Source organism: Callospermophilus lateralis, chromosome 3 (genome assembly GCF_048772815.1).
Source record: "Callospermophilus lateralis isolate mCalLat2 chromosome 3, mCalLat2.hap1, whole genome shotgun sequence".
NCBI classification, from domain to species: domain Eukaryota; kingdom Metazoa; phylum Chordata; class Mammalia; order Rodentia; family Sciuridae; genus Callospermophilus; species Callospermophilus lateralis.
Genome location: NC_135307.1, coordinates 47,644,388 through 47,766,283, shown reverse-complemented (window position 1 = coordinate 47,766,283; position 121,896 = coordinate 47,644,388). Strand labels below are relative to the sequence as shown.

The window sequence follows — 121,896 nt, the reverse complement described above, 5'->3', positions numbered from 1 at the left end:
CAGAAATGAGCTGCCATTACTCTCCCTAAAATGATACCCTAACACCTTCTGACTCTTGTGTCATGCAGGAGTTTACAAACAGGCCTACTGCAGGTGAAGGGACATAGCTAGATGCAAATGTTGAGAGTATGAGTCATTGGGAATGATGCACAGGATTTTGAATGGAACATGAACTTGAGTCTTGGTTTTGTCCTTCTAAAAATACAAGAAGATATAGCCTCTGTCCTTGACATTAATCAAATATCACTGGACATTTAAAACACTAAACTAGAATAAAGTGCAACAGTGACTAATAATAGCTGCAGATCAAAATAACATTGAGAAGGAAATGAATAGCATTCAGATTTACCACAGGAAAAAGTAATGTGGCTATTCTAAGTATTCAGTATTTCTCCTAGAAATTCAATGCTCTTTGACTCAAAAGCACTGAGGGAGTTTGGAGTTCCATTGAGGTTATATTATTTCCACTGTTTAACATCTGCCATTTGGGGGAGTGTGGTTAGAGGGACTGTTACCTTAGATAACAAGAAACCCATCTCTCTGTTTCTTTATCTCTGTCTTCTCACTACCTCCTTACCACCCCCATCACTCCCGCCAGATTTACCTGGACAAAGGAGGCAGAAAAATAGAGTACTTCGGACCCTCTGAATTTACATATATTCAGCACCATCACTCATGGAATCTGATTTTCCTAAGGCCCTGCATGATGTGGGGAATAGGAATTGCTATCTCCATTTTACTGAGAGTAAAGTGAGGCTCAAAAGGGTGAATGGCTTGCTGGCCACCCAGCAAGACCACAGCAAAGCCAGGATTAGGACACAGGGCCTTTTGAATTCCACCCTACTCTTCTTTTCTCTTTACCCTTCATTTTGGGCCAAAAGCTTGCTTTCCCCCCGCCCCACCCCTGGCTAAAAACATTTCTTTCACTTGTTTTTTAACCTACCCTTTGGCCATGTCCTGAGTGGAACTTTGTTTTCAGTCATTCGCTTCTGACTCCATAGGATGATAAGACACTGGGTCTCCAGGGAGTTTGTGCTGGGAGCCTGAAGGTGAAAGGTCACCCCCCTCTCCAGCCCCTGTTCTTCCTTTGGTGAGTTGTCAGGCAGCCTCTCAACCATTGATCAATCAACCCCTGACCACCGACTGCCTACCATGTGCCTAGCTAATTCTGTCAAAACAGGAATCTTCCTCCCCAGCCCATCTGCCCTCTCCCAGCACCTCATGTCTTTCCCATCATTCTTTCTCTGTCATATTTGTTTCCTTTCTGTTCCCCGATCCTCATACTTGCATTAATCCAACCTCAGGAATTAGTCACTAGCTTTTGCTGATGTGGAAGTTTCCATGAATTTCACACTCAGCACCTCATGCAGCATAATTATCCATAAATGTGGATTTTTATGCATATGAGACAAACAGTGGGTGAATCCATGAATTAAAAGCCAGGAGGAAACTTGGAGATCTTGTAATTCAACAAATTCAGGTTTTTCATGTAAAAAAAAAAAAAAAAAAAACATAGACAAAAAGAGGTTAAAATGACTCTCCTGGGTTGTAAAATTAACCAACCTAGAGTTAGCCAGATTTTCTGACATCTAATATGCATTTTTTATACCCCCATCCACCATGAAGCTATCCAGCTTCAACTCGATATAAGTTTTATTTAAAATGATATTTGTCTAATTCCATTTATTTTTAAATCAGATAATGTACATTTTTGTTAATTATAAATTATATGTTATTTTTAGTTTTATTCATGTATAATGTTATATCACATACAGTACTTTTAAGTCTTTATTTTTTTCATAAGTATTAAGTTATATGTCCTCAATATATAAAATTTGGGAAATGAAGCAAACTTTATAAAGGAAAAAATAATAATTACCCAATTTCACCAAAGATAATCACTGCTAACATTTTAGTTTATTTTCATATACTTTTTATATCATTGAAATTATATTTTTTATAGAATTTTATGTTCTCGAGTTTTATTTGTTGACTATACTTTAAGCCTTTTCTGTGTCTTTGTACATGTGGCATAAATATCTACATATAGTTCATCATTTAGGTTGCTTTCATTTTTTAATTTTGGTACCAGGGATTGAACCCAGCAGCATTTAACCACTGAGCCACATCATCAGGCCTTTTAAAAATATTTTATTTAAAGACAGGGCCTTGCTAAGTTGCTGAGGGTGGCTCTGGACTTGCAATCCTCCTGTCTGGCCTCCTGAGTCACTGGGATTACAGGTGTGTGCCACTATGCCTGGCTGGTTTTTCCATTCATTAAACAACATTGCAATGATATTTATTCATACACACACATACACACACACACACAAACACACATACACAAAGTTCTGATTTTTCCTTGGGAAAAATCCTAAAAGCAAACTGGTCAAAAGCTGTTTACATTTTAAAGGCCCTTGGTACATGTTGCTGCCCCGTTGCTTCCCAAGAAGATGTTGCCAACTGACACCTACCAAGAGGCTTCACAGAAATTTAAGCTGTGTCCTCAGAGGGGAAGAATATGCCAGATAGAAGACCTAAGGCAACAGTGGTCTACACAGAATATCCTGGAACCAACTGCACCCTCTACTGGGTAAATGAGGAAACACATGGCCTTGTAAAAGCCACTTAACCTGTTACCTATAAAATAATTCCTATAAAATACTACTGATATAACCTACTTTATAGGGCTGTGAAGAATAATTGAATAATTAGAAGTTGTTAAAAGAAATGCTTAGAAAACTTCCAGGCACTTCCTAAGACTCCAAAGATATTAGATATCATCATCATCATCATTAAGCTAAAGCGCTGAGTTCAAACACGGAAGTGGTAGGAGATATGTGATTGGCAGGAGCCAGTCAATTCATGAAGACCCTCTATAATATTCTTTACCTGGACATCCTTAAATTCCTTAGAAGTATATTTAGGGTTTTAGATTTAACTGCCTAGAGGCAAGAGGCCAAACTGATAATCTTCTTTCCTCAAATTCCTTCCAGCTCTGAGACATGAGTCCCACTTGGGAACAAACAAACTCAGTCTCACTCTTGGGCACACAGTCTTAAATAATACAACTTCTTTCATTTAGCTTCATGGTAATTGCCAAAGAGAGATATATTTCCTACTCTCTGGAATGTTAATGGTCAATACTCACCCAGTGGAATTAATTCTTTTGATAATGTTAAACTGTTTAGTTAAGAAATAAATTCCTGGTTGGGAAAGGATGTAAAAGAAAGCCTCAGCCAAAAAATTAATTAAAATAAAAACAAATCTGAAAAATATCTTGGAAATTTTTACCCACTGGGGAGCTTGGTTTTACCATAAGGGAATGTGAAATAAGATGGACTGATTTGTACAAAGAATAGAAACTCTGTTGGTTTTCTCTCTTTCTCTTGAAGCGTCTGATAAAGCAGGAGAGAGAAGTCATGGATCAGCTGCTGGCATCCATGAGCAGCCCCAACATCCCCATTTAGATTCATCTTTGTAACTGATTGGCACATCACCCTAAATACTGTTCCCTGTCCCCTTTTCCAGTGTCTCTGCCTCCATCCGTCTGTCTTCCCTGCTCTATACTCCTCTGCTATGCCCCTCCTGTGAAGGCAAATATGTCTCCAGAGACATATTTGTTTTCTCCTTGAACAGACAGGCTGAGAGATAAGAGAAAGTGGCATTCAGTGGAATAGCCATCTATCTCAGTTTCTACCAGTTGTTCTGACATAATTATTATAGCACTTTCTTTCCAACTCAGAGGTGTCCTGTTTGGATAACAAATTATATGCAATCCCTATGGGCTGCATGCATATTAAACATTTAGCCCTCCAAGACTGGGGACTGGGTCATTTTTTTATTATTGAGTCTCGACACAGTGCTACCAAAAGGCACCTGATAATCTCTGCAGTCATCACAGTTTAACAACAAATGATACCTACCTACCCTCATAAAGATTTGGGGGATCTGAAAACATTAAGAAAATGTCATATTCTAGAACTCAGCATAGCAATTGTCTATTCATTTAATCAGTAAGCATCGCCAAAATGCTTACTGATTAAATGAATAGATGAATAAACTTTTATAACAAATTTGTAATAATTAATTCTCTAAAATTAGAATGCTCTACTTAGCAACTCAAACTTTGAATTATCTATGGATGATAATAAATAATTAACAAAATAAAACTATCCCTTGGACTTATTATGAGGACTAGAAAGGAAATAAATAATTGAAAACTGTCTGGGCAGGCATTAAACACATCTACAGCACAGCTAAAAGTGACTCAGGAAGCAGGTCCCCCTAAGCCAGCGCTTTCTGTTATCCCAGGACTGACAGGTGACAAGAGAGAAGCAGGACCTGCTTTACCTGGTGTTCTGGAAAGGTCATAACCTTTAGGAAGTGCTGAGCCAGGATGATCACTCAAGTTGGATTTCTTGATTCTTGTTTTACTTGAGACAGTTTAAGACCCAGAGAAGTTCATTGTTATGCCAGTGTGGAAATTCCTTTGCCTGGTGCACTTTTATGACCTAACTGGTCCTGCACTAATAGGTGCCATAAAATGCTAATTTATCTTTTTTTTCTGTTTGAAAGAGGGAAATGCAATCAGAAAACAAAGCATTGAAGTAAGTTTGATTTTAGGATATACAATTTCGGTATCACAGAAGTCTGGCTTCCTCATCATATTTGATTAAATAACTAGAACCAGAAAGGGGGAGGGAGGGGGAGTGCTCTTCAGACCAAGAGGCAGGAATCTTATTAAAACTAAATACCAGTTCTGCACATTTCTCCTAATATTGGAGTTGGCACTGAAAAAGTCATGTTGGTGTTTTGTGGCATTCATATCTCCCAGAAATTATAAAGGCTATGGGATCCTTCACTGAGTGATAATTTGTTTCAGGAACAAAATTATTATCTAGGAAAAATTAAAACTTACTCAGCTTGTCAGTGTTTTTTGAATTTCCCACTGACTTTTGTTAATCAGACATGGCTCTCCTAGTGCCATGGACTGGGATTGGATGACTTCTTAGATCTCTATGGGTTCTGTTGCTGATACAAATGGTAGTAGGAGAGGGAGAGCTTTAGATGGGTAGTGTCATGTGGTAGAAATGACAACAATTCAACTGCCCTCAGAAAAGCAGAGAAGTGACATGCTAAAAGGTAGAGAAGTAAAATATTCCCAAAACAAGCTGAAAGTGGATGAAATGCTTTTGGGCCACAATGGCTGTACATTTAGACATGGAATTGTCAGTACTTCTTTCCTACTTGATTAATATCATCAGATATCTCCTGGTGCAGGACAGGCCCTTAATCTACCACTTCATCATAGTCTAATTACTTCATTCAAATTCCTCATCATACTTACATAAGTCTATAAGAACTCATGTGCCTGTACTCTGACTCTAGGGCTTGTTTTCTCTTTTCTAAGCCACCATGGTGCCCTGATTTCTTCTGCTTTGCTTTACCCCATCCATAAGGATTTCTTTAAAATGGTGCATTCTGCCTGGTGCAATGGTGCACAACTGCAATCCCAGCAGTTTGGGAGGCTGAAGCAAGAGGATCACAAGTTCAAGACCAACCTCTTCAATTTAGCAAGATCCTATCTTAAAATAAAAAATAATAATAAAGAGCTGGGGATATAGTTCTATGGCAGATCACCCCTGGGTTCTATTCCCAGTCAGGAAAAAGAAAAAAAGGATTGAGGTGTTTGGGTTGTTCTGGTTAAATGGTTAGTCAACTAGTCAACAGAAAATTCTTGTCACATCATTTTCTCATAATGTAAGTAGAGTAAATATTTCTCAAGCATATGATACAATAACATAATGTGTATCACATATGAACTCAATTTTTCAAATAATAATATTCTGTCTATAACATTAAAACACTGCAATGTGCAAGTTACCCTTAGGAGAAGGGTAATTCGAATAATATTTCAGGATACTTTACTCAGGGGCATTACTTTGCATATTAGTTCTCACTGGGTGTGGGTTGAATTGTGTCCTCTCAAAATACTCTAAACCTTACTACTTATCCATGTGACCTCATTTGGAAATAGAGTTTGCTATAATTTCATCCGGAGTGTCCCTCGGAGGTGCTATTAGAAAGTGGTGGAAACTTTAGTCTTAGGAGGGATCTTTAGGTCATTGGAGGCAAGTTCTTGAATGAAAAAGGAGAAGTCTCTTCTTCTTCTCCTTCTCCTTCTCCTTCTCCTTCTTCCCTCCCCCTTTGCTTCCCAGCCATGAGGTAAGCAGTTTTGCTCTAACACAAGCTTCTGCCATGATGTGCTGCCTTGCCACAGGTCCAAAAGCAATGAAGCCAACTGACTGTGGGTGGTGACTTTGAAAACAGTGAGCCAAAAAAACCCCCTTTCTCTTTATAAGTTGAGCATCTCAGGGATCTTGTTGTAGACAACTAATTCAGGGTCTTTGCAGGTGTAATTCATTAAGATGAAGCGATGCAAGATTAGGGTAGGCCCTAAATCCAATGATTAGTGTTATTCTAAGAATAGAAGACACAGCCACAGACAGACAGGAGGAGGCCCTGTGACCATGAAGACAGAGATTAGAATCATAAAGCTGTGAGATAAGGAACACTGAGGACTAGAACTAGGAAAAGCAAGGGAAGATTCTGCTCTAGAACCTCTGGAGGATGCATGTTGATTTCAGATTTCCAACCCCCAGAACTGTAGAAGAATCAATCTCTATTGTTTTAGGACACTAAATATGTGATAATCAGTTACAGCAGTTCTAGGAAACTAATATATCAAGTAATACCTGAATGGAAGTTTTGATGTGCACAATTTATTACTTGTTTTCATAAAGGTAGAATAGTTATATTTTAAGGGGAAAAATGTTCCTGAGTACACCTGATATACTCAGTAATCCTACACTTTAAAAAGTAATCATATATGTACAACCAGAGAAATGAAAAATTGTGCTCCGTTTGTGTACTATGAACTGAAATGCATTCTGCTGACATGTGTAACAAATTAGAACAAATAAATAAACAGAATTTTAAAAAGTAATCATATATAACTGAAAAATTATATTTTATCAAATTTTAGAAAGCAAAATAATATGCTAAATACCCTGAAATAATTCACCATCAAACATTTATATTCCGTGAAAACAATTGTAAGGCAATTCATCATCATTGTGAAGAATGTTCCAGGAATAAACGTAGCAGAATAATATGACCTTTTTCCTTACTTCACAGCCAGCCACCTTTACTTTAAAACTTTTGCTCTTTTTTTTAAGCTAGTGATTATTTGGACCTGCTAGAATTACCAAATTTAATTATTATTTTGAACAAAGTGCTCTTTTTTCCATACAGCAGAAACTTAGCATAAAACTCTAAGCATAGGAAAGTTCGGGTTGTCATTTATTTACAGTCTTTATCAAGCAAATAATATTCATATTTTGAATTATGCAAATAAGCATTTACATGATAAATCGTAATTGCTCTCAGACAGCTGTTTATAATTGGGTAAATGAGACACACTTTTAAATTGTCTAAATACATACTTACCCATGTTTACATATTTATACACTAGACTGTAACTATTCTAAATCAGCTGTTATCATCTATTGTGTCTTATACAGACCAAGGGGAGAGAACTTCTGAGTACAAACAGCAAAATCCCATAGAACTTCCTCTGAGATCAAAAGGATTCCCATTTCTTTCAAAGGGGGCTCTCTCTCAATGTACCCCTTGCCTGTAGTATTCCACAATACCTCAAGCAGGAAATACTTTTATACCAATTCAGTTGAGTGGGAAATTAATCAAGAAACCATTTGTTTGTTTGTTTGTTGTGCTGGGGATTAAATCCAGGGGCACTTTACCAACTGAGCTATATCCCCAGCCCTTTTATTTTTTTTTTGTTGTTTATTTATTTTCATTTTGAGACAGGGTCTCCCAAAGTTGCTGAGGCTGGTCTTGAACTTGTGATTCTCCTGCTTCAGTTTCCTGAATCCCTGGGATCACAGGTCTGTGTGGCTGTACCCAACTAAAACCCATTTGTCTTTCATTTAGAAATTTATTCTTGTGTCAATTAAAAAATCAACAAGTATTTATAGGCTACAGAAGAAATACAGAGCTGGATGCCTGTCCTGTAGAGGCTTACATTCTAATGAGGAAAATGGAATTCAAACCTTAGAAATGTGCTTGGAGCAATTAAGAGAAAAATGGTTTTGACTATAAGAGCTAAAGGAGCTTGGAAGATAAGAGTGCAGGTTGTGTGTCCTCAGTTTGAAGACAGACTCTAGGAGCTGGCTCACTTTTCCCTGAAGACTGTGAACTCTCCTGCCCCTGGAGGGCAGACACAGATGAAGAATATAAGAACTTCTTCCCCATTACATCCACACAAAGTCTCCCAGGGAAATCCAAGTGTCTGGTGTGAATGACAAAGTCTTCCTGTGAAGTGCCATTTTCTCTTCTCAATTCTTTGCATTGGGAAAGAATTGTACCACCACGGCTCTTTTTAAAATCTTAATGCATTTCCCTTTGCTTTTCTCTTTCTGCTTCTGTATTTGTTTCTCATTCATTTAATTCTGTTCTTATGTGGTGTTTTGTATGTGCTAAAGAGATAGAACTTTTTCTACAACATGTTCTGGTTGAATTGAGAGGATTCAAATGCTACTTCACAGCTTCACACAATAGAAAGAATGAACACTGAAGCATAGAGACGGTGGGGAGGGGGGTGCCTGAAGTGGCTACAGAGGCACCCAGAAATAAAAACATTAGGGTTCAGGGTCACTCCCCTCCATTAAGCACAAGGAGAGCTTGTGTATTGCCAATAGATTTGAGAACCAGAGGAGCAAGTAGGCCTGAGGTAAAAAATCTGGACCTGGAGAATCTGGGTAATGCTGCTGAGTTTAAGGAACTCTTTTCTGAAGGCCACTTTCCCCCTACTCTGGTAGGAGAAGAAAAGTGACTTTAAGACTAGTAACACTGTGACTTCTGAAATAGAAAGAATCATAGATTGGGGATCCAAGTTGAGATCTGTGAAATGCTAAGCAAGTCACCCAGCATCTGGAAAGGACGTGACTTTAGCTCTGTGACTAATGACACTAAACTTATCATAGGACAGTTCCCAATCAATTATATGAGGAAAACATCAACTTCTGCCTACATATCCCACCTTCCCAAGATCCATTAGTATAATAGTAACAATTGCAACAATTAATTGAGCACCTGCTAACTGTGGGCAAGTACTATGTCTGGAACTTTACACAAAATATCTCACAAACCCTCACAACACCTGTATGAATTATTATTTCTATTTTATACATGAGGGGACTGAAAGAAATTGTGAAACTTGAGGCAGGTCATTCAGATGTTATTGAGAGAGCCAAACTTTAAACCCAGATCTGGGAATCATCTGTGTGATCCTCAAGTATACCGTATATTGGAAAGCTAAATCAAGTTGCTTTTTCTAAACTACTCACTTGAACAGATGAGCACAGTACCTGATGCCCATAAATTACTTACCATATATTTTGGAATTACAATTTTCTCAAAATTTTGCCTCATGTGGAATCTGCATACTACTGGTAATAAAGCTATGTGGGTGGGCAGCCTGGTGGGTGGTGGAGTGGGGTTGTATATTTGTGTAATTCAATTGACTCCAGCCTAGTTAGTGCTCAGTCACTCTCATTAACAGCCTTCAGGGTCCACCAGGAATGTGACAGCTGGTCACAGCAGCCAGAGTATATACCTATTGATATTTTGGTTGTACTTGGAAGAAAACTGGTTGTGCATATAACATAGCATGGAGCAGGAATAAGACAATTCTTGGCTCCTCCTGATGAGGACTCTGGGTGGCTGGCCTGGTCCCAGGCTCCAGGTCTCTGTCCTCTCCAGAATTGATTTCGAATCACCTTGGGTGGTCCCTCCCAAGCCCATTGTGCACGTGTGGCTTTCTGCCTATTGACATTAGGGGATGTGCCCCCACCTTCCCTTTGTTTCATCCTCGTTTTTTAAGACACATTTGTTCTCACTGGCTTTTAACTGATTTTTAATCTATGTTCATTGCTAGAGAGATTTAACTTAAAAAAAAAAAAACACTGCAACTTCTAAGGAGTTTCTGGACTGCCCAATTAGCATTGTAAGAGGCTAAGCTGTTTGGAAACAAATACAACTTAAACCACATGAAATCACACTCCACTGGTTACTAAAATGCTAAATAAATAAATCACAACAGAATTTCTAGATATCAGCCTCTGTTCTTTAGGTGGACATTTCAAATGTGCAGACCTCCTTGGGGGTCTCTTAATTGGCATCTGAACAAACCCACCAAATCCTGTTTCCTCTTTACTCTTTTCCAGTGGATGTGATACTCTAGATGTGATAAAACGGATTCCCTGCCGCTGGCCTTCCCCTGACCACCCTCCGGCTGGCAATGCCTGGGCTGACTATGGGTGAGGACAAATTGAGACAGGCACTCACTCTCTCACTTTCTCCTCCCTCCCTCCCTGCCTTCATTCAGTCACTTCCACCTCCACTGCCAACTACCTCAGATTGGGTTAGAGACACTGCAGGTCCTGCAGGTCCTTCTACTCCCACACCATGCTGCCCCTTAGGGATGTTTTTGTGATCAGTCAGCTGATGGGCAAATCAGGATCCAGGCTTTGAATAATAGAAAAGCTCAATAAAACAAAAACAGAGTATGATTCATGAAAAGAAATGGTCATGTATTTTATTAGTTCTTTTTTTTCTTCCCCAGTACTAGGGATCAAACCCAGAGCCTCACATATGCTGGGCAAGTGCTCTAAGCCACATCCCCAGCCCCTTCTTAATAAATGATCAAAATGATAATTCATGGAACCTGAGTGGTTTTCATTTTATTCATATAGAAGCCAGAAGACAATTCACCAGGGAAGACCTGTTAATGATATTGTATAACTCCTTGCATTCTGGCTTCTGAGGTTCCACAAAGTTCATCAATCTAAAATCATCTTAATAATACAAAAGAAATCGAATATAGGTCTCTGATATTCTCCCACTACATTTGTTTTACAACTCAACTGTTTAGCTTAAGGAATGAGTAAAAGCCCCTCCCCAAAAGTATAAGGTGAATTTATTAAAAGAAAGAAACATCTGAACCCAAACAGTCACCCTCTATCCTACTATGTTCTAATGGTTAAGGCAACCACAACAGCAACACAAAACAGAATTCCTAACATATAGACACATTTGCCATACTCTTATGTAGCTCAAAAATATCCCAGCTAAAAATATCCCAGATAAAGTTAGAATTGAAAGGGAATAGTTTTGAAGCATGGGTATTTATAGAAAATATTAATTACCAAGTAAACTGCCGGATAATACTAAAGCAAAAATATCCTCTAATCTTGACCTTTTGTTGTTGTTTTAACTCTTTTTTTTATTGGTTGTTCAAAACATTACAAAGCTCTTGACATATCATATTTCATACATTAGATTCAAGTGGGTTATGAACTCCCATTTTTACCCCAAATACAGATTGCAGAATCACATCGGTTACACATCCACATTTTTATATAATGCCCTGTTAGTAACTGTTGTATTCTGCTACCTTTCCTGTCCTCTACTATCCCCCCTCCCCTCCCCTCCCATGGAAATTGGAAATGACTAAGATGGGAAATGACTCTTCTTCAGCAGGAAAAAAGCTATTATGGCTTAAACAAAAGATAATGGAATGATCCTACAAAGACATTGCATCTGTACCTTTCTGATAATATTGCATAGCTGAACATGTCTTTCAAGAGGATCAACAAGTATATTTCATTTCTCTTCTATATATAATCACACTGTTGATGTTTTATGATATTTACTTTTTTTTTGTACTGGAGATTGAACTCATGGATATTCAACCACTGAGCCGCATCCCCTGCCTTATTTTGTATTTTATTTAGAGACAGGGTCTCAGAGTTACTTAGTGCCTCACTTTTGCTAAGGCTGGCTTTGAACATGTAATCCTCCTGCCTCAATCTCCCAAGCATTGCAAGCATGTGTCACTGTGCCTGGTTATGTGTTTTAAGTTTTAAAAAGAGAAAGTTTTGATTTTGTTTTTTAGTATAGCTAAATTCAAAGAAGCAACTATAATCTGATGTGTGGCCATCTATTTATTTTCACACTTCAACCACCCAAACATACACATAGTTCCAGTGACTAAGAAAATAACTTGGTCTTGGTTATGTATTAAAAATGTGTGTATCCTGATGTCTTAGACATCCAGGAATACATCGGTCCAGTTTGTGTAAACTGACTGGATGTGAGGCTGGTAAGGAGAATGAGCAATGGAGACACACTGCTCCTGGGCAGATGGTCAGTAGGGTTATTCTGTGTGGACCATGGACAGACGAAAGCTGCAAACAGACTTGCTGGAAGCACTTAGGAACAACCTGGGGTTGATTATAAATTAAATGAGTGTGACAAGCAGGTGAAATTTAAAAATCCAGTGAAGTTTGCTAAAGTTCCCTCTTGTTTCTTTAGGTTCATGTGATAAAACAAAATGCTATATTTTAAGGCTAAGCCAAGGACAGTTATGAAATAGCTTGTTAATATAAGAAATATATTCAATGGAAGAAATTGTAAGGGTTTTCTTTTTTACCAACTTAATTAAAGGACATACCCAAAGAAAAAGATACAAAGGTATTAAAGATAAATTTCTTATTTGGGGGATAAGAAAGATACAATTTTAAAATATCACCCTAAAAAATAAAGCTTTAACATACATAAATCGTGTTAAATACATAGCACATACCATTAGAGAGAATACTCTTACATCAAGTCATCTCTCAGTTGTTTCCTAAATTGAATAAGACCAATTTATGGGTTTTTAGATTCAAGGCAAGACAAATAAAACAATAAATTTCTCAAGAAATTCTGAACACCCTTCTTCATACCCTGTCACTGAGATACTGCTAAACCTAAAACACCCAGTGCTGAGCTTTGTCATTTATATATTTGCCTGATGGCTCCAGAGGTAGTTTCCATGGTAAGCTCCCTGTGCACAAGAAGCAGGGTGAGTGGAATGTCTCCTTCCAACGAGGAACTTTTCACTGACAGTGATAAAGGCCAAGAACCTCCTTCTCACAAACGATTGAAAAACAGAACACGAAGGACATTTTTATTTTGTTTTGTTTCCTTTGTGTGGTATGCGACTTCAGTGCAAATACCCATTTAATCAAGAATACAAAGACAGCCACCTTTGCTGGGTAAGGGGTTTCCAGAGGCTGCAGTAAACAGATACAGCTCTTTCACTTTTGTTGTAGGAAATTCCTGCAGGTTGTTATTTTATGCTCCTGTTGTGCACTTTTGCCTCCTCTTGGTAGAGAGTAAAGATTTTTTTTTTTTCTAGAGGAAAATTGAAGAGTAAAATTTGTAGTACTTCAAAGCTAAAGTTTATTTACTGACACCGATTCTTTTTTTTTTTTTAGAAATATAAAGACATTAGAAAAAAATATAAAACCCACTATCAGTTGGAATGTTCCTTTTATGCCTTTCCTCTGCATTGATAAGATCACTGAACTTGATCAGTGTAGTATTTTAGTATTTAAGTTCTAAACTGATCCAACGCTCTTTCTCACTCTTTAATCATTCTTTTCTACTATCTTCTATTAAATAGACACTCTTGTCTCTCCTTTAGGTCCTCTTCATCCTCCACACTGATTTCTTCAATTCTAGGGATCTCACAGTCTATTTGTCTTCAAGGCTCCCTTAAGCTTTGCTTCTTCTAGACAATCTATCCTGACTCAGGATGGGATAAGAAGTGCAAATGTAAGTTGAAAACATTCTCAAATGCACAAAATATAACGTGATTTTTAAAAATCAGTGCTATTATCACCATCTCAAAGACTCCTCCTTTGACAATCATTGATAAGAAGACTGAATATTTGATTTTTAGCCCTTGAGAGACTGTCTTCACCAAATATTAGCAAATACTTCTCCAGAATTATTGGTTTAGTATTTAAAGTGTTGTCAAATAAGAAATAATATCTCACTTCATTTATGAGTAATCAGTTTCAGAAATTGGTCTTTAAAAAGTATATGTATTTTTAAAAACCCCATTATAATTCATACATAATTTGAGAAAAAAATAGTAATTGGTTTGAACAGAAGTATTGGTCGTTAGTTATAAGCAGGCCTGTGGGAGGTACTGGGGCAATATCATAAAATGTGTTCCTGGGGTCAGTATGCCTTGCCAGCGTCTGTATGTCACATTACCTGTGACTTAGGATCTGGACCTTTACTACATAAACATCAATTAGGATTCTGTTTAAGAAACTATATCAGCAGTATAAATTGGTACCTTAAGAAATTGAACAAAAATAAGAATTTCAGTTCTGGGCAAATGATATTTGACTAAATTTGTATTTCTCTTGATAATTTACATGCCATGCCAACACATCTACCATTATTGTACCACTGTAAGGTATGGGGAAGATCAGAAGTAATAAACTAGCTATTTTTTTTAAAGTTATTGGCTGGCTCTTTAGGAGATGGAGACAATGGATCGTTAATTAAGTATGTTTATTTTTTAATCCATGGAGCCATTTGCCCTCTAAACCTTTTCATGTGCAATGTATAAACAACTAGATAAGCATATGAGGAAAGAAAAACTATCCCCTAGAGATGGGGAACAACAGCAGAGTCAATGAAAAGTCCATATTTTAAGAAGCATCAGATGGGATGGTTCAAATCTTGTCATTTGGCATTAATAAAATCTAAAGCCCATTTCAAAGATGGACTAAATTTCCAGCCAGAAAATAATTGCGGGTTCCTGTCCTTTGTGTATATAACATCAATATGACTAAGAAAGAACTGTAGCCAGGCCCAGACCACCACCAAGCAATTGATGAGACCCCATTGAGAGGGAAATGTTTACTTATTCATGGCAACTAGTTTTCAGAAGAAAAAGCAAAGAGGATTGATTTTAAATGCTGTCTTTTCTTCCCATCCTATGCCCAATCAAGATCATCCACTTCTTCTTGGAAGTGTCAAAAGCCCATTTTTATTTTCCGTTGGCTCTTTTAACCAGAATAGTGATAAAGAGGGGAGAGCAGTTGCTATGAGGCAAAGAAAAATGTCCTGTCAGTTGAGGGCCCTCCATCTATCAAGGGGAATTTGCAATGTTGCCTCTCTTCAATACTGTATAGATTTGCAGGATTTTGTGAAACACTTAACCAAAATGGAAGGATTTAAAAACAGAATGCAAGATATAGACACAATCATTTTTTTGAAAATCAAGATACTTTACTTTCATTTCAGAATTTTCTAATCTTGAATTCTTAAGCATCCAGCAGTGATGATCATCTCTGGATAAGACTTTTGAAAGAATGATTAGTGTGGACAATTTAGACATATTCATCACATCACAGATTTCTAAAGATTAAAAACTCTTACTAGAATTAAGATGTACTACACCAAATCACAGGAAAACAAATACTTATCTAATAATATTCATAAGCTATAATTGAGCTGCAAAATAAGTTAAAGTGTCTGGGAAAACAAACGACATTTGAAAATTTGGAAAGAATGTCCAGTTAGATGTTTACTTGTGATTCTAAGGATCTCTTGTGAATGGGAGACAATTCATATATATAGTTCCAATATGCAAAAAAAAAACCCTATATGAATATTTCCACTTTTTCTAATAATGCAATATCAAAATAATTTTCTGCTCCCAAGTTTTGAGTTTGTTAGCTAAAAAGAGGCCATAAAGAGATCATCTTTCTTGAATAATTCTGGCTTTCCATCGACCTTCCTCCATTTCTTCAGAAGGCATGTTGTATATGGAAAAACCTCCTGGAGTCCCTAGACTCTAGCTCTTGGAGGTAATTTAGATAAAGCCCCAGAATAGAACTGAAAGGAAATGTGGACTATGTCAAAGGTGCTTAAGGAGGAGGAGGAATCCAAGATGAAGCAGGGAAAGTGCAGTGCTTTCTTTGACCAAGAGGTACTGTGGGATATCCAAAGTGCACATTGGGACCCAGGAACACTGTTCCCAGGCCCAGGGATGTGAAGTTAGAAATTATATTTGGAGCTTATCCTAGATCTAAGTCCTCCTTAGAGCACAACTGCTAAATGGGGGATGTATCTGTGCTTTGGAAGCCAAACGCTAAGAGTAAAAGCAAATATTTGATGCTGAAGAGCTCTTAAGAACTGAAGAGTGTCATTTACTTACTTCTACACGTCAGTGTGGTCTTAGGATGTTAAATAGATTAAAAGGCTAAGAGAGGTCAGTCACTCCAGGGAAGATTTCTTTTACTTCCCCTAACTTGGTTCTCTTTCCAAAATCGTTATTCACCACACCCCACTCCTGTGGAGAGTCCTTGGCAAACTCATAAGATGATACATCCTTTCCTAGAACATCCAGGAGACGGTGGAGTCTGAGTTTGGGAACCAGAAATGAAGAAATGCCAGGAGGAAGTTTGGGAACCAGAAATGAAGAAATGACAGGATGAAGATGGGTTTAGAAAGTTTACAGAGGAATGGGATCTTAAATCCAATAAGATCCTTAGAAATTACCAAATCTATTCCAGTTGGGGGGCGGGGGCGGGTTTACAGAAATGAGGTGATTAACGCTGGCTAAGGGGCAGAACTAGAATGCAAACCGATTTCCAGGCCATCTACCTGACTCAGCCTTAGAAGTTCAGGTCCGATTTTGAGAATCCTAAGACTTCCATAGGACCCCACTGTCCACTTCTGGCTCTGGCCTTGTCTGCAGAGAGGACAGCCCAGTCGTTTCAATTTAATCTTATTTAAAAAGACATAACTAATAAATCTATTGCTGGGGCCTCAGAAAGACGGCCAGCAGAGTTGATCGTGCTCCCAATCCCATTGAACCCCATTGAAAACCATGACAACACCCGACAAGCTCCGATTTATCCCGGCAAGCTAAAGCGCATTGTGAGTAGGCGTCAATCAAGCATTATTCCGGACTGAACAAATGCAAAATCTTGACTGGAACAAATGCTTCCAACAGGTCCGGGGCGTCGAGCTCCATTTCCCCTTTGTCCACGGCCTAGCAGTTGGCCTGTATTGGAGTTGCCTCGGCCCGACCACCCAGAGCGCAGCACAGCCCCGGGCACCTAGGGCACACTTGGTAGCTAGGCTGCTGAGGAGTGTGTGCGGGGCTGGGCGGGGCTGCGGCCACATCCGAGTCAGGTTCGAATTCAGCCCCAGCAGACTCAGGATTTCCGGTGCGGTCACCCAAGCACAGACGCCATCCCTAAAATTTACAACCAAATGCACAAACCACTAGCTGCAGTTGAAGCCTCTGAGACGGTCTTCTCTGAGTCCTAGACTGAGGTTTGGCCAGAGCGAGGTCACGTGCCAACTAAATGTGTCCACTCCTGCTGGTTCCTCAGTTCCTCCTGCTTTTTGTATTGATCATTTTCTCCGTGGGGTTGTGGAGACTAGAAGATCTCCGTGGGGTTGTGGAGACTAGAAGATCCTGGAGAAACCCTGGATCGGCAGGATGTTTTGCTGGACGGACCCAGTGCTCTTTCTACTGATCTATACATTCCTGTACCAGACCCCGCAATTGTGTAAGGGGCTATGCTGTTGGGAGCAGGGAGCGCAGACCGCCGGCATCCTCCTATGGTGGTGGCAGCAGAAGTTATAGGGCTGAGGCGCACTGGGGACGCCAGGGCGTCTGGCTATGCCAAAGAAGCCTCAGAACCCTCGTAGGCCGCCCCGTAGGGTACTACCCGTGGGTCCTAGAATAGGTCTAGGTCCAGCTTTGAGGAGTTCGGCCACTGAATTCAGGCCCCTGGACCGGCAGTGGTCAGGTGGGCACTTAAGAGCTAAGTAGCTTGGCCATATGTCGACAGATCCCTCGCGCTGATCTGGGGTCCTCTGTATGCTCCCCAGAGCTTTCCTAGCACCCCTGAGATTGGGTATGCACGCCTTATGTTGTATGCGTGGGTGGAGGGGGGGCGTGAGGGAAGTTCCCAGTGGCCTTCAAAACTCTCTGCCCAGATTCTGGCAAGGCCAGGCCACTCTCTGTGCCCTCCTAGAACTTCTCGCCCAGCATTCTTAGAGGAGCCCTACTAAAAAGAGAAAGGGAGTGCTTCAGAGTTTAACGCAGCTTTGTAAATCATGTTGCAGATAATTACGGCAAACTAACACTTAAGCAAACCAGCTGGAGGAATAAAGCAAACAGAATAAATTCCTTGGCGCTCATAAACCCACCCATGCTGACCCCACCTTTCCCGGTGCTTCTGCAGGGCCAGGCCCCATGTCAGCCCAGGAGGACTAGAAAGCTGGGGCTCGGTCGGGAGGGTGGTGGCCATTGCTCGCCACCCAAGATGTTATTCACTAGTAACAATCCCCATTATCTGTCCCCACTTTAGGCTAATCAGACAATCGCTAATGCCCAAGGCTGCTTCCTGCCGCCTCTGGGAGGTAACGGGGCGCCAAGGGGCGGGGGACGGGACGGGGCGGGGCGGGACGCGGGTGGGGGGCGGAGGTGGCACCTTCCGGGCTCAGCCGGGCTTTGGTCCAGCACTCATTCAGGTACTTAACACCCTGGAGACCCAGACCGGGTGGGAAGAGCTGTTTATATAAACACGGATTCCGCTGTAAATGCGCTAATATCCCTGCCGCCAGCTCATGGCGAGCGCTTCCCACGTCCACTCCTAGGAACGGCGTGTCCAGCTGCCCCTCAGTTCTCAGCCTGCTCTGCCCCCGCCTCTTCCCCTCTTCTACCATGGCCACCTCTGGACGTCTCAGCTTCACCGTTCGCAGCCTCCTGAATTTACCCGAGCCGGACGCGCAGCACCGGCCCAGGCGGGAGCCAGAGCCACGCACCCCTGGTGCGGACCACTGGCTGGAGTCTGAGCGCAGCCACTATCCCTGTGAGTGAGCGGAGGATTGCTGCGGTGGGGGGTGGAGGTGAGGTGGGGGAGGGAAGGGGGAACAAAATCAAGGGGGAGCAAAAGACTAGGACACCGAAATCCCAACCCAGAGTCTGGATTTCCTCAGTATTGAAGTCAGAGAGGCCCGTTTCTCAGATCTCTGCTTTGCGTCCGGGTCCGCACAGAGAGTCGATTCCTGCACTTGGCACTAGTGCTGGACATTTGTGTTTCTGTGTCCGGGGATTCCTACGGGTCGGAATATTGAAATTTTTAAAACACCTCCCTTATATGTCTCTTCTCAAAGCTTTGCAAATCTCAGGCAGACTCTAGTGCAATAGATCTGGAGGTGGCCCATTTTTGGAGAAGCGGCTTGTCTCCCAGCGCAGCTACCATTGAGGTTATTTTGAGAGGGCCCTGAGGTGGGTTTCCTTGAAGAAGTATCTCATGCCTGGTGAGCTGTTAGGGTATGAATGGGCCAAGTAAATTCCAAGAGGTGGGTACCAAGATGCGAACCCAGGGAAGGAAACGGCCTCGCTCTGCAAGTCGCGCGCGAGTGGGGACGCCCTCCGGCTGGCGGCTTGATGCCTGAAAGGGCTCCAGACGCTCGGAGGGACTGGCATCTCACCAGACCGTGTGTCCTTTGCCGTTCCTAGCCTCGGACGAGAGCAGCCTGGAGACCAGCCCGCCAGACTCGCGGCGGGTGTCCTCTCAGCTTATGTCTCCGGGCTCGGACGCGGAGAAGAGGAAGAAACGGAGGGTGCTGTTCTCCAAAGCGCAGACACTGGAGTTGGAGCGACGCTTCCGGCAGCAACGCTACCTATCTGCTCCCGAGCGTGAACAGCTGGCTCGCCTGCTCCGCCTCACGCCCACTCAGGTCAAGATCTGGTTCCAGAACCATCGCTACAAGTTGAAACGGGCACGCGCGCCGGGAGCCGCGGAGTCGCCAGACCTGGCAACCTCTGCTGAGCTGCACCCTGCGCCCGGCCTGCTGCGCCGCGTGGTGGTGCCCGTGCTGGTGCACGATGGGCAGACATGCAGCAGCAGCAGTGAGGCCGGCACCGCGTCCGCCCAGGACAAGTACACCTATCCCGTGTCCGCGGCCTGCCCTCTGCCGGGCTACACGGCCTTCGGGCCCGGCTCCGCGCTCGGCCTCATCCCCGCCTACCAGCACTTAGCGCCCCCCGCCTTGGTCTCCTGGAATTGGTGAGGCCGCACGGGGTACTTGGGGGCTATCCCAGACTTTGGAGCGCGCTGTGTAACCGCAGTAAGGCTACAGCCAAAGACCTATAGCTGTCCGGAACCGCTCTTTGCAGACCTCTTACCTGCAGGTCCCACTTCGGGGAACCCTGTCACGCCCTCTCCAGCCGTTGCGGAAGCACACGCAGTGAACTTTCGCTAAGATCGACCCTTTCGCTAAGCTCTCCCTTTCCCTGGACCTCCAGCCCCAGACCTAGATTTTACTGAGTCTTATTTGTATATTTTGAATAGCCATTTGTATGGGAAGCGACTTATTTTAAAAAGAAATAGAATATTTTTTCTTTCTGTGAATCAAGAATAAAATGTGTAGGGTTGGGTCCCCCAGCGTTTCTAATGGGAACGTATAGGTCGCAGCACGCTCACCGCATTGGAGCTTATAGCGCCGGTCCTTGACTGAAGGGCAGGTCGCAGTGCCAACACGGCTTTAGGAAGATGGGGGAGTGGAGGGGAGGAAGCTGGCAGTGGTGATCTCATTTCCCTGCGTCCACTTGCAGGAATCCTGGGGATTCTGTTAAGTGGTAGCCTTGGTCCCAGAGTGTCGCTGAAGCTCCTCTGGGCTCCTGGAGTTTTGAAACTCCAAAACTCTACCGTGTGGTCCATGAGGGGCAATGAGGGTCTCCGAAGCTGGGTACCGAAAGCTCAGAGACCCATAAACCACCAGGAAATTCGCAGTTAATTCCCAAGTGCCTCACTATGCTGTGATTTTCCACCTCCTCTTGACGCAGCGCCTATCCATGGTGGGATTGGGTCGGGCAGCGGCGTGAAGAAATCAACAGTAGTAGGCCCTGGACACTGCCTCAGAGCGGCTTTGTACTGCGGGAACTTTGGTGGCCCTAGGTTAAAATGCAGTCCGCTAGTGCGCTTCCTCTGCGCTCCCATTGCACATTAGGCTCCAGGGTCCAGGGTCTTAGTGTTCCACCCCTTGGGTTTGCAACTGCTCCTCTTTATTTGGAACTCCCTGCAGGCAAGTCCCTCTGGAGAAGTGATCTCATTTCCCCCGCATCCACTTGCAGGAAGATGCACCTGAGAAGAGCAGTTTAGGGAATCAGGTCCAGGGGAAGGGAATAGGAGCCCCTAATAGGTCTGTGAGTGGTAGGTATCCAGCCTGTTAGAGGCCCTAGATTTCCTGTTCAAGGAGGAGACCGGGAGGCAGTGTTATCACCTGGGATTTGAGGGTGGGGGTGGAGAAGGACAGAGGGGGATGGGAGTGGGGAGTTTGGGTCTCAGCTGCCGGCCACCTTGCCTTCCATATGGATGTGGTTATCTTAGAAGAATCTCGTTCCTTAAACCTCCTTTTGTCTTGGGAACTGAAAAGGGCATTGTCGGGCCTGAAAAGGACCTAGACAAAATCCGCACTGTTTGGATTCAGGACTCTGTTTAATCAGTCCCTGGTGACAATGTAGTGGGTGTTAGGCAGGACAATAGTATCTTTTTAAACCTTGTGGCCTTCAGGAAGACAAAGGGCTTGAATTTTATGGGCTTACAACTTCAATTAGAACAGTGCCAGTGTGCATGGGAGATTATCAAATTTGTATCATAAAACCCCTTTCTATTAAATGATTGTTGGGGAGGGAGCCTGAACATTGTAAGACATATATTGGGACCTGCCAGAGGCTTCCCCGTTAACCCTGGCAGAGCAGATGGGGAAAGAAAAGCAGGAAAGGATTTCTGAAGACTTGCAGCTATGGTCAGCTGGCTGGGTGCTTGGCTCTTCCATGCTCTTCCTTCAAGAATGAAGGGAAAGAGTCATAGCTTACCTGAATGCCATTGACAAAGATCTCCTAAATATCCTTGAGGAGAAAATAAAAAGAAAGCACTACAGGGCTGGGGTTGTGGCTCAGTGGTATAGCACTTGTCTCACATGTGTTAGGTACTGTGTTCAATCCTCAGCACCACATAAAAATAAACAAATAAAGACATTGTGTCCATCTACAACTAAAAAAAAAAATTAAAAACAAAGAAAGCAAGCAAGCACTACCTGTTCCATTCTTTTCCTAGAGCTCCAGAGAAAGTAGATTTTGGAATCTGCAAAGTGGACAGGGCCTATTAAATATAGTCTCATGGAGAGACTATCTAAACCAAGATATTTTGTAAGAGAGGGTATCCTCAATCAAATCCATCATGGTCCCAAATAGTGGGACAGAAGACACAATCAGTTGTTTCCAAGGAAGATGGTTAGAATCACAGCAAGATGTCCAGCCAGGCAGCCAACTGTGTCCTGGACAGGAGGAGAACAGCAATCTCTAATGAAATTAGAACCAGGAAGCATAATGTATGAGCAATTACTCACTTCTTTTCACTCTTGTTCTTTTAGGCTTGTAAGGAAAATCCAAAGGGGAAAGTGTAAAATGCATTCCCATCATGAATTTTAGAGGCCCCAGGATGTCGTATTTTTTTTTTCCTGTTCACACCTGTGATAAGCTGGAATAGATATAAATGTCACGTTCATTTGTGACCTAAGAAGTCAATTCTTCTAGGTTCTGACAAAAGCTGAACGAACCCAAGGCCTCTCCACAAACAGCTGTGAAAATAGTTAAGAGTACCCTCCCCAGATGAAAGTGTCTCAGACTTTTGTCACCCATCATCAACATCACAAGGCAGGTTCACACTCAGAAAACTTTGATTAAAACTTACTGTGTTCCAGGCATTTTTCTAGACACTTTCACAGTTGATATCACAGAAATTTTATACTCTGTGTGTGTGTGTGTGTGTGTCCTGTTTTATAGGCAAGAAACTGAGACTCAGTGGATGGGGCAGGTGACTTGCCCCAAGTAGTTATAAACCTCAAAGAAAGTTACCTTTGTCCTCGGCTTAACTCACATATAGAGACCTTCCTTACAAGCTGCCCTCAAGGAAGACAATTGTTATTTTGATGTGACAATAGAAATTTTATGAAACCATCAAAAATTACCTTATGGATAGCCTGGGAGTATGTGAGAGCATGCCAAAAGCATTCTGTGTAGCTCAGAGCCACTCCCAGAGGCTGATCACAGAGTAGAGTAGTTGCTAACACCTATTGATTCCTGCATGCCAGACAATATTCTGACTTTTTTCCCCAAATACTATCTCATTCAATCCTCAAAAAAAAAAAAAAAAAATCATGAGATAGTACTACTACCCCCACTTTCCAGATGAGGAAATTGAAGGTCAAAGACGTTATAAGTTCCCAGGATCATAGTGTTAGTGTCAGAGAGGTTCTGAACCCAAGAAGTCCAGCTCCAGATGCACACTTTTAACCACATGGTGGGAATGATTTCTCATTCTTTATATTCTGTTGCTCTCAGTGGACAGTCCTAGTTACCTCCCTGCTTCTTTAGAAATGTTCTGTAGTGCCTGCCAGCCCCCCACCTCCATTTACCAAATCTCTAACTTTGGGACATAACCTCTGTGTTTCCCCTAGATTTGTTTGTGTGTGTTATTGTCCAGCTGTCAATGAAACACAGCTCTTGTCTGCAGGTCACAATATTCTCCTGTGACTATCATTTTACCATTCTTCTTCCAGAAAAACATCTGCTGTTGATGTCTTGACACAGATTGTCCACTCAGCATTCAGTAGAGTCCCTGCTGGCTCTGATAAGCTCCTCTAAGCTTTTCCCAACCCCCAGGCTCGGTTCCCTGTGGAGCTTTATGACTTTGGCTTTCCTAGTCCTTTCCCCAGTCATCTTTTTCCTTCCTGGGTCTCCAGTTTTATCTTTATTAGTAAATATGATCCTCTTCACATTTTCTCTCTCTTCTTCCCTTGTAAACATTAAGTCACTTAAGTCTCTTGCAGGTGGAGATCACAATTTTCACTTCAATTTTCTTTCCTCATTGTTCAGAGGATCTTACATCTTAGCACATCTCTTATCTGACCAATTTAGCACTTTAGAATCTTAGATAATGTGATACTGATGGGTTAGAAGGAAGTTATTTGAGCCCAGGTTAACCTATATCTTCCTTTCTAACAATGGTGTTTAAATGTTTATTATTCTCTTGCCTTGTTGACACAGTTAATTTTTCTTCTCCTCTCCCTACCCCACCCCTCACTTCACTACTTTTAAAATACTTTTGACTTGTGAATAAGATGTTCAGGTAGGATAGTTATAGGCTTGGTATGGTTGAATATTTTGTTAATTGTGTTTATCTGTTCTGAGTGGTTCAGTTAACCAGCCTGCACAGGTTATCTGTAAACATGAGAACAACAGATAGTCAAAGGAGTTTTTAAATGCTGAGAAGTACTTCCTTATCCCCAGAGCATGACAATTGCTATGGATAGGATTGTATCCCTCCAGGTCACTTACCATTTTTCTAAGTCATGCTATTGGTGGGGCTTTAATAAATGGTTCCTTAATTATTTTCAGAATTCTAATTCTATACCTTTTCACTCCTCTCTGACCCCCCCACACTCCATATATATACTAATAACCAAAGGTGTCTAGCATCTTCCTCTTTATTTTGAGCTCAGTGCTTATATTACTGTCTGTAAGTTCACTAAAGAATTGAACAACATTCCCTTCAATGCTGAGCCAGAGCAATGATATAAATTTAGAGGAAGATGAAAAATTGTTTAGGCTATTCAATGAGTAAGTTCTCCTTCTATTCCAACTCCTTCCCTCATCTACCCCAAAGTTTCTAGCACAGGGATTCTTATTTTTTCCAACCATGTCCAGTAGAGAAATTTTAATGTTTATTTAGGAAAGTAACATCATCACAAATTAGAGGTGGAAAATTATTTTCTCTTCAATAAACTGCCCTACGGACAAAGAAAAATCTCAAGTTCTTCACTGAGGCCATGCAGTTTCAAAAGCTGCTACAGTTTCACATAGCTCCTATGAGTAGGATGTGATAGAAGGAACATCAGAAGGGACTTTGGTCATGCTTAACTTCCTCCTGCATTCTGACTGGGTGGTCCTTTATGAGTCAACAGGTTTTCAAATGCTTTCGCAAGAGCTCTTGGACTCTTTTCTCTCTTCCTAATACACCAATTGCTCTCCCCCTGACCCCCCTTCCTTGAGACTGGATTGGGTATTTTGCAGAATTTACTAGGAATGGGAATAGAGGCTGTTTGCAAATCAAACTGGAGACAAAGGTATCAAGAAAATCCATTCAAAGGGCCCTTGAATCTCTCACCTGAGGCTGTCTTCTTCCTGTTATACCTTTCTCCTCCAGCTTTGCTTAAGGACAGTGTATTAAGCAACAATTCCTCCAATCCTAAAGATGTTATCGCTTAGGTTTAAATTCTCAACTAGAGATAACCCTGAATCATAACTGCTCAGATCTGATACAGTCACATAAGCATCAGTGTAAGGACAAAGAGCAATTTTTATGGCAAACTGAAATGCAGAGTAAAATGCACAAAACACCAGGAAAAGACCAAAGAAACCTCATATGGAGTAAAGAACCAAATCCTGTTCTGGGAAACTGTTTTTATTGCCTAAACACACTAATGGATTCATTTCTGTCTTTGACCAAGTATTCAACATGCTCTGTTTCCCTGATGGGAACATTTCATATTTAACTCAGTTAAAGCACAGAGGCAGGGCAGATTTTCTTATTGCTCATGTATGTGGATTAAACATTATCTTAAATAAGGCCAATGATTTTATCAATGTGGGACCATGTGAGAGCAGGAGGAGCACTAACAATACAAAATAGAGCTCCCAGAATATTGTTGTCCAGGAAAAACTACAAGGATCCTCTCTTAACTGAACTTGTCAGTGATTAAGTGGAAAGAGATCATATTCCTAAATTCCTCAGGTGTGCCTAACAATGGGACAAATTATGTCCATAACACATTCAATTATGTAAACAATAGGAACTTGCTTATAATACACTTGTAAGTGAATGTGAGGGGGATTTTAAAATGCCATGTTCTTTTTCTTAAAGAAAGAAAAACTGTGATTCATAATCCCATTTGTCATACCCATATAGAATGGATATTTTGTTTTTCTCATTCTCAAAGGACATGTACCACGATGTGTTAATAAGCTATGTTCCTAAGTCTAGCTGTTTTTTTGTTTGTCTGTTTTTGTAGTGCTAGGCATTGAACCCAGGGTCTTATACATGCTAGTCAAATGTTCTGTCCTCACTGAGCCACATCCCCAATCTCGTCATTTCCATAATGACATTTGGTTTCTCATTAATAAAATACTGGTATAATAAATAGGAGACTTGGGGAAGCTATTAAAGTGCCAGGAGGAAATTTCATCTGTATCATTGTAAACTAAAACCACAAAGAGAAATGTCTAAAATCATATTGGCTTGGAAAGAACATTTCCCCTTTATTCTTTAGTTTCCCTGTTCTCTATAGCCTGGGACACTTCCTGTCTATCAAGAATCATGCATTGGGAACTACAACGATGGGTTCTGCCATTAAAAGGTAAAAACCAAACTAAGAAGAAGGACAAAAGGAAATAGAAGCAGCTGGCTGTTTATTCCTTATGTGGCAGGACATGAGTTTGAACAGGACTATAGTGTTTCCACGGAAGCTGTACCTTACCAGCTGTTGGTAAATCATGGACTTTTGAAAACTCCGCTACCCAAAGCCCATGTTTGTAAAGGCTTAGAACATAGGCAAATGATTAATCCACAACTTCTTCTAGATGTTTTCTGTTGCCTTCAATCCCTCTTAAACACACACACACACACACACACACACACACACACACACATGCACCATTGTAGACTATGTAGCATTAACTTTCTCCCTTCTTTATCATCATATGATGTCACAGCCAGACAGCTTTGCAGACTACCAAAGGAGGCTGAGGAACTTTGGCATAAGAACCGAGGTTAAAGCAGGGAAAGCATCTGGGCTCCAAGGGAGGTAAGAACCCTATCCTCTTAGCAACTACTGATGCTGTGTGGGGCCACTGAGAGACAGACAACTTCTCTGATCCCACGGAATGAGAGAAACTCATTCTGTTCCCAAACTACACACACACACATTTGTATGCACCTATATAAATGATATCTTAATATCTTAAATATATAAGGAACTCATCTATTTCAATACCCAAAACAAATAAATAAAAACAAATAACTTGATTAAAAACAAATTGACATTCCTCAAAAAAAAAAAAAAGAAAGAAAGAAAGAAAGATGGCCAACAAGTGTGTGAAAACATGCTCAACATTATGATCATCTGAGAAATGCAAATCAAAACTAAAATGAGATACCACCTCATGCCTATTAGGGTGGCAATTATTTTTTTTTTAAAGATAAGCAATAAGTGTTGGACAGGGTGTGGAAAAAGGGAACTCTTGTACACCATTTGTGGAAATGTAAATTAGTATACCCATTAAGGGTTTGGAAGTTTCTCAAAAACAGAATTAGCGTGTTATCTAGCAATCCTTTTTCTGTGTGTGTGTATTTCCCCTCCAAAGGAAACAAAATCAGTATCTTGAAGAGATATCTGTACCTGCATTGTTCATTGCAGCATTATTCACAATAGCTAATGGGGTAGAAATAACCATCCATGGATGAAGGCATAAAGAAAATGTGATGTGTGCATGCAGGCATGCGCATGCATGTGTGCACCCATGCCCTCATATGTGTGCATATACACATGACACAGAGGGATATTATTCAGCCATAAAAAAAGAAAGAAATCTTACCATGTGAGACAATATGGATGAATCTAAGGGATGTTTTATGGACAAAGGAAAATACTATATGACTATGGAATATAAGAGTTGAATTCATAGAAACAAAGCAGAATTGGGGTTACCAGAAACTGGAAAGTAGGAGAAATAGTGAAATGTTGTTCAAAGAGTATAAAGTTTGGGGTATGAGATAAACAACTTCTGAGTGTCTAAGGTACAGCACAGGTAGTGATGTGTGTGCTTATTTGATTTTGGTAATCATTACACGATGCACTTAATTTAACCATCATGTTGTACGTCTTGATATATACAATCTATTTGTCAATTAAACATATGGTTTTAAAAATAGATTATCATTGTGTATAAGAATGACAAAGGCCAAAACATTCATCAAAATATCCGAATTTACAATCTTAATTTTTTCAACCCTGTGAATCCTGTCTATGGTTGCTCTGACTAGGCCATGCTTTCCTATAGTATTTATTTATTTATTTAAATACTGGAGATTAACCCCAGGGCACTTTTTTTTATTTTTTATTTTTTTTTACATTTTTTTAAATTGGTTGTTCAAAACATTACAAGGCTCTTGACATATCATATTTCATACATTAGATTCAAGTGGGTTATGAACTCCCATTTTTACCCCAAATACAGATTGCAGAATCACATTGGTTACACATCCACATTTTTATATAATGCCCTATTAGTAACTGTTGTATTCTGCTATCTTCCCTATCCTCTACTATCCTCCCTCCCCTCCCCTCCCATCTTCTCTCTCTACCCCATCTACTGTAATTCATTTCTCTCCTTGTTTATTTTCCCATTCCCCTCACAACCTCTTATATGTAATTTTGTATAACAATGAGGGTCTCCTTCCATTTCCATGCAATTTCCCTTTTCTCTCCCTTTCCCTCCCACCTCATGTCTCTGTTTAATGTTAATCTTTTCTTCCTGCTCTTCCTCCCTGCTCTGTTCTTAGTTGCTCTCATTATATCAAAGAAGACATTTGGTATTTGTTTTTTAGGGATTGGCTAGCTTCACTAAGCATAATCTGCTCTAGTGCCATCCATTTCCCTGCAAATTCCATGATTTTGTCATTTTTTAGTGTTGCGTAATACTCCGTGGTGTATAAATGCCACATTTTTTAAATCCATTCATCTATTGAAGGGCATCTGGGTTGGTTCCACAGTCTAGCTATTGTGAATTGTGCTGCTAAGAACATCGATGTGACAGTATCCCTGTAGTACGCTCTTTTAAGGTCTTCAGGGAATAGTCCGAGAAGGGCAATAGCTGGGTCAAATGGTGGTTCCATTCCCAGCTTTCCCAGACACATTGTTATGAAGATATCCAATAAACAGAATAAAGGGAAAATATTAAAAGCTACAAGAGAAAGGAGGCAGATTACATTCAGGGGTAAACCAATAAGGTTAACAATGGATTTTTCATCACAGACGCTGAAAGGGAGAAGATCCTGGAACAGTGTATTTCAAACACTGAAAGACAATGGATGCCAACCAAGAATTCTGTATCCAGCAAAATTAAGCTTCAGGTACAACAACGAAATAAAAATCTTTCATGATAAACAAAAGCTAAAAGAATTTGCACCCAGAAAACCAGTATTGCAAAGCATCTTGAGCAAAACAGTACACGAGGAAGAAATGAAAAACAATAACCAAAACCATCAGTGGGAAGTGCCTCGGTAAAGAGAGAGGGTGGGGGGAAAGCTAATCATGGAGAAACAAACTAAAAAAAAAAAAAAAGATAAATAATCAAACATGGCTGGAAGTACAAAACATATATCAATAGTAACTCTAAATGTTAATGGCTTAAACTCTTCAATAAAGCGACATAGGCTGGTAACATGGATTAAAAAAACAAATCCAACATTATGCTGCCTCCAGGAGACACATCTGATTGGAAAAGACATACACAGGCTGAAGGTGAAAGGTTGGGAAAAAATATACCACACACGGGATCATTGTAAGCAAGCAGGGGTGGCCATCCTCATATCGAATAAAATCGACTTCAAGACTAAGTTAATCAAAAGGGATAAGGAAGGACATTATATACTGTTAAAAGGAACCATTCACCAACAAGACATAACAATTATCAATATTTATGCACCAAATAATGGTGCTGCGACGTTCATAAAACAGATTCTCCTCAAGTTCAAGAATCAAATAGACCACAACACAATAATTATGGGTGACTTCAACACACCTTTCTCACCATTGGACAGATGCTCCAAACAAAAGTTGAATAAAGAAACTATAGAACTCAATATCACAATCAATAACCTAGACTTAACTGACATATATAGAATATATCAACCATCATCAAGTGGATATACTTTTTTCTCAGCAGCACATGGATCCTTCTCAAAAATAGACCATATATTATGCCATAGGGCAAACCTCAGTAAATATAAAGGGGTGGAGATAATACCATGCATTTTATCTCATCATAATGGAATGAAACTGGAAATCAATGATAGAAGAAGGAAGGAAAAATCCTACATCACATGGAAAATGAACAATATGTTACTGAATGATCAATGGGTTACAGAAGACATAAAGGAGGAAATCAAAAAATTCTTAGAGATAAATGAAAACACAGACACAACATATCGGAATCTATGGGACACAATGAAAGCAGTTTTAAGAGGGAAATTCATCGCCTGGAGGTCATTCCTCAAAAAAAGGAAAAACCAATAAATAAATGAGCTCACACTTCATCTCAAAGCCCTAGAAAAGGAAGAGCAAAACAACAGCAAATGTAGCAGAAGGCAAGAAATAATTAAAATCAAAGCAGAAATCAACGAAACTGAAACAAAAGAAACTATTGAAAAAATTAACAAAACTAAAAATTGGTTCTTCGAAAAAATAAATAAGATCAACAGACCCTTAGCCATGCTAACAAAGAGAAGAAGAGAGAGAACTCAAATTACTAACATATGGGATGAAAAAGGCAATATCACAACAGATGCTACAGAAATACAGAAGACAATTAGAAATTATTTTGAAAACCTATATTCCAATAAAATAGAAGATAGTGAAGACATCGATAAATTTCTTAAGTCATGTGATCTGCCCAGATTGAGTCAGGAGGATACACACAATTTGAACAGACCAATATCAATGGATGAAATAGAAGAAGCAATCAAAAGACTACCAACCAAGAAAAGCCCAGGACCAGATGGGTATACAGTGGAGTTTTACAAAACCTTTAAAGAAGAATTAATACCAATACTTTTCAAGTTATTTCAGGAAATAGAAAAAGAGGGAGCTCTTCCAAATTCATTCTATGAGGCCAACATCACCCTGATTCCGAAACTAGACAAAGACACCTCAAAGAAAGAAAACTACAGACCAATATCCCTGATGAACCTAGATGCAAAAATTCTCAATAAAATTCTGGCGAATCGGATACAAAGGCACATCAAAAAAATTGTGCACCATGATCAAGTAGGATTCATCCCTGGGATGCAAGGATGGTTCAATATATGGAAATCAATAAATGTTATTCACCACATCAATAGACTTTAAGATAAGAACCATATGATCATCTCGATAGATGCAGAAAAAGCATTCAACAAAGTACAGCATCCCTTTATGTTCAAAACATTAGAAAAACTAGGGATAACAGGAACTTACCTCGACATTGTAAAAGCTATCTATGCTAAGCCTCAGGCTAGCATCATTCTGAATGGAGAAAAATTGAAGGCATTCCCTCTAAAATCTGGAACAAGACAGGGATGCCCTCTCTCACCACTTCTGTTCAATATAGTTCTCGAAACACTGGCCAGAGCAATTAGACAGACGAAAGAAATTAAAGGCATAAAAATAGGAAAAGAAGAACTTAAATTATCACTATTTGCGGATGACATGATTCTATACCTAGAAGACCCAAAAGGGTCTACAAAAAAACTACTAGAACTAATAAATGAATTCAGCAAAGTGGCAGGATATAAAATCAACACGCATAAATCAAAGGCATTTCTGTACATCAGCGACAAAACTTCTGAAACGAAAATGAGGAAAAACATTCCATTCACAATATCCTCAAAATAAAATACTTGGGAATCAACCTAACAAAAGAGGTGAAAGATTTCCTATAGTCTTGTGGCTCTTGTTCAAAACTTTCCTTCAGGACTGGGAAGTAGCTCAGTAGTAGAGCATGCATGAGGCCCTGGGTTCATTACTAGCACAGAAACCCAAAATATTCCTTCACGGTCTGTTATGGGGAGGTCTTCATCAAGACTTCCTTGCTTCCCACATTTTTTACCTGCTGAAGCTTGAAACCCTGAGATCATCTCAAGGAAGTCTGCCCAGCTGTCATCATCCAACCAGCACATTCCTGCCTTGGAACTTCTTTAGATTGTCTGTTTTGCTAGGAAATGCCTTCCTCTCCAAGTCACCCAACTCTTTTAACTCTCTTCATGTGACTTCATTTTCAGAATTCTTCCTTTGCCTACATGGCGTTCTGTAACTAATTGGAAGAGAAGTAAAGAATTCCTATAGGTGCATGCTGTCAATCTTCAACTAAACTTAGAACTCTTTCATTTATAAGGCTGCTGACAAAATGAAGAAAGCGTGGACTTGGGGAATCAATCTTAATTTTGAATTGAATATTGGCTGTCATACTGATAGCCTCAGACTCTTCAACCTTCATCCATAAATAATGTCATCTACTAAATATGGTTCATGTGAGTATTAAGAGCATGAATAGTATCTGATAGCTGGTCTCTCCCATTTCTACAGAATGTATTTAAATCTCTTACATATGTCCAGTATAAGGGTCAACTGGTTTACTTGATCAGAGCAGTCAGTTGGTACTGTTTTGCAGAAGCATACAACTCCAACACATCAGTGACTTAATGACAAGGTTTGTTTCTTATTTATAGTGTATATCCCTGAAGCTCTGCTTCATTTATTTTCATTCTGAGACTCAGGCAGAATGATCCATCTGCTAGATAAGACAATGAGTCAAAGGGCAGAGGGAAGAGGGAATATGGCAGGGCCAAAAGATAGCTGTTACACTCAAAAGGGCATGCATCACTTCTCACATTAAATTGACTAAAGTATAGTCACATGATAAGCTTGATGTTAAACTGCAGGAAGAGGCAGTGAAGATATTGAATAATAATACAATATGACATTTCTGGTCTTAAACGTTTGATTTATAGCCAAATATTATGCATGTTTACAATACCAATTATTCACTTTTTAATAATTTATTTATTTATTCTAATTAGGCATATATGAGAGAAGAATGCATTTTGATTCATTGTGCACAATTGCAGCACAAATTTTCATTTCTCTGATTATATACGATGTAGCATCGCACAATATATGCCGTCATACATGTACCTAGAGTAATAATGTCCATCACATTCCACCATCTTTCCTGTCCCCAAACCTCCTCTCCTTCCCTTCCTCCCCTTTGCCCAATCAAAGTTCCTCCATTTTTCCCATACCCCCATGGATCATTATGGATCAACAATCCACTTATCAGAGAGAACAACCAATCTTTGGTTTGTGGGGATTGGCTTACTTTGCTTAGCATGATATTCTCCAACTCCATTCATTTACCTGCAAATGCCATGATTTTATTCTCTTTTAATGCTGAGTAATATTACATTGTGTATATATATATATATACCACGATGTCTTTATCCATTTGTCTATTGAAGGACATCTAGATTGGGTCCACAGTTTAGCTATTGTGAATTGAGCTGCTATAGATATTGATGTGGCTGTGTTACTATAATACGTTGATTTTAAGACCAAGGAGTAAGATAGCTAAGTTAAATACTTCCATTTCAAGTTTTCTAAGGAAGCTCCATACTGCTTTCCAGATTGGTTGCACCAATTTGCAGTTGCATAATCAATGTATGATTATATTATATTCCGGCATATCCGTGACAACACTTATTGTTGTTTGTATTCTTGATAACTTCCTTTCTGACTGGCGTGATATGAAATCTTAGAGTACTTTTGGTTTGCATTTCTCTAATCACTAGAGATGTTGAACATTTTTTCATGTATTTGTTGATCAATTGTATATCTTCTTCTGAGAAGTGTCTGTTCAGCTCCTTAGCCCATTTATTGATGGGTTTTTTGTTGTTGTTGTTTTTGTTTTTTGGTGTTAAGTTTTTTGAGTTCTTTATATATCCTGGAGATTAGTTCTCTATCTGATGTGTGTGGCAAAAATCTCCCAAAATGTATGCTCTCTCTTCACCTTATTGATTTTTTTTCTTTTGCTGAGAAGAAGCTTTTAGTTTGAATCCATTCCATTTATTGATTGTTGATTTTATTTCTTGTGCTTTAGGAGTCTTGTTAAGGAAGTTGGGGCCTAATTCAACATCATGAAGATTTGGGCCTACTTTTTCCTCTATTAGGTGCAGGTCTCTGGTCTAATTCCTAGGTCCTTGATCCACTTTGAGTTGAGTTTTGTGCATGGTGAGAGATAGGAATTTAGTTTCATTTTGCTGCATATGGATTTCCAGTTCTCCCAGCACCATTTGTTGAGAGGATATAATTTCTTCAATGTATGTTTTTGGCGCCTTTGACTAGTATGAGATAACTGTATTTATGTGGGTTTATCTCTGTGTCTTCTATTCTGTACCATCGGTCAACATGTCTATTTTGGTGCCAACACCATGCCATTTTTGTTACTATAGCTTTGTAGTATAGTTTAAGGTCTGGTATCGTGATGCCTTTCTGCTTTACTCTTCTTGCTAAGAATTGCTGTGGCTATTCTGGGCCTCTTATTCTTCTAAATGAATTTCACGATTGCTTTTTCTATTTCTATAAGGAATGATGTTAGTATTTCAATTGGAATCATATTGAATCTGTATAGCACTTTGGCTAGTATGGCCATTTTGACAATATTAATTTTGCCTATCCAAGAGCATGGGAGAGCTTTCCATCTCTAATTATTCCCTTTAACTTCTAGAAGAAAAAATACCACAATGTGATATTTTATATACTACATATACTACCTTAAACATATGCTACAGGGCTGGGGCTGTGACTCAGTGGTAGAGCACTTGCCTAGCATGCATGAGGCACTGAGTTCGATCCTCAGCACCACATAAAAACAAACAAATAAAATAAAGGCATTCTGTCCATCTGTAACTACAAAAAAATTTTTTTAAAAAACATATGCTACATACATATACAATAGATTCTGTATTATAGACTCCAGAAGAATCAGGAGTTATCTTTTTTCATCATTGTACACAGCAACAGGCTCTTGATGACATTTGGGAGAATGGCCAATTTTACAGGTAGGCAGGATAGCACCAGAGCACACCATGAGCAGTGATCATCAGAGATGAGACAGGGCACTGTGTTTACTGGCTTAATTTGAGGGCTGTTCCTGTGGAGTGTATTCTGCCATGACTTATCTGCAGGATGATAAAAAGCATATCAGGGACTCAACTACATTCTTATTTGTTTTATTACTTATTCTAGGGAGTCTTCTTATAATATAGGCATCAGAATAATGCAAGGACAGACAACAGAAATACCAGCAAGTAAGTTTGTCAGTCCAGCTCCCACTTAAATTCACAGCATAGCCTCATATGTTACCCAACAGATAAAACACAGCTACCAGTCTGTTTTTAATTTAGGACCATAATTTAACCAAGTCTCAACTAGTGAATATTTATATAACTGTATTATATTTGTAATATTTTTCTTTTATATAAAATACTGAACTGATATTCTTATAGGTATTCCATATCTGCATCAATATTCTTCAGGAAAATATTCAAAATATGGATTTTTGACTGAAGTGCTACGTACATCTTTAAGGCTTTTGATCCAAATTCCTTTTTCCTACTTTTCAGAATCCCCCAATCCTTTAACACACTCACTTCCTTCCTCACCAGACTTACATTCCACAAAAAATCATGTAGTAACTCCCTTGTATATACCTTCAGCTCCCTTATCACCCTTACTTCATTGTACTGGTAGCAAAATTATGATTCTTGTTAAGTTCAACCCTTCTAGCTACTCTATACCAGCACCCAGGCAGCATGAGGCTGGAGAAAAATGCCCAACCACATTGGCTGGTCTCATTTTAAATTTGTGACCACCAACTTCAAATCAGTCCTTAAAGTGTGCCAGGACACTGTGCTAGATGTCTCTAGACCATTCATTCTCTCAGTATCTTCCTCAATTTTTCCACACCATTTTATTTCTTCTCAACTGCCTCCTTTTCTACCCTGATTCTCAGGTTTCTAACCCACTGTGCAAACTGAAACATCCAGAAGGCAGAGAATCCATAGATTGCGCCACCACATTATTGTCTTAACAATGAGCATTCTGTGATAGCGTCTCCCCCACTGTTAGCACAGATGAGTAGTCACTGCTCCCGTTTCCTTCAACGTTATCACTCCAGCGATTTTGTTCTTTTGCTTCCATGTTATTATTTGGGGCAGTGCATCATTCCCAGCCACATATAAACTGTTGCTTTTTTCCCCATCTTAAAGTAAATATTTTCTTTTGAGCCTCTATCTCTTGCCAACTATTGTCCCCTTCTAGCAAAGCTATAAATACTTGTTTATATTCAATCTTGTATTTCTCTTCTTCCATTCTCTTGTTATAACCATCATCAATGGAAGGTTTGCATATAATAGGATTTACCAATTTGATGAGTTTTGCAAATATAGACAGTCATACAACAATGATAATTAAGATAGGACCTTTTCATTGCCCATCCCAAAGTACCCAAATGCCTATTTGCAATTGATTTTCTCTCATCCCTAGCCTCTGGTGGATGACTGCCTATCTTTTGTAACTATGGTAGATGTCTTTTCCCTAGGTTTTTTTTTTTTTTTTTTTTTTTTTTTTGGTGCTGGGGACTGAACCCGGGGCCTTGTGCATGCAAGAAAGGCACTCTACCAACCGAGCTATATCCCCAGCCCTTGCCTAGTTTTATATAAATGGAATTACAAGGTACATAGCCTTTTTGTAAGACTTCTTTCAGTCAGTATAATACTTTGTTTTTTATTTATAGTTGTTTGCTTTTTTAATAAGCTTCATGTCACGATATCAATATACCACAATTTGTTTATCAGTTCACCCATTGGTGGGTATTTGAGTCATTATCAACTTTTTGCTATTATGAATAAAGCTGCTACAAACATGCATAAACAAGTCTCTGTGTGTTCATATGCCTCCATTTCTCTTGAGTAAATACTTACAAATGCAATTGCTGAGTCACATAAGAAGCATACATTTCACTGTAAAAGAAACTTCCAACTGTTTTCCAAGTTAGCTGTACTATTGTGTATTTTCCATACAAATGAAAACTAGAATGATAAGTCTAGTTGTTCTACATCCTCAACAACACAGGGATTTCAGGCTTTTAAAATTTCAGTCATTCTAGTGAGTTGTAGAGGTATCTCATAATGTCTTTAACTTGCATTCATCCAATGATTAAGGACCTTGACCTCTTTTCATGTACTTATTTAGCATCATATAGCTTCAATTGTCTGCCCATTTAAAAACAAACAGGTCTGGTAGTATAGCTCAGTGGGTAGAGCAGTTGCTAGCATGTGCAAAGTGGTTTTGATTCCCATCACTGGGGAAAAAAATTCACAAAACAAAACCAGGTTGTTTGTATTTCTGTTATTGGGTGATTTGTGCTTGATGTATTCTGGGAAGAAATCCTCTCTTCTTTCAGATGTGAGTTTTGCCAATATTTTCTCTCAGTGACTTACATTTTTATTTTCCTAGTGATGCCTTTCAAAGAACATAAATTTTGAATTTTGATGAAGCCCAACTTATTGAGATTTCTTCTAATCTAAGCTTATGCTCTTAAGAAACTTTTATGACCCCAAAGTCAGGAAGATTTTTTTTCTGGAAGTTTTATACTTTTATTTCATATGTTTAAGTTTATGATTCATTTAATCTTTGTTGGGAAATAAGAGTTGAAGTTCATTTTTTCCATGTATATCTCCAGCTACCTCATCAGTGTGTTTTCTCATACTTTACATTCCCACCTGTTAAAATAGATGAATAGCACATTATTACACTCTATCTTTTCCTTTTGAATTATACCAGTATTTTTGTTAAATGTGAATTTATTATATGTGTAGGTTTATTGTTGGATTCTCTGTTCTGGTGACCTATATGTTTATACTTAAATGAATACTACACTTTTTTGATTACTGTAGCCCAATAGTAAGTTGTGAAAGCGGCAATGTAAACACTAACACTTTCTTTTATTTCCTCAAAATTATTTTGGCTATTCTAGGTGTTTTGCATTATCAAATACATTTTAGAATAAGCTTGTCAATTTGTATTTTGTTAAAGCCTGTTAGGATTTTGATGGAGATTATTTTGAACTTATAAACCCATGTTGGAAAAATCAGTATCTTAATAATATTGAGTTTTCCAATATGGTTGGAAATATTTCCATATCTTTGCTGTTTTGAATAATGCTGCATGAAGATACAGGTATTTCTTCAAGATACTGTTTTTACTTTCTTCAGATATATATCCCAAAGTGAAATTGATGGATCACATAAGTAGTTATATTTTTAAGTTTTCCATAATGGTTGTACTCATTTATATTCCCACCAACAGTGCACAAGGGTTCCCTTCTCTCCACATCTTCACTACACTTGTTATCTCTTATCTTGTTTGGTAATAGCCATCCTATCAGGTGCGAAGTGATGCTCCCTTGTAATTTTAATTTGCATTTCACTGATGATTTTATCTCCACCATTAATTTATTAGCTACACCTGTTTTGTTTTTCAAAAGTGATAGTCATTCTAGGGTTTACAGTTATACATCTTGTTTCATCCTACTTTCAAAAAATATTATACTTATTCATGTAGATGTTTCAGACCTTACAATAGAATCTCTCAATCCCTTTCCTTCCTGTGTGCTATGGTTCTCAGACACTTTGCCTCTTTGCATGCTATAAACCATTTAATTCAATGTTGTTAGTTGTGCTTTAAATAGTGGATTATCTTTTTAAATATCTAAATAAGAAAAAGTTTCACATCTATCCACATACTTACTATTTCTGGCACTATTCATTTCTTTGTGTAGATATGAGGAATCCTTCATTTGTTGTATAGGGCTACTGGTAATAACCTTTGTCAGCTTTTGTTGTTGTTTTTTAATTTGTGGTAAGGACACTTAACATAACATCTACTCTTATAAATGTTTAAGTCTACAATATGATTTATTAATTCCTAGCACAAGGCTGTACAACAGATCTCCAGAATCTAGTCATCTTGCATAACTGAAAAATTGTATACTTGTTGAATTCATCCCTCTTTTTTGGTCTTAAAGTGTTTTTATTTCACCTATATTTTCATGTGTGTAGGATTCTGGATTGACAGATTTTGTTTTTCCTTTCAGAACTTTAAAGATGTTCAGTTGTCTTCTGATCTGTGTGGTTTCTGATAGTCTGTTGTCATTATTTCTCTTTATGCAGTATATATATATATATATATATATATATATATATATGTTCATTTTTTCCATGTATATATCCAGCTACCTCATCAGTAGTATCCAGCTACCTCATCAATAGTATCCAGCTACCTCTTCATATTTTTTTCATTACCAAAGGATTTCAACAGTTTGATTATGATGTGCCTAAAGTAGATGATGTTTATTATATTTGGGATTTTTGAATTTTAGAGTTTTTATTTTCAACAAATTTAGATTTTTATCATTCTTTTTTCAACTACATTTTATATCACCTTTCTCTTTCTATATTTTATATCACCTTCTCTCCCTATGGAACTCCAGTTTTTGATCTGTCACACAAGTCACTAATTGTGTGTATGTGTGCACACGCTCATTTTTTCTTTGTGCTTCATGTCTACAGTTTCTATTGAATTATCTTCAAGTTCAGTTACCTTTTTGACTCTTTGTTATATCTTCCATTTCTCTTGTCAAATTTGTTTCTCTTAGCAACCTCACACATACTTGTAAGATGCATAGCACTTTTTTAAAGGTCCTTCTCTATGAATTCCACAATCTCTGTCTATTCTGGGTCTATTTCTATTGATTGACTTTTATTCTGTTCATAAGTAATAGTTCTCTGCTTCTTTAAAGGTTTGGTACTTTTTATTGAATATAGAATTGTGAATCTTTATTTGCTATGGGTTTTTATTGTATTCACTTAAAGATTATTAAGGTTCTTTTCCTGAGATCCAATTATGGTGCTTGAGGTTCATTCTGACCCTATTGAGACTTGATTTTTAAGTTCTAGTAGCTTTCTTTTGGGACTAATTTAGTTTCATCACTAAGGTATGCAGCTTCTGAGGATTCTAGCTAGCATATATCATTAGAGTCTCCCTAGTTTGGTGATGAATTCCTTTGAGCACTGTGTCACCTCCAGAAATTATTCTGGCAACCCTTTCCCTAACCTTAAGAAACTTTCTGTGAAGAAAGTTCATATCAGTACTTAGCCAAAGAGGAGAAGACCTCTTCAGAATCTTCAAAGAAGTCCCCCAGTCTTCTGTAAACTTAATCTGACCAGCATTCACCTCATCATTCTGCTGAAACTCTTTGCATCAAGGTCATCCATGATCTCCAAATTGTCAGTGTAACCCTTGCCTGCATTTCAGATTCACAGAAAATGGTTAACTCTTCTTCAGAACTCATAAGCTACTATTGAAGACATAAATAAGATGACATATAGAAACACTAAGTAAATTTGTTTAGCATTTGTCATGAATTCTCACACTTTCTTAATGTGGGGCTTACATAGGTGAAATCCTGTGAAGATTGAGGATTGGATATTTGAATTTCTTCAGTGGGCTATAGGATGATTTGGGCAGAGGAACATTGCTCCCAGGAGAGTAGAAATTGTAAGAGGAGGTGTTTTGGAGTGGGACGCTATACTGGTTAGTTTGCATTTAAGAGGCATACTTGTTAACAGGTTGTTTGCTACTTTTAAGAATTAGCTAACCCTAAGAGGGGCAAGCCTCAAAGTATCATAAAATACAGAATATAAAAAACATGATTAATACACAGCTACAACAAATTGACCCACCTCAAAGAGATTTATCTTCATCAGGTATGAGAGAGATGTGATGATTCCTGGAGAGTTTGATCTAGTCATGAGTCTGGTGACCAGGGACACTACTATGAATGGGCCACTGTCTTCTCTCAGCTAGGCTGCTGCTGTTTTCTCCTTGCTTCTAGCTTTACTACCTTCACACTGGAGTCATGGTGATGTTTATATGTTGCATGTCTAATCTTGTTGCTCATCTGCTTAACACCCTACAGTGCCAACCTCCTACTTATAGAATCAAGTCCAAACTTGTAAAAATGGGATACAGGTATTAGTCCCATTCCTTGTCTTCAAAGACCTATACTCACCACAAAATACACAGTCTAATCAGCTATACTGACAACTCCCCATCCCCATCAGTTCTTTTAAAACATCAAGCTCATCTTTTTTTTTTTTTTTTGAGAGAGAGAGAGAGAGAGAGAGAATTTTTTTAATATTTATTTTTTAGTTTTCGGTGGACACAACATCTTTATTTTATTTTTATGTGGTGCTGAGGATCGAACCCAATGCCCTGTACATGCCAGGTGAGCGTGCTACCACTTGAGCCACATCCCCAGCCCTCAAGCTCATCTTTATACTTATTTTTTCCCCAGTACTGGGGAAACACAAGGCCTCTCACATTCTAGGTGAGTGCTCTAACATTGAGCTACACTCCAGCCTTCTGATTATTCATGCTTGTTCTCTCTTGTTCTAACTTTAAAGAATCCTTCAGTCCTTGACTCAAACATATCCTCCTCACAGAGTTTTTTCCCAACTGTCCCCCAACACAGGCCAGCTTCAGGGACCCACAGAGTCCTGCTTGGTCACCACACAGCCCACTCCCCTTCCCCATCACAGCTCTAATTGGACTTCTATGATTCTATTTATTTCTTTCACTTACCATGAAGACAGGGATTATATAAATGTTTCCATGTCTGTATTACCAGCAGCTTGTATGGGGCTCGGGGACAGCAGTCTTTCAGGAAATAAATCTAAAATGCATGAAGGTGAGTAAAGTAGTGATCTCTAGGACCAGGCCTTCTCAGAAAGGGACTGAACTGAGAGGTTGGTTTCAGAAGTGCTTCAGACTTTTAACACTTTGTTGGGATGAGTAGTAGACCTTGAATTAGAACCAAATTGATCTCCAGGAGAAGAGAGAAAAGAAAAAATAGCATTTTCTTGGTAAATTTCTTCTATATTTACTTTGGGTCATGTAGTTCTTTATGTGCCAACAGGTTGATATACCCCTCAGTATCAGTGAGTGCTTTGACCTTCAGTTGATGACGACACGGGACAGAAGATGTCATAAGAAATTCAGTATTTCTGAAAGATAACAAAAATTCCAATGTGCATTACAAAGAACACTTTATAACCTTTGTGGTATTTCTCTATGTTCAGCATTAAAGGTGACAGGTGCTATACCTCCATTTTTCTGAACCTTTAACTTAAGCAATATTTTTCAGATAAAGAGAACAAAATTTATAGAAGATTGGAGAAAGAAACCCCCAAAGACTAAAGTAACATCTCTATAGGAAAATAAGTTCTTAAACATCTAAAAGGAATGAGAGGGAGGAGGATGTAGAGGTGCTAAATATCCCCCCTGAATTTTGATTGAGGGCTAGACTAGAGAAATGAAAATATAGCAGGAGGTATTAGGTTAGACAACAGGGAAATGATCATGGCAATTTGAGAGACCCAGCACCCACCCACCCACATGCACCCACACAAACACACACATACTTTCTGCCCCTCCCTCTCTCCCTCCCTCCCCCCACTCCCTGTCTAGCAGATCAATTAATACCAAGTTTGTTTTAAAAGCAATTCTGATTTAAAAGATACAAGGGTATACCAGACAACTTCCAAGGCAACTTTAAGCAAAGTGGCAGAACTTTTATTCCTCTAGCAATTCTCCTCTTGTTTATGGCTTTCTCAGCACTCTTTCTTCCATGTCAAGGAGATGTTGTCAGAAATTGTGAAAATTGCTGGTAACAGTTCTATCATCAGAAAAGCAATCATGCTGGGTATTGAACGTACTAAGAACAATGCATTAGAAATATAAGGAGGGGTCACTTAAGAGCAGGGTGGGGGTAAGGTTTTTCCTTATTATTATGTATAATGAAACAGAATTTAAGAAACATATATCTAACTAAATATTTGCTCCTCTCAAATCCACCAGCATCAGCCAGAGTTAGAACTAATGGATTTGAGAATAAGGGCAGATTTAAGTGCATGTCATTTAAGCAAGGACTTGTTAAACATTAGAAGATTGCTAGGAATCTCAGACAAGGATTTGTGCATTGTAGGTAGTTGGATTAGAAAGCCAGTTGGTAGAGTGCTTTTCAAATCTAAGATTCTGTGTCTATTATTTACTCATGTGTGTTAGGCACAGTTGTGTAAAAGTGCCAGCTGCAACTGTTTATTACTCTGAGAATGATTTCTTTTCTCTGGACTGTGGCTTTCCACTTCACAAACATAGCATCTGTAGCAGCAAGAAGGTTTATATCCCATTCTGTCCTTTTTGTTTCCAATGTTGTTTGGTGTTACATGGGGGTAGGGATGGAGGGGAAAGGAGTGTCCCAGCTGGAAACAACCTCCAGGGAATATATGTCCTACCTAGAAAGATCCCTGACTCTCTGCTGTCTTCATGTGGTGTATGAAGCACCCAGCTGCAGGAGGTTTTCATTTCACTGTATACCTATTCCATTTTCCTTAGTCTATCTTGTCTCCAGTTTTATTATCTATTAGTATAAATTATATATTTGTGGTTCTGTTTCATTCCCAGAGTCTTTGGGACTTGGATTTCTCTTTAGCCCTTGACCAATACTAAAATTTTCATGTTTGCTTTTCTCTCTTGGCAAAATTGAGATTTTAGGTCATGTGTTGCCAAATGATAAAAATATATGGTGGTTATATTTTTACACATCTATAAATCCTTCAATTTATTACAAAAAAGAAATTAAAAGACCTGGTTATTGTAGAAAATTAGAAACACAGAAAAGAGTCAAAGAACCAGTCATTAAAATAGTGAAGTGATATCCAGTAGTGTCTTTCTGGTGGCAAAATGAAAAGTGCATGGTTTCTCCATGGAATAAGGAGACTTGGGTTCTACTTCTGTAGTTTCCTGGCTTTGTGATCTTTATCATCTCAGTAAAAGTGAGGCAAGAATTAAACATACCATGTGTGTGGAGTAGCCTACACAGAGCATTTCAAGTCATCCAATAAACGTTAAGAGACTGCTGCTCTGAAGAGTCAGGAATTGCTGTATTCTGGTTTTTTAAATGCCTGCACATTTTCTCTCCATTCCCACCTCACCTCATGGCAGTTCTTAAAAAGAGAAAAAAGAAAATAGAGAGGGAAAAGAATCTGTTGATCTGATATTATTTTACTTAAGGCCTTCAGAATAGTTGATACTTTCTATGAAATACACTTTTCTTGAAATTCTATTGGATGAAAAGATTGAACCATTTTTATGAAAAATCAAACACATCTAGGAAAGCAGGTCATTTCCAACGAGGCCCACACACCTCTGAAATCCTGCGCTACGCCCTTCTCTTCAGCCCCTAGAGGGCAGCATGCACTAAAAGAAACTCACCCAAGGCCCAATTAGAATCCATTTAAATGGCCACTTACCTTAGATTCAATTGTTTCTCATCGACCTTAAAAAAGACCTTCGAAAAATCTCATTAGACACACTATCAAGAGTTTTAAAAAGTATTAGCTGTAATTAATGGCTACCACAGTACTGCTTTATTAAGATCATCAAATGAATAATATTAAATATCTGGGATGAGCATGGCACATTTGCCCAGGAAGAAGCACGTGCTTTCTCAAATGGGATTTCTCCAGCGGAAGTGATTTCCTGGCCTATCTGCCCTGGGCAGGCTCTCTTCAAACCTCAGAGTGACAGAGCCCTGGCTAGAGGTCTCTCTGCTCTATTTCCTCTCACCCACCTGCCTCCTCCACTTGCCCTTCATTCTTGGCCCACTAAGAATAGAGGCGCTCAGGGCTGGGGATGTAGCTTAGAGGTAGTGCACTTGCCTTGCTTGGATGTATGAGGCCCTGGGTTCCACTCTCTGTATGGGTCAGGTGGAGGGAGGGGACGTTCAAGGCTCCAGAGTCTAGGTTCTTGGACACTGTTACTTTGTTTCTAGAGTTCACTTTTGCTTTACCGCTAATACCGTCGTCAGTGCAAATACATAAAGGAGAAGACACAGGCTTAACCCACAGCCAGATCATAAATCCTCCAATGATAAAATAAAGCCCATCGCACACAGGCTTCTGAGACTCTCCATCACAGCTCCTCCCGCAGGCTCCTTGGGCTCACAGTGCTGGTGCCTTAACGCCTGAATCTCCATTCTGTTTCTTTCTCCAGGAGCCTTAGATGTATTCTGGGTTCCACCGCTAATCGAAGCCTCATGGTTCTAATATGCAAAATGAAGGAGGATGCCAAGTGCCTTCATCCCCGTTCTAGAGAGACAGATGGGGATTACAGGCTCTTTGATGCCAAAATCATGGAGAAAAAAGTAACACAATTTCTCCTATTCATAGAGACACATCATTGAGGATTCTATACTAATTCCTGTTGATTTTTGGATTTTGGGAGACTCCTTTTTTCTTCAAAAATGTCTGGCTTCAGAGGGATAAAACAGTTTTCATCAATGTATGGGATGTTGTCAAAACAGGACACTAGAGGATTTTTTTAAATGAAAAATAACCCTTCCAATATTGAAAGGCAGTATCCATTAATTCAATCGAACATTATTTTCATAAGCAAATATGTTTGAAAAAATTAGCAAGTAAATGCATAAATAAATTACCTACATTGAAAGCTGTTACTGGCAGATATGATGACATGTTTCCTGTTAACTAGTTTACATTTCTTTTGAAGTGAATTTCTGGCTGACAGTGTTTATGTCACAGATGGTATCCTCACCTGCTTCATTAAGGCCTGTTTAGAATACAGTTCTAATGTAGGTTTTATTCCATGTAAAGCCACCTAGAGATAATTTTAAATGATCATATCGACTAACAAACACGTAATCAAGAAGCTCTTAAAATTTTATTAAAATTCAGGTCTTTCACCATTAGCAAACCTGCTTCATTAACATATTAATAGATAATGTTCCTGCTCATAATTAGCTTGTATTTTCTTTGCATCATTGTAGTTGAAAAAATTCAGGTGGGGTTTGATAGAAAAGTTTTTTTTTTTTTTTTTTTTTTAATTTCTGCCAACAAAGCACCTGGGAGAACAATGAAGCTCCTGACCACCATTTCCATTTTAACCATCTGCTTCCTCCTCCCCACATTTTTTTCTCCTTAAACTTCACTCTATGATTTATTTTCCCCATATCATCCCACTGTGAATTACAGACAAGCAATGAACTACCTACAAATGGATGAGAATTCGGATTGGACGAGATTGAAGGATGAATGCTACCTGCAAGAGAAATGTCAGGTACAAAAACATTCTCATTTAGAGTTTTGAGAAAAGCTGGAATATGAGAATGAAAATAAGCTCATCTGTCTTTAAAACAATTTTAAACCCTCTCTTGTGCAAACTCGTAATTCCAGCTATTCTGGAGGCTAAAGCAGGAGGATTACAAATTCAAGGCCAACCTGAGCAACTTAGTGAGACCATGTCTCAAAATAAAAAAATAAAAATAAAAAGGGCTAGGATTTTAGCTCAATGATAAAGCACCCTGGGTTCAACCTCCAGTACTGCAAACATATGACCAGTGAAACTCCACACCATGTACAACCACAAGAATGAGGTCCTAATTAGGCTAAGTTATATCCATGTTTGTATAATATGTCAAAGTACACTCTACTGTCATGTGTATCTAAAAAGAACAAATTTTTAATAGGCAAAAACAGTTGTTCAAAATGTAAGTATAAAGAATAGACCATATAGTCCATGTCTATGTTTCTATAAAATAATGATACCCATTTTAAGAAATGCTGTCTTATAGAGAGGAACCATACAGAGAAGTGATGGTTGTTCTTTTTTATTTTTCAATTACCACAAAATTTGGATTAGGTCTATAATTGAGGTCCTTGGGATAAAGCCACAGTGTTATTTTGAAATATTCTCACTGAGGCAATGGATTAGTTGTGACATATTAGCAATAAAAATAGCATTCGAATTATCCCTTCAGGCAATAATCAAAATAAAATGGAAAATGATGTTTAAATTAAAAATAGCAATTGTTTTCAATATGATCTAAACAATTCACCAATTCTTTACCACATTCTGAAGCCACACTATTCTGTGAGTTTAGAGTTCATCTTGACATGAAGCAGAAGCTACCAGTATGTTGGCAAAATCACACTATTGTGTGATTGGCATATTGCAACCTCTTCTATGGGTCAGAACTTAGTCTTAGTTATTAGGAGTACCCACTATTTTCCCGCACTTTGGATTTGTGTTCTAATGTTTTAGGTCTTAGAGAATATGTGTGCCCCCTCAACTCATTTTATCCTGGATCAAAAGTAGGCCCAGAGAAATTTAGCAACTATCTCAGCTTGTCAGGGGCTGAGGAGAAAAATTAAGACCTGATTTCTTTCTTTTTTTTTTCTTTCTTTCTTAACCATTCCTTTCTTATAATTTGCCACTTCTGATTTTCTCAATAAAAGACAAAAATAACATATCTATGAGTTACTAGAACAAAGTGATATATCAGGTTGATTGAGGAGAGACTAAGTTGAATATGACCATAAAGAACATTTTCATTGTCCATCTGAGATACCACCTGAATAAAGGGAGGATTAAATATGATACTGGAGAGGTGCTGCTTCTTTATCCTTCTAATAGTGTAATTATGAACTACTGTTTCTACATTTATGAATTAAATCTACAAGTATTAGTGCAGCATGCCCACTAGAACTTTCTGCAGTGATGGAGTATTACCCAATGTGGGAGCCACCAGCCATATGCATCTGTTTCACTTAAAATGTGATTATGGCAATTGAGGAATTGGATTTTTAATTTTATGTCATTTTAAAAAATTTAATCCTAATGAACAAATTTGGATAGCCACATGTAGCTAGTGGTTACTGTATGGGACAGCACAGAGTTAGCATATTCCTTGAAGAGTTAGAGTCAAATAATGTCAGTGAGCTAGAGACCTCTGGTGGAGGGGAATGTTATCTGCAAGATACAGAGCACAACATTAAGATGGTTGATTTGATCTGATAAGATGCACATATTTCAGAATTGGGCACACATTTTAATACTAAAACTGCTGCTGAATGTGATTTGTAAATTCCATAGCTAGTAAGGTATGGAATAATGGAGAATGTAGGGACTAATTATGCTGTTTTAAATTCCCTGTGGTAATAAGTTTCTATTGTTGGGCTTGTTAACAGGACATGGAAGGACAGTTAAAACTGGTTAGAAACGTCGTACATTTTGGTTATCTGACTTGAATAATGGAATATCTTAGGACCCCAGGCAGACCAAGAAGCGTTTTTTCAGGATGAGAGATGGTCTCAGATTGTATTCTATCAATTCAGAGATGATGTAGATTGGCTGAAGACTGCGCTAAATTCCAAACAGCAGTTTGATCACCTGTCTAGAAAAGAAATGCAGACACGATGCTACCTCCTGCACTGACTTACAACCACACCTAGTCACCTCCATAAGGTTCTTATATTAGGCTTAAAAGGAGAGATGTGGGCCTTTTATTTCCTAATTTGTGCTCCCTAAAATGAAGTTCGCCAATATATTTGTTTCCTTTCTGATTCTACTACCTTCTATATTGTTTATTGTCCTCTTTAGCCATCAAAAGCCTAATTACTCAAACCACAGTCTGATACAGCCACTCTCCAGGCAATGTGAGGGCTCCTCTTCTCTTCTCTGGCCATTCTTACCTCTTCTTGAATCCCACGTTTGCTTGGCTTCAATCCTAAAACTGCTTGCATGGCTGGAAACTCCCAAAGAACTGATGAGACTGTCAGCAGAAAGCTGTCAAAAGTATTAAAACCATATCCTGAGCTTTTTCTAAATGTAAATTTTTTAAAATAATGCTTAGTGTGTGCTAGCTGTCATTATGTGGGAATTTAAAAATCTTATGTCACCAAACCCATCCTTTATGGTTTCTGAGTTTCTAATTTATGTAAGAAGTTCTCCCCTACCTTAAAGCTATCCAAATATCTTCCTACATATCTGTGGGTAATTTAATTACATACCTAGAAAATCAGAGAAACTTTATTTAAAAATTATTACAATTAATAAGTTAAATTGAGAAAGTAGCTAAATATAAATTTTTATAGAAAATAGTATTAACTAGTTAAAATGGAACTGAATTCATTTATTTAATTTTAATTAATTTAAATTTAGAAAACCACATGTGGCATGTGGCTATTGGACAAATACAGATTTAGTGCACCCCATATAAGAGTTAGATTCAGATAATGTTAGTGCACAAGACAATGAAATAAAATATATCCACATATAAGTTGAACAAAAAGAAGCTATGCACTTGTCTGGCATTCTTGAGGTCCAGGGTTTGATACCCAGAACCTCAACTCCACACACACACACACACACACCAAAAAATAAAAAACCCTACAGATAAAAATCATAACATTTTCTATAGGACATAAGACATGGATAAATGTGAAGGCATAATGTGGCTTGGATGGCAAGATGACATGATTAAAAATGTCACTTTCTTAAAAATAAAAATACATATCTAATCAATTCCACTAAAAAATTCAACAAGATTTTCCTGGAACTGAAATATATAAATATATAGAGAGACGGATACATAGAGATATATTAGAATTACCAGAAAATGATTTTGAAAAGGGCAAAATATATCCCAAATATAAAACCTACTATAAAGTTACTGTGATCACAAATATGATAATGGTACATAGCTAGAATAAACAAAGAACTCATTAGCAAGTTCAACAATAGATCCAAATTCATATGATAAATATGCCATTTCAGTTCAGTGAAAAAAGAGTAGTTTAATAGTCTTGGCAAAAAATGATTTAGAAGACAATAAAGTTAGATATCTTGGCAAAAAATGATTTAGAAGACAATAAAGTTAGATATCCCCAATTTCAATTTTTTGCTTCTACCTTCAGCCACCCCACCCCCAGACCAGAGAGGATTGAACCAAGGCCCTTATGTATGCTCCACACATACTCTACCTCTAAGCTATACCCGAAGCCCAATGTTTCACTTTTTAAATGTGCCATTGTATTAATTAAGAGAGGCTAGAGCTAAGGAAATCCTCTGTATATAAGATTATTAGTTGAAACTCCTTCTCTCCCCCAAAATACAGATGTAAGATAGATACTGATATTTTCATTTTGATATGAAAATATCAAACATCTTATTCTAAATAATATAGATAATTCAAGACAAAAATGAGATTAGACAGATTCTGAAAAATCAAAATGCAATATCACTTATGCAATACCTTATAATTTTACATTTTCCTTCTGTTTTTGTTTGTTTGTTTGCACTGAAAGTCCTACATGCCTCAGAAAAGTTTTGTCCTGGAGGGTGAGTCTATTCTTTTATAACCTAAGATGAACTGCAACAGTAGTAAGGGAAAAGGGGTGTGTGTGAAGTCATTAAGCCACAATTTCTTGTGATGTTTCTGATGTGAAAAACCATTAGCAACGTGAGGATTTTCTAGCAGTTTTAATTATAGGTAACACAAGTGAAAATATTGAGTCTGAGTCCCTGACTAAATTTTTTTTTAAAGAAAAGTCTATTAAAACATATATGTAAAATAACTATCTTAACTGACAGGGATTTGTATAATAAGTAGAAATATAAAACAAATAAATGCTAATTATTTATAAATATCTGAACTTAGTGAATTTGTTTGGTATTTTTCCTGCCTCTATGCACATTCACTGCCAAATTGCTAGAAGCTAGCTAGCTAGCTAGATGAGTGACAAATCAATCTCTACTAGAGTACACTAAAGTTTGAAGTCCCAAACCCTTGCTTTATACTTTTAAAAGAAATATAAAGAAAACACTGATTGACAACAAGGAGTTTTATTTCTAATTTGCCTCAACAGTTTAAGGTTGAAAATGACTTATACCGTGAGAAGACTCTTCAGTTTAAAAAGTGATATTAAATTGAATCATCTTGTGCAATGTTTTACTCTTTCCACTTGTCTGGGAATAGAAGGATGAGATGAGTATACTTATTTCAATGGATGAATGACAACAGTAAATGGACAAAACCGCTGTATGTGGCTTATTTCACATTATCTTTCTTCTGAAACTGGACATATTTTGCTTCTCTTTTTAAACAGAGAGAGTAAGACAGCATGGAGTAGATTATGAACAAAGTAAGGGTTAGCTTTTTCTTCCCTTTTGGTTGTTTTGTTTGGTGGTGCTGGGGTTCAAACACAGCACCTTGCACATGATAGGCAAGTGCTTTACCACTGAGCTCCATTGCTTGAATCTTTTTTTTTTTTTTTTACTTTGCAAGACATATGGTCTTTATCTCTACTACTCAACTCTGCTGTTGAACTGTAAAAGCAAACACAGACAACAAATAAATTAATGGGTGTAACTGTATTCCAACAAAAGTTCTTCTAATAAAACAGTGAAGCTTGGCCTGTGGCGCATAGCTTAACCCCCTCCATTACCCACTTAGACCTCAAAGAGAGTGAAAGTGACTAACCAAGGTTGTTGATTAAGAAATACCTGGGAGGGGTTGAAAATCATAGTGACATTTCCCTTTTAGAGCAAATACAGTCTTAAATATTTAGAAATGCCAACATGTAGCAAGATATCAGTACATTCCTCAATTCTCCTAATAAGTTGATATAATACATTTATCACCTTTTAGATGACAAGGAAAGATGGCAGAAAGAAGAAAAATGCAATTTCCAACATAGCTTTTTCCATGTTATTTATGTCATGGTAGAGTAGAACTAAAGCTGGGCACAGTGCATGTCTGCAATTCCAGGAACTCAGGAGTTGAGGCAGGAGGATTGCAAGTTCAAGGCCAGCCTCAGCAACTTAGTGAAACTCTCTCCTGAAATAAAAACATAAAAAGGACTGGGGATGTCAGTGGTAGAGCACCCCTCAGTTTAATACTAGTACCAAACAAAGATTTAGAACTAAAATGTTCAACATAGACTGAAGGATGATCTCTTTGTGACCAGGAAAATCAGGGATAGTATCTTCACCATGATGTCCTAACTATAAATTCGTCTGTATTAGGAGAAGAATGCTTGGAGAAGCACCTTGAACAGTTAAAAAACATAGAGTTCCAGGTGAATAATTCCATTCTTAACTTGCTAAGATGAATTGGAATTTTATCAGCTAGCTACCTTGGAGGGAAGCAGAATGATTTGCTGGCACCCAAAATACTAAATATTATTATTGGAATGTTGGACTTTAGATGGATTTTTAAGACTTTATTCTGAATTAATATATTTGAAAATAAGTATGTTCAATGTTACTTAAATAATAAAGTAAATGTTATTAATAGACATGTATTATGTGAGGACTTCTCACTTTTGTAGTTTTTTATTCAATTAAGGATCTTTCAGACTTGCACTTATAATTTGGTTCTGTTAGTCAAACCACAAACAAGTAAGTTGTTCTCATCACCAAATAATACCAAGAGTTCCCTTTCTGTGCTGCTTATTCCTTGATGCTTGCTGACAAGAGTAAGGAAGATCTAGATGGGGTTGGGAGAACTTGTGCCCATTCTGGATCTCTCCTACAACATTCCAAATGGGCTTGGTTAATTTTATTCATATCTTTTAATAGCAAAAAGTAAACAAAATAAAATGTACCCTCAAAGTAAAGGAAAGACCTTTCCTACAAGCTTGCCCTTTATCTGGTGGTGTTGTTCCCTCCCAACCCAGTTATGACTTCTAGCCACTAGTTCTACACCTTTGTGTGACAGAGCTTTCCAAAATGACACAAAATGAAAACGCCAGATACTTCGTTAAAAAATCAGGAACACTGTGGTACTAGATTGTACACGTTTTTTCTTCAGTCTCTCATCTATCAGGTTTTTATTAGATATTAGTATCAGATGTCATTAGATATGATCCAGTGCATCCATTTCTATATTAATATTAGAAATTTAACATCCTCTCTTAGACCTTGAGAGACTCACTGGACAAAAACAGAGGCTCACAGGTCCAGAGTCCAGAGTGAGGGATACCTCGTGACTCCACGTTGGTTTGTTGTCCATTAGCTGTCAATTCCTCCTTTTGCCAGCTGTGCCAGTTCCTGCCTGGAGACAGCTGACAGTTGCACTCATTCCTCACCTAAGACACAAAGAGGCAAGTGCCTGACCCGGACCTTTCCTTTAGAGGACAATGACAGAATGTTGCCCTCCATCCCCAGCTCCCACTGATGTGACCAGGTCCAACTCTTACTCCGTGTAGTTCACACAGTTGTTAAACAGTGATGTCATATGATTGTCTAAATATGTTATAATTATAAATCTTTGATTAAGTCACAGTTTGCCTCAGAAATAAGTAAGTTGCTTTGGGAACTAATTGAGTTAGAAAATGTTGTCTGCTCATATTTTAGAATAAATATTTTGAAATTGTATTTAAAAAAAAAAACAAAAAAACAGTTGTACCAGAAGCAGTGGTACCTGCCTGCAATTGTAGCTACTTAGGACATTGAAGCAGAAGGATCACAAGTTTGAGGTCAACCTGGGCAACTTAGTGAGACCCTGTCTCAAAATAAAATAAAAAGGGCTGGGTATATAGGTCAGTGATAGAGCACTTTCTTAGCATGTGGGAGGCCCTGGGCTCAATCCCTTAAACTGAAAAAAAAAATTCTGTATGCAAATAAAATGGATACAAAAAGAAATATTCCTCTGTACCAAATATTTCCCTTAACTATATTTTATGATGGCTAAAACCCCTCAGATTTACAATGATTTCTTAGAATTAAATATTGTCTTAAAAAATAAAAATATCAATAGGTAGAGTGAAAACAATAGTTATTGCAAGTATTAAGTATTAAAAAGTAAAAATAAAAATATCAATATTAAAAAATAAAAATATCAATAGGTAGAGTGAAAACAATAGTCATTAAAGTATTAAAAAATAAAATATTTAAAGTATTAAAAAATATTAAAAAATAAAAATATTAAGTATTACAAAATAAAAATATCAATAGGTAGAGTGAAAACAATAGTCATTCAGTTAACATCTCAGTGAAGGTTGGCTAATCAGATCTATTTCCCATTGGAAAGGACAACAGAAGGACATACTAAAGAAGGGCACAGCCCTTGAGTATGGAAAGGAAAAATGGGAGATGGGGTTGTCCCCCTAATAGTTTTCATACATCCTTCTTTGGGCACTTTGTGATGATATCTTATACGAGTTATCAATTTATCTGTGGAAACTTTCAGAACTATATTTCACATTCTAGGACCCTAAGCTGTATTATAATTGTCCAAGGAAAGAACCTCTCTTCTCTACCATTTCTAATTCCTTTATCCAAGGTATTTTTCTCAACTAATATTAGTACCAAGAAACTCTGCTAGCCCTTTGAAGGTCAGTTCTACCGTATGCATCACATTATTTCCTCCTTTTATTCAATCACTTGGGTTTGATTGAAATGCACTGATATGTGCAGATTTTGTTATAAAGTACTATATTTCACATCTCAGTACTGTATCTCAGTTTTTTCAGCAGATACTTAAAATCTGACATTTTCACTGAAAATGAAAATAAAGGTATAAAATTTTCCTAAAAAAAAATGGGTGCTGGGGATGTATCTCAGTGGTAGAGTGCGTGTTTAGCATGTGCAAGGTTCTGGGTTGGATCCCCAGCATCAAAATCAATCAACAAATGAAAGAATGAAAAATGTTATGATAAATGAAAGAAGCGAGATTACAAACAACTACTTGTTGCATTATTCCATTTAAATAAAATGCCTAGAATAGGTAAATCTATAAAGAGGGAAAGCGGATTAATGATTGATTAGGGCTGAGGGTGAATGACTACTAATAGATGTGAGGTTTCTTTTTGAGCTGATGGAAATGTTCTAAAAACTTGACTGTTATGATACCTGTACAACTCTGAAAATATACTAAAGCTACTGAGCAGGGTGCTGTAGCACATACCTGTAATCCCAGTGACTTGGAAGGCAGGAGGATTGCAAGTTCAAAACTAGCTTCAGCAACTTAGTGATACCCTAAGCAACTTTGGAAGAACATGTCTCAAGATAAAAAATAAAAAGGGGTAGGGATGTGGCTCAATAGTTAAGCACCCCTGGGTTCACTGGCACCAATAAAGAAAGAAAGCTACTGAATTATGTATTTACGATGGAAAAAAATTTATGGTGTATAAACTGTAGTCAACAAAGTGGTTTAAAAAACAAAGTCAGAACTGAGGATATAGCTCAGTTGCAGATTTTTGCCTACCATGCTTGAGGCCTTGGGTTTAATTTCCAGCACCACAAAAAACAATAATAACAACAACAACAACAACAGAAAAATCAGTGGGCACTAGTCTTTGGTGAACCTCTCCATCCAATTCCAGCTTCCTTTCTTCTTCCTTCCTTTTCCTTTTTCTCATTGTTTGAATTCCTTCCAGACTGAAATAGAAGAGAGTAGCCTTTTAGAGCTCATTTTGTCACTTTAGAACCAAAAGAATCCCAAATTTTCTTTTAGAAATGCATTAGCATAGGAAAAAAATATAAAGCAAAGAAAATAGGAGACACTGAAGTATGATTTATGATTTATTTTATGAAATCTTCCTTAGTTTCTTTAAATTGGTAGTTATAATAAGCTTCAAGTATACCTATTCATACTAAAGATTGATTTAAGCTCTTATGAAAGTATTCTTGTTGTATAAAAAACAATCAGGTTGTCTTTGTCCATTTTGTGCTATTATAAAAGAACTACCCTTAGACTGCATGGTTTCTAAGAATAGAGATTAACTTTTTAGTTTTGAGAAGTCTAAGGTCAGGGAACCCACATCTGGCCAGGCCCTTTGTGCCTCATTTTGCCACAGTGGAAGGCAGGAGGGCAAGAGAGCACATTTGAGAGTGAGAGAGAAGGGAAGTGGACAGAATTGTCCTTTTCTCAGGGACTCACTAACCAGTGATAACCTACTGACCACGGTGATAATGGCATTAATCCATTTATGAGGGGAGGGCCCTCTTGACCTGGTCATCTCCTAAAGGTCCCACCTGTCAACACCATTGCACATGAACTTTGGGAGATGTGTTTAATCATATCACAGGGACAGAGAAAGGAGCTGACCCTAACAGGGCTGCTAGGGTCAGCAAAGCCAGAATTCCCCAGGGTTCACAGCCACAGAAACAAGGTTCTGCCAACACCAAAACTTTTGATACATAAGCAATCCATAAATATATAATATTTGTCTGGCTGCAGGGACTGAAGTGGGAAAAAAAAGCAGTAAAGGAAAGTTCAATATAAATTAACAGTATCAACTGCCACTGTTGGTCATTACTACACACCAGGCACTCCACTGAGGGCTATTACACATATCTGGTTAATCCACACAACAATCCCAAGACTGTCATCTCAGAATTACAGATGAAGAGCAGGTATGCTGGTGCAGGCCTGTAATCCCAGCTACTTGGGAGGCTGATGTAGGAGGATCACAAGTTGGAAGCTGTCCTCAGCAACTTAGTGAGAGCTTGTGTCAAAATAAATTTTTTTTTAAAGGGCTAAGGATGTAGCTCAGCTTAGAGCACTTGCCTAGCATAGACAAGTCACTGGATTCCATCCCCAGTAGTGTAAACAAATAAATAAACAAGTGAGTAAATTATAGATGAAGAAACTGAGACTCAGAATAGCTAATTAACCTGCCCAAGACCTCACAGCTAGTAAAAATGACCCCTGCATATGTACTGTAGTAAGATATATATTTATTTAACATTATGTAATATTGCATGATTATATGTATATACAAATATATAATATTAAGAATACGTAAGGCCTCTAATGTGGAAGCTAGAGAGCAAAAAAAGGGGAAAAGGCATGGGATCTAATAAAATAGAAGGGATACCGGTAGAATAAAGGAAGGAAAGTAGGAGAAGGGAAGAGGAGAGAGAAAGAAGAGGTACTTGGCAATAAAATTAATGAAATTATGTTGTGTGCATGTAGGCATATGTAACAACTAGTCCTACTATTATGATAATTATTATGCAATAATAAAAATTAATTAAAAAAATTTTTAAAGATATAATTACTTCTAACTCAAGGAAGAACTTCACTTGTGTGGACTAACTTTCAGAAAATAGGTATGAACTGAAACTTTATTTTGGAACCCACTAGTTGCATAATATAGAATTAAGATTGATGTTTCCGATGGGTGGGGCAGGTTTTTGTTTTGTTTTCTTTTTTACTTGTCATTTTGTTTCAGAGAACTGAGTTTTTCCCCCCTAGAATATAAAAATACATTTTAGAGCTTTAACTCATAACAAAAAGAAATATATCACACTGCTACTTATTTTAAACTAATTCCTAGGGCACTGTGATTTATCCATCTTTGATCAAAGGTTCTTCCTAAGCAGACTGATTTTATGAATTTTCTTGAACTGTGTTAAAAGGCATCACATTAGCATCAATATGAAAGAGAAGCAAGGGGTGGGCTTGGCACAAAAGCATGACCCCTTATTAGTTACTATTCTGATACTTTATTTGTCAGCACTGATTCAATGGCAGGGAAAGACAGCTCATAGGAGATTATGTAGAAAGACTATGGTACACTTTACAGCCTTTCTCAAGCCATCAGGGTAAAGAATTGACTGGTACTTACATCCATAATTATATGTAGCATTTTGGCTCTGTAATTAAATTGAAAATAAATCACATGCAGCAATTTGTTAAATTTAAATACTGTTACAAAAAAAATTTTAAAAAGATCAGTGAATGAAATGAGCTTTTGAACTTAAGGATATTATTTGAAAAAAGATTGCCATTCACTCTGACTAGCAAAAGAAAACCTAGTAACACTTAACTCCACTGAATCTCGAATGTGATGAGGCCATTAGAATCTGCCACTGAACTGGATTTTGCAGGAAATAACTGCAGTAAACCCTCCTGTACAAGAAACTCAAAACTTTAAGTTTAAAATAACTCATGTTCATAGATTGGCTTCGGTATACTTTCCAAATTATTTAATTTTCCTTAAGAAATTAGACATAATATTAAAAACTAGTACAATTAATTTCAGTCCTTCAGAAGTAACTAAACAACAAAGAAGAGACTTATTCAAATTAGTGCCTGAACTAGGATAAATCAAAATAACTATGTATAACAACAAGGGTATTTCAGGCTACTAAATATTTTTTGGTTAAAAGTATTCTCATATATATTAAATAGTTAAGAGTATATCTAGAAGATCCATAAAAGAATTTCTGATTTGGGATCACTTTAAATGCTTACAGTTTGCTGGGACAACTGACCAGATGGGACAAGAAAATGGGATAGCTAGGGCTGGACTTCCCCAACAGACTTGCTGGACAGTGGGAGTTGATAAGGGATTTCCCCCAGTGTTGTCATTGAAAGAACTTCAAGGCCCAGAACTATCACACATGAATGATGTGCAGAATTATTGCTAAGTGTGGAGGAGCACAGTGTGTGCTGGTTTGACTGGGGGGTATAAAGGTCTTCTCTTTTCCAGGCAGGTGAAGCATTTCGCTCTGGGAAGGCTAACAAGAGGAACTAGACATCTAGCATTCCTCCTTGGGATGTGAGAGATGCAGTAGGAAGCCACACTTCCCTACCTACATCTTCCTTATATGTGTGAACTTTTCCCTTATTGGTGGCTGCTTTAGGAGTGAATAAAAATAACCAACATTGAACGAAGTCTAAGTTACTGTTCTTGCTCATCTTTGAACCTGAACCAAACTTTGTGGTCTGCTGAATACAGGGTAGGTAGGCTCCCATGATTCCCCAAAATATGAATTATTATTGAGAGCCACAATGGCCCCTGGCATTTTGCCAGAAGTAATGGTTGAAAGGCGCTACTTTGGAGTTCTCACAAGAATTTCCTGGGGAGTTCGTGTTGGTTGGTGAAGTTCCGGTGGAGGGGGTTCCGGTTGGGGCTGCCTGGGTGGCCTTCCGGAGAGTTCCTGGGGAGTGTGCGTGGAGTGCTGTTGGAGATCAGGCAATAAAGTTTCCTGTTTGAACATACAAGTGCTTTGTGGCGGCTCCGTGATTTGTGCCCAGCCAGACTGCAGCAAATTATGGGGGTTTCAGTCCATTCTGTATTTGTATTTAGAAAACAAGCAAACGGAATTGTGTTCGCAGTCGCCTCCGCGCCATTGTCACTCTCTAACACCAGCGCCGCCTCTAGCTCCCTGAGCTTCAGCCGATGGCGGGCAAGTAAGAAGGTCTTGTAAGAAGGTCTTTCTGTCGTGGCTCATACAAAGCAGACTGCCCCGCAGATCCACTGGTGGTAAAGCACCCAGGTTTACACTGGCCACAAAAGCCGACTCGCAAGCAGGCACCTCTACTGGAAGGGTGAAGAAATCGCATCTTTCCAGGCCCGGGGCTGTGGCACTCCGTGAAATTACACTCTATCAGAAGTCCACTGAACTGCTGGTTGGGAGACTCCCCTTCCAGCGTCTGGTGCGAGAAATTGCCTAAGACTTCTAAACACATCTGTGCTTCCAGAGCGAAACTATTGGTGCTTTGCAGGAGGCAAGCGAGGCCTATCTTGTTGGCTTTTTTGAAGACACCAATCTTTGTGCTACCCATGCCAAACGTGTAACAATGATTCCAAAAGACATCCAACGAGCACGCAGCATATGTGGAGAACATGCTTAAGCATTTACTATCTATGATTTCATTCTCAAAAAAAAAAAGTTTTTTCTCTTCTTCCTGTTATTGGTAGTTCTGAACATTAGATTTCCCCCCCACCAATAAGGTCAAAAGGTACCTAAGTATATGATTGTGAGTGGAAAAATAGGGGACAGAAATCAGATATGCCTAGAGATTTACCTCAGAGGGATGAATACAGTGTTTTCACACACACAAAACAAATGCATGTGTGTGTTTCTAGTAGCTTTATTCCTAAGCACACACACTCACAAATACATCTTGAAACAATACAAATTGTTCTTCAGCTAGAGAATGTACTATGGTATCTCCATAAAGTAGAACAGTCATCAGAAATAAAAGGAATGAACTGTGAATACACACAACAACACTGATAAATCTCAAATACATTATGTTAAGTAAATAGGCACACTCAAAAGGCTATACACTATATGGATATGAGGTGTCCCCCCAAAGCTCCTGTGTTAATGCAAAAATATTCAGAGATGAAATGATTAGATCATGAGATGACAGCTAATCAGTCCATTCTAGACTGAATGAACTGAGTGATAACTATAGGCAGGTGGACCATGACTGAAGGAAGTTAGGTCAATGGAGCATCCTACTCTTGGAAACGATGTCTTGTCCACTGGCTCCTCCTTTCCTGTCTACTTCCACTTTGCCATGAGCAGAGCAGCTTCTCTCTGCTATGCCTTTACACCATGATGTCCCTCCTCACCTTAGATCTACAGTGTAGGAACCAGACAGTCTTAGAATGAAACTTCTGACACCATGAGCTCAAATTTTTCCTCTTCTAAGTTATCCTAAATTGTTCTTGTCAGGTATTTGGGCCACAGCTATAAAAATCTGATGAATACATTATATGATTTTTGTTTATATGACATTCTGGGAAAGGCCAAACAATAGCGACAGAAAACAGATCTGTAGTTACTAGAAAGCAGGGAAAAGAAGGGTTAACTAAGCATGAGGGAATTGGGGGATAATAAACCTGTACTGCCTTGATTCCAGTGGTGGTTACACAGTTATTCTTTGTGAGAACAAAACTGTGCACCACAAAGACTGTGCTTCACCATCTGTAAAAAGATTAAGTGAATTGCCTAGGGTCGCTAAGTTAGTCTGGCACTGTTTCAATATGGAGTATTTCTGACTCCATATCTTCTGTCTTCACTACTGCTATTCATAAAACAGAAGTGTCTCTTGTTAAAAGATATTTCAGGCATCAGAAATATAAGTTGAGGTAGTCTGGGTGAGTCATGATTCCTAAACTGAGGACCCTGAAAAATAACCATTTCAGAAGGTTTACAGTGCCTGGAGTATTGAACTGGAAGTCATTTCAGAGGTGACTCTTTCCTTTTCAGGATCTCTTAGGTTCTTGGAGATAGTGATCCCCAGTTACTGCAGTTTTGGGTTGTTCAACTGGGAAAAGAAAAGCAAAAAAAAAAAAAACAAAACAACTTTTTATTGAATTTCCACTATAGTGCTAGAAGAAACTGAGAATAAGAAGTTTTACACATATTTTTTTATTATATCCTCATAACAGCTTTCACACAAAGGTATTATTATTTCCACTTTATACATAAGTAAAAACTGAGGAATTATAATTAAATAACCTGTTGACATATTGTTTCAAGCTACTGAAACTTGGGAATTGTTTATTATTAGTGTATGGCCTATTCTGACGGATATAATTTGTTTTCGATTTGGTATAATATTTGCTGGTCTTGATGCTTCCTCAGTTAAGCATAGCAATCCATGGTCTGTATCTCAGGATAAAGAAGGAATGTTCTCAGCTGGGTGCGGTGGCAAAGGTCTGTAATCCCAGTGGCTCAGGCTGCTGAGGCTGGAGGATTGCAAGTTCAAAGCCAGACTCAACAGAAACGAGGCACTAAGCAACTCAGTGAGACTTTGTCTCTAAATAAATACAAAATAGGGCTGAGGATGTGGCTCAGTGGTCCAGTGTCCTTGAGTTCAATCTCCGGTACCATCCCCCCCCACCAAAAAAACAACAAAAAAAGAATGTTCTCATTGAGCTATACGGCAATGTGATATAAAATTTCTCAAAACAAAAAATATAGCATTGTGTTTAAAATGGACTAAAACTGTCCAGAATTACCTTAATAACATTCTGTTAAATTAGGAAGATGATTGAGTTCATTGTTTATTTCAAAATCATTAAGCTGATTAAACTGTTTGTGTCTCTATTACCATGTTTCTTTAAGAAAAATGTAGTGAGTTGACAAACTCTTTACATCAACGGAAACAAGTTTTAAGCTTTGCTAATTTTCATATTAATCACTACATTATCCCTATACCTTCTAGCCAACTCACAAAATCATGAGAAACAACTAATTGCTGTTTTTTAAATATAGTTTTTAGATGTCAATGGGCATTTATCTTATTTATTTATTTATTTATTTATTTATTTATATGCAGTGCTAAGGATTGAACCCAGGGCCTCACACATGCTAGGCAACTGTTCTACCCTGAGCCACAACCCAGCCCTCCTAATTGCTGTTTTAATCTACTATGCTTTGAACATTTCATTACACAATTTCTCTAACTGTTGCAAAATGCTTGTAATTGTCTTAATTATCTAATTGAAAGAGAAATCAGTACATGGAAGTGGGATACTATGATGATATTTGATAAATAGTAAATATCTGTGCATTTTGTGCATTTTCCTGGGGAGATCCATAACTTCAATGAAATCCTTACAGGGATATAAGCCCAACAAAAAGATTAAGACCCTCTAATTTTCATACATCTCAATTAAGAAATTGAATGTCAGGGAGTGGTAGGTTCAATATGGCCACACATCTGAGTTTGTTTTTTTTTTCTCTCTCTCTAAATTTTCATTAGTACCCTGAAATGCATCTACAGAAAACCTCAAGTTAAGAATCCCTGGTTCATTAAAAACAGAATACTACAGTGACACAGTCATATCCATGGAAAATGCAGCTCAACTCACAATAGCCAAACTATGGAAACAACCTAAGTGTCCTTCAACAGAGGAATAGATAAAGAAAATGTAGTATATATACACAATGGATATTACTCCGTCACAAAGAAGGATGAAATTATGGCATATGCCAGTAAATGGCTGGAATAGGAGAATATCATGCTAAGCAAAATAAGCCAATCCCCCCAAAGCAAAGGCCAAATGTCCTCTTTGACTTGTGGATGCTAACCCCAAACAAGGGAGGTTGGGGAGGGGAATAACAGAAATAAAATAGAGTAGGCAAAGGGACATGAAGAGAAGTGAGGGGTGAGGGGAATAGGAAAGACATTACTTAGTCATAACTTTCCTAGCCTTGTATTTGTGTACACGACCAGGATAACTCCACATCATGTATGACTGCAAGAGTGGTAACCTAATAGAATAAGTTATACTTTATGTATGTATATTCTACCAAAATACATTCTACTGTCATGTATAGTTAAGAATAAAAAGGGTGGGGGGAGAATCCCTGGTCCAAGTGTTGGTATATTTTCATTAATTTTTAGTTATCCCTTTACTTCTGTATATACAATTCTTTATTTATTGTATTAAAGTTATTTTATTATTATATATTTGATTATTTCTTCTGTCTCCACTGCTCATGATTGTAAGATTCAACCATCCATATGTAGAACCTCAACGCTCTATTTCCCACTACCACTAGCTTCTGGCTCCTTGTTTTCATGTCTACATCCTTTTCCTTCATAACTTCAGTATATCTTTCAAGTATTTTCTCCATATTTAAACTTGGTATCCTTGGGTATCAAGTTGAAACTCTTTATAGACATATCATTTGAACACAATGTGTGGACCTGGCTTGGATTCTGATTAGACAAGCCGACTTTCTAAAACAATTGTTGAGACAACTGAGGAAATTTGAACACAGTCTGGGTATTAGATGATACTAAAGTAGTATTATTAATCTTGCTAAATGTGTAATGGAATCATGGTTACATTTTTTTAAATGAAGAGGAGGAAAAAAAGGCTTTATGTATGTGTCAGGGATACTGAGGTATTTTCAAGTAAAATTATGTTTGGGATTGGATTTAAAATATTCTAATCAAAAAGAGCTAAGAAAGATAGATTTTTTAAAAATTATTCACAAAATATTTGTAATTATATAAATTGGACAGTGAGCAAGTGAAAATTATTATATTAACCTCTTTATTTTGTTTTTCTGGAACTGGGTATTAAACCTGAGGCTGTTCTACAACCAAGCTATATCCCCAGCCCTTTTTGTTTTTTATTTTGAGACAGGGTCTCACTAAGTTGCCTAGGCTGGCCTTGAACTTTTGATCCTTCTGTCTCATCCTCTCAAGTAGCTAAGATTATAGATGTGCACCACATGACTAGTTAATCTCTCTACTTTTGTCTTTTAAACATCTCACAATATGAAATATTAAAATTATTTTTAAAAGTCTAAATTATGGGGCTGGGGCTGGGGCTGGGACTCAGTGGTAGCACACTTGTCTGGCATGTGTGAGGCACTGGGTTCAATTCTCAGCTCCACATATAAATAATTTTTTTTTTTTTAAAAAGTGTCTATCAACAACTAAAAAAAATTTTAAATTCATGTAACTTCAAAAAAAGTCTAAATTGTGCTTCTTTTAATACAAATTTAATATATGCTATTTCATTAATTGTTTCTTTCCTTATGCCATCCCACTTCTTTTATATTTCTGCCTGCCTCAAAATAATCTCTTTTTAGCTCGGTCTGCAGTTTTATCTCATCTTTAATGTCTTATTTCAGAAAATAAGTTGGAAGTTTTTTATAACATTAAACAGATACCCTATTCTTTCAGAAAATCTTTTTCAAAAACTTATTCTTGCCCATCCTGAAGCTATCTTCTCCATTTTGCAGTTTTACAATATTTTTTTCATTTTCCTCATGTTAGTTCCCTTTCTTTCTATGTATTATTCTTGAAAGAGCTGGCCTGTTTCCCCCCATAAACGAGGTAGCTATATTCTACTTTGTCCCCTTATTATCCCTCACAGTGCTGTTATACTTTCCTTTCAGTCAGAAGTCTAGTTCATATAAACTTCAGTAAGCTAGAATCCTAAGGCATGTAGAAGGGTATAGAAACATGAAAAATCCAAGCAGAGGAATTCCATCTCTATCGATCCCTCTCTCCACTGTGACTAATGAAGCTGCTATGTTGGAAACTAAATTTCTGCACCAGAAAACGAATGCTCTGTTTCTATTTAGCTCGTCATTCATGTTGAATACAAGTATTTTGCGAATCTCTTTTATGCTGCTGCCAGCTTCATGGGTCTCAGGGCCCTGCCTCTTGACTAGCTCTATTCTCAGAGGTTTCTCATGGGCACTCTTTTTAATAATTGCAGTGGCAAAATGGAACCCAAGCAAGTTCCATGGAAACAAGTGTTTCTGTGGTGACTTTGTACTATGTCAACTGGCGAGGCTGAACTCAATTCCCAGAATTCTCTTCCCTTATGTTTCCAGTTAGAGTGGGTGACAAGAGACATACTTGTATCAGATTGAAAGGCAAAAAATGAAGCAGAAGGCATTATTTAAGATGGTGTACATACATTGCCAGTGACCTTCGGCTCACCTATAGGTTTGTTTCCAGCAACTCCATCTTCCCCAGGATCCTCCTTTGGCTTCTCCAACTCCTAGCCCAGATGTGTATTTCACTCCATGCCTAAGGGTACCATTTTCAGCCATGACCAAGTAGTGTCAAACATCCCCTTCTACTGTATGCAAGTAGAAAACTGGACAAAACAACATTTTAGACATTGGATCACAAATAGTTCAGAACTTTTTCCTTAAAAAAAAGCAAAACAATAGCAAGAGCTCTATGACCCACCCAAACTTTCTGCCTACCAGGACAATTTGGACAGTGACATGGGGAAGATATCCCAGGCAGCCTGTGAAAGTCTTGCCAAGATAAGAAAACAGACATCAAAGAAGAATGAGATGGCTTGAATGTGTGAGAGTGCTATGCCATGAAGGAGGGAGTTATGCCAAAAAAGAGCTCCAGAAATATGCATAATGTCCTCCTGAGTCTTTGACTGAATATAAGCTTCCCATAATTAGGAGGAGATTCCAGAAGGCCAGGCAACAAACCTAGCTATAAATTGAGAGCTTACACTGAACGGGACTGGGGAGTGTTTGGGTTCTAATAAGATGAAGTAAAGAGTCCTGTTTATATTCAGTAGGGATCCCCAAAATGCTATATCTAAGTAGTAGAACTAAGTTAATCACAAAGGCTACTATAGCTTTGTTCTGAGAGCTTAAATGTAAGCTCTTGAAATCATGAAACTTATCAGCAAAAAAACTTGTCTGACAAAATAAAATCGACACTCATTGCAGAAAGTAATAGAATGTAGACACTCAACATTGTAACCTAATTTAAAAATGACTAGGCGGCTAGGGATTTAGTTCAGTAGTAGAGTGTATGCACAGCATGCATAAGGCCCTGGCTTCAGCATGCACGCGCACACACAAATGAATAGTCATGTAAAGGAGCAGGAAAACATGATCCTGAAACAGAAGAAAATAAGATGAGAGAAAGAAATCTAGAACTGATGGAGGCGGTGGGATTAGTAGATTTTAAATATCTTCAAGGACTTAAAGGATAACATAAATATAATAATTAGAGAAATAGAGGACATGAAAACTACCAACAAATGGAACTTCTAGACACAAAAATTCAATACCTGAAATTATAAATTCATGGATGAGCTTTACAGAAGACTAGAGAGTATAGGAGAAAATATCATTAAATACATGACATTAGAATGTATTCAAATTAGAGCACAGAGAAGAAAACTGTACAAATACTAAATGATATACAGAAGTGTTTAAAGCAGTTTAGTTTTGCCGCAGTCTGGCTGGGCACAAAATCACGAGCCACTCACAGCTTTGTAGATTCAAACAGCAATTCTTTATTCCCGGTCTCACACCGGCCCTCTACAAACACGTCCTGAGGCAAACACGTTCTGGGGGAAAATCCCAAAATACTCTCTGAATCCCAGGAGAACTCAATGGGAACTCAGGCAGCAGATACGCCCTATTCCCAGCAGGAATAATCTTAAACCTGGAACCGCCCTAAACCTGGATTGTTCTAAACTGGGAATGCCCTAAATCCAAGGAGAGCCTTAAACCCTGATCCGCCCTAAACCCGGATCCACCCTGGTCCTTGAGCAAGGTCACCTTACATGCAATGTCACTGCAAAATGTCTAAGGCAAGTCCTATTTCCACGAGTCCTTCCACTAAGCAATATGGGGTATGCTGGCAAGGAAATTGTCATACCTACTTGGCTAATGGCTCTCAGCATAGTTTATAATTAGAGCCCCCCAAAAGGGGACAGAAAAAATTATTTGAATAAACAATGGCCCAGAACTTTCTTTTATGAAAGCTATTAATATTGTCAAAATGGCCATACTATCAAAAGTGTTATACATATTTAATGCAATTCCTATTAAAACCCCAATGACATTACTCATAGAAATAGAAAAAGCAATCATAAAATTCATTTGGAAAAATAAGAGACCCAGAATAGCCAAAGCAATATTTGGCAAGAACAGTGAAGCAGGAGGCATCACTATACCAGACCTCAAACTACACTACAGAGATATAGCAAAAAACAAATAAACGGGCATGGTATTGGCACCAAAATAGACCCATAGACCAAAGGTACAGAATTGAAGACACGGAGAAAAACCCATATAAATACAGTTATCTCATATTAGACAAAGGCACCAAAAACATTCACTGGAGAAAAGATAGTCTCTTCAACAAATGGTGCTGGGAAAATGGAAAGCTACAGGTAACAAAATGAAATTAAATCTCCATCTCTCACCCTCCATGAAACTCAACTCAGTAAACCTCTAGCTCTCACCCTACACAAAACTCAAAGTGGATCAAAGACTTAGGCACTAGAACAGAGACCTAAGAGAAGGAAAAGTAGGCCCAAATCTTCACCATGTCAGCCTATGATCTGACTTCCTTAATGAGTTCCCTAGAGTGCAAGAAGTAAAATGAAGAATCAATAAATGGGATAGGTTTAAACTAAAAAGCTTCTCAGCAAAAGAAACAATCAATAATGTGAAAAGAGAGCCTACAAATTGGGAGAAAATCTTTGCCACATGCACCTCAAATACAGCATTAATCTCTAGGGTATATAAAGAACTCAAAAAGCTAAGCACCAAAAAAACAAATAGCCCAATCAATAAATGGGGCAAGGACCTGAACAGACACTTATCAGAAGAGGATATATAATCAATCAACAAATATATGAAAAAAATGTTTATCATGTCTAGCAATTAGAGAAATGCAAATTTAAACTACTCTAAGATTTTATCTCACCCCAGTCAGAATGGCAACAATAAATGTTGGCAAGGATGTGAGGGAAAATGTACACTCATACATTGCTGGTGGGACTGCAAATTGGTGCAACCATTATGGAAAGTGGTGTGGAGATTCCTCAGAAAACTTGGAATAGAACCACCATTTGACCCAGCTCTCTCAGTCCTTGGTTTATACCCAAAGGACTTAAAATCAGAATACTACAATGAGGGCCATGTCAATGTTTATAGCAGCTCAATTCACAATACCTAAACTATGGAACCAACCTAGATGCCCTTCAATAGAACAATGGATAAAAAAATGCGATATATATATATATATATATATATTCAATGGAATATTACTCAGCTTTAAAGAAGAGTGAAATTATGGCATATGCTGGTAAATGGATAAAACTGCTAAGTGAAATAAGTCAATCCCCAAAAAACAAAGGCTGAATGTTTTCTCTAATATTCGAATGCTAATTCACAATGGAGGGGGGCACTAAGGAAGAATAGAGTTACTTTAGATTAGGCAGACGGGAATGAAGGGGATGAGAGGGTCTGGGGGTAGGAAGGGTAATAAAATGAAACAGACATTATTACCTTGTGTACATATACGACTACATGACCCATGATTCTACAACATGCACAATCAGAAAAATGAGAAATCATACCCCATTTATATATGATACATCAAAGTGCATAAATACATTCTACTATCATGCATAACTAATTAGAACAAATAAAAAAATATATAATAAAAAATATTGGCTCATTTTATAGAACTGTCAACTCAACATTGCTGGTTTTCCAGACTCCAACTATAGGCTGCTTTCTCACAAACACATGTGATGATGATGACTGGTGTACAATCCAGTACAGTCTACTCTGCTTCTGGGGTGTGGGCTTTATTTAACCCTTGCTTACAAGCCCATTGGTGATGACAAGGGAAGGACATATGAATGAGTTCAACTATAAAATGTATTGTTGAGGGCCACAGTGGGAGTCGGGATGAAGCCTGGTATTCTGCCAGAAGGGAGTGGTTGAGTGGCCATCGAGCCATTGAGATGATGATGGTTATGTTAAGCTGTGTATTCAGTTGTATATGGACCCCTGCTGTCCGGCAATAGGGCGGCTCCGGGAATAGGGTGGCTCCTGCTGCCTCAGGCGCCTGCTACTTTGGAGTTCCTGCTGCAGCCCTCAACAATGTATGAGTATCGGCTGGGGATATAGTTCAGTTGGTAGAGTGCTTGCCTCGCATGCACAAGGCCCTGAGTTCAATCCCCAGCACCAAAAAAAAAAAAAAAAAAAAAAAAAAGCATGAATCATCTCTACTTTGCATGCATCCAGTTAGTAAGGTACAGAACCCAGCCTAATGCCTAGTTTAACTCCTGTTGGACAATCTCCAGCTTCACAGAATGAAAAGTGTTGACTAAAAAGACATCAGATCAATGAGTCTTCTCATAGATCTTCTATCGAGTTCTACGACCAAACATTGCAGACCCTTCAGCAAAAACCAAATAGTTTCTTCATACCTCAGAATCAAATACCTTAGTAGCTAGCCTGTCAGATATGATTATGTATGGAATCAATTTCTTTTTTCTTATCAAAGTCCTGTTGGAATATCAACTAGCCAGAATACAGACAGATCTTGTGAAATTACTCGTGGCTGTATCCATTGTACTGAAATAAAAAATCCTCAGTTGAACTTTCAAGTCAGAGTAGATCTAGACAAACTGGTGAAAAGAGCATGTTACAATTTCCAAAAATAGGAGATTTGACTAAAGGAAGTTGAGAGCAAGGTGATATGACTTCCTTCAATAACACTCTCCCCAATCCCTCTGAGGGAAAAAAGGAACTTACAACTTATTTCACAGAGGTTTTGATGAACTTTTGGTTGAAGGAAAAGTCAAACCAAGCACTAAACATTTGGTTAGCTAATAAGTAGGTAGAAGAACTTCTGTTAAATATATTGTCTAGTGTTAAGGTCTGTAAACAAGTCAGATTGGCACCTGTTATTTTGCCAGAGAAACGTTAAAGTCTGTAAACAAGTCTGGATGGCGCCTGGCAAAATGCCAGAGGGAGTGGTTTGTGAAGTAACAAAATCGAGCCATTAAGTGTGGAGATTCCTTATTGGTTGACTGCTGTATCTATTTTATGCTAATTAGATAAGCTGTGTAAAATGTATAAATATCGCTCGCTCAGATCTTACAATAAATGGCTCCTATTCCTGCTGCATCAACGTACACAAGTTATTCGTCACCCCCCCACCCCCCCCACCCCAATATGTATTTGGACATATTATACATACATGGAGTATAACTTCCCATTCTTGTGATTGTATATAATATGGCATTACACTAGTCGTGTATTCATATAGGAACATAGGAAAGTGACATCTGATTTATTCTACTATCTTTCCTATTCCTATCTTCCCTCGCTCTCTTCATTCCCCCTTGTCTAATCCAATAAACTTCTATTCTCCCCCACCCTTATGTTGTGTTAGCATCCACATATCTGAGAACATTCAGCCTTTTTTTTTTTTTTTTTTTCCGGATTGGCTTGTTTCACTTAGTATTGAGAGAGTAAAAGAAATTGAAGTTAAAGTGTAAAGGACCGGGTATTGTAAAATTTCTAAGCTGCAAAGCCTGAGTTAAAATGTAAAGGACCAGGTATTGTTAAGTTCCTATGCTACACTCAAAGCCTGAAATTCCTGTAGCTGTTAGGACAAGACAATTCCCAGGACTGCCCATTAGATAATCCCCCCTGACCATTTAGTTATTTAACAACCTGGACCCTGTGCAGCTTGGCACGTAGACACCTCAGGGTCCAAACCAATCAGTTTGAATGTATCCCCCTCCTTAGGACTGACCTATCACTCCAGCCCGACCTGTTCCCGCCAATGAATGTACTAATCATGATTGAGAATTGTTGTTTGATTTTCCCATGGTGTATGGTGATTTGTTAAAGGGGACTGTGATGTATGTAAAGTCCCTGCCCTCCCTAAAAAAGTGTACTTAAGCACTGCTCGACCCCTGCTCGGGGCTCTGGGCCGCTCTCCCTTGTTGAGTGAGCACGGAGCCCCAGCGCGCTGGATTCTCAATAAACCCCCTTCTGCTGTTGCATGAGTCGGTCTCTTGGTGGTCTCTTCCTCCATCGTTCGCCGGACCCTTACAGTATGGTAGTCTCCAGTTCCATCCATTTACTGGTAAATGCCATAATTTCATTCTTCTTTATGGCCGAATAATATTCCACTGTGTATTTTCTTTATCTGATTGGATAATTTCTATTGATCTCTTCTCGAGTCCCCTTTTCTTTTGCTGTCTCTAATCTTCAGCCCATCTTATGATTTCTTTTTCATTTCAGATGGTACAGCTCTTTAGTTCTAGAATTTTTCCATTTAACTTTTAAAATAGCTTCCATTTCCCTGATAATGTTCCCACAATTATTCAGTTATTCTTAAAATATTTTAATTTGCCTTTGAATATTTACACCTCTGTAGTATACTTTTCTGCTAATTCCAAACTGTGGTTACCTAGAGCTCTGTTTCTGTTGACAGCATTCTCTTTTGATTTTGGGTGTTATCTCATATGTCTTTAAATGCCTAGTAATTTTTTTCAAGTCATTATGATCTGTTCATTATGATGAATACATTTTAGGGAGTTAGAATGCCTCTCTTCTGGGATTTTCCTACCTAAATCTTTCAGATATTCTTTCTGCCCCTAACTCCATGCTCTCTGATACCAAGCCAAAAACACTGTACTTTTTATTTGTTTTTTTGTTGTGCTATGTGGTGTGAGAGCCCTCAGTGGAATAGTCATAGACTTAATTTTTACCCAGTGAATGGTTCCATTAAAGACTAGAACTCCCTTCAGTTTCTGCCTGCTTTTGACCACTTTCTGATGCCTCCAGATGTGTTTGTGTGTATGTGTGTCTAGGGTTTATCATTTTTATCAGGAAAGGCATAGTCTGATATGATGTAGCTTCTATAACTGTAATAAGAACTTCCATTCAAGAATATACACTTAAAACAAGCTTTATAGGTCTTATGTACTCTAAAGTTTGAGAGCTACTACCTTCGATAAACTTCTGAGTTTAACTTTGTGTTTTGAGAAGTCATCTTCCTTACTGTGGAGAAGAACTTAAACTCTTCAGATACATTAGTTATACTCCTTCAAAGCCAAAAGTAAACTCCTATAAACACTGTTATCATACTCTTCCCCACAGAGTGTTCCTTATACTATGCTTTCCCAAAGTGACTAGAAACAATTTGTTGAAAATCAGAGAAACATTTAATAGAGTGGAAACATACAGGTGGTCCCATAGTACTCAAGTTTTAAATGTGATAATGCCTAAGGTAAAAATTTAATTACATCAAAACTACTCCAGAGAACCCATAATATAGTGACAAAATTTGTGTATATAATTTGTGTACTATATGTAAATACTAAAATTATATTGCTATCTAAATAACTATAAAATTCTAAATTACAAAATGGTGAATAGGTAGATAATTCTTTAAAATTCCTGTAATTTAGGCTTTGATTCATCTTGCATTTTATAATACTTACTAGTTAATATTTATATAACTACTTACTTAGTTATATAAGTTAATACTTATATAACTACTTACTAGTTATATAATATCTAGCAATGTGTTATACTCTCTAAGCCTCAGTTTTTCCATCTATAAAATTTGGGACAATATTATCTATCTCTTGTAATATGAATGCCAAAATGCCTGGAGAATTTTCTTGAACAGGTAAGAAGGAAGGGTCCAGGATGTTTCTTTTATCTAAGAGTATTACTCAAACTTTGTTCTCAAAAGACCCAGGCAAATGCATTTATTATGATTAGTTTGAAATTCACTCTATGTTCTTTTAATACTTTGTTAGTAAAGACAGCAAGACTTCAGCAAACAACTTCAACTTTAAAACAAGGTAATCTTTTGAAAACTTACACTGTAATTCCCTCCTCACTCTCCCAAGAGTGCATCTTGATGGACAGTTTATAAGAATGTCAGGTAAGCGAAGAATAACCATGATAATGGTAATTATATCCCAAAAAGGGCTTAAAGTAGGGATTATGTAGAATGTCTACTTCTGAAATTCCCAACAGAAATACACTCATTGCTGTTCTGGAAACAATCAGAAACAATTCTGTAAACAATTCACCATTTTGTAATTTAGAATTTTATAGTTATTTAGATTGCAAGAAGTTTATCAAAGGCAGTAGCTCCGAAGTTCTATAATTTCCTTATATAGTGAGGATAAGATGATGAAAAGCAATCTTACATGCCTTTTGGGCATGTGGGAAGCAGGGCTATGAAACTATACTTACACAAACTAATAAAAGTAAACTTTCCATATCAGAGACTAGAGGAAGTTTGTGCAGACTGTTGGGGTAGATGTGAAGTCCTTCCAGTGCTCCTCACTTTTGTGCTGTTCCTGGAAACAGTATAGACCAAAACTCACTGGAACATTTGTAAAGTGCTGTAATATATATATATATATATATATATATATATATATATATATATATATATATATGACTAGCATAGTCAATCTATAAAGCTATAGCAAGTAAAAGTGTCTTTGGAAAATGAAGTTAAAGTAAAGACACATTTTCATTTATGCAAAGGCTAAGAGACTCCATCCTCACCCAACCTGTATAACAAAATAATGCTGAAAAAAAAATATTTGGGCAGAAAGAAAATAATACCAGATAGAAATATAGATAGATCTACACAAAAAAATGGAAACCATCATAAATAGTAACTATGTGTGAAATATAATAGGCTTTTCCCTCAGTATTCAAATCTCTTTAAAGGATAATAGATAGTGTAAAATAAAGGTGGTAAGCATTTATTGTGGAATTTATAGTATATTTAGAACTATTATGTATGACAACAAACACAAAAACACAGAAAGAGAAGAGATAGAAATATGCAGTTGGCGGTTCTTATACCCCATGGAAGGCATGGCACCATTCAAAAGTACACTGTAAGTAGAATCTCAAAGTGATGACCAAAGTAAAACAAGAAAAATCATAGTGATGTTTGTTTAAGGAGTTAAAATGGAATTGTAAAAAATATTCAGTTCGAAGGAAGGCAAAAAAGAATACAAGAGAAGTCTCAAATATAATACAAACAACAAGATGATAGATCTAAATCCAGCAATATGAATCATCATCATCATAATTAACTGATATTGTTTAAATGTCCCAGTTACAGGCAAAGATTGTCAAAGAAAAAAGTAAAAGCAAGACCTCACTGTATGCTGCTTTGAAAAAACTAAATTAACTATACAGACACAAAAAAGCCTAAAAGAAGGAAACAGATACACCATACTAATACTAATAAAAGGAAAGTTATATTATCATAAAAAGAAGACTTCTGAACATGGAATATTAGCAGGGATAAAACAGGATCATTTCATAATAACAAAGTGTTGGATTCAAGAGAACATAACAATACTAAATGTTCACAAACCTAATAATAAGTCTTTGAAATTGATAAAGCAAAATCTGATAGAATTATATAGAGAACAGAGAAACCCACAATTATAGTTGAACTTTAACACTTCTTGTTTTAGTCGGCGTTTTCACTGCTGTGACTTATAGACCCAACCAGAACAATTATAGAGGAGGAAAGGTTTATTTAAGGGCTCATGGTTTCAAAGGTCTCAATCCATAGATAGCAGTGTAGCAGAGGGAACCAGCTCACACCACCAGGAAGCAGAGAGAGAAAAACTCCACTCTCCAGATACAAAAAGTATAAATGCCCCCAATGAACCACTTCTTCCAGTACACCCCACGTGCCTTCAGTCACTAGTTAATCCAATCAGGTATCAATTAACTGATTAGGTTAAATCTATAGCCCAATCATTTCTCCTCCAAACCTTCTTGCATTGTCTCACACATGAGCGTTTGGGGGATACCATATCTAAACCTTAACACCTCTCTTTTCATAATTGATAGAACAAGAAGAAATAATTTTACAAGTAGAAATAATTTTACTAAGTGCATAGAAGACTTGATAATATTATGAAGCAACTTGAACTAAGTGACATTTATAGAATACTCCACTCAACAAGAGCAGAGTAAGCATACTTTTCAAAAAGATAGAACATATTCTGGATCATTAAAAAAGTTTCAATAAGTTTAAAACGATTCTAGTGATAAGTAAGACTCTGCAGAATCAAATTACTAATTAATGACAGCAAGATCTCCAGAAAATACATGAACATTTGGAAATTAGCATTAGATTATATAACCCAAGTCAAATAAAACATCCAAAGGAAAACACAAAAATATTTTGACTGATATAAAAATGAAAATATAACCAATAAAAATTGTATGGGATGATGCAGTTAAAGCAGTGTTTAGAGGGAAATCTGTAGTACTAAGCACCTCTTTAGGAAAGAAGAAAGGTCTCTGTAGTGGGCCAACTTGTGGCCTCCAGAGAATTTTGACCTCCAAACAATCATCAGAACCTGTGAATGTTGCCTTATGGTATTTGGGGGAAAAAATCTTCACAGATCTTGAGATGAGAAGATCACCCTGAATTATCCAGGTGGACCTTAAATACTATCCCATGCATCTTTATAAGACAGAGGCAAAAAGAGGAGAGGCCACATGAAAATGGAGATAAAGATTGAAGTGATGTAGTCACACTCAAGGAATATCAAAAGTCATCCAAATCTGGAAGAGGTGGAAAACAGAATAACCTTTATTTCAGACTTCTAGCCCTCAGAACTGTGAGAAAATAAATTTCTATTCTTTTAAGACTTTGAGTTTGTGGTAATTTTTTTTACAGCAGCCACAGGAAACTACCATAGTCTTCACTCAATAACCTCTACTTCCATGTCTCCACAAAATAGGAAAAGAACAAATTAAACACAATGTTAGCAGAATAAAAAGAAATAGTAAAGATGGAGTAGAAATCATTGAAATGAAAAACAGAAGAACAATGCAAAAAAGCAGTGAAACACAAAGCAAATTGAGAAACTAGAGGTTCTAGCTAGATTTTTCAAGAGAAAGGGAGAAACATTCAAAGGAGACATGAGTTACCAATAGCAGCAATAAAGTTACGATGACATAACTAAAGACCCTACACATACTAAAAGGATACTAAGGAATTAGTTCATATGAATAATTTTATGCTAATAATTTCAACACCTTAGACAAATTCCTTGAAGGACACAAACTACCAAAATTCACCCAGAAAGAAATTGAAAACTTCAATATATAATATATATTATTGTCAAAGCTTATATACATATATCATGTATTTCACATATACATGATCTTTTTATAATAAGATATAAAACATTTAAAACTTACATGTTTTATGCTATTAATATGTGTAGTTTAATGCATATCAGTTATACTCCAGTAAAACTGTATGAATGGGGGAAAACATGAAAAATTTGTAGCAGGTGGAGAGTAGATTTTAAAGGGCTAGATAGGGAGCCAAGAGGAAAGAAAGCTTGAACTCTGTCTTACAGACAGGGTTGTGGATTAGAGCAGAGAAAGCCTGACTGTAGAAGCAGAAGATAAATGATGAGACAGTGGATGATGGATGGCTGTAGTTAAGACAGAGAAAGAAGAATGGTTATGAGGCAGTGGGGCTGAACTTAGGAGACATCTGAGTTGAAATAACTTTATAATCATTAAGTAATGAAGAAGAAAGCCTTGGGAATTTCCATGGACTGAATGATGTCCTCCTCAAATTCTAATATTGAATCCTTAACCCTCAACATGACTGTACTTGAAGACAGAATCTTTGAGAGGTGTCTTAGTCCATTTGTGTTACTATAACAGAAAGCCTGAGACTGGGTAGTTTAAAAAACTAGAATTTTTTTCTCGTAGTTCTAGGGGTTATGAAATTCAAGATAAAATTGCCAGCATTTTGTGAGGCCCTTTGTTGTATCTTCCAGAAGGAAGAAATGCTGTGTCCTGACATGGCAGAAGGGTACAAGGGAAAGCTAGCTGAATGCTACAAGGAGTCTCTGTTATATCCCATTAACCAAAAAGAAGCCCCCATGGTTTATAAGCTCTTAAAGTTTCCATTCTTAATCCTATCACATTGGCAATATCTGAATTTTGGAAGGCACAAATTCTATGTAATTCAACAAGCTTTGACCTTATTAAAAAATGCCTCTCTCCCTTTTTCTCAACCTCCCTCCTACTATGTGAAAACACATGGAGAAGGCAGCCATCTACACACTGGAAGAATTTTCACGAGAAAATGAATTTTGCTGAACCTGCAAACTTACCAGCCTCTGGAACTGCGAAAAAAATAAATGTCAACTGTGGAAACTGCCTGTGGTATTTTTTTTTAATGGAGTCTGAGTTGACTAAAACAGGAGCTTACGGGGTAGTGGGGTGGTGGGAATGGCTCATGCTAATCATCTACATCAAGAACACAAAATAAGAAGCAAGCACAAGGCAGTGTTCATAAGTTCAGATGGGGATATGTTAGTGGAAATATTAGTCAGAAGCTCTAGATAAAGGTTGGCTGGGAATTATTTGGGAATCATCAGCAATAGGTGGCAGCTGAAGATCCATGGGGATGGGTATACAAAGCAGAATGGGAGCCCACAACGGATTCTGAGAATAAAATATCAAGAGACAGAGGAGAACCATGAAAGAGTGGTAACTCTGAAGTCTATGGGAGAATTTTGAGCATGGAGTGATTAATAGCACCAAATGCTTCAGACCACTGGGTACATTTCTGGGAACATTGTCTAAGGGTTTTGATATAGCCCTTAAAATCAAGAAGCTTACAGTCTACCCAAAAAGAACATAAATACATATGACACAAATCACAGCAAATCATCTTATTGGAATGATTTTGTATTACTAATGTGACCAGACATTCTTGCATTTATTCTGCAGACATATATTGAGCTACTGTGTGATTTAAGCATATTGGGTGGGATGGGATGGGGAAGATGAAGAGGATTCTTTTTTGACAGGAGTTCAAAGAGTGGGGGAAGAATTTGGAGGAGAGCCTATGTGGATAAATGGGTGCTAGAGAATGGAGACTGGAATACATCCACCCAACTGTAGCTAGACCCAGAGATTTTCTTGCTCCAATATTTTCTAGGGGCTTTGATCCAACTGCTTCCGTACAAGGCAAAGTCTCCTTATGTCAGTCTGCCAAGCAAGAAAATCTACTGCTTTCTCCAGGCTTTGGAAATGCAGAAAGTGCAAGCTGCTTATTATCCTCAGAGAGGAAATGGGGCATAACAAAATTCCAAGGCAAAGCATAATTAGATGAGGACTTTAGGTATCACGGGATCTCCTATGGCCCTGATATACACACAGGATCTTTCGAACAGTAGGTGCAGGAGGCTCTGTGATCTGAAGTCAATCATAATCTATATCGCAGTGACTTTGGATGGCCCTTTGGAGAGCCTGACATGCAGTTGGGTGGATAATATGGTGAATAGTTAGGGTGAATAAATGAGTGGTAGGTTAACGACTACTAGTCTTATCAGTATTTTTTGTCCTGGACCTAGTAAAAAAGATTCTCCGTTAGGACTCTAACGTTGCAGATCCCACGTGGCCGGTAGAGGGCGCTGTGGACTGCCTCGGTCCGCAAACTGTCAAACCTCAAGTCCGCCGCCGCGAGGAGGAAATGTCGCCTAAGTCAAGTCACAGAAAACCCCAAACCTCGAGGAGTCCCGGAGCCGGCCCGGAAAGCGTATATTGCGGCCACCAGAACCTTTTCCTGGCCAAACTGTTGAGGAGCAGAAGCAGAAAGGGCAAAGGTGGGAGGTCAGAAAGGAGGCTGGAAGCGGAGAAAGGAACCCCAGGGCGGCTGCGACTCCGCGGGAGATGCAGACACTGAGGGCTCTCGGTTGGCACTGCGGTTCGGTGGTGGATGGAGGGCAGGAAGAAAAAAAAAAAAAAAAAACACTGCATATTTCGGATGAGGATGTACAGGCCCTGGAGGGAAAGGGCCAAGCCCTCACGAGGATTCTTCTAGAATCTGTCATCTAGATCTCAGAAGCACTTGAGAAACGTTCCTTAGAGCTGTACACATCTGAAAGAGCCTCTGTGGATGTCCCTGCCCCTTAGGATGGGGGCTGCCCAGAGTATCACGGAACCGTCACCGTCCACTCTTTGGCCGGCTTAGAGAGTCTTGATTTAAACAGTAAAGAAGAGCGAGGTGGGTTAGGTGGGGATGCAGCTGTTGGAAGAGTGCTTGCCTCGCAGGCACAAGGCCCTGGGTTCAGTCCCCAGCACCACACTGAAAGAAGAAGAAGAAGAATTGCTAGGAATTGCTGTATGTCTGTCGGCTTGGCTGCAGAGTCGCGCTGAATCCATCCCCTAACACCGCGGGTCTGGGATTCTCCGCATTTCCAAGGGAGTGCTGAGTGCTGCCTTCCCCTTTCTCTCTCACTTCCCAGCCCATTCTCCAAATTCGCTTCTGCCCCCAGCCCCTTCCCACCAGGGGGCGTCCTAGAGTTGGTGGAGAGAGTAAAGACTGAACAGGACTGGAGAGGAGTTGGAACTAGGTTTGAACCTTACGGAATGGAAACAGACCTTTTTAAAGAGTGTTAACCTTTAGGTGGGCGTGGCCCTACAGAATGGCGGGTTCTTGCATCCCAAAGGCCCGAGGGCGTTACTTTCTTCCTCTGAGGGAGTGTGATCTTCCTAGGCAGCACCCTAGCTCCCTCATTTCCATCGCAGAGGATTTCAGTGCAGCCCTCAAGTATCCCTGCCCCGCCCCCCGCACCCCATTGCATTCCCGGTCTTCCTAGAGATCGTGACTTAAGATAAGTGTTCCTAAAAGGAAAGTCTCTCAAAGGTTAGGACAAGGGGGGGGGGAGAGAGAGAGAGAGAGAGAGAGAGAGAGAGAGAGAGAGAGAGAGAGAGAGAGAGAGAAATACAGGAATCTCTTTTATGCACCTCTGCGAAAGCTGTCTTGCTGGGGGCCGTGGCTCCGCAGACGCTCCGGATGCTCTCAGTTCTGGAGCCTAGGTAGGCAGATAGAAGCACCCAGTGAGATCTTTCAGGGAGCAGAAGTCAGGAAGATATCTTTTAAAGGCGCTCCTTGGATCTCCGGAATGGGAAGTATCAACCCCAGCTCCCGGTTTCAAGCCTGAGTTGGACTCTGGGAGCGGTTGCCTCGACAGAATTCCTGAGCCCACCTCAGCCCAGAGTGGAGCCTAAAGCCAAGGGAGACCTGCTGGAGCAAAAGAGGGTTGCAAGTGCTTCCCTCTAATAGAGGGTCAGAGGCTTGGATTTACTGTTTCTTTAAATCCAAAATATAGAATCAGAAGGAAGAACTTCTGTTGGACAAACTCAGGCACAGGATTTCTTCCTGAATTATCTGAGGCCCTAGCACAACAATCCAATAAGATACACAGGGCAGGTTAGGACCATTTTTGCAGGTGAGGAAACAGCTTTGTTTCCATAATATTTCTTGAGGCACTGGGGGCATTAGCATTTCTTGAGACAAGGATCTGTCCTGGATGTCGGGAGTCAGAAAACACAACAGTTTAATCTGCTTGTGATGGAGGTTGCTCCAGGATATGATGGGAACCTACAAGAGTTATACTGCACAATCGAAAAATAGTAAAGCCAAGGCTCAAACTCCAAGATTTCTAACTTTTACTCATGGGTTCATCCCACAACCTTGGAGAGAGCACTAGAAAATTGGGAAATAGTGCAACCCCCCCACACACAAAACTTCATTACAACCCTATCTGGACTGGATATTCAGTAACATTTGTCACAAACTACATATTACTGGGAAGATTTATTGTTAACTTGTAAATTCTATATGGGGAGTAATTTCATCAAGATTGTTGAAGGCTGAATTTTCTAACCCAGTACAGTGCCTGATAAATATTTGTTGAATGAATCATGAATTTTGATAAAACTTGAGCAAAACAATACCAACAGGAAACACACTTATTGCCCTAGGGAGATATAAAGGATTATAAAAGAGTTGGAAAAAGCAAGTCAGGGAAGGGTAGCAGGGAGGTGAGACTGCTGTCTCCTCCTCAACATTCCACCCTTTGGAGTTACAGAGCTAGCCTTCTATAAGATCTCTCTGTTCTTGTCTCTCAAAGTGACACTGGAGGGAAAGAAGGGAATTTCCCTTTGGCCTCACTGTGTGTGTAAAGGCTGATGGCCATTCAGTGCCTCTAGGACTGGGCCTGGACCTGTGCCTCCGCAGCTCCTCCATTCCTGGCCGACCTGCTGCCAGGGAGGCAGTGTGCCCACAACCAAAACTGGAAGGCTTGACCCTAGAGAATAGCGAGCTCTCGCACCCGTAAGGCCCGAGGGCATGACTCTCTTCTTCTGAGAGAGTCTAATCTTCATAGGCAGCGCCCTATCCTTCCATTTCCACCCCAGAGGATTGCAGTGCAGGATAGGGCGGTGCAGCCCCACAGTCGTGGGAGACAGCGACTGGGAAACTCGAGGAGAGGCCAGCGTTGGGCTCTGCTCTGCCGGCTCCCCACCGCATCTACTCCACTCCGGAGCAAGTTAGTTGTGGGGCCAAGGAAGAAGCGAGGGCCGGGACGGGAGAAGTAGACTGGATTCTCGGCTATAACCGGCAGCCGTGGAGAAAACACCGATTTAACTCGAATCTGCCCTATTCAGGATGAGTCAGGGAGGAGATGGGAAGAAAGGATGCTCTTTGGTCAGAAAAAGGTGTTGGGGCCAGAGAAAGGACTCACAGGTCTTTGCTTGGACAAGCCCAGAGATGCACATATTTCCCTTTTCCCCCCAAGCCCCGGGGTCTTTGGGCTTATCCTTAGCAGTGCAGCATGCCAGGGGAAAGAATGCGTTGCGGTGGGTGTGAATGAACCTGCAGACGTGGGAGAGAAGCCTGGGCCCCAGGATGCAGGGAGCCAGCAGGAAAGTCTCAGGTGAGGTCTAGACTAGGCTGGAGCTGGCTGTTGCCACGTCAGCAGCTGGAGATGGAAACGTAGTCCTAATTTCAGGGAGAGAGTGAAGCTGCTGTCCGCTCCACCCCTTGAGCTCTAATTCTTGCTTTGTGCCCCAATCCCACCCACTGCCTGAGTCCAGGTGGCTCAGGAGTAGGGTGTCTTCAAGATCTGAGACCCTGATTCTACTGGAGGCTTAGCCCGAGAAACTGCCAGCCACATGCGTCCAGGGCCTGCTGCGGGGCTGGAGCTAAGCTGCCTAGGGAGGAAAGTTGAGGAGGCACAACACGGGGCTGTGGAAGAGTCAACAAACTCTTCACTCAGGTCCGGCATCCTAACGAGGGTATATTAATAACTACAGAAATCTGGGGTTCTGGCAATGAGCTTTAAAAATGTCAAGGCTTTGAAAGCACTTTGATATGTTGGATCTTATTTGAATCTCATTAAAAAAAAAAGTCGAAGAATTATCACCATTTCTAAATGGCATTGAGGGAGAGGTGCAAGACATTGGACGCTTGGTGTTTCCTACATTTACCATGTATGAAATAATGGAGAGAGAGAGAAAGAGATAGAAGATGAGTAACTGGGAAACCCACTCCACCTTCTAGATAAGACCCCATTCTGGATTTGTGCCCATCTGTGTTACCCCTACAGTCAAATTCCGCTTTCCGCTTTACCGGAACTTTTGCACTTGAACCCCAGGACGCCTCCCTTCCTACACCTTAGACATTACATTGACCAAAGCACAATTGATGCGGCCTGAGTTCTTCCTGAGAGCGCCCCCCAGAGAAGCCCCTGGGAAAGACCGGTGCAGGGCCCAGCTTTGCACCTGTCTTTAGCCACACGTGTTGCAAGCGCATCTCTGCACGAAAATGCAGGGTCGCCTGCCCCAAAGCCACTGTGGGGGTCCTGTGAAAACGAGGGTCCAGGTGGGAGGGCTGGGGGTGAGGTGGGGGATGAGGTAGGTGGTGAGGAAAGCGAATGTTAGTATAGAAGTTGGCTTTGTATTGAAGGAGTACAGAACACTCTTCAAGGAGAGGGCAGAGATCTTAAAAAGCAAACAGAATAACTTTCACTACTATAATTGCTATTAATGAAAAAGGAGTTTAACCTGCTGAATTAGTAGATAAAACCTGCTTGTTCATTATTGGGAATTCCCTCACTACAAGGAGGGAAAAATAAAACAAGGAAACAAAAACCAAATTCGAGGAGCTTCATTGACTGGCCTCCGAAGTATCTTGGAGGCATCAGTCGGTCCGGAAAGCGCTCCGCCCTCTCAGTCCCCGGCGCTGTGAGAAAGCTAAAACCACCAACGAAAAAGCAAAACAAAAACAAACAACGAAAGCGTTTAAAATCCAAGAGGGAAAGTCTAAGTTGGTCTCAAAATCTGCGCCATGCCGGGGGTAGTCAACTCGGCTGCAGATCCCGGACCGCCAGAGCCGCGCATCTGACGCCCCCGGCCCCGCTGGGGAGCGCAGCCCACAGCTCCCCCTCGCCAGGCGCCCAAGGACCCTCAAGGCGCGGGGCTCACACTTGAAGCCTGGGAACGCTCAGACAGGAAACCCACTTCCTCCTAAGCAGTTTCTTGCTCGCAGGATGAGAGGTGCCCAATTGAAGTAGAATGATCCTCATCTACTAATATCCAGCGTGGCCACAAAGCGACTGGCCATTTACGCAGCCACTTTAAACAAAGATATTTGGTTATTCCCGGGGAAGCAAGTGCACTTTTGCATGGCTGAGCTCCGGGGCGGAGGAGAGCTTCAGCCCAGCCTCCCGCCCGTTAGGCTGCCAGCGCCAGGGTATTCGCCCCCTCCCGGTCAGCGGGTCCCGCCAGGGTTCAGGTTTAGTTCCACCCGAGAGCAGACGAGAGGGCTCTCTCGCCGCTGGTTGCCGGTGTCCTCTCGAAGCCCCCCAAGGGGAAAACAGAGAGGCTCTCCTCTCTGGTTCTGAGGCTATGATGTCCTCTGAAAGTCGGTTCCAGCCCCAGAATCCTGAGTGTCCAGACAATGGGCCAGGGTCAGGGACACCAGGTTTGTCAACCAGGGACAACTTCAGTGACGGACTCTCCTGTTAGTCGTTCCCCATCTTCCTAGCTCAGGAGGCTACTGGTGTGCTTGCCTCAACCGGGGGTGGAGGTGGGGAGACAGCGTGCGGGTGTGGGGGTGTGATGGGGGGTGGCCCGCTAAGAAGCCCTGAGCTGGGGGTGGGGGGAGGCGCGGGGATCCGCGACAGCCTCCCGGCGGCAGTCGTTCCCTTACTCAGCTCCCCCTCCGCCCGCTAGGATTCTCTCCGGTAAGGGGAAAGGGGGCGGGGAGCAGAGGTGTCCCTCTGACGGCGGCAGAAGAGGCAGACAGACTGACAGACACGTAGACCAACAGTGCGGCCCCAGGGTTCGTCCCCAGACTCGCTCGCTCATTTGGTGGCGACTGGGGCTCTGCGCAGCGAAGCCCGATGTGGTCCGGAGGCAGTGGGAAGGCGCGGGGCTGGGAGGCCGCGGCGGGAGGGAGGAGCAGCCCCAGCAGGCTCAGGTGAAACCCTCACCCCGTCCCTCGGCCCCCTCCTCCCAAAGACCTGTCCCTTCCTGGGGAACCCCGACCGAATTGGAAAGTGGTTCCACTTTGTAACTCCTCAAGTTGGTTGCAAAGCAGCATTCACCTTCCTTCCTCCCCATCCCTCCTTGGCTACTCTCCACCCCACCTCCTGCCTTCCCAGCTCTCGGTCCCCTCCTCCTTCCCCTCCCCCGCCTCCTCCCCGTGCGCTGCCGGCACCCCACAAAAAAATGGGGATGGGGGTGTCTAGGGGAGAGGGAAAGAAATGCTTTGGGTCTCTCTCTCTCTCTCTCTCTCTCTCTCTCTCTCTCTCTCTCTCTCTCTCTCTCTCTGTCCCTCCCTCCCTCTTTGAGACCTAAAAATCCTGACAAGTGAAACTTAAAGGTGTTTACCTTGTCATCAGCATGTAAGCTAATTATCTCGGGCAAGATGTAGGCTTCTATTGTCTTGTTGCTTTAGCGCTTATGCCCCGCCTCTGGTGGCTGCCTAAAACCTGGCGCCGGGCTAAAACAAACGCGAGGCAGCCCCCGAGCCTCCACTCAAGCCAATTAAGGCGGACTCGGTCCACTCCGTTACGTGTACATCCAACAAGATCGGCGTTAAGGTAACACCAGAATATTTGGCAAAGGGAGAAAAAAAAACGTAGCGAAGCTTCGCCTTCCCCCTCTCCCTTTTTTTTCCTCCTCTTCCTTCCTCCTCCAGCCGCCGCCGAATCATGTCGATGAGTCCAAAGCACACGACTCCGTTCTCAGTGTCTGACATCTTGAGTCCCCTGGAGGAAAGCTACAAGAAAGTGGGCATGGAGGGCGGCGGCCTCGGGGCTCCGCTAGCGGCGTACAGGCAGGGCCAGGCGGCACCGCCGGCCGCGGCTATGCAGCAGCACGCCGTGGGGCACCACGGCGCCGTCACCGCCGCCTACCACATGACGGCGGCGGGGGTGCCCCAGCTCTCGCACTCCGCTGTGGGGGGCTACTGCAACGGCAACCTGGGCAACATGAGCGAGCTGCCGCCCTACCAGGACACCATGCGAAACAGCGCTTCCGGCCCCGGATGGTACGGCGCCAACCCAGACCCGCGCTTCCCCGCCAGTAAGTGAGGCCGCCCCACTGCGGGGCCGCGGGCTGAGCACAGGAGGCGTGGGGGGGTCCGGCTGAGAGCTAGGCATCAGGGTGGGCAGCCTGGCAGTGGCGCCAGGGAGATGGGTGCAGGAGTTGGGGATTCTTCCTTCTGCTGGGCTGGGGATCCAAGAAGAGACACTTGGTAGCGCTGGTCCTGTGAACAGGTGCTTCTACGAAGCATCTCCAGGCGCGGCTAACTGGCAGCTCTGCTGCGCGCCTAAGACCTCTGAGAGCCGATCAAAGCCACCCCCGAGTTGAGGGAGCAAGGGTGAGCAGAGCATGGAGAGGCAAGGCCTGGCCAGGAGCTAGGCCGCCCTGCTGGGACGCATTTAGGCGCCCGGCCTGGCCCGCTTTCTAGCAGAGTTTGGGCAGGGAGGAGGGCGCGCGGTTCCGCAGGGGGCTCTAAATGGGCTGAGCTGGTGCCTTCACTGGGACCGACAGCAGAGGCAAACCGTCTGGGGGCTTGAGTTTCTGAAGTGAACACTCTGCTCTTGTTACTTCCCAAAGTTGGGGTCTACTGTTGGACCCCAACTCCGGCTCTGAGCTCTGTCCTCTGCCTGTGGCGGGCTAACACTGTGCTTCACATCGGACTTGGGCACAAAAGGAGTAGGAGCGGCCTTTCCCCCACTGTGCTTTTTGAGTCAAAAGAGAGTTGTGAGGGGGGTAGCCAGGGTTGAAGCCGCGAGCTCCTTCGACGGCGCGGCTAGACCTCTGGAGCCGAGCAGTAGGCCTGGGTGAGGAGGGCGCCGTCGGGGTTGGACCGGGTGGGCCAAGGGCGCTGAAGGTAGGGTTGGCCTGAACCCGCCCGGTCCCAGCCGACGCTGTGCGTTTGTCGCTTACAGTCTCTCGCTTCATGGGCCCGGCGAGCGGCATGAACATGAGCGGCATGGGCGGCCTGGGCTCGCTGGGGGACGTGAGCAAGAATATGGCCCCGCTGCCCAGCGCGCCGCGGCGGAAGCGCCGGGTGCTCTTCTCCCAGGCTCAGGTGTACGAGCTGGAGCGACGCTTCAAACAACAGAAATACCTGTCGGCGCCAGAGCGCGAGCACCTGGCCAGCATGATCCACCTGACACCCACGCAGGTCAAGATCTGGTTCCAGAATCACCGCTACAAAATGAAGCGCCAAGCCAAGGACAAAGCAGCACAACAGCAATTGCAGCAGGACAGCGGCGGCGGCGGCGGCGGGGGTGGCGGCGGGGGCGCCGGTTGCCCACAACAGCAGCAGGCTCAGCAGCAGTCGCCGCGCCGTGTGGCAGTGCCGGTCCTGGTGAAAGACGGCAAACCCTGCCAGGCTGGCGCCCAGGCGCCGGGCGCCGCCAGTCTACAAGGCCACGCACAACAGCAGGCGCAGCAGCAGGCTCAGGCCGCCCAGGCGGCAGCAGCGGCTATCTCGGTCGGCAGCGGTGGCGCGGGCCTGGGGGCACACCCGGGCCACCAGCCTGGCAGCGCAGGCCAGTCTCCGGACCTGGCGCACCACGCAGCCAGTCCCGCAGCGCTGCAGGGCCAGGTCTCCAGCCTGTCCCACCTGAACTCCTCAGGCTCGGACTATGGCACCATGTCCTGCTCCACCTTGCTATACGGTCGGACCTGGTGAGAGGACGCTCCGCCCGCCTTAGCCCGGCGCGCTGCCTCACCGCTTCCCCTCTGCCCGCCACACAGACCACCATACACCCGCTGCTCCACGCGCTTCTACTTTTCTTAAGAACCTGTCCGCGTTTAGACCGAGGAAAAATACACAAAGGCCAAACTGCTGGACGTCTTTTCCCCCTCTTCCTTTCTTTCTAAATTTGTGGATTTTTTTAAAAAAGAAAAAGAAAAAATAAAAATCAACCAAGCAAATTCAATTCTTTACGAAATCTTTAAACATAGAAGGACATAGAAAGAACAGCTCTGGGGTGTCTTTTCCGTGATTCAAATTGATTTCCCACGCTGGGGCGGGGCACAGTTTGGAGAGGGCTGTACACTGGTATGGCTCTGGACTCTAAAGATCTCAAACTTCACTGTGGGTACACTCTGACAGCAAAGTGGGCTCTCTTGTAAATACCAGACTTTTTTTTTTCTTTTTCTTTGCTTTTCTTTTTCTTTTCTTTTCTTTCTTTCTTTCTTTCTTTCTTTCTTTTTTTTTTTTTAAGAAGGGAGGACGGGTGCTGGGGAGAGGAAAGATTCTTGGACATAACCCACTTGTCACTGACACAAAGGAAGTGCCTCCTCCCAGACGCCCTCTGGCCCTATAGGTTCAGCCCCAGACCGTCCCTCTGGAAAATTGTTTTATGTTTGATGTGAACTTGTAGCTGTAAAATGCTGTCAAAAGTTGGACAAATTCATAGTTTTTAGTAATCTGTACATTTTGTTGTAAAAAGAAACCCACTCCCCATCCCCAGTCCCTCATTTTTTTAAGGGCATTGACAAATCTGTGTATATTATTTGGCAGTTTGGTATTTGCAGCGTCAGTCTTTTTCTGTTGTAACTTATGTAGATATTTGGCTTAAATATAGTTCCTAAGAAGCTTCTAATAAATTATACAAATTAAAAAGGTTCTTTTTCTGATTAAAAAACTTTCTTCTTGTTTGGTTTTGATTTGACTTTAAATAGCTTTTTTAGTGTTGGTGGCAGTGGGGGCTCATCTTTGGCCTGATGGGATCTGAATTGTTTGGATTTGAGCTCTAAGGATTCTGAACTAGATAATGAGGCCAGGCCCAGGGTTCCTGTCCCGCAGGAAGAGGGAATTGTGTTCTACCTTGCAATTGAGTGGAATCAAATCTTGAGCAGCCCTGCTACTCAGTAATAGAGGACAGAAAGCTACACTACTTCTACCCTAGAGGGAGAAGAAGAGAAGAAGAAAAAGAAACCATAGGACTTGTTTTCAAAGCAAGGCTTTTGTTTTTAGAAACCTCAAAACTATGTACTGTGGTCTTATACAGTTGAGCCAATGTTTTAAAACAGTGGCCCAGGATACCCATTTGAAATAATCCTGAATGAGCTATCATTTCTGATGAAGGAATTATTTCTGTAGATGTGAACTTCAAACATATTATTTATAATCCTCAACCAAGCTCCTTTACAGTTAGAATTTGGTGGGTGGCTGTTTTCGAAAGTGAAGCCATTCAGGGTTTTATTTTGGCTTTGAAGCAGTGATCCCTGCTCAGGAATCAGCAACCGCCCCCCACTCCACCTCTCCACTTCCTCCCCTCCTGGCTGCTCCTTGGTCAGTGTCTTTAGTTAAAGAGGGCTGGAATGAGGATCCCTCTGTCAGGACTTTGAAAGCTGGGGTTTTATTCTTTGTTCCTGAGATTTCCATCTCTGTTTTCTAAATCTTTGCAGTGATGCCTCTTTCTCCTGCCCTCCCCCCCAACGAAATATTTTTTGCTCCTTTTTTCAATCTCTAATTTCCTGATCCCAGCTTTCAGTTATATGTGTTGGGGGAAATATTGAGGTTTCTGTAGTGAGCCAGGGGTGTTGGTGGTGGAAGAAATGTTTGTGATCAGAGATAAACATTACAGTCCCTTGGATGGGCTGTTATTCCTTTTCTGTCACCCCTGATGAAACTACAGAGAAAAGGCAGTCTAAAAGACTGCAGGAAGCTGCCCCTCCTAGCACTTTCCTCTAGGTCTGGAAGTACTTGTTGAAGATTGATTCATATTTGGTATGCATTCACGCCTTGCCTAGATTTTGAACTTTCTTTTCCTCTTCATGCTTTTTTCCCTCTCTCTTTTCTTCCTCTTCTTTCCATTTCATTCAGTCTCCAAGTTTCCCTTCCAATACCCACACCACATCCCCAGCTTTATCCCCAAGACTTTGTAAATGAAGCAGAAAGCCAGAAGTGCCTGCCTGGCATCTAGCAGTCCTTTTCACTGTCTTCCTGGGGAGGCCTTTCCTGTGTGCCTTAGAACTAGGGGTTAGTGTGGGCTTTCTTCCTCAGAAACCAGGCCTGGCTACTGAGATAAGTTTTCAATATCCAGGTGGGACATGAAAATTCTGAAAGGATGGTTGGTTGGGTCTAAAGAGTGAGAGGGTTTGGGGAAATTTCAGGAGGCATTGCATTTGGGAAAACAATCAAAAAGTTTGAACATTTGCTGTGTAAGGGGCAGCTTTCTTTCTGTGACAAGGCACCCAGCTCAGGGTGGCTGGGCAAGGGACTAGCCTGGACAGAGACATGGCGCCCGCCACTGTGCTGCCCCCTGCCTGTTTTCTACCCCGGGGGCCGGTTCCTGGGAGTCACCGTTTTAGTGTGCTGTGATATTCTTGGCCTTATCACAGGATGGAGTTTCTATCAAACGCATTCTTCTCTCCGCCGGCTTAGTTTGAAGTCTGTTTACTTGTCCCGGGAAAAGGTGAATTCAGCCGGGTCTGCGGATGGGACCTATACAAACAGGGCCTCGGCCGCTTCTCGCCATCAATCAGCCCGGGTCCACTGGCTCCGGGTCCTAGCTGAGGGATTTGTTGCAGCTGCAGGAAGTAGCCCTGGAAAGCAGTCTTAAACGACTCTTAAGTGTGCTGGGTTCGGCGAAGGAAGGTTCCCTCCTTCCTCTCGTGGAGTCTCTTATTTTAGGTTTCCAGCAACTCGGGTCCTGGTAGGTTCTGGCCTCCCTGAAAGAGAAATCAGTATTCTGGGAATGCATCTGGCGTTGAGGTGCTGGAAAAGTTGAAAACTTCCCTCACTGAGGGGGCAGAACAGTTTGTTCAGATATATCCGAGAAACTTTGCCCCTTCCAAAGTACCCCACCCAACCCTAGGCCCCAAAGACTCCGGGAATGGGGGAGATTTTGCAGATAGCATCTCCCCCTTTCCTACTATCCCCCACCCCACCCCCACTCGGCCATGTAAACAGGAGGACTATCTCGAGAGCCCTGGAGAGCCGCTCTAGTGGCTTCAGGGCCTGAAACCCCAGGCTTGGTTTGTTTGATGTTTAGCATCCCAAAGCGGCTACCCACCCCCGCCCCAGTCTGGGAACCCCGAGCTGTGGGCCTGCGGGCAGGAGAGGAAGGAAAGCAGCCTTCTCAGCTGGCGGTCCGTGGACTGGACTGGGCTCTGGGAGGCGTGAAGAACCAAACAGAGATGCCCAGAGGCGGGGAGGAAGGGATCCTGTGTTGCTGCTTCCACAACAGGGGCACCTCAAGGATGGGAGGCGGGTGAAGGCATCGGGTGCCTCAGGAGAGCCGGCAGTGGCTCGGGATAGGAGCTGGCGGGATGGGAAGTAGCTTGGAGTCCGCAAGTGAAATCCAAGCCATATCGGGGCCCCCTCGGCGAGACTCGCTCTGGGCACCTAGTCCTGGAGGCGGGGGAGGCCCCCAGCGCTCCAGTCGGAGGGCACAGCCCGAGGCAGCTCTACTTCCCACTGCTTAGGGCTTGGCCTTTCATGGGGAGCGGCTTGCTTTCCAAAGGATTTTATATCCTCCGAGGTTGTGCTAGGGAGCTCCAGCGACAAGGCTTGGATCTGGCATCGTAGTAGTCTTCGATTTTGAGACCCCAGGACGAATCCTCAGACTTTAGAGGCCGCACACCCGTAGCGCGCGCGCGCTCCGCGGCGTCTGGGCATCGGTGAGGGGCTATCTCAAGGCGAAAGTGCACAAAAGGTAGCGCGAATCTCTTCCCAGGCGATCGAGATAAGAGGAAATGAGAGCGAGGTTTTCTGACTTCCAACTCATTAGGGACCAGGTAAGGTCAATACTTTCTCTATTATGTCTTTATCTTAAAAGCGGGTCAATTTAAGATAAGGGAAAAAAAATCTAGAATCTGTGTGAACCGTGCTGATAAAGACTGACCCCTTTCCTGAACTAAAGCAAGCCAGGCAGACATTCATTTTCTATAAACAAGAGAGTTGAGAGAAGCTGCCTTGAATTCTGATCGGATGTCTCCAGTCTCTCTAGACATAGCTCCCCCCTCCAACGCTTCCACCTCCCAATCATTAGAGTGAGGAACCTGAGTGAGCGGGAGATTTTATTTGTGGAGAACTAGGAAGTCCATTGGGAAATGTGAATCTGAAATGATATGATTCTTAGGTTGTTTGCTGGCTGTTTTCTTCAAAGATGTCTTTCTTTGAAAATGGAAGGTAGTGACATGGATACTGGGAGGAGTGAAGCTGAATGTTTTCCTTGCTTAGCCAGATCCCCATGAGGAGATGCTTCTTTTGGCCCTCCCTGTCTTCCTGGCTGATGGGTGCTTCCTCGTGCAGTTGTGTTCCTGAGGCTTCAGGCCACCCTCTGGGGGGCCCAGTTTGGAAGCGTGCCTTAACTTGGAGCACAGAAAGTTTTCTGCCTCTTCAGTGAGTGGTTTCTGGAAAGGAGTGACCAAGCTCTAGGCAAACTGTCCACCCAAGTGACTGGAGGAATTGCCATGGATGGGAATAAAGTATGTGTTTATGGAAGGGGTAGTCCAAGGACCTTATGAACCCCCATTCCCACCCAAATAGTGGTTTCTGAGCTTTCTTTGATGAGTCTTAGAGAAATGGAGGAAGAGCAGCCTCTGTAACTTGGCAGCATAGCTTTTGCCTCATCTGAAGCCATAGCTGAAGTGGCCGGCTACTTTTCTTTCTGATACTGACCTAATACCCAATTTGGAGGGTATCTATGTATAGTCCAGGGCTTCTGTTCCTCCCCACATTTGACAGTGTTTCCCATTTCATCTCTGCTTCCTAAACATTTATGGCCTTTGTAATTATGAATTGTAGCAAAGTTTTGGAAAAAGGTGAGATTTGAATACATTTCCTGTTTTATGTATTTTTGCAATTTGCAAGACACTGCAATATAAATTGCCCAATGTAGTACTTTGCCTGAATGATAAAACATATATGTAAACATTTCAGGCAGTAGATAATTCCTTCCTCCAACATAATATCTGATTCTACTCACTCTGTATATAGGGATAAGTGGTTGCTTACAATAGATGTCTGTCAATGTATGTATATGTAGAAGTATATATACACATATCTATTTTTAAGATGTTCCAAAACAAAATTTTAAATATAGAATTGGATTTTATAGATTCTGTTAGATGTAATAAAGTCGAGGACATTCATTACCTCAATTGAAACTTAGTTTTCCTTTAAAAATTAAAAAAAAATTCTTTAATTTGTCCATTTTAACTGGAATATTTATTTATTGTCATTAGAGAGCTAATTATGTTTGGGAAATTGTTAAATTTGTGCTTAAAGAAATGGAACTTGGTGCCTGAGACACAGCTGTAGGTGAGGTTTTTTTTTTTTTTTTTTTTTTTTTTTTTTTCAACCTATATCACAAATTGTTGTCTGTTGCTGAACTTACAACATCCACTAAAAGGCATGGTTAGTATGAATGCTACTGCCTGGCTAATGAAACAAACCAAACTAACAAAAAACAAAAACAGGAGAAATTATTCTGCTCCTTGTTTATAGCCAATGTTCTCTCTTCTTCTGCTTTCATATTATAGTGGAAATACAAGGGCAGGTCTGAATGTGTCCCACAAGAAAAAAAGACAAACTCATTCAACCCCCATTTTGCACATTTTTTGAAACCCGGTCTTTGATTGCTAGATCGTGTAGATTGTTGATAGAGAGTTAAACATTGCATTTCTATGGTTTGGGGGTTTTGGTGATTGCTTATAATTTCATTTCTACAAAACCAGAAATGTCAAAACATGAAAAGTATCCTTGGGTACCTTTCTCCTACAGCTGTGCTCTGGAGGAGTTCTGTGGACATTTGCCCAGAACTGGACGGCCTCCACCTTGCCTCTAATTCCCTCCCAATGATGGTGCTCAAAGGTGTCCAAAGCTCTAGGAAAACAAGGGTTCATTTGGCTTTCATGCTGCTGGTTTACCTGATCTCCCCAGCACACACAAGGTTGAATGTGCATGTGTAGATGTAAACCTGGAATTACCATAATGACTCGAAGAGGACTGAGAGCTGGTTCCTCTGAGCTGGCTGTTTGCTCTGCCTAACCCAGGAGACCTGGGTAATATTTAACTACCAAGTATACTTATGTATAGAATGAAAAACTCTTTAGGGTCTTGGAAGATGCTTCCTGAGATACTGAGAACCAGGTCTCTAAATAGAGTTTCAGAGACAGGCTTTTTCAGAGAAGATACTGAAGCCACACAGGATTAAACCTTTCTCTTGGCCACTTCAAAGTGTCTGGAGGTCTGCAGGCCTGAGTGGGGACCAAGAGGACCAGGAGCTGGGCAGTGAGAGCTTCTTTTTTCCCTTCTGACTTGGCTTCAGAAAGAATTGTAACTCTACCTTTATAGGTGTGCACAAAGCAAGTGCCTACCTCTAGCCAGGGCAGTCAGAAGTTGTAGCTAGTTCATTACTATTCACCACCCTTCAGTATTAACTGGAATGTTGATTTCTGCTCTTTGGTATCACTGCTCCCTGACAAGAATGCTGAAGCAAAGGCCTGAGTGCAGTAAACCCTGGAAGTGTGCATTGTATCATACTTACATCCAATACAACAGTAAAGCTCAGATATCTCTGCACACATCCACGTGGTTCATTGGCTTCATACTGACATCAAAAAGGAGAACCTTTTGGAAATATTTGACCACAACAACAACATCAACAGAAAAGTCAACCCACTTATAGTCTATAATTGAGTACTGGATGGGGGTAAAGAGAAAACCTTTCAGATCCATGGTAGCATAAAGTACCTGGTCATTAACCTTACTGAATGAATCACTTTCTAATGATTACAATGCCACATAAACAGAAAATTAGCTGTTGAAAAATCTTGACATGGCTAAATACTTAGATTTTGTTAGTTGGGTTCTGAAAGCTGGGAATTTTCACGTACATGGGTCTGCATGTTGGAAAGACAGAAGAGAGGACAGGGGACTGAAAAGGAGGGAATGGGAGAGGACAGAAACTGTACCTGGTGACAGTGTGTGGGATTCTGTAGGTGGTTGTAATAGCTGAGAGGTGCTGGTTGTAGCTGAGTCAAAGTGTTGGGGTGGGGTGGATGAGTGTGTGGTGTGTATACATTGTATTGAAGGGGTCATGCCAGTGGAAAGGGCCTGGGAGATGGCTGGGAGGTGGTGTGTGTACCATGTAAGAGCTTTGGACCGGTAACACAATGGCAACGTAATTATCTGGCTGAAACATGCTCAAATGGCAAAAAGTTGCAAAATAGATCCACCTCCCTGAGAAGAGAGGGAGCTGGTTACAGAGGTCTGCAGCCATCATCCTTTTTTCAATACATTTTAAACAAGAGGATCTAGCGAGTGATTCTGATTCAATACACATAATCAGTTTGCAAGTCTTATTTCCATTTGAAAACAGGGCCATTTGCAATCATAAGAGCCGGACACGCTGAAAGATACGGAGCGCATTCCGAGCAGATGATGGGTGACAGAATCTGTAGGCAAGCACTAAATATTTTCTTCTAGCCTCAGACCTTGTGTGTCTTTAGTCCCAATGTATTTTAAATGGAATATTCCTGTTGAATATATAACTTAATTGCTTAGAAAATCGAGACTCCATGGTGGTGGTGGGGGGCAGCGGCAAAGAGGTCACCGAGAAACCATGTTGATTGTGCTTCTGCTTGGCGCTGCTTAATGGTCATGCAATGAAGAATACACTAGGTAAAAGGTTTGATGAAAAACTCGAATTTGTTTTTTAAAGGCACGGCCACAAGAAAGTGTTGCCCAGGGCTGAAGCTTGCGCGCTGGAGCCACCCATCCCTTACCTGGTGTGGGAGACCAGCAGGGAGGCTGCGGAGCAAAGGTGCAGAACCTAGAAGTAAGCCAGGGGGACAACTCTGCGGTCTCCCAGCAATTCTGCTAAAGACCCGGGGGGCCCTCTGCGGCCTAGCGGTTCCCAATTGGTTGTCAGGGGTCTCAACAAGAAATGTGGGCACTTGAAATCTCAAGCTGTTTCTTGGTCTCTTATCAAGGAAACTTTTGGTTTCCAGGACCGAGAGAAGCTGCTTACCATGGCCTCACCTTCCCTGCTGCCTCCACAGCCAACCCCCGGCCTCCGCGCAACCCCTGCCCAAGGGCTCACCCCGCCTATCCGTCGCCTCTTCTCTGACGCCCAGCCCACAGCCTCACTCCCTCCACTCTGTCTCAAGAAGCCCCCACCCTGTCCCATCCCAGCCAGTGACTCCATCCGGTTCCCGCGCCAGGAACAGCCTCGGTGGCGCGCCGCCTGCCGACAGGACCACCAACCCCTCCTGGAAACCACACCAGCACGTCTGGAGTGCGGTAGAATAGATGCTTCCGCTGAATTTACCCCCAGAATACCCAGATATTAGTTCACTGGGTTACAATGATGCGAACTCTAACGTGATGAGATTTTTTTTTAAAAAAAAGATCTTAAAGCACATCTTTGAATTGAAAAAAAAATTTAAACCAAAGTCAACAAGCTAACTGCTACTTTCCTTATGAGTTTTCCCAAGGAAAAGAGGCTCGTCTCTGCCCAGATACCAATGTTAAACGAACTTTCTAGTAGGCTGAAACTCGATCTAACAATAACAATAGTGTGTACTTAATGAGGATTCCATTTTGATTTCAAATGAGGATAATTCGTTAACCTTAAGTTGGTTCCATTTAGGCAAGGATTGTTTCTAGACGTTCTTGCAAAGCATTTTGCCTCTGGGAACATCTTCGGAGAACCAATAGATGGAGTGTGTGTATGTATGGGGAAAGTGGGTGGGATTCTGAACAATTCCCAACCTTGCTTGTTCAATTTTCTGCAAAACTATCCTAAAAAAAACCCCCAGCGTCCTCTTTAACAGGCACCGAATGATAGTCGCCACAGAAATCCAAAGACATCCTTCCTCCCTCCTCTACCCCCCATCAAACCGTCTAAAGATTGTCTTTTCTTCCTAGAACCTATTCTGTAGAAAAGCAACAGTTGTCCAGAGGCACTCTTCACTTCAAGAAGAGGGATGGTGTTGGTGGTAAGCCTTCCATGGCAGGAAGACTCCAGGCTCTCTATTTCGGCACACTGGGAGAATAGAGCTCCTGTAACTGGCAGGAAGTGAGGGTGACTCTAGGACCAGCAGGACACAATCTGCTCAGGCACAAGACAGGTCCCAACTGGGCTTGACTTGGTAGACAGAGGGTGATGCACAGTAAAGTGGTACCCAGAAGAGCCACAGAAGGCTTCCAGGGTAGGAAGTTTCAATCACCGAACAGCTCCATAGTGATATATGGTAACCACAGGACTAATTGTAGACGTACGGGTTGATTTGCTTATCCCTCGAGAGGCTCTTGGACCAAAGATACACTCAGGCTGGCAATTGCTAGCCTAAGTTTTCCAGTGCAATTCCAGCCAGAGATAAGAAACCTTCATCAGGGAGCCTCCTTTCCTTGCCTCCCAGTGCAGACATGTCTCCCCATTTGGACCTAAGTTTGCCGGCAGAAGCCTCTTAATTCTTGTTTTTGTAGCCTGATGTGATTTAATCTACGTTTTGTTTCCTTGTTTTCCCTTTTTTCATTTCAATGTCTACATTTGCTTGGTTTCTTGACCAATTCCAACCTCATAGCTGCAGTCTCGCAAGTCTTACTTTGTAAGCAATTCAGTATCATTTTCCTAATGCTAGTATTAAAAGGAAAAGCAGATAAAATGGATGGGCTAAACTGTAAAGAAAGCCAGTAACGTCCATATGGGAGGCCAGTTGGGGAATAAGAAAACCAGAGAATGGCCAAGGTCAGCCTATCAGGGGACTAACAAGAAAAGATGATAGAAGCAAAAAGAAACCTCAGTCTGGAGAAATTCAATTAATGTCGGTAGATGGGCAGGAAGGAGTACAGCCAAGACCTAAGGCACATGCCTAGGTTGGGCAGGCATAGAACAGAATGAAGAGGAAGCAGATGTGTTTATAGTAGTGTCTCTGAGCCGAGAGGCAAACCTAGAAAACTCTGCCTTTCCTCTGGCCAGGCTTTTAAGAATGGGGGCTGTCTTGCCAGAGCAAACAGCTATGCAGTCACTCTGGACAACTCTGGGCTCTGCACCCTGGGAAGGTGCAAATTCAGGGAAACCTGGGGGTGGGGGCTCAGTCGCCTCTGGAAACTTCTATAGAAGTAGCTAAAACTACCCCCCCCCCCGCCTTTCTCGGAACACGTGCCTCACTCTCCTCCCTGTGGTTGGGAGAAGAGGCTTTGGAAAAGGGGAAAAATTAGTTTCCCCTACCCTGGCCATGGGACAGCGGCCATGTTAGTCCCTGCGAATGCAGCCTCTAAGAAGGCGTCACGTGGAGGGCGACCCAGCAGCCTCATAGTATGGAGAGGGAGATTCCGCTGTAATTAGGAGCGGATCCCAGCCCGGGGCCCTCACCTAGGTGGCTTGCCAGGATGGAAGACGTCCCGAAAAGGTGATCTTCCTTACCCGTGACAGGGTCGGGCTGCTTGTTTTGGCAGGCCACACGACGTCCCCACTCCCATCTCCTCACTTAAAAAAAAAAACAAACAAAAAAAAAAAAAAAAAAAAAAAAAACCCTCGGGAGCCGCCTGGCTCGGCGGGGCGTCCGCAACTTAGAAGCCCGGGATTGTGGCGCGGAAGGAAGCCTGGACTCGCCAGGCCGCGGGAGGCTCCGCACTACAGGAAGGGAGCCCCCACTCCCAGCCCGTTTGGGGGCTTCTCTGAGGAGCCTGGGGCCACCGGGCCCTTTCTTTTTACAGGGTCGCACACGCTGTGATATATTTTAGCTGCATCACAACCCTTTTAATACCCCAGCATGACACTGACTGCGTTAGTAAGGACCTCATTTGGTTGGTGACCGCCAAGCGCACATTTGAGACGCTCCCGGGGCTCTGAGGCACAGGCTGCTTCTGCTCGGGCCCGGGAGAGGGCAGAAGCGGTGGTGGAGAGCGACCGCCGCCCAGCGCGGGTTCCTCTGGGCAGGAGGGGGTGGCAGCCCTTCGGTCAGTGTCCTTTGCTCAGCCCCATTTGTGAAAGGCCTCTCGCATCCCGAGTGGGATCCCCACCCGCTCCTGGCTCCGCCGTCGGGGCTTTTCTTGGGAAGATCGCGGCGCGCAGCGCCAAGTCAGCCGGGACAGCTCCAGGAGCCCGGGTCCACCGCCCGTAGCCCCAGGCCACACCAGCCTCCTTCCTCCGCGACCCGCGCGCTCGCCTTCCCTCCCCCATTCATATTCTCCGATGATTTCGGAGGAAAAGATTTACATCTTTTGGGCGAATTTGTTTCATCTCTCCTAAATTCAGAAACGGAGCCTTCAAAAGTCTTAATGTGTGTGTTTATTTTTTCCTAGCATTCAAATGAATGCGAAGCCACGGATCGAATCCCGTCACTCATTTGGGGTTAGCTTCTCCCGATATTTCACACGGAAAACAAAACTGGGTCCCTCTTATTTGTACTTGTCCTTAACCTTTGCAGCAACTGCTGTAGATACGGCTCTGTCCATTCTCTAATAGATTTTACCAGGGGCTGGTGACAGAGAACTGATTTCTTTTCTATTAGGGTTTAGCACATCTTTGTTGAAGGCCTGTAGAATGACCAGGGATTAGATTTGCATCTCTTAGACGCCCTGTGTGGTCTTTGTGCGAAGCTTGTAACTGTTAAAAATGACTTGTTAGGAAGCGTGTGGGCTCTCATCGCTCTCCTTTTGACAGAATGATTGTGAAATTCAGATTGGCCCTGTAGGATTTAGCCCGCAGATTCCACCTGAACCCTAAGCAATTAGACCCTAATCTCACTGCAATCATATTTGAGTTAGGATTTGTTGCACTTTGTTTACTTCAATTAAAAGCAGTGGAATAATTTTTCTCAGCTTTTAAAATGAAATCTCCAGGCATAAAACCTCAGGACTTCTTAGAAACGGTTTTGGTAGTGATGAGGATCTCTTTTCTTGTGTGGTTTCCTCCTAGTCCTCAAGCCTGTCCCCTCCCCCATTTAAATAACTCTTCTTTCTTCCCCGGTTGCTCGCTAATGCCCCAAGCATCTTCGCAAAGGTTGAATTCGGGTCGCCGGGGACCAGCCGCATGGAGATGACTCCCAGCTGCGAGGGTCGCCCACGTTCTGGGAGCACCCCTCCAAGTTCTCCACAGGGTGCCGACGCCCGCTCCCTCGCAGAGTTTTCCCACCCGTTGCGCCCGCCGGCTCCAGGCTGTGGGCGCCGGTCCGGAGTCTGCCTTGTCGCGGGCTGAGTAGGAGCTTCTAAGGCTCCTGGCATCAGCCCGATGGCACTGAGACCACAGAGTCGGTGTGGTCAGCCTGACCTCCGCATGCGTCCCGGGAGGCTCTCGCCGAGCTAGCAGAGCTGCCCTCAGGGATCCACTGTGGTCTCAACTTGGAATTCGTTTCGGTCCTGCAGCTCTGCTGCGCAGAGTCCACACCTAGAGGTGGACGGAGAGTGGTCTCTTCCTCTGGGCTGGCACTGGAGGATACCCAGCCCCAGGCTTCGGGGCGCCGGTGGTCCTCCAGGCCCGGGGCCTGCTCCAGAAGCCCAAAGCCCAAAGCTCAGGCCTCTCAGAGTGGCCTCTTGTCACGCTGAGGAGGGCCAGTCGCCCAAGTCTTCAGGATTTCGGCCGTTTAACCCCTACGCAGTTCTTAAGGGTTGCTTGCAGTTACTGTCAAGCCAGATCGCCTTAGGGGTATTTCTTGATCTGTGGCGAGTTTATCGCCTTCATTTGTTTATCTGGTGTGACTTTGTCACTTTTATTTACTCAAAGCATCTCTTTATTTGGAAGACATGACAATGACTTTGAGTTATTGTTTCTTCCATTTCTTCCATGTTTATTTGCTCCCAGTGAATTCGATTCGGTTTCCTGGATTACTGCTTTACGTTTCTCAATTAATACTAAAGGGCCAGCCAATACAGAAAGTAATTACGCAAGGCGGGGGGGGGGCGTGTTGTGACATGGTGGGTTTCATTTATTTTTTTGAGGGGGAAAGGGAGACATAATTTTTTATACCACTCACTCTATAAACTTTTAAATAGTACGTGTTCTCATGGTCACTTGTCTCAGAGAGGATATTTTCTTTAAAATGTCCTTGTATTTGATTCAATCAAGATGAAGACAGAAAGCCAGCCTGCAACCTAGTTCTGTGGTGTAACTAAAATTTTTTAAGACGGGAGAAAGTACTTTGCTGGTACTAAGTACTACATGAAAGTAGCACAGTACTAGCTAGTTTAAGCAAGTCATACTCTCCTCCAATATTTTCTGAGGTGGAGTCTATTTAAAATAGGCCTGCCTCTTTGGATAATTCTCATTACTAGCTGTTATTAACCTTAGTAAAATATTTTACGAATTCAAAGGAATAAATGAGAGCTTTGTTTTGAACTTGATTTGGGGAATGTGGAACATGGTTTGGGGGGAAGATAAAGAGGGGAGCAAAGCTGTGGTAATAATTTCTTTGACATCCACCAGAGTCTTGATCAACTGATTTGAGGATTTCTGCTTTAACCCAATTCTGTGTGCAGTTTAGTGCAGTTTTTCATTTGTGAATAGGAACTGTATCAAAATCCTAGTGTGACCACAGCAATTAAGTAATCACAAACAAGGCATCTTTGCTAATGGAAAGATTCTGTAAATATGTTTCTAGTGAATACACAAATAACAGTCACTGGAAGGGTCAGGTGCCACAAATCATAGATTACTCTGCCAAGGGTTGCCAGCCATCTGAGGCTTGGAAGGACATTAACTGCCTTTGCATTCTCAGAATACTCTCCACAGTTCGTGATTTCACTTACTTGACCCTACTTCTGTTATTAAAAAGCTGGCAGGCACAATCAAGGGCAAGCAGGTTGGCTACCTACCCTTCTGGCAGCTCTCCAATATTCCCATTTAGCTGCCAGGAGACATGGAGAGGAGTGAATCACTCATGCAATCCTGTTGTAGCATCTAGAAGGTACCAGGAAAACTTTAGTAGCAGAGGGCTGGTCCACCAGACATCTCCATTTATACATTTTTCACTTCATATATGGAATAAATCACTGGGGGAATTCACTTCTGAGAAGGGAGAAAGGGGAATGATCAGATGTGACTTAGGTACGGGAGACCTCCAGAAGTTTCCTTGGAAAGTGGTTTATAAGTACATTACTTGATAGTACCAGTTTTGAAAATAGGATTCTTATTACTAATAGGGATCAAAAATCAGGAAGTATCTCTTATCAAATAGTGCTAGGGAAAAAGAATCTGAAGGAGTATCATTTCTTATTAGTAGAGAGAACTTCTGGTATTTAGTATTTGCTTTAATAGAGAAATTATTGCCAAATTCATAAGACATAAATGTGAAATTGAGGTTATATTAAAATAATTTTTTTTCTACCTCAAATTGAAACAAGCTGATATATGCAATACAGGGACATTAGAATACCAAAATACTTTTTTCTTAAATATTATTGTTCTGTTTTTTTTAGGTTGCAAAACCTAGAATTCTAAGGGAGAAACAAGACTTTCTGGGTCTTCCCTGCGCCCCTCCCCCACTTTTTTTTTTTTTTTTTTTGTCAATACAGGCTCTCTTCTCATACTCTTATGTTGGAAGTGGTTTTGGGATTTGAAATAAGCCATCATCACTCAAAGCAAGGCCATAACTTTTACTTGTAGATACCATGAAAAGTACATGGACTTCAGTGAAGTTTTCTCCAGAAGGTTCACTTATGTTAGAAGCTGGTAGCATTTTTTTGAACAGAAAAGAAAGGTACAATTCACATGGAGAGGAGTATGAGTTTTCAGGAAGGCTAGCAAAATGTATTTTTCAAAGAATATAATATTTTCTAATATTCTAATGGGTCTCTAGATGTGAGATATAAAAGAACTTAATTTAATTTCCCCCAAATCATCACATCAACATATTTTTAAAGAAATGAAGAGAGATGTTAGTCATCTGCATTACCAAAGGGGAAAAATATTTTAAAACCAAATGACAGGTTTGTGCCTTATAATTTAAACAATAGTGAATGATGAATAATCTTCCAAGTTCATTTCAGTAAAAATGAGAGCGAATATCTATAAGAGAGAATAAAAAAGACTTTATCTTACAAATATGCCTAACTCCCCCATTTTATTAGCTTATAACGCAAATCATTACTTGTTCTTGCTCTTAGGAGTCATTTTAATGTAATTGATTCATTTCAGACTCTTAAGAAAACCAAAGTTCATGCCCTTTTATAAGTTTGTGAAAAGCTTTTAAATGGTTTCACCCCAATTAAAGACATTGATACATTTTTTCTTGCTTATTAAGTTATAAAGTTGAAATTTATGCTGTAAGTGTACCCATTGTTCACATTGTTCAAGACCTTTACCATCCTAAATGGGAATGAGGGACTCTAAGGTCACAAATCTTATCATTCCGTAGGGGTAGAAATGGGAACTGACCAGTGTGATCTCATCAACCAGTAAAGAATTTTAAAACTAATGTTAATTGTTAATGAAAATTTCATGTAGGCCTGCTCCATGGAAAGTGGTCTTAGGACCACAGTAAATTTGTTACACTGGAGAAATGCTAAGTATTACTCTCTCCCTAACTTCTACCCTTCAGTGAGCACACCTCACATTTCAGTAGAAGTTGTAACCTAGGGAACAATAATCTAATGAAGTGGAGTCAGGGGGGAATTTTGAGATTGAAAGTGGCCTCAGGCTTGGATACCCTTTGCTTCTATAAGTCCAAACAACTACTGGAACATCTCTTCATCAATTTTGGGCCGGGCCCAAGACTGTTTACATGTTAAGGCAAGAAAATACTAGCAAATTCTTCTGAAAGCAAATTGGTTTATCAATTCGAAGGTATCATTTCAAGGGAATACTGGGTGCTCTTAGGTACCAAAGTCATCCCTGGCTTCAGCTGAACAGCCTCCTTTAGAAGACATTTGCATCTGGGCAGTGTTTGCTCAGCAAGATGGTAAAGACTGGAAATAGTCAAATGACAACAGACACCCAAACAAGCTAAATATTAAATCTAAATTCCATTTGTTTAAGACTGAAAATTCTCCTTTAAAGCACTCACTTGGCATGAAGGTACTGATACCAACTCCAATATATTCAAATAAACATTTACAGACTTCTTCTCTCCTCCTCCTCCTACTCCTTCTTCTTCTTCTGTACTGGGGATTGAACTCAGAGGCACTCAACCACTAAGCCACATCCCCAGCCCTATTTTATATTTTACTTAAAAACAGAGCCTCACTGAGTTGCTTAGCACCTTGCTTTTGCTGAGGCTGGCCTTAATCCTCCTGCCTCAGCCTCCAAGTCACTGGGATTACAGGCGTGTGCCACCATGCCCAGTTTAACTTGTATTTATAATTTTAAAAAATCAAGATATAAAAGGCATTGCTCTTTGTCAATGTTTGGAATCAACGGTGGCTCATTGTTTACCTAACATTTCTTCTCTTTATTCACATGAGATAGAAGTGGGTATTTTATTGCCAACCTGATATCAGTGTCAAAATACTATCATGAGAGGGTAATTTAAAATTTGTACTTAGAGAAAATGATTGTTAGAAACCCAAAACAGGTTGGTTCAAATATTCTGTTGTTAGTGTGCATCCTGTTTAGACATTATACAGAAGAATGAGGGGATATCGTTCCAAGACTTAAAGGTAAGAGAAAATATGGTGACCTATTTGTTGATTCATTTATTCAATTGGAAGACATTCACTGAATACTTACCCCAGGTAAAGTACTAAGAATGGAGAGAAAAATAGGACTCTTACCTTAAAGACAATGTGTGTGGGAAGATAGGCATGTAGATAGACAATTATCATCAAGGTAGCGAGTGAACTAATGTGAAGTCTTTGCAAGGTGCACTAGGAATCCAGGAGAAGGAGTATCTGTCAGGAGCAGAAAAGGTGATGCTCAAGCTCACTTTAGAAGGAGGAAGGTTTTGTCAGGCATTCCAGGCAGAGGAAACAGCATGCACAAAGGCCCAGAGGCATCAGGAATATTTATCACGTTCGAAGAATCATAGTTTGCATCACCGGAGCATAAAGTACAATGAGTGTGTTGGAAGTAAAAGTGAAGGGATGGGACAAGTTAAACATTTTGAAGACCCTTGAGTGTCCGATTAAAAAGCACAGATTTTATCTTATATAATAGATGGAAAGTCATCAAAATTTTATAAAGACCATGCTGTCAGCAGAGGGGAGAATGAATTGGAGTGGGGGCAATCTAGTGACAGTGAGACTACATAGTGGTTGTTTTGACCTGCCTGCTTGGTATAGGAATACTAAAGATAAATACCTTTTATTATATATAGATAAAAATCCTCAAAACCTGGCAAGAATAAAGGCATAAAAGTATTTTCCAGAGAAGTAAATGTTCATACTGTGTAAAAATGGCTGATTAATTTGGTATGATCTGCACATAGTTTTTATATACTTACTTTACTTAATTGTATGATTGACATGCACCTGAGTGGACCTTTCTGCTACTATATTGAAAGATTGTAGAGATATAGAAAGTGTACTACCAGGAGCCAGTGACTTGCCTGCAGTTTAGCTTTACATCTGAGTATTTGAAACACATTGGGAAAGTCAACTTATTTCTTTGGACCTTAGTTTCCTCTGTTGTAAAATCGGGGCATAATGTGAATTATGTAATGCCATTTTATTTATATCATTTGTGATTTACAATTTTGTTTGCACTTATTTTTTGTCTTAATGTTTATTTCTTACTTCATCTTAATGCTTTTTCACAGTCTTAAGAGGGACAGAAATATGTGGAAGAAAACCCTTTCATGTGTCATTTGGGGTAAAATTCTGGTTTGGTTGCTCCATACTTAATACACTTAGCCTTTCTTCTGGAAAGGGTAAGGATGTTGACAGTCATTTTGAAACAGGGGACTTTCTAATCACATGAATCAAATTTTATCCTCATATGTACAAAAAAAAAAAAAAGAACTATTTAATCACTTTCAAGGTAAATAAATGATTAAACTCTAATTTTTTTTAGGTTATGGATTTCTCTGTCCAAAATGGTTCTATTTCTCAGGTTAAACAATTGCATGTTCTCAGATAAAACTGTGGCCCTTAAAATATAGAAAGTGTACTGCTTCTAATAATAGCCTCCTAATTTCAAATTGTGTATTTCTTTGGAAACTTTGTTTTTAAAGCCTCCTACCCCCATTCCTACCTCAAAGGCCTGTTTACATTAGTAATATAGCTTCTAGAGCTCTGGGAATTCACAGGGTTTGTACCTACAAAACATCACAGCACTGTTACTGTGCTTCAGAGACATGCAGGGGTCCCAGGGCAAATCAAAATGTTTTTAAATGTATGACATGTGTGAAGTTGATGAAAATTCATGACTTCTCTCTGTCAGTGCTTCTTGAGCTTAAATCATCAGAGAAAGGTGAGTGTGAAGAATTTTTTAAAAATACTTTTAATTCTGGAATCCTTCCCATTTCTTCCTCATGGTCCATATTTTAGCTCTCTTCCACTTAGCAGTCTGATTGCAAAAATAAAAATAAATAAAAATTGCTTTTTGGAATTTTCTGCTTAAACCATTGTGCAGATGTATAACTTGTAAAGAAGAATTGAAATGTGGTTTGATAATGTAGTAACATACCATAGAACATGTAAAATACACATGAAAGATTACATGAATGATGTTAATTTAACTGATTATACTTTATGGTTTAGGAATATATCCAAATTTATCTTTTAAAATTGAAATGAAAATATTACAGGAAAATTTTAGGAAAATTTTTTAAAGCCAAAATGCCGGGGATATTGAGATCAGCTGTTTTTAAGTAAAATTCCATTCAAAGCAAAATAAAAGGCATTGTGTAGTGTATGCTGGCTAAAACTGAGAACACAAGAGCATTGCAGTTAATTAGAACCAATCAACAGGATGCTTTACAACATTTCTCACATTAGTACAACATCTGATCTTCATAATACAAATTTCCCACAGTCTTGATGCAAAAAAAGATTGGAAATAAATATTTGACTCAGTTAAAAAATATGGTGTCTCTTAACTGCTCTTTCTTCTAATTATTTTTTAGTCATTGTTAAGAATATAAGATCTTGAAAATCTCCAAATGTTGTTCTATTTTTGTTTTAGGACAATCTGAATTACATTTTTTTGTTTTAATTTTAAATATATGTGAACTTAAGAAAAATATTTTTTAAGAATAAAATTTAGAGCATGAATTTGGTTTATTATATACTTTATGTATGACTATTGTACTTTCGAACAATATGGGACTTTTTCCTTGGCTGTTGAACCCAGGAATATTATGAATGACTAATTAATACATTACAAATGATGAAATACTACATTATAGTCACTCTCATCTTAAGAGAATACTAAGTTAATGGCATTAACATTTACATCATACATGTCTTAAAAGAATATGCAATATTTAACACTATGCTTTTTCTATAATTCTTTCAATACTTGATTCTGCCCAGAGAAGTTTAGCTTAATTTTCACTTAAGTTTAGCTTACTTTCATTTATAATATTCATGAAGTTCATAGTCTGTTCATTGTAAATAATATTTGTTTTCTTTCTTTCTCTTTCCTTGCATCAGACTTTTTTTTTTTTTTTTTTTTAAATAAGTTCTTTGTTACCTTTCCTTTCACAATAAAGGTAGAGCTCCCTCAGAGGCACTGAGGTGCTTCAAACCATTTTTAACACTGTTTGTTAAAAAATATGTTTAACTTGAATCAGAAATATATACGTCTTCGCAATAGTTTATTGTCAAGTTTTGCTCCTTCACAAAAGCTAACTTGTGAATGAATGGCTAGAAAGTACCCTTTTTGCAGGCAAAACTAGCTGTGAAACTGCTGCTATTAAGGAGAATTGCCTTCGAAACAAGTCGATGATCCCGTCTCTAGAATTTATAAAGTACAACTCCCTAACAGGAGTAATTTGCTCTTCAGACTCTGCAGTCATCTTTTGGTGAAAAGAAATATGCTTTAGAAACAAAACAAAACAAAATAAATACAGTCTAGTTTTGACTGTTTTTTTTTTTTGTTTATTTTGTTTTGATTTGTATTTTTTTTTCCTGTCACATCATACAAGATGTTTTTCTCCATTCTGCCCCCCCCCCAAAAAAAAAACTTACTGCTAAACATTTTCTTTCTTGAACACTCATGTTTCTGTAGAAAGAAAAAAAAAATTAGTGTTAAAAAATTATCTTCTCTTTAGCATTAAACTTTTTTGTCTTCTTTGCAGCAATTTAATCTATTCATTGTAGAGAGTATATCTTTTAGCTAGGTTCTCTTTAGAAAATTTACTCTTTCTACTGGTTTACAGAGACAAACAGCTTTGATGACTAATATTTTATGTTGAAAACTCATTTTACAAACACAAAATGACCACGTTTACATATAGATTTTTTTCTTACTAAGGATTCTACTAAAGACATAGTAGTATTTGTTTTTGAATTATAAATTTGATATATTTACCTGTTAGGACTGAAACATTCGCTACAAATGCTAACTAGTCCCATGAAAAGCAGTTTCAATAAATAGCAGCCTGAAATTAGCTCTGCTGCATACAGTTTGATTTATAGGAATTGGAATATAATAGCCTAAAATGCATGTTACAATAACTCTGCTTATCTCTAAAATCAGTATTTCTTAAAGCAAACAATTTAAGTAGAAAAGTCATTTGATAAAAATAATTGGTTCAGGCAAGATAGAACACACATTCTTTTGCCAGATAATGATTCAATGGCTACTCTGACTTCAGTAGTACTTCGTTAGACACAATTCTCATTCACATTAAAGTCTTAAGAAAATCCACGTTTGTTATTTTTTAAAAAAATTATTTTTAAAGAAGTAAACAAATATGGAGAGGAATGGGATAAAATCTCTATCATATCTACTTGCTGTTATTCAATTCCTCAAAAATTTTCTTAGGGGACAGGAATGTCATATGTTCAGTTTCAGGACAAAGGCAGCTTTTAAAATGAAAAGCTTAAGGAAAATCTGTAATGAAGTTTGCTTAACAGAAGGTAGGCTAACTAAGCTCTTGGTTGTAAAAATTATCTAGATCACAATATTAGGATAAAAACTAAAATTTTGTGAACTTTACAACTAATGTAAGACTTGTCTTTAATAAACAGCACCTTTAAAAAATAATAAAAGCAACTTCTCAGATTCACTTTGAGTAACATATTTGGGAGCACATTGTTTTGCTGTGTGTGTGTGTGTGTGTGTGTGTTTTAACTTGTGAGTTAAGAAAAATACGTAATTATAAAATGTTTTCAAGCAATAGTCTTTTGCAGGGTGGCATATAGTTAAAACAAAAGCTTGTAGTCTAACAATGTTAAGTCATTTAACCATTATATATTATTATTGTTATTGCTATTATTATTTGCTTTGGTAAACTATACAGCTGGGTTATTAAAACAATTCAGATTCTTATCTATGTCAGAAAAATGTTCTTTTAATAATTTAGCAGTTAATTAAAAGCTCCTTGCACCTGATTCATTAATATTCGATTTTGTATGTTAAGACCTTTATTCACTTATATTTTACAGATCTGTGAATGCTTTTAACTGCAAATTGTGTTAAGGTAAAAAAAAATCTATTCTAAGCTGGTTGAGTTCATTTAAGAGAGCTTTTGCATTATTGCACTTTTTAGTAAAAATAAAGTTTCTAAATTTAATACAAGGCTATTGTTAATTTGTTAAGGTTATTTGGTAATTAAAAAATAATTTCATGGATAATAATAAATCTTAACTACTTTCTATCTTATACAATTTTTAATTTCTTTAAAAATACAACCATATGATTTATTTTTCAAGGAGTTAGTGAATATACTTAGAATTCAAGCTCTCTAATGAAAGAGTTTAAAATTTTCAACAGGATAATGAACTACTTTACTTGGCTTCAGTTTATCTGTCTTGTACATAAAGTGATTTGACAGAACTAACTAGTGAAAACTAACCAAAACTAGGAATCAACAGAGAGAATAGCCAAGAAGGAAAAAGGAAGACTTTCAGGAAATGATATTTTCCCATCAGTGGATAGGCATGCATACATTAAAGGCATAAAAGGCAGCAGGGGGAGAAACAAAAGCTCTAAGCTAAGGATCCTGCAAGTCTGAATTAACTAAATGGAAAAAAAAAATGAAATCATTCTGCTTAAACTTGTTCACTAATAAAAGGAGAATCGCTTTTGTTAAATATGCTTGGTGTGATTATCAAGCAAAATTTTTTTTCTCCCAGACATCTATGAATAAAACATGCGTTTGAGCATTAGGTAAACAAACAATAAATGGATGAGTTCAGTTGCAACATAATAACATTTTATTTAGAAAACATATATAATCATATTTGTATTGGCAATCCAAATTTAATGACTTCTTTCAGTAAAATCAAAGTGCCTTACAAATAACATGTAATGCATAAGGATTGCTTATTCTTTGCCCATTTTTTCTATTTTCTCAAACAGATTTTGAAGGTCTCTGCTGAGTCATACGTAAACTAGGTGAAGTGTGATTTTTTTTTTCAGGAAAATTTTTTTTCTTTTAAATCATCTTAATATTATGTTACACATGCTTTAAAAATAAACTTCAAAATGCATTTCTGAGACTGAGGGAGAAAATGTTTTCAGTCTACATAGCTTGTGCTGATTTGAACAAGGCTGTGTGGCTGAACCAGTCTTTGGCTTATTAGCCATTTCATTAACAAGACACCTTCTGTAAAATATGAATGAGAAGAAACCATTTACAATAAGGAAAGCAAACAACAGAATGAATTTCCTCTGTTGGTGTTTTATAAGACTGTTAAACAGAAAATGGAGGGAAGAACTCTCTTTAGACGATATCACTTAATTAAGTAAAGCATCCTAATCAGAGTCCCCTCCAATTGTAATGACTGTAGGGAGTCAAGTACATTTCTGTCTATATTAGAGTATCTAACTGCAATGATTTATTGATATTTATTTTAGAAGTACAACACAAAAGCAATAAAACAGTGGAAGCAGGGAGAGGGAACATGCCATTGCTTACTGCAGGTACAGCCAGAACAAAATTCCTAAGTTTCTTGTGGGAGATTTTGCTTTGTAAAATCAGAGCACACCTTTAGAGAAGAATGTTCCTTTCCAGCATTTGATTTTTCCAAATGTTTTCTGTGACGTTTCTTTGTCCATTGGGAGAATCATTGATTCATTTTCCTCACTGCAAGAATCACTGCAAATGAGTGGATGAGCACCTGCTGTTTTCTGCAGTGACATTACTGGATTGCATGCTACACTGATTTTAGTCTTAAAATACAGCTTCTCTGTATGGGAGAGAGATTTGAGGAAGGAGAGTAAATATACTGTATAGGCAGACAGACATTGGCTGCCCTCCAAGTTGCACACAGCATAAACCTGTTTATCTGCCACATTTCACAAATCTCAAAAACATGTGAATAATCAAGCGAGCAACTGGATAAGTGATTCACACTAGGGAACCTAACCAATATTCTGATGAGAGGATACTATGATGCTAAGACATTGGCACAAATAAGACTTGTATTGTAGAAACTGCACATAATAAAGTTCGTTAGTGGTTCAAAGGAGAAAACAGTCCACACTAAAATGATTTTGAAGAAGTATCTCAAACCTGTGGACTTTAGTTTGGTATATTTATCTGGGAAATTGAATATAAAAATGTAGTTTCACCCATTACCACTCTGATAATTGGGGCCACTGGGCCTTTGGGTCTCATGCTAGTTGTCAAGATAAATTTATTTCTAGTAATCAAAATTTAAATATGGGGGGGTGAGTGTTTTAAACCCCAAAGGACACCTACATATATATTTAAAGTTAAATTGCCAAATGTGCTTAGAACCTCTTCATTTTGGAAAAGCAAATTTTCTTGGAAAGTTATATTCATTTTTATAATTGGAGAAGATGATTTTTTTTGGTAATAAGCGAACTGGGCAAACAAGGCTCTTTATTGCTACATCACAGCTTTCTTTATTTTTCTCTTAATTTCTGTTGTTTTTTTCTTTATTTGCTGATCTTTTAATTCTCCTTTCCTTTATTTCAGTGATAATTGTGCATTAGCATTTAGCTGTAAATTGGAAGCTCTCAAAGGATGGAAGGCTAACCTCAAAAGTACGCCTTGGTTCTGAAATTTTCTTAAGGTTATTCATGAATTGCAGGCTTGTTTCACGTCCATAAACTAGAACTTGTTTATAATTATAGCAAGATGAGTTATCTACTTGCTTGATATATCAATTAGCTTATAATATAGACCTGTCATTTTACTGTCCAAAAATGTAGGTTTTCCATGTTTGCAAACACAAAATAACTATTCCAGAGAAAAGAGCAATAATACACAAAATAATTAAATATACATTGTATACTCTACAACTTCCACTCCCCCTGCAATGCAGAAAGACAAATTGCTAAAATATTTTGACACTGGAAATTTTGGTTAAATTAGTAGCCAGACATCATCATCTTTGCAACAGAAAGTCTTGGAAAAGGTAGGTGACCTGAAAATTGATGTTCCAAATAATATTTTGTTACATTTAAGTTTCAAAGCCTTGCCCCAAGAGAATGTACCTTGAGACTAGTGCCAATTGTACTTGCCAAATGTTTTTTCCCACCTTGACATTTTCTCATCTTCTTGCTTCTTGTCTCAGGTTCTCTTTCTTCAAGATCAGGCACAGAGACTGACTGAATGGCTCCAATTATCAGGATGTGAAAATCTAAATCAGAATCTACCACTTTGTGTAAGTCTGCCCTGAGCAGTCTCTTCTTTAGCAACAGAACACTTGCATAATATGAGCTCATCTTCTTCACTTCTCCCTGACTTTGTAAAATATGATAAAAAATTTCTTTTCATGATTTTAAAGTCAATTGCATGGGGAATCTTGCAGGAAACACAACATAAAAACTAAAAAGAATTCCTTAAAAGATGTGTCCAGGTAAGTGAAAAGTAGAAGTTTGTGGGCACTCAAGGATGATACTCAAATTACTAACCATCTAGTAAATAGTCTGAAGGCTGAACACAGGAAATTTTACCAAGTTTTCTGCATGAGTTGGGTTTTGAGTATATACAAAGCTGAGGTCTATTCTTTGAACGTCAATTGAGGCCAACCATAGCTGTTTACTCAGCCATAAAACCCCCCTTTTAAGTTTTTTCTTGTTTTTGTGGTACTGGGGATCATGCATATGAAGCAAGTGCTCTATCCCTGAGCTACACCCCCAGCCTAAGGGTTTTTAAAGTGATGATTCTTCTGAGTCAAGAGTGATCATCAAACTCTATATAATCTATATACTGCAGAAACCTTAGAAACAATAGCTTGATTGCAAGTGAACTTTGTAATTATAAAAGCAATACAAAACATATAAAGTAAAAAAATAAGTTCCTTTTGTTTTCCAAACCCATTCCCCAACGATGAATATTAGAAAGAGCCTCAAATATTAATAGATACTTTTACTAATGCATATTAGTTGTACAAACTAGTGGGTTTCACTGTAGCATTTGCATACATGAATATATTGAGCTTTGATCATATCCTCCTTCCCTACTACCTTCTCTCACCCTCCCCTCTTTCCCCATCCTCCCAGTCTCCTTTCACCTACTCTAATTGTTCCTCTATGACTTTCAGGTCATTTTTTTTTCAATTCTAGATTTCACAAAGGAGAGAAAATATGTGATACTTTTCTTCTTTTTTGTCTAACAGACATTTTTATTCATATGCAAGTATTTCTTCTTTTAAATCACAAAAAAATCATATAATATATTTACTATTTTGAGCTTGCTTTGATTTTCCATGGCAATATATGTTGGCTACTGCACCAGCCCTATACATGGGTTTACCTCATTCCCTATAGCCGCAGGGATATTACATAATGTTATTATGGATAAAATCATTACCACATTGATGAATATTTAGCTTACTTTTATTTAATCTTTGCTTTACATAATAGTGCATCAGTAAACATGTACATATTTTTATGTACTTTGTAAATGTACTTTCAAAATTAACTCCTTGAAATGGAATTTCTAGGTAAAAACACATTTTCAGTGTTAAAATTATATTGCCACATTACTGATACAATAAAAAAAGTTGTACCAATTCACCTTTTCCTGACAGATTTTGAGAGGCAGTGATTTTGACAAGGGCTATGATGGGTCATGTGTGTGAAGTGTCTCTTTTATCTCTTCAAAGGTGGCTAACACAGTCCAGTGGCAGATCTGATGGTTAGTGATGACCAGGTGGAGAGAGCACCTCTAGCATACCTGCTAGGGTAGAGCAGTGCTAGAGAGGGGCATGCCTGGGGGAAAAGACTGCCATCAGCTTAGGAACAGGTCTGAGTTTTCACCTGGGCCCTGTGCAACAGTTTTCCTGATAATTATGGGGGCTGCAGTACGGCGCTCTCTCTCTCTCCCTCTCTCTCTCTCTCACACACACCTCTCTCTCTCTCTCTCTCTCTCTCTCTCTCTCTCTCTCACACACACACACACACACACACACACACACCTCTCTTTCTCTCTCTCTCTCTCTCTCTCTCACACACACACACAGACCCTTCCATCTCTGTACAGACTATACTCTGAACATCCATTTACCTTTCTTCCTTACCTGGGCCTGGCTTCTGAGGAAGTGCTATTCTCAGTCACCCGTGGCTGATCTTCATCAGGCAGGAATTCTCTAGGCTTCCTCTCTGTTTTGCCCTTCCGCCTCACTGTGTGTGATTAACCCAGAAATTTACCTGATTTTGACCCAGTCCCTGAATTTGAAGAGATAGTCTCATCCTGGAAAACTTCTACTCTGTATTCAATACTTTTATTTTTATGAGTTCCATTTTCATCTTGAAATAGAAACACCTTGATCTCAGCCTTTAAATTGAGGGGTTACTTTAATGTTCTCAAGGTTATAGTTACACTAGGAAGTTTAATTGGTATTTAACTGTATTGTGGTAAAGGCTGTAGAAGATAAATGAAACACAGTTGATGTCTTCCAGAAGCTCATAAAATAGTGAGGAGGTAGATAGCATTAACCAAGTAGAGGTCTCACTTTTGAGAAGTGTTGTGACAGATATTTAATTTGTGAAGTTCCAGTTCTGGAACTATGCCTTACAGATACACCTGTACATGTCCAAAAAGATTTATAAGCAATTTGTTCACTGCAAAGTTGTATGTAATGGTAAGGTTTAACAAACCTGATTGTTGACAATGACACTCTGTATCATTTAAGAAATGTCTTCCTGAACTAACATGGGGTGATCTCCAGGATATGTTTTATATGAAATTGCAAGCTATGTGCATAAAAAATCTAGGAAATAAAAATGTGTATTAATGCTTATTTGTATATGCAGTCATGTGCCTAATAGCAATTTGGTCAATGACAGTCCACAAATACTATGGTGGTTCCATAGACTACAATGGAGCTGAAATTTTTCTGCCACCTAGAGACACTGTAGCTGTGATGTTGTAGCACCAGGTATTACTCATATGTTTATGGTGATGTTGATGTAAACAAACCTACTGCACTGCCAGTAGTATACAAGTATAGCAAGTGCAACTATGTATAGTATGTAATACTAGATAATGATGACAAATGACTTTTTTTAATATTTATTTTTTATTTGTAATTGGACACAATACCTTTATTTTATGTATTTATATTTATGTGGTGCTGAGTATTGAACCCAGGGCCTTATACCTGCTAGGTGAGCACTCCACTGCTGAGCCACAACCCCAGGCCCCAACAAATGACTGTTACTAGTGTATTTACTATATCAAGCTTTTTACCATTAAAGTATACTCCTATATACTTAAAAAAAACCTTTATTATAAAAGTATGCCACATCATCTTAAAAGTATGCCACATACATCTGTATGTGGTACAGGCCTGAAGTCATTGGCCTGTTCCACATAGGTATACTTCATAAATTGCTCACACAATGATGAAATCATCTAGTGATGCATTTCTCAGAATTTACCCCATCATTAAGTAGTGTATGACCGAACATACATTGGAAGTCCCCAAAGGAAAGATTAGCAAGTGCTAGTCTATAGGGGACATCAGGGGTTGGGGGGATGGATGGAAAAGGGAATGAAATATGACTTTTCAATATATTCACTTTTAGGTCATTTAAATTTTTGAACCATGTTAGTATATCATCTATTTTAAAAATCATATTAAATAATTTTAAATTTCAAAATAAAATTCCTTCTTTCCAAACTTTGCATTTTCCTAGGTGTTTGGGAGTACTTAGATACATTACTGGAGATAAAGAATATTTCTCTGGAGCTGGGGTTGTGGCTTAGTGGTAGAGCACTTGCCTAGTACGTGTGAGGCCCTGGGTTCAGTCCTCAGCACCACATATAAATAAATGACAATATTGTGTCCAACTACAACTAAAAAATAATAATAAAAAGAATATTTCTCTGAACTGGAGAAAGAAGCCTTCTTAGGGATCACTTGATTTTTTTAAAATATTTTTTTTAGTTGTTGAGGACCTTTATTTTTATTTATTTATATACAGTGCTGAGCATTGAATCCAGTGCCTCACTAGGAAAGTGCTCTACCACTGAGCCACGAGCCCAGCCTCTTGACCACTTGATTTTTGTTGCCACATGGTAGATCCACTGTCTCATGGAAACGAGAAAAAGTTCTACAAAGTTCTCGGAGATGAAATTTCATATAAATAGGACACCCATAAGACATGGGAGCAATTTTAGGAGTAGATTATAGCCTTCAAACTTTCTATTGGCAAGGCTGTTCAAGAGTGACCTTCTTAGGGTTCCCATGTCGTCTTGGTAGTAAAGACATGATTTGTTCACATCTTCAGTTTGCCCGCTTATATCATGAAGGTGAGCAATATGAAATTTTTCTTCTTTAAGTTGTAAGTAAAGATCCTATGCTGAGTTACAAATAAGAGAATTTATCTGTTTTGTAACAAAATTGCTTTTCTTTAATGAGAATGTGCTTCATAAATTTCCCAGAACATTGAATTAAAGTGATTTGGGGAAAGATATCAAGATAGAATTAGATCTTGAGAATTCTCTGGGGACTTCCATGAATTGAAATTTGGACATTTTGCAAGAAGATAATAGAACATAAAATGACATATGAGAAAAAATGATGATTTATGATTATAAATGAAAGTATGATCATAAACAACAGAAGATTGTTGAAAAGTGATAGTCTCACAAGTCACACAAGGACATGAAAGGCCTCTGGTTGATGAGGGGTACTTTACTTCCCTGTACAACTCTGCATGGAATCTCCTCACTGCTACTGATACTGCCCTGCCTCTTCAGCTTGTTTTACTCATTTTGTCCATGAAACTGTACCCAGGGGATAAGCGCTACCTAGGAAGCTGGGGACAATTGGCTGGAGGTATGGAGGTAGGTAAGCACAAGGTGGGTGACACCCCAGTTTCTTTCATTGCTCCCTCCTCCCCTTACCACTGCTTCCCAGAAGTGCCATTTAGTCTCTCAGCTGGTCTCAAATCAGTCCTGAGGAAAGGATCTGAAAATCCTGATTTAGGAATGAAACATTCACATGTGATAAAGTGACCTTATAACTCATCTAGCCTACATCTAGTGTCAGTTTATTTTTAAAAGTGCTAGCGAGTCGCTATTTTATTTTATGAGATTACCACACAAATGTGAACCTATTAAGTGAATTATTGCCAGCAATCAAGGTCACTTGTTACATAACATCAGCAAGAGGGACTCAGGTGAGCAACAACTCTGATTATAGGTATTTAGTCCAAATGTACATCAGTTTTAACTCCTTAAATGTATTTCTTTTAGCAGCTAATTGAAATACTTTAAAAATCTTGACACAACAGTTATACAAACATACATGTAACAATATGGGAAATTAAATAAGACTTATAATATACACCTTAACAAAATGATGGCTTAATTTGTACTCCTTTTGTAATTTTAACTAAATATTGTGGTGAGTAGTTCTTACATTAAATCCTAAGTATATGGGCATTTATTACACACAATATGAAAATACTTCAGGAGGCTTGTGATTAACGCTGTGGTATTCAGGCATAGTTTATAGAGATTTTCAATCAAAGACAAAAGGCCCAAGCAGATGATGAAACACATGAAAAAGATGTATGTATATAGCCAAGGACTTAACTCAGACTTGCTCATATTAGCTCAGTTCGAGTTCTTGGCCTATCAGGCATGTACTCAAACAAGTATCCCCTGAGACTGGCTCAAGGCTGCCCTATGGATTAACCCCTAGAGGAGGGTGGCCATGTAAAATACAGAAGATTAAGTTAAATTTAATTTCAGATAAGTAATGAAAATTTTAGTACAAATAGGTCCCAAATATTGTATGTTATGTACTGTACTAAAAATTAATTGCTTATTATAAATTAAAATATCATTGAATATCTTTTATTTTTATTTTTTCTAAATCTGACAAACCTACCCAAGAGGTTCTAAAGAACACCCACGTACCACCTCCCCTTGTCCTCTGTGACTGAATTGGAGTATGCAGACATTTGCCCTAGTATGTATGTGCTTACTCTCTGAAACAAGATGACTGACAGATTTGAAATTTCCAGAACAGAATTTTCATCTAGCTCTTCTTGGATACCGTCTGCTATGGTTTGGATGTGGTGTGTTCCCTGGAGAGTTCATGTGTTGTGCTTTCCCTGCCCCTTAGTGTGGTGGTATAGGGGTGCTCTAAATGGGATCAAGGTAGTTCTCATGAGCCCTGAGTTAGTCCTAGGTAGATCAAGTTGTTTAAAAGCAAGCCCAGTCCCTAAGCCGCTAAATCACTCTCCAACCTTCTGTCTCAGGATATGATCTCTTCTTCCCAAAAGTGCTCCCAGCATTGTAGCACCATTTACCATGGGGCCCTCCCCACCACTAGGAGCTGATGCCTGTACCATGCTACTATGATTGAAACATGAGGTGTCCCCAGAAGTTTATGTGTGAGACAATGCAAAAATGTTCATAAGTAAAATGATGAGACTTGAGAGCAGGATTAATCCACTGATATGGATTAAGTAGGTGATAACTATAGGCAGGTAGAGTGTAGCTAGAGAAAGTAGGTCACTTGGGGTGTGTGCCTTTGGGGTTTATATTTTATCCTTGGTGAGTGGAGCTCTCTCTCTGCTTCCTGGTTGCCATGTTCTGAGCTGCTTCTCTTTGCCATGCCCTTCTGCCATGATATTTGTCTTACCTCAGGCCTAAAGGTATGAGTTGCCAACTATGGACTGAACCTCTGAAACTTTGAACCAAAATACACTTTTCATCCTCTAAGTTGGTTTTGTTAGGTCTTTTGGTCACAGTGATGCAAAGCTGACTAAAACATCTCCACAACAGTGAGCTAAATAAACCTCTTAATAAATTGACCCAGCCCTTGGTATTTTATTATAATAACAAAAAAAGGACTATTACATTGCCTTATTTCTAATTATTTAGGCTTGTTCCTTCTAATGGAAAATTTTGTTCATTCTTTCAAATAATTTTTTAAACATAGTGATTGAAGAGGGACATTGGCAACCATGTCACTAATTGTAATGCAAAGAAAATTCTAAGGTCTAACTTCTTCTCTTTGCTCCTCTCCTTGAACTTGGAGCCAGTATTTATTTTTCAAATGCATGTCTGCCGGGTTTCTGTTCTCGCAACTAAAAGGCTCAGTGGTCACTCCAGTTAAACTGGGCTGACTAGGCTGCACCAAATAACCACACCAGAGACACAAATACTTTTTTCTTTGGGGTCACTGTGACGGCTCCTCTGACCTTAAGGGTCCGCAGAAAGAGAGACAGGGAGAGCACTCGCTGACCCCTTTTATGAGGAGAAGCTATTCAAATGAGGCAAAGGGTCAGGTTTCAGGGGGCTGAGTCTATCTCATGATGTCCACTGTCAGCAGGTTGACTGACACCTGAGTAGGCCACACCCAAGGACACAGTAAGAGGACGGGACACACACAAGGCACTTCCATGGAAGATTCTATCCTAAAAAGGGCAAGGGATTGTATTACAAAGGAACAGGTGAGCATAGCTTCACCCATGGGGCTGCAGCAAGACTCACCCATGCAGGAGACATTGACCCTCAAATCTAAGAAGGGTGGGGAAAACTCTGCCACATTTCTGTGAGCGCCTCAGCACCCAGCTGGGGAGTGTGACTCAGTCAAGTGCAAGGTTGGTCTCACACACATGTCCTTAAGATTTGATATCTTCTTTTCTTTCTTGCTTGGGATTGAACCCAGGACACTCTACCATTAAGCCATATCCCCAAGTCCTTTTTAATTTTTATTTTTGAGATAATGTTTTGCTAAAGTTGCCTCAAACTTTTGACCTCCCTGCCTCATCCTTCTGAGTCATGGATTACAGGTGTATGCCACATACCTGGCAAATGCCTAGGTTTTAAAGGGCATATAGATGTGAAATGAAATAGGAGGGTTCCTTTTGGGCTAAGTTTGTACCCCTGTATTAGTCTTTTGGAGCTTTGGTAAATGTAGTTAAGTTTTATTTTAATCAATTAATTTATTGTGCTGGGGATTGAACCCAAGGGCTCTTACCATTGAGCTACATCTACAGCTCTTTTCATTTTTTATTTTGAGATGGGGACTTGCTAAGTTACTTAGGACCTTGCTAAACTGCTGAGGCAGGCCTCAAACTTTTGGTCCTCCTCTCTCAGCTTCCTTAGCCACTGGGATTAGGCATGTGCCACATGCCCAGCTGGGTAGCTACTTTTAAATATTTAATTTTAAATTAAACCTTGGTTTTCTAAGTCAAGGAAAATGCCACCACTACTAAAATTTAGCAACTAAAGCAACGAAACAGCAATGTGGTAGAGAAAAAAATATAATATAGAGTTGGCAGATCTGAGATTGAGTCCTGGCTCTGCACCTGAACTGACTGTGAGATTCCAGGCAAATCATTTAGCCTTCATGACTTTCAATTTCCCTCCAACAAAATAGGAATTATAAGGCAGTTATGAAGAGAAAAAGTATATACAGAAGTCATTTGTAAACTTCAAGACCAATTTAGATGTTTGAGGGGATGATGATAAAGATCATGCTCGGGATATAAACATTCTAGCAAGTCAGTTATTACAGAGAAATTTTAATTTATACCTAAAATGTTTGTTACTTAGTTCACAAGAAATATATATATGATCATTATATATATATAAATAATGATCACAATTATTTTGGTTGAGAAAAGAAGCAAAACACAATAAAAACAAACCTAATTCCATATATTTTAGAAAACAGCTTACTAAAAGATCTTGTCTAAAAATGGAATGTTTGAAGTAGAATATTTTATTTATTTAGATTGACATTAAGAAATGAAGGCTGGGGATGTGGCTCAAGCGGTAGCACACTCGCCTGGCATGCGTGCGGCCCAGGTTCGATCCTCAGCACCACATACAAACAAAGATGTTGTGTCTGCCGAAAACTAAAAAATAGATATTAAAAAAAAATTCTCTCTCTCTCTCTCTCTCTCTCTCAAAAAAAAAAAAAAAAAAAAAAAGAAATGAATAACAGAAAGGAACACTTTTGAAAAACATTTCATTTAAAGCCTTTTATAGCCAGGCATGGTGGCACACACACGCCTGTAATCCCAGAGGTTCGGGAGGCTGAAATGGGAGGATTGCAAGCTCAAAGCCAGTTTCAGCAATGGCAAGGTGTCAGGCCACTCAGTGAGAACCTGTCTGTAACATACAAAATAGGGCTGGGGATGTGGCTCAGTGTTCAAGTAAGTGCCTGAGTTCAAATCCTTATACCCCCCCAAAATTAATAAATACAGCCTTTTACTTTTATTTTTGGGCAAATAACTATTTAACATCCAACCTGTTTATTTTGTAAAAACATTGGCAAAGTCTTCTTAACCCACTTATTATTTTTATGAACATAACAGCTTGGAGTTTTTTAAAAATTTTGTTCTAATTAGTTATACATGACAGTAGAATGCATTTTAACACATCATACATAAATAGAATATAACTTCTTTTTCTTCTGGTTTTATAGCATGTAGAATCACACCGGTTGTGTAATCATGTATGTATATAGGGTAATAATGTTCAATTCATTCTACTATCCTTCCTACCTCCGTACCTTTTCTCCTCCTTTCACTCCCCTCTGCCTAATGCAAAATACCTCTGTTTTTCCCTAGCCCTCATCCCCTTATTGTGAATTAGCATCCACTTACCAGAGAAAACATTCAGCCCTTGGTTTTGGGGGATTGGTTTATTTCATACAGTATGATACTCTCCAGCTCCATCCATTTACCTTCAAATGCCATAATTTCATTCTTCTTTAAGGTTGAATAATATTCCATTGTGTATATATACAATATTTTCTTTATCTTTTCATCTGTTGAAGGGCAGCTAGGTTGGTTCCATAGTTTGGCTATTGCGAATTGAACTGCTATAAACATTGATGTGGCTGCATCACTGTGGTATGCTGATATTAAGTCCTTTGGGTAAAAACCATGGAGTGGGATAGCTGGGTCAAATGATGGCAGCTTGGAATTTTTAATGCATGGTAAAATCTTTGGTAAGATCTTAAGAGTAGCTGGGTGTGGTGGTGGATGCCTGTAATCCCAGAGGCTCCAGAGGGTGAGGCACGAGGATGGCAAGTTCAAAGCTAGCCTCAGAAACTTAACGAGGCCTTATGCAACTTAGAAAGACCCTGTCTCAAAATAAAAAATAGAAAGGGCTGGGTTCTCCTACCCTCCAAAAAATCCTTAGTGT

The 121,896-nt window shown here is 39.8% G+C and overlaps 2 protein-coding genes and 1 pseudogene across 3 annotated transcripts; all 3 read left to right on the top strand.

The window, feature by feature from the left end:
• The first annotated feature begins 18,682 nt into the window (after positions 1 to 18,682).
• Positions 18,683 to 20,037, top strand: Nkx2-8 (NK2 homeobox 8). Its single transcript, XM_076848231.1, has 2 exons — positions 18,683 to 18,830; positions 19,484 to 20,037. The coding sequence occupies exons 1-2, from the start codon at positions 18,683 to 18,685 to the stop codon at positions 20,035 to 20,037; spliced, it is 702 nt and encodes a 233-aa protein (XP_076704346.1).
• Positions 20,038 to 20,930: 893 nt separating this feature from the next.
• Positions 20,931 to 59,476, top strand: LOC143394626 (histone H3.3A-like; annotated as a pseudogene).
• Positions 59,477 to 84,161: 24,685 nt separating this feature from the next.
• Nkx2-1 (NK2 homeobox 1) lies at positions 84,162 to 86,971 on the top strand. Of its 2 annotated transcripts, none has more exons than XM_076848230.1 (3): positions 84,162 to 84,238; positions 84,962 to 85,347; positions 86,220 to 86,971. In XM_076848230.1, exons 1-3 carry the CDS (start codon positions 84,162 to 84,164, stop codon positions 86,969 to 86,971), a joined length of 1,215 nt encoding a protein of 404 aa, XP_076704345.1. The 2 variants fall into 2 exon arrangements, with proteins under 2 accessions (XP_076704345.1, XP_076704344.1); XM_076848229.1 differs by lacking the exon at positions 84,162 to 84,238 and adding an exon at positions 84,724 to 84,863.
• Positions 86,972 to 121,896: the final 34,925 nt, after the last annotated feature.

What these genes read in the sequence shown, in the direction of transcription:
- Nkx2-8 (XM_076848231.1), top strand. Translation starts at nt 18,683, where the DNA reads ATGGCCACCTCTGGACGTCTCAGCTTCACCGTTCGCAGCCTCCTGAAT. An exon ending in TGAGCGCAGCCACTATCCCT is followed by an intron (nt 18,831 to 19,483) that starts GTGAGTGAGCGG and finishes TGCCGTTCCTAG; the next exon opens with CCTCGGACGAGAGCAGCCTG.
- Nkx2-1 (XM_076848229.1), top strand. Translation starts at nt 84,724, where the DNA reads ATGCCCCGCCTCTGGTGGCTGCCTAAAACCTGGCGCCGGGCTAAAACA. An exon ending in CCAACAAGATCGGCGTTAAG is followed by an intron (nt 84,864 to 84,961) that starts GTAACACCAGAA and finishes TTCCTCCTCCAG; the next exon opens with CCGCCGCCGAATCATGTCGA. An exon ending in AGACCCGCGCTTCCCCGCCA is followed by an intron (nt 85,348 to 86,219) that starts GTAAGTGAGGCC and finishes TGTCGCTTACAG; the next exon opens with TCTCTCGCTTCATGGGCCCG.